A 144179-nucleotide genomic window follows, 5' to 3' on the forward strand; every position below is an offset into this window, starting at 1 on the left:
CTCTCTCCAGCCGTCATTGTTACGACATTCCCGCTACATGGCCTCCTCTCTCTCATGTTCGGAGCACTAAGGGAGACATTTGTGCACAGACTGCACAGAATCCAAAAATGATCTGCCATAGTGAACGAAATTTTACTCTTGGGAATGTGAATAAAGAATACAAATTTTATAATGTGATCTAAAAGTATACTTTATTTTGTACTGAAATTCATACATTTATCTTCTGGTGGCTTTTAAGTTTTGTTTCAATAACCTATGGCTATTAACGAAAGACCCTAAAACAAGTTTTCAAAGAGTGAACTGCAGTAAAGGAGCCCGTCTCTGGGGTGGGAGAAATGAGGTGTGATCAAAGACTGTGTTGACTGCAGTTATGGTGGAGACCAGGGAGGGACTAAGAATCCCAGAACACTGGTATAGGATAAGGGAACTTCTGGAAACCATCTAAGCAAATGACCAGAATCTGAACAGGTTGTGTGGACATTACTTACTTCTGAGGAATAAAAGGAATGTTAAGAGACAATTTACTTCTTTTTGAAAACAGGAGAAAGTTCAGAACCCATAGCTAAAAGGAAAAGAATGGAAATAATGGTGTTTTATGGCTAGCTGATCTGAAACAGCTATGTCTCCTATTTTCATAGCCTTGTTTGAATTATTTGAACAATATAGTTAGGCTAAAGAAAAATTTCAAGAACTCAAAATCATGAACAAAATGAATCAGGAGATTTCTGAATTAAGGAGGAGCCTTGGAAATATTAAACTGGAATTCTGATGACAAACACCTCTCTGGCAATCCAACTGATATATTTATTTCTACTTACTGAATCTTTAGAAGGGTCAGGTAAAAAGTTAACTAAACAAATAAGGAATTAGTAATTAACTCAAGTCTCAGGTATTAGTTTTTTCATCTGTTTAATGACTTTTGGCTGGTCTTTTGTACCAGAAACCAGCCCCTGGACAAAGCATGCACACAAACTATCCTTCATGTATTAAACACACCCAAACCCATTTTCAAATCATGTGTCTAAGAAGTCAGTATTCTAAGCATTTTATTTAACTTTCCTGTAGAATTGGAAACATACCATTAATTTTCATCATGGATGAACTTGATGTAAGACATCTTTTATTACCAAAACATCAGTGCGTTTTTGCTACTTTAGCAATTATGATGGGAATGATGATGCAATTTATTTTGATACTCTGAGGCCATGAAGAAGCTATTCATGGATTGAAAACAAAAACAAAACACTGTAACTTATGAAGAAAACCTTACTTCCTAAGGGGAAACTACAGAAAAAGCAGATGTGGGAGTTTGAATATTCACGGATTGTCAATCATTTGACGTTTTAAACAGAACTACAGCTTTTGGAGTGATTTCAGCCAGATGAAATATTTTTAGTAGGAAAAACTAAGGTAAAACAGCATCTTTGCAATGGAGGCTGATCTTCATAGGTCTAATAATTTGGTCTACTATGTCTATAGTTACATTTCAATTACCTCATGAAATCAAAATTAATTACGACAAATCAAGTATAATGTCTACTTTTTCAAGACATCTCATAAAATGGGCAAGTATGTAAAAATAGGTATGGAAAGTCAGATTTCCATGTCAGCACCTCAACCTTGAGTTAAGCAAGTGAAACACACTTGGATTTCAGTACCAAACTCAATGTGGGGACTCATAGAAATTGCATGTAGTTATACCATTAAGATTTTGAAAAATAAATTCAAGCACTGAAAAATAAAATGACTACTGTTATCCAACTAAGATGGTGTGCTACCTTAATACCTTATTTAAAAACATCTTTTGGAATAGAACACTTTAATAGCCTATTTTAATTCACTTCATAAACAAAAGATTAACATTTATTAAAAATAACCTGATTTTAAAATTTGAAACCTCTCCTTTCTTCACTTAGAGATGTCACCAACTTTTGAACACAGATCAAGTGTCCTTCAGAGAATATCAAAGCGTTTTTATTGATAGATTTCAATACAGGCTTTTTAATAGGCACCTCAGGGGTCTCTAAAGAGCACCCCCAAGTTTTTTCCAGAGTACCACACTCCAAGGTTCAGTACCGAAAATAATTCCTGTGGACATCTGCATGTCTCTGGGGCAGTGCCACACTTGATCAACTTTCCTCTCCTGATCACTTGGTGAATAATTTTGGTATCACCACCAAGGAAGCCTCTATGATTTCCTCCTCATGACTACACTCAGTTTAGTTTGATGTTCAATCATTGGAAGGTCATTTCATGGATTTCGGTGCAAATATTTTTAAGAAGAGAATATGATCAGCATCACTCTGTATATCTGAGAAGACTCGGGGAGGGGAGCTGAACATCCTGTGAATAACTGTAGGACATAGAAATGACAGCTTGTAATTTCAATTTTCTTCTAGTCTTCACCTCCGTTACAACTTGGCGCTTATATCCTATCTGATATATTATTAGTTAAGAAGGAATAAGTGCCTATGAAAATTCCTAGTGATAAAACCAGGTATATCTGGCTAATCATTTAAAAATAATCTTTGATGCATCAACATTGAATTAAAGGTCATAAAAGCATGGGAATGAAGAAATCAACCATGTCAAATTAACAAGGGTACTTTTTTATCACAAATAATATGTATAGAAATATGCAGCTCAATAATGAAAAATGAACTTTATCATGTTCAACACATTATCTACTCATCAGTTTACCAAATCAATTCATAATTTTAAGTTGTATTTTGAGTTATTTTTGTAAGTCACAGAGTATTTAGAATCTCCAAAATTCTTTGCTCTTTCTCCTACAAATTAAATGATTTTCTATTTACTTGTTTATGTTAACACACGTGAAAATGTTATTTGTTTATGTTAACACATGTGAAAATGACTTTCTAACAGCGAAATATGACAATGATTTATCCATCTGGTTTGTACGACCTGATTGAATTGCAAACTATGAATTATAATAGACTGGGTTTCTTTTCTAGTTAAACTCCAGAATTCTTTCAAAAGCCTAGAATTCAGTCATTTTGAAAATGTTGGGTAAACAGATTTGTGATCCTCCTAGCGCTGGAAAGTCATTGTCTAATAATATACATTTAACATCTGAAAAGTGGATCCACTTGCTAAATTAAATTTTATAGTGTGTGTACAGTTCAGCAGAGATTATAGAGGCCTTTAATTTATCTCACCAAACACACCATAGTCTCTAAGCCTGGGTGTCATGTAAGTGCCTGAGTGCAAGGAAAAGAGTTCTATAATTCAGACCGAATGGGACCATGATTTGAAGAAAAGATTTTGCATTCTAAAGCAGAACACGCTGTAAATTTTAGAAGTGTTTAGGTGAAGTGACCTCCATGGTCAAGGCCACCCTGCTCTTGCATGGGTGGGAAGGTTGGCAGAAATCATGTGTGTATGTAAGTAAGCCAGGCATTTTTTAATCACTCCAATAGAAGAAAACATTTCTCTTAACTCAAATTAAGAAATTATTGTACATTTTATATATTTATATAAAATTTACAAGTAGCAAGCATATGGCACAAAGAAATGGGAGAGTAACAGTGATATTTTGAGAATGCATGCTTTTTTACAATGTGTCTGACAAAGAGGGTATTTCCCCAACTCAATTATCCAGTATTGACATGCAGGGTATTTTCTCAAACTGTCATATTGCTAAGTGCTTAATCAAAGACATTTCTATTGTAGAGGAGGAGTGGTAAAATACCTAATTTCAAAAAGAAGAAAGAAAAGAAAAAAGAACCTATTCTGAAACTCAATATCTTCCTTTGATGAAAAAAAAAAAGGAACGGGTTCTATAAGAAAGACCAAAAGAATGAGATGTTTTTTTCTTATTGCAATCTAGTGATTTTACTCATTGCTTTCCACTCTGTTTAATCACACAGCATTACATGGGTATAGTCCATAAAATCTCTGGCTGGTGTCTCCGTGATCCACATGGTCACTTTTCATGGTTGTACATTCAAAATCACCCAAAACGCCCACTATTCTCAAGCAGTCCAGAGTGAAAACAGGTAACACAAGGTTCATCAGAAATTTTGTGGTGTGTTTTTTTTCTCTCACAAATCACATGATGTACAATTATGTAACAAAGACATAAACAACATAGAAACAAAAGTAAAACTGACAATAGAAAATAAACTCGAGATAGTCTTAATCAGGAATTCATTTCTTCTTCAAGTTTCCAGTAAACCTCCCAATGTATTTAAAAACTAAGGAGCACTTGGTGGCCAGCAACCAAATTACGAAATGACATGTCATTTTCAACGGGGATGTCTCGCCGGAGGATTAACAAAGGTCTGTAATTCTTAAGTTTGAATAAAGGCAGTGGAATGAATTTAGAAATGTGTCCACTTTTCACAATTCACTATAGAATTTTCTTTTCACAGTCCCCATGTTTGTACAAAGAGTTCTTTCTGAAAGTAAAGCACAGTTAAAACATTTTCTCCCAATGAAAAAAATGCACACAAAGACACCAGTTTATCAAGGTGCTTTAGAACACGACAGTTCGCTCAATCTAATTCAAGAGTAGAGCTGATAGGCTCCAAGGGTTGGGAAAAGATTAACCGTCTAGAAAATTTAAGTGGAGATCCATTAGACTAACGCAAATAACGGGCTCAGCTGGGAAAATGAAGCCATTGCACGATGCAGAGACAGAGTGGGGTACACAGACCTCAGGCAGAAGGCTCCTCGCTCATTCACAAGCTTTCACACTTTATCTGATAACATTGGACACCACATGCTGCATTTAAGCTACTTACTCATGCAAACAAAGAGGCTACATAAGTTTCATAAATACCTCCAGACAGTTCGTGTTTGACTTTTGAACGGGATCTTGACAAATTATATAACTAATTGCTAGTTTAGGATATCCATCTTGGTTATGTTAAGGATGAATGCTCTATTTCTTTTTTCTACTAGGTAAACACTGAGTTTCTTATGGTAAGACAATTCATTAGGTTCAGTGTCTTGACCTTCAAATAGGTAGCATTTAGCCGATGAAGTCAGTATCCATGACACGGAAGAACACGAACTGCATTTCTCCTAAAACCATTCCCCACCACCACTGGATACACTGCATTTGTAGTGATGAAGTGCAATGCACAGGTGTCTCAAGAAATACTGAAACGTCTCACAGTCCCTATAAAACCACAAGACAACCTCAACAGAACCACGCAGAATGGAGGAAGACAGGGCGGGGGAGGAGCCGAGGGCTTTCACTTACCTTGTTTTCTCTTTAGACCCGCGTGGTGTTGTATTCCGACTCGTGTTTGCTTAGAGACCCAATGAGGCAGAACCTGGAATGTTACAGCTATTTCATTCAACAAAGTAATATTTGCACAAAACAGACATACACACCAACACGTTTACTTAAAAGTACCCATACTGAAATCGATAAAAGTGTGGAAATAGTTGCTTGCCATCTGCATGCAAAAATCAGTAAGATCAATCAAAATATTGTAGATTTTTAGAATGTATGGCAAATAAACCTGCTAATTCAGAAAGTAAACAATATAAGCAAGCATGCCACACATAGCATAAAGACTGGATGCTGGAATTATATTTTTTAATTTAACTTTTCAGTGCCCAACTGTTACTCATTTTATGGTCGATAACACAGCACAAATTATCTCATATGTACATAAAAATAAACATGAATAGAAGATATTTTTTAAGTAAGCAAATAAAATATGTACTTCTACAATAGTATCTTATTTAAACATAAGTGTGCAGGATTTCAGTATACTGTACTATTATGTGTAATTATGTGGTATGTGGAAGGAAATTGTTTGCATTTCCAGGCCAAAAATGGATGTGATATATTGCAAAATCTGTGATTGCTGCCTTAAAATTACTCAACAAGATGAGATATCCATCTGGAGAAGGTAGTTGTTTCCAAATGTCATTTTTTTTAATCTTAAAATATGTAAACATAGATGACGGGATCTCATATGACCATGTGGAAGGGAGCAAGTTGGCAGTATCACCTGTAGTATAAATTGCCGCCATTTTCATGAGCGTCACTATGCGTGTGGGGATGGAAACCAAGCTCTTTGGTGTGGTATGAGGTTTCTTTATGTGTGAATTACAGGGAGGGGTGGGGTCGTTTCAGAAGAGTAAGGAAGTCACTGGAGACGGAAAAAGAAGAGGAAAGATTCTGCGACCCTGGGCCCAAGGGAAGTGACAAGAAGGAGAAGGAAGAAGTGGGGGAAGGAGGAGGAGGAAGAGGAGGAAGAGGAGGAGCAGGGGGAGAAAAGTAAACGCGAGTGATCCATGTTTTGCAAGGCTTTGAGTCTTTAAGAGATGGCTGTCACCCAGAAACTCAAAGCAAATCCCAAACCATCTGTGGGTACTGACCGCTGCACGGCTTTGTCGTGCCTGGACAGCCTGTGGCTGGTGGTGGGCACCTCCTCGATCTCGTCCACGTCGCAGGCATCTGCGGGATCCTGGGAGTAGTTGTGTTTCATGACAAGGATGTTTCTCCTGTTCACGGGTGGGAGGAGGGGCTTGGCGGGCTGGGTGGGCATCTCCGTCAAGATGGGAGCGTCTCTTGTGCTGAGGTTGCTGCGGCTGCCTTTAGCGCTGGACAGCTGGGATCCACAGTGATGGTCGTGAATGCATTTGGACGATGACCTCCGCAGCTTGTGGTAACTGTCAAAGTCATCCGCTCCATCTGCAAAGTCCGCTGTCGCTCCTGTCCCTCTGAGAGTGCATAGCTCATAGTGAGGAGGCTCAAACACCTCCTGGAAAACGGTCTGCTCAAAGTCTGACTTCCTTGGGACGTACTTTTTACGAGGCTGTTTGATCTGGACAATGACAGAAATGATAATAAGGATGATCACAATGCAGGAAGTCACGCCAATGACAGTCCCACTGGTGTTGGTGAGCTGGTCCAGCAGGCTGGTTTTCCTCTTTTCTGTAGGTAGGAGAGTGCAGACAACAGACAGACAAAACAAAACGAGAAACAACCCACCACGCATTAATATCATGGTCACAAGGCACGTGGAAAACTTTAACTAGGCTGAGCACAGAAGGTTTGCAGGTTTAAAGGAACATATGCAAACAGTGCCCCAGTGTCCCAAGGGCCCTCTCTTCCACTTTTAAAATCGTTGTCCCATTGCCCGAAGCCCGTGCTAGAAATAAATACATGTGTGCACATAGTTTGTATGTGTAAACACATGCATGTGTGTGTGCATATATGTGATACAGAGGTTAGTGAAGATCTGTAGTGTGACAATTAGGAACCCACTGGCCACGTTGGAAGTGTTAAATTATTTTCTTCTCTCAGTTATAAGAAACTATCCATTCTTTAGGACAGGACTGTATCGTGCTCTACTCATGCGTGATTTGATAACAATGATGTGGCAACATGTTGCAGGATGATGTAATAACCCCACAGAATGTTATATTGTACCAACAAGATCCTGAAACCAGAAAGCTCTTTCAATAGGAATTCAAGATGGTCACTCTGGGATGGGAGTGGAGGGTCTGCATGGACTCTTTCCCAAATTAAGCCGCCAAAAATAGAAGTCTGAAGCTGGGAGCTGGTGGCTCATGCCTGTAATCCTAGCTACTCAGGAGGCTGAGATCTGAGGATCGCAGTTCAAAGCCAGCCCGCAGGAGAGACCATGAGACTCCTATCTCCAATAAACCACCAGAAAACCGGAAGTGGCGCTGTAGCTCAAGTGGTAGAGCACTCGCCTTGAGCTGAAGAGCTGAAGGACAGCGCCCAGGCCCAGAGTTCAAGCCCCACAGCCGACCAAAAAAAAAAAAAAAAATAGAAGTCTGATGACAGTCTGGTACATGTGAGGCGGGATACAGTGGAGATGTACTGAGGTAAGAATAGCTGCTAGACTCCTTGAAGAACAGACTGCATCCCGTTCCCCCCTCCAGCGCTCTGCAGAAAGGCCAAAAAAGACCATACAGACTCCTTGCACAGGTGCGGAGAGACAACTATTACTCTGTCTAAAGAAGAACAGGAAAAATCCTGCATGGAATGAGTGTAGACTCAGCAAATAACCAAAGACCAAAGACAGCAGGACAGGAGGAGGAGGAGGAGGGGAGTGGCAGCGGAAATATTTTGAAGAGCAAAGTCTGAAAACTTCCAGAAGTCAGTGAGAAAACTCAGCCGCCGAGGTCAGCAAACCCCATGTGGAGGAGTGTGCAAGGCCCACACCCAGGCCTCCATGAAAATGTTACAAAAGAGATTCTAGAGGAGGAGGTTCATCATCCCACCGAATTCTAACACGTGCTTTTGGGAGTTGCCACGGCGAAACCTCCTTGTACAACAAACATGCAAAAACACTGACGAGGAGATACAAGAGCCTCAGGAAGCAGACCCCGCCGATCGATCGGGGCAGGCACAGGCACGGGGAGCAGTGCGGAGGCCCAAGGGAGAAGAGAGTGAAGAGAAGCGCGGCTGAGGAACTTTAAATGCAGGTGAGGAGAGAACAAGGAAACCTGTGGGAATGGTTTTAAGAAGAGAGGGAAGGAATGAGGGAGCGAGATGGGCAGATAGAGAACTGTCACAGTAACATCCCTCACACAACTACTAGATGCTAATTAAAAAGAAACAATGTTCAGAAAGCAGACATAAATCTCAAAATCAACACGGGGTAGAGTGACGCATGACACAGGAAGGCCTCTCACCAGAAAGCCACCTGAGGAACTGTCAGGAGAGGCGGGAGACGGCCAGGTGACCTGTGGAAACACGGTAAGCAAATGCAACCCAACATCCCGACAGCCAGTGAGACAGAAATCACTGTGGGCCCAAATCCCCAAATTCATGTGAAACAGAAATCCTCACCCAGCAACAAACAAATGTGGGGCCAAAGCCCACATTGAAACTAAATCCCTACTGAAACTGAAATCATGACACAGCCCAATAAACACAAATGAAGAAGCCAGTGCCAAATGGCTATCTTTAATAAAACATTGAAAGAGGCCCCGAGCTTGGAAACGAGTAGCCTGAGACAGTTGCATCTCTACACGAAAAAATCAACCGAATTTAACCAAAATAACTACAGCCCACAAAGGCAAGTGTAAATACACCTGAAAGATAGTACAGATGCAAATTTTATCTGCCTTCTTCACTTATTGTTGAAGTGTTTTATTACAGAATTGACTATTGGGTATGACTTACAGAAACGTAATGCATGGGCAATATGCACATGAGGCTCATGGGAGCTGAACTCCATTGGGGAGAGGCAGGCACCAACAAAGGGTACCAGAAACAGCATGAAAAAAACAGGAACAGGGTGCAGACTGTGATATCGACATCCCAGTGACTAATTTCTGACCAAGTACTTTACGAATCCAAATATTACCAAAGTCCAAATCCTCTTATGATGAGAAAAGGCTTAATCCATCGGGAAGATAGAACAATTATAAACGTGGAGCCGGCAACCAAGTTTCAAGAGACATGCCGTAGAAGTTTTATACATGGAAGAGAGAAGTAGGAAACAAAACCAAGTATTTGAGGGCGTAACATCCTCTTTTCAGTAATGTATAAAATATTTCAGGAATAGAATAAGCACAAGACGTATAGATGATTCTAGAGACCCACTAGCCCTGTCCTCCAGCCATCCGCCCAGAGTGAGGAGACGCACATGGCTTCAGGGCACACCCAGTGTGAGGAACAGCACACACGTTCAGGGCACACGCAGGTCCTTCTCGTACCCCGGGGTCTGTGCTGAGCTGCGCCCCTAACCTCCCTAAGTGAAAAGTGACTGGAATCCCAAGGAGTCTGTTTGCTCCTTACAAGAGAATGAATAAGAAGGCAGAAGAACTTCTTAGCTCTGGAAGCAGTGAAGGGGACCCCCATGCCCATTCCGTGAGCCCTGACCCGTCTCCTGCCTGGTACTCAAGTCCGGGCAGCCACGCTGCTCCTCTCCACAGAAGGCATTTTGTCACCTCATGTTGCAGGTCAAGTGGAGAACAATGGCTTTCCCGCCCACCGGCCTATCCAGACTGTTCAACACTGAACCCCATGTCCTACTCTGAGCTTGACAACATGCAGCAGAACCCATGCAAGGAGCTCTCCAAGGAGCTTCGAGCTTCAACTACTGGAAGGGGCAGGGGCACAGGGGCCTTCTTCCATCGGAGAGGAAGAGAGCAGAACTGCCGTGCAGGCACGGGGGCGCAAGTGCTGGAAAGCACAAGCACCCTTCAACACCCGCATGTGTGCGCCAAGAGCAACGAGGAGGAGCTGGAGTGGGTGACAGGTGCAGCCTTGGGTGGGGAGACAGCCCCCAAGAGCTCCCTGTCCCCCACGGCCACGAGGTGGGTTCCTGTGAGATTGCAAGGATCAGAGTAACCCTAGGTCCTCGGATGAGCACGGAGGACGCAGGGAACTGCTCGTGAGCTGGTGGTGATGCGCATGGAGACAGTCCTGAACACGGTCTCACACTACAGCCTAGGGACTTCCTCGCACACGCAGGGGCCTGTGCTTTACACAAAGGTCAGGGCGGGCGAGTCATTACCTTTACAGTGGTTTTCATCCCACGGATACACACAGTTCTGGAGCCCGTTGCACACCAGCGTGTTGTTGATGCACATGTTGCTGTGGCAGAAGAAGGTATTGCCCTCGCAAGGAGCTGAAATCCAGAACAAGACAGACAGAGTTGGGTCTCGGGCTCGGCAGGAAGACACGGGAAGTAAAGGCACCAAGACTAAAGGGAGCATTTGCCCTTCATCGAGTTGAACCCTGAGTCCCAGGCCTGGCCTGTGGGGATGCCCGACTTCCTGCTGGCTCCCAGCGCTGGCTGGTCTTGCTGGGTTCCATGGGGGAAGAACCCTCGCTATCCTCAGCCTGGGCCTCTGCCACAGAGCCGCTGCATTTTGTTTGCAGTTGCAATGTGCGCTTAGTGACAACTCATGTGCTGATGGACATTCATACCACAGACAGAAAGTATGCCTCACACCAAAACCCGGATGGTATACATTTCGTTTTGCTGTGTCAAAACACTTAACTGGAACACCGGAATAATTCTGAAGTATGACAGATGCCAAGTATTACTGGAAATGTAACACAAACACTGACCCCTATAACCTCATGCAATCTCTCTCTCTCTCTCTCTCTCTCTCTCTCTCTCACACACACACACACACACACACACACACACACACACACTTGTCTCGATAGAGATATTGTGGACTGCATTGCACAGAAATGTTTTAAAGCTACACTTGTGTTTTTACCATCCCAATCACTGCACAGAAGACATAAAATGTAATTTTTAGGTATTTAGGTATTTCAGTAATAGCTCTGAAATCATTTTTACAGATGTATATGCTAGAAAATGTATATTATAAAAGACAGAATCATGTTGGTTAATCCATAATGATGATTAATCGGTCAATATTGTCCAACACCTGCCATCACAACGATACCTTTTTCATTTTTTAAAACCATGTGCTGTATTTGAGAACATTAGTTTGTTCACTGCATTGCTGTTATTCAAGATGTTCAGAACTGTACTTTCCACAGGCAACTTGGTCATTCAGGATACACAGAAGGTTCCTGATCATCCAAACAAGATGATGGTAGAGCTCACGCCAGCAGAATGTTCCCCTTGTCCCCAGCCTCTCTCACTCAACACAGTTGCTTCTTCTCCGGCAGTAACACAACATGAAGTCTATTGGAAAAACTACAGGGACTATGATTTAGTCATTTTGAAAAGCGTTGCACTTAACACTTTATTGACCTAATGAGCAAACTGTTACCCTGTAAAGTGTAATGATCTATTATTGTGAAAATCTGCTTTTCAGTATGGAACTAAATTTGAACTTCTGTAGCCAACCATAATGGCTTTGCTAGCACTGACACGGTCGGGTAAGCAGATAATAAACATTGTCAAATTTGTGCACAGTTTCAAGGAGTTTTCAACACATAGACTGCATTGGCTGCAAAACACTTTGGTAGGAAAACTTTACTTAATAAATTGCTACAGTTGTGAAAATATAGTTATGTACCGAGAAAAGAATGTCTTAAAAGACACAAATATTTCTTGGCCATCTATGATGTTTCAAAAATAATGATTGAATAGTAAGGTTTAGTTTTAAAAAGTTAAACATATAAAGAAAACTGGGAGTGAAATTCAGTACTGTGGTTTTGGTTCCATCGCTTACTAATTATAAGCCCTCAGACTATCAGTTGGTACCACTTATTGCTTGTTAGCAGTTTATGTGAATACAATGGGTAACACTGGAATGCCAATAAATTGGCATTGATCCGTGTTTTGCTTCTCATTGTTAAATTGTTACGTGCATCTTTGTACTAACTTTAATTATTCTAAGTTATGTTTCCAAACTTTTCTCCTCTATTTTACCTGATTCTTGGATATTTGAGCAAGTGGCAAACCACACACACACACAGACACACACACACACACACACACACACACACACACACACATACACACACACACATAGAGAGAGAGAGAGAGAGAGAGAGAGAGAAGAGAGACTTCAGTGAAAGAAAGCAAACACTTTTGTGGCTAACCACAGATCTACAACATGCCATACAGCTTGAACAGAAGAAATTTTGTCCTAGAGACACTACTACTGTGTTCTGAAGATTCCTGATATCGTTTCTCTCTGATCATTTCTCTCATAAATTCAAATATGCAACAGGCCATCAGTGAAACTCATTTCCCTTTTGCTGAAGAACAAAATGACACTGTCTGTCCACCAAATTAAGCCAGCATTCTTAGAACTTTTCTGGGGATCCCAGTCATACTCTGAACTTACCCAGCACAGAGAAGCCTAGCAAAACCACCAATGTTTTTAATATATATATATATATATATATATATATATATATACACACACACACACACACACACATATATATACATATGTATAATTGTAAAGATACTATAGAGAGGGGTTAGTTACACAAGTCAGGTAATGAGTACCACCAATGCTTTGTGACATGGGAATTTATATTATTTGCTTTCTGAAACTCTGTGTTTTGTGCAGAATGCAAAGTTCAGAGATATTGTGCAGCAAAGAAACCCCTTTCTACCCATTTGTAATTCAAATAAGTTTAATTCCATTTGTGTATCACCTTGTAGACAAGGTAAAATAAATTTTAAAAAATCTGGAAAGTATTGTTCTAGAATTAAAAAAAATCAGAGATAAAAATATCTCCATCCTTAATGTAATATAGAATATTTGGGGAGTTTATGATGAAAATTTTGATGCAAAATGAGGATATACATCATTGAAAATTAGAATTATTAAAAACATAACAGTATGGAAAATTTTTACAGAAAATGCATAAGCCAAAATGTAGGCAACCAGCATTTCTGGGATTTACTCAAGTTACAGGGTTATATCTACTTTTGATAATTTTCGGTGCATATTCTGGGCATAGGTATATGTATATATACAGCCACAAAAATAGAGGTCCTTAATCAGGGAGATATCAGAAATTTTTGTGAAAATAAAACAAAGTGTTAATTTAAAAATTCAATGTTCTATTTCATGGTTTTTAAACCAAGTGGTAATTTTTGTATAACACCTGTACTTTGTCATATTAAAAGCAGCTAATGAATTTAAAGTCTGTTTCTCCTGACCTTTTGTTTTTGAGTACTCAGTTATTCTCACTCTGATCAGAAGGTGGCAGGCATCTACCAGATTTCACGGAAATACATCAAGGTTTGATTAAATGCGCTTATTAAAACATGTCCATACCTACATTTTACCGACTTTTTAAACACATTAATTGCTAGAAGACAACAAAGTAATTTTAAGTGTATTTTATTTAGGTAAGAAAGGACAAAAGGAAGACTGATAGTCACAAGCCACAGTATCATAATGTTAAAGATGTTGACTATGGATTTACTGTGTTTTTCAATGTTTGTTTCATATATTGAAAAAACAGTTTTGATTCTCTAATTAAGAAATTTTAAATCCTTAATAGCTCACCCTCACATAACTCCTCCCCCGAGTCCCACCCTCCACAGGGCTACACTCCTGTGTGTCTCCTGTTTCTGCTTTGTAATCCTCTTCATTTCCTCTACTTCTGCTTTGAATGCTAAGGCCAGGGACCTGGGAAGAACATCCAGAGTGTGAGGAAACTGCTCAGGTTGCTTTTGCATCTTCCTCCTTTATTTCTTAGGTTTACCTTTGATCAGCCTGCAGAGAGTAATTTATTACAGCTTTCTAATCTTCAAGATGTTCTGGGGCCTACTCTGTGGCCGTCTTTGGTTTGAGAAATGAAAACGAGGCTTCACGTTGATGTACATGCAGATGTAACACATATCCACATCCCACAAGTAAGTCATGGCTTCACACTGCATTCTGGATCTCGCTAGCGCTACTGTTCAATAGTAATTTATATCAGCTTAGGTGTCTGTGGTAATTCTTCTCAGATACCACAGTTGGCTCCAGTCCAGTTCTGTCATCACACTTCTTTCTTGTTCTTTCATCTTGTTTCGTGGGTGACCTCTGCTGACCCTAAGCCTTTCTCTTGGGCTCATCCTCTGCTCTGTTTGCTGATAACCGGACATTCTATGAGCGTTCAAATTCCTATTAGCCTCTGCACGTGGGATTGAGGTATCAGAGAACACTAGAATTGGCTTCTCCTGGTGGTGTGCCCAGTGGATGAGGCACCCTCCGCCACTCAGGTGCCTTTCTTCCCTCCACACCTGCACCCGCGTGCAAGCCATGATTTCACGGGGTCCACGGAGAGACCGCTGGCAATGGCTGCTGCCACCAGAAGTGTGGAGGTCAGAAAGTAGCAATCAGGCCTTGTTTTCCTCTGCAAACACTTCACATCCTTCCCACTCCACAGTCCACTCAGGACACAGGGGTTTCCAACTGCTACAGAGCAATGTGGCGCTCACCGGGAGCCCGCCCTCCGGCCCTCTCCACAGGTGCCTGTCCCAACCCTCTCCACTGCGCGCCTCATTCTGGCTTTGATTTTCTTTCCCACAGTACTTCTTAGTATTTGACCCTTTATCCTGGATAATCAATTGAAGATGGATTTTTTTTGAGAAACTGGATTAAAAATTAGTTAATTGATACTATGCAGTTGTATCAGCGCTGTAAGTCAGGATTGAAGTACAGTGATTCTTGGGCCATGTCATCCCTTAATTCTCCGGTTCCCCCTTCCTGTCCTGAGCCCTGAGTGATACAGAAAGTGGATTTAAAAATGTATAGCTTGCTGCTGACTGTCTTTATCCTTGTGATATTCCAATGACAGATCAAGGAATGTTATAAATAGAAAATACAGTCAGATGCCAGTGTCTTGCACCTGTATATCATAGCTACTTGGGAGGCTGAGATCTGAAGATCTCAGTGCCCAGGCAGGAAAGTCAATGGGATTCTTATCTCCAACTAAACACCAAATACAAAATGCCCAAAGTGGGGCTGTGGTTCAAGTGGTAGAGTCCTAACTTTGAGCACAAAAGCTCAGGGACAGAGCCTGGCCCTTAGGTGCTGGCCCAGGATTGCACATACGCAAATACATAGTGAGCCATGCACAAGAAATATTTTTTCCAAAATAAATGGAAAAACTTCCCTACCACCATATTTTAAGCTAAAAACAGCTCCAAGACTATGCAATCAGAAGAAATGACATCTTACTTGAAAAATGATGAGCAAATAGAAGCCAAGGATAGATTTTTTTGTGCATCTTCTCTTCCTATCCTTTATCATCTTCATATTTGTTTAGAAAAATCAATGATTGTCTCCAAAACTTTCTGTTCCAAAGTGACTAAGTTTCAGTCAAAAAAAAAAACACCCTAACATCATCAAAGAAAGATCTATCTTAATCTTTGTTCTAATGTAAGGGATTCTGCTTACAAAACTTCAATTGAATTTCACACAAATAAAAGATTCTTCCTCGATGTTGGACCAAAATTGCCTATTCACACTGCCCTAAATAATAATAGATACAGAAAGAGAAAAATATTTTCATCTGAAAACCGTATTCCACAGATAGAGACGATTTTTTCCCCTCTTCTTTGGTGTCGACCTCACCATGAAATATTTATTCTCTTTTCAATCCAAGAATTTATTATCTATGTTGTACTATCATTACATCTGCCTTGAATCAGCTGCCCAATGGCTTTGCCTCATGAGCCATTAGACATTAAAATTACAACAGGTTGATACTGAACTGCTTCTGCATGCTGATTATTTTTAGGCACTGGACATGTGTTCCTGTGTTTGTTTTTGAGACTGATTTATCTATATAAATCTGAAACAGTTGGTTAGCTTAGACACATTGTTCATATCAAGGTACAATATTGGCCTTGTGTCGAATGTGCCAACCTCCAGAAAGCAAACCTGCAGTAAATAATGATGAGAGCCAACCACGAACACATTATGTTGCCTCAAGTTTCTGATTCTTCAACTGCTAACGATTCAAGATAACAATTAGCTATCACTGTACAGCACATATTTGTGGTAATAGCTGTTCAACTACTGTGGCTATAAAATCAGCATCAGAGTGATGGATACAGATTATCCCCAAGGACCCTGTCAAAGATCACAGGAGCTTTGCTGCTCTTACTCTTGGTCACAGGGTCCCTTCCTGAGCTGCATTCTGCCAAGGCAGCACTGCCCTAAAACCTTCTACACTATTTCCTGTTAGCACACGAGTAGATACGGAACTTATTAAAATGAGGACAACTGTGTGTGTCTATGAAGAGATTTAACTTTAAATATTATATTGACTTTACTATTTTGTAAAGATCTGCATCTATGTACCTAAAACCTTAGAGATTTTTCTTGATAGTTCAAATGGACCCAGAGAAAAGTTTTAAAAGAAGAAAGAAAGGCAGTGTTATAAACCACCATGTTGAGTTGAAGCTCCTTTGTACAACTATTTAAAGATAATAACAGTAGGAATAATGCAGAACAAATGTAAAAATATACACAGAATACTGAGGAAAAGTGATGTGGATTCAGAAACTGACTTGCTGAATTGAAATACCTTTAGAAAACTACTTAAAGAAAAATAAATAAATAATTTAAATGAATAAAATTTTAAAAAGAAAGAGTTGAAGAGAGGAAATAGGGAAAGGACGAAGAGAGAGAAGGGAGAGAAAAGAAAGTTAGGGTTGGATCCTGGCAGGTAACAAAAGTTTTGCCTATTTTTCCTTTTCTACAGGGTCAAATTGTACTATATAAGAAAGTATTAGCTAACATAATTTCAAAATGCTATTTTTCTACCAGCTACAACCTTGTCTTGTACTGACCATTTCCTCAGTTCCAGATACAAATACTTAAAAATGTCACCTACCTTCTCGTAATGTCTCCCATTTTCTAGAAAAGAGATTGGACACCATAGTCCAGGCATTGCACACAAGAAAGTGGCACGCGTATGTAGGTAAATGTTCACCATTCCATTATGACATTCATTTGAACAAGAAAATGCTTTTTACAAATGGCTACTTTGTGAATCTATTTCTGCAAATGTTTTAAAAGTTCTAAAATTCCCAACACATCAACATTTGCCAAAATTATAGATATATCTGAATGTAATCCCCATTTTGCCTTTGTTTTTTTTTAAACAAAAAAAAAAGTTCTTTAAGTAGTAGAATACTTCCTCCATCATTAATTAGGGAGGAAGACAGGTTTCGATATACCATTATGGGTTTGCATTATGTACCTTCTGCCAAAGCAAACGAGTAATGTGCACAAATAAAGAAGGATGTATGCTCCTAGAACCATTTACCCAGGTCCTCAAGTTAGCACTTTTCCAGTTTGCCTCAGTTATTCTAAATATCACAAATGTATATTTATAGCAGTGAGAGTTTTAGACTAAAAAAACAAATTGAAACCTCCACTTTGTCTTCACTATTTTGGATTTTTGGGGGGAGCGGGTGGGAATGAGCCTTAAATTCAGCGCCAAGGCCCCTTTCTCTCAAGTGTTTCCACCGCCCCACCCCCGCCTACACTCTGTTCATTGAGCATAGCTGTTTCCAGCTTTTTGCTACTCAATGGGAGATAAGTTTCTTAAGGACTTTCCTGCCCAGAATGGCTCAGAGCTGTGATCCTAGGATTACAGATGTGAGCCACCAGCGCCCAGCTTCCTCTTTCCAGCTATTTTCCTGCCACAGCACTCACGCCTTCATTTCGAGCTGGCCACAAGCTGGCCATTTTTACTCCTTTTATAAATTATTCATTTTAATTTGCTTCAGTTTCCAAACCGAACCTTTTCTTACTGCCGTATAAACTTCTTATTCCTAGGGAAAAATAAATATGTACTTTGTATATGTATCTTGTCATTTGTTCTAAAGTTCATTTTCTCTATGTATGTTCACTATGAATTTTTTATCTTAATACCTATTTCATGTTGTGGACTTGAATAGAGTGGTATTTTTCTTATCCATATCATGTTTTATTCTATTTTATGCCAAAATATGACATATTGTCAAATATTTTCCGAGCTTAGTTTGTGTGCTGTTGATATTTAAATCTATGCCGACTGATATTTATGTTGCTCTACAACATACATAAGTAAATACTTCTTATATTAATAAAGTGTTTCTAATCTTTTAAAAACACATCAATTCACAGTGGTGAGACATCAGCTTACAGTCTAGACTGTTATTATTGATAACACGGCATTCTCCAGTTGGTGGAATACAGAATTCCTACACTGCTTTTGATCTTACTTTTACCCCAGACTTGTAATTAATGATGGTAGGGCCTCATTTTTCCAGAGGAAAAAATATTGTTGTTGAATGAACAACACTGTAAAACATTTAATGAGATATATAATATTTATTCTGTCCTTCTGATTCTTTATATAGACAGGGTGGTGAATTAGAAAAATATTGTAATTCCTTTTTCTGTAACAAAAAGTACTTAAAGTCATCCTGTTTTTCCTGTGAAAATTAATGGGAAAGGTAAGTCTGAACCGACCATCATTGTACTTCATACTTTTTCTCATAGTTCCACTGAACACTGCACTTGCAAAGTAAGATTTAAATTATGGTCTTTAATTTTTCTCTTTAGAATCCATGACATTGAGGACATTAAAAAACCTGACCACTATACTTAGCTATTACAAAATTAGGTATTTGCAGTGTTCAGCACAGAATGCTGCATGTATGTATGTATGTATTGATTGATTGTGTATTTTTCTGGGGCTTGACCTCAGGCACTGGGCTCTGTCCCCAAATTTCTCTGTGCTAAAGACTAGGGCTCGACCACCTGGGTCACAGTGCCACATCTGGCTTTTCTAAGTGGTTTACTGGAGAAGAGTCTCACGGACTTTCTTGCCCAGGCTGGCTTTGAACTGTGATCCTCAGATTTCAGCCTCCTACTTAGCTAGGATTACAGGTGTGAGCCACTTGTGCCTGGCTCAGAATGCTGATAGGACAAGAAACAAAGGAGGATGATACCATGTTCTAGGTAGGATCAGACCCCGAAGTCATCAGCTATCACCTGTTAAGAGTCAAATAGCAGATGAAAGCAGGAGAAAATCAACAACCCAGGGACAGAACGTGGCTTCACAGCACCAAGCAAATGAATGCAGGCTTTGGTGGGAGTAGGAGCAGAAATCAAGGTATGAACTCGTGTGTTCGGAAGAAGTGGCCCCAGTGGATTGATCTGGGTGAACACAGGAGGACTGGACTTGCTTACCTCCACAGCAGAATGGAAATGTCACCATGAACATTTATCAAATCAAAGGTTATCATTAGGCTGAGAAATGAATAGCAGTCCCTCAGCTTTCGGGTTCCAGTTGGTGCTGACATACAATATCTTGCTATATTTTCTGAGTTACCAACTTAGAAGTGGTAATCATTTAATACTTTGTTACATTTACCTTCCATCTCCAAATGATACCTATTTATGATTGCACATTTCTGCATGTCAGAAATCTGGGTAAGGATTCAAGTAGGTTCTGTTTTGGAGATTCACAAGGGTCTAAGCTCTGAGACTGGACATGGTGCTCCATGCCTGTCATTCCAGCTACTCTGGAAGTTGTAGAGGGAGATTACAGTCCAAATACAGCTCAGGCAAAAGCACAGGCCTTATCTGAGGGAAAAAAATAAGTAAAAAACAGCTGGAGGTTTGACTCAAGGGGCAAAGTACTTCCCTAGTGAGTGAAAAGCCCTGAGTTAAAATTCCATTACCAATGAAAAATTAACAACCACCACCACAGAAAGGTAGCTGGATGTGGTTGTTGTCTTAAGCCTGTCATCCTAACTGCTTGGGATCCTGAGTAGTCTTCTACTGCTGTGTAACAGGTCATCAGATTATGATGACCTCGCCTTTATTTCCTTGCTCCTGACTTCTGCCAGTGAGCAGCTTGGGTGCTAGGTCCTCCACACAGTGATGGGGTGCTGGCTAGTCTAGGCTGTTCACACTGGATGTGCTGAGAGGCCTCTTACTAGATTTCGCCTTCACAGTCCAAGTTTGGTTCTTTAGGGTTGTATAACCAAGGTCCTCACCAAGGTCTTCATTCAGCCGCCAGCTGAGCTGCTAGGGAGGTGCTCTCTAAGCGCTGGAGGCTGAGGATGCCTGAGCAGGCAGCACGCTGGCCTTGCTCTCTTCCTCAAGGACTGTCATGTTGCCAGAAGCTTCCATGTTCACAGCCACCCAGTTTAGCCAGGGCCGCTCCCCAACATTTTCCTTTTCTGATCAATTTGTGGCCAAAGGATTAAGAATCCTATTGACATTTTGAGACCATTTCCAATCATTTGTATATTAGTTACCAAATGAAAATGGGTGTTCCCCCCAGCTGCTACTTTTCCCAAAGGAAGGGTCTTCTATACCAAGAGAGTCTAGGACATTCTTATCTCTAATTAACCACTAAAAGGGCAGAGGTGGCACTGTGGCCCAAGTGATAGAGTGCTTGCCTTGAGCAAAAGAAGCTCAAGGATCAGCAAACAAGCCCCGAGTTCAAGCCCTAAGACTGGCACAAAAAATTATATAAATACAATTATCTCTTGACAAGCCTGGGTACATGATTCAGAGCAGACACCACTGACCAAGAGCCTCAAATGCCATGGATGCCAGAGGCCAGAGCTCTAGAACGACCCCACACCCCACGTGCAGGTGCGGGTGCTCTGATCATCGATAATTTGGTACTGCATGCATTAAGCTGTGCTACTGTCACAACGTAAGTGGAAAATGCTTCTTCTCACTTTAAGATGACCAGAATGTGCAGCAGAAACAAAGTCAACGTTATACAAATTTAAAAAAAAAGCCTTTGGAAATGTCTTGGACAATTTAAGATGCTATCACAAAATGCTATAAGCCAGGAAGTTAAAAAGGAAGAGAAATTTGTTTCTCCTAGCTCTGGAGTCTGGGTCGTCCAGGATCAGGGCACCTGCAGGGTACCTGTGGTGTGCAGGCCTGACTCACAGGGGCCCTAATTCACAGGGGGTCTTCCGACTGTGTCTTGTAGGACACAAGCAACTCTCGGAGGCCTTCCTCCAGGGCCTCTGATCCCACCGAAGGCTCTGCCGGTGTGACCTCATCAGCACACAAGTGTGACCTCACCAGCACACTGTCCTCCACCCGTGACACGCTCACATGAGGGACTGGATTTTTCCGTGTGTGAGTTTTCAGATGAGGCATGAGCAGCCAGGTTTTCCGAGGTGTCCGTGGATGTTTACTGAGCATTGAGGGGATCACAGGGGATGCATTGTAACAATCATCATCTCCCAGCCAGAAACTTACTAAAGGTCCAGAAACCACCCTTTCCTATGTAGGAACAGGGCTCTGGCCCCCTGCATGGCTCGTGGGTAAGTCCAGCCACTGACAGATGCCCAGAAATGAAAAGGTATTAAAACCCACTCTTGTCTCTTATGTGTCATAGCTGGCACAGCATGGTATGGTCTGCCACTTTTGAGCTCTAATGACTCAAAATCAGATGATCTATTTTAGAGCTCAAAGGAAGCGTGGCTTCTAGATGCTTTCCCCACTGACCAACATACATGCTTCCTTTCTCCCAACCTGGTTGGGTGAGAATACATTTTTCTGGCTGAACCACTGTCTGTGGTCTTACCCCCTTCACAGACATCCTTTCTGATGTTCTTTTCTTCTTTTTATGATCTTTAAGTCGCTGTACAAAGTAGAGTTGCCATTTAACAAAGCAGTTTATGGACACAATATATCTTGATCAGTGTCACCTTTCATCATGATTACCCAATCTCTCGCCTACCCATCCCTTCTTTCTCTCTTCTTAATTTTGTAGGATGTACACTGTGTTCTTTACTGCATGTCACTCTGCTCCTCTTCTCTTCATTTGTCTCCCTGTCTCCTGTTGGCCCTACCCCACCTCTTCCAAGTCCTCTGGCCTGGGCACCTCCCGATCCATGGTATTCAGGAATTCCCTACACTCTGTAAAAGTGGCTCTTATCTTTGAGGCATTAATCCATGTTTGAGCAAGTTTCAACCTTTTCAACAAAAGCGGAATACCAAAAATAAAAGCCTTTACTACTCAGCATTATTTTCCATTTGCAGAAATTGTTACAATAGGACAGACCCAGGCTTTTGAGAAGGCATCAGTATATACTGATGCCATAATTGTTACAGAATATAACAATACATATAACTTGCTAAGACAGCTGCATGGCTTTGAACATCATGCATGTGCCCTTCAGACATGTCCTGAACCACTACGTTCCGTTCACTGACCTCCAAAATGGTCAGGAGTGACCTTGAGATATATAGGACTCTGACTGGAGCTTACTATAATGGGCCAACAAGGTTTTTTGGTTTGTTTGTTTTTTGCCAGTCGTGGGGCTCAAACTCAGGGCCTGGGGCACGGTCCCCAAGCTTCTTTTGCTCAAGGCTAGCCACTCTACCACGTGAGCCACAGCACCACTTCTGTTGATGTGGTCCTGAGGAATCGAACCCAGGGCTTCATGCATGCCAGGCAAACACTCTACCCAGCCCAACACCCAACAGGCTTTTAACCAGCTTTCTAAAGGTTTGATCTCAGACTTGGTCCGAAGCACACTGTTGGTTATGTGTCTGTCTTAGGATCTCAACTTGGACGAGGGGGCTGGCGCACCTCCTGGGGGCCAGGGATACAGGACTCGCTCCTGGTATGGGACCACAAGGCAGGAAGGGCGCTCTCGGAGAGGGGGGGCGCCTTCTTTCTGGATGCCTGGCCAGACCTGGCCCGCAGGAAGCAAGCCCCAGGAGTGGCTGGGAGCCGCAGCAGCCCGGGGGGCATCGGAGGGGGCATGGTGGCGGGGGGCTTACGTTCTTGGAAGGAGGTGAAGAGCATCTGGAAGCGGCTGTTGCGGCTGCCCTCGTCGGCCCACATGCGCACCACGCCCAGCCCCGTGCGCAGCATCACGTCGTTGGCCACCGTGCTGCAGAACTTGGCCCTCAGATCCTCCACCGAGCTGCTGCCGTCATACACCGCCACGAAATTCCTCTTGCACTCGTTCGAATTCTGCATCTCATAGTCCAAGAACCGTAAGTAAATCTGTAAAACAACCAGACCATAAGTCCCCCGGGTCTAGAGAGAACAGAGAGCCCAGTCTAGAAAGTACCAGAACTTCCTTGGCTGGCTGGCAATCTCACAAGACGCTCTTGATTGCAATCAGACGCATTATTGTCCCCCTGTGGAGAACAGGAAGACGCACAAGGAAAACACAAATCGTGTTCAGTATTTTTTTTCCCAAATGCTGGTATTTGTATGGGTTGTTCTTTTTTTTACTTCAATTCACCATTTCCATTAGCTTAGTTGTGTTTCTTTATTTTTGGGGTATTCCCCCCCCACATGTGTGCCTAAGTCTTCCCATAACTTATTTGGAATCAGTTATCCATCCAAAGTTATCCATTGTTGTGTTAATTTGGTTGAATAAATGTTTTAAATATCCCTGACACATTCTTGTCAAAGTTCCACAGCTTCCTTTTTTTCTCCCAAAGAAATAATTAATGTTAATACAAAAAAGAAAAACCTCAAAAACCAAAAATGACAAGCCATCAAAGACGATGTTTGGCTTCAGTTTGTTAAAAATTATTTAACCACAGTGCTGCAGTTTTAAAGTGGGGAATATGAAAAAGAAATTTCAAAAGCTAAGCTAGTTTATGGTCCTATTTAGCTAACTCTGCACAAATAAAAATTAAATTTAAAATGAATGAGCAAAAAAGTAATGTGCAATCTACATTGTTTGCATTTTTCTTAAGCTCCTGGAAACTCTAAAATGGTCTCCCTCCTGTCCGGTTCAGAGGAGGCGATTCGACCTCAGATGTTTCCGTCAGGGACTGAGACAGTAGGTCCCTCAACCTCCACAGGGTTCAGTGCCTCATGCCCTGTTCTTGATCAACTGACAGTTCTGGTACCATCAGTGTATATTCAGAACCTCAAGTAACTACCTCAACCCAAGAGAAGACTGTGAAGACATTGTTCATCCATCCATCAGCTCAGCTACGTCCACTCTGGGCTCTTAGGTGGACCCAGACACAATTCAAGGTATGGAAGATGCAATAATAGACAACCAAATAAAGACCAGTGCCGAAAATATGGGTCTCTGAAATCATGACACCAATATATAATCTCATCTACTGGGGAAATACAGAAGCACAAAAACAAGCCTGGACAGAGATCCTGAGAGGGCTGTCTGGACAGTTCTGGAATAATACAGGTTTTCTTCACAGAGGTTTCTCCTAAGCATTTCACATCGTATTGTCTCACATTCAAACCTATTGGGTCCTTCTCTTCTGTCACAAGGATACACGCACGGAAGCTAGGCCCTCAGTTAGTAAGTCATCTTTTTCATTCCTCTGTATGAGTTCTTTCTTTTTCTTTTTTTTTAAAGATTTTTAAATTTTATTGTAAAGGTGATGTGCAGAGGGTTACAGTTACAGGAGTCACGTAACTTACCTGTTCCTTTTGAACATCGTTACCCCTCCCTCGTTTTCTCTCAGTGTCCCCCCTCTGACTCTGTCCTCCCTCCATAGCTGTATAGTTCATTTCCAGCAGAGTATCTAGCAGGTTTCACTGCTGAATTGGTCCACGCTTTGTCCCACCCTTTCTCTCACCCTTTCTCTGCTGTCCTTCCCCTTGATTTTTTTCCTTATTCCATAAACTATAGATTCCATGAGACAGCATCTCCCCAGATCTGACATGTGTAAGCTGAATTTAAAATTTCAGTATTTCAAATAGTAGAAATTTGTCTTTGACTCTCTGTGATCTTACTGAATAAGACACTAGCCCTGCTTGATTTCATCTGCCAAATCTAATATTTCGGTCTCCTGGCCAGACTTCAGAATCCGCATCCGCATCAAAGCCCCACCCAGCAAGCTGAACTTCTCAGTAACAAATCTAATAATTTATAAACCTTGAGACACAAATCTTTAACTAATATAGGATAAAAGAAGATACTGAAAAACTATAAACTGACCACCATGCATTCCTTAGCGTCCAATATATTTTCAAGTAAGCCATCATCATACAAATGGCTATACTTCTAAGACAGGAAGTGAATAATTTATCTTTGAGTCAAAATCTCTGACACATGCTTATAAAAAGCACTGCAAAACTCTAAACTGACAAACACACTCTCCTTAGCTTCCAACATTGTGCATTTATTTCCAAACATACCATCATTCATACACATGACATGACTTTCACAGGAAGTATTACTCTGTCTTCTCCTGGCAACTTCTTCCTGATGTGTCAAGGTATATTTCATTTTGGCATCTCCAGGGAAGAACTGTTCACTTGCTCTAGTCTTCAACCACAGCCAAGTCTCTCACTCCGATGCTAAAGTGGGCTAACTGACCATATTGTAATCTGTGAAGACGACAAACCCCTTCTCTACTCAATGCTCTGGGCAGAGCTCCCTATTTTCAATTGCTGAGCATTAAACCACATTTTGCACATACTAAGCACTCCATAAAATTTTAGAAATGGATGGAGCTGCAAACTAATAACTAAATTGGAAGTGCTATTTCTTTACTGACCCTGTTTCTTCAGCATTCATTATTTATTAGGTATCTATATGCCAGACAATGTCTTGTGTGCCACAGATAATGAAAATTACATGAAATAGTCATCTTATTATTTACAGTAGGAATTTACTAAGGATAACTCTCAAAACACTGTATCATATAGTTCTAAATATGACAGAATGATAAAAATAATTTTGCAAATTTATAGCAGCTTAAAGATAAAATAGGATGGCCCAGGTGAAGACCCTTGAAAATAATTCTGAGAAGGAAAAACACAAACAGAAATGTGAAAAAATGAATAAAAATGAGTGGAACGCAGTAGGGTTTCATTATGCTTTGCCAGCTAACGAAGTTTTCATATAGAGGCAATCTGCTCATCTCAGTTGGAAAGCGAGCCGAACATATCCGCCTGCTCTGAGAGTGATTTCAAATCAGGTGTTCCCGCCTCATCTCTGTGAAGCCAGCACCTCAGGAAAGGCTTCGCTGTATCCAAGCTCAAGCCGTTGCTTAATTCTATTCTACCAGTAGTTCAAAGAACTCTCACGTAGGGCATGTGTGACCTCCTCTTTACAACATGACACAACATTCCTCAAGTTATCCAGGAAATCCCAGAAATGTCCTATTTAAGAAGATGTACATCTCAAATATGTGAAGCCTTGCGAGTTTTGCCAAATTCTGTCCTTTGTTTCTTGACTATTCACACAGATTATTTTATAAAAGAAGGGATAATTTTTAAAGATATCTATTACAGGAAAGCTACAGGGAAAAATACAATACTTTTGCTTGAAAAAAATAAGCAAATAATGTGGATACTTTAAATGGTTTAAGACCTTCGACTCTGTTTTTAGGTTTCTCTTCACCAAGTCATTTTGTCCTCTATGAGCTAAAGTAAACAAACTGAAAACCAAAATCTAGGTATTCTTGTAAAGAAAAAAAAAGCTTATTAAATGCAATAAAGTCAAATATATGTTTCAGTTTTAAAACACAATGTAGCCAATTCAATGTGGCTTATTACCTCTGATAAGGATGTGCAATTTCAGTAAAAACATGCAAATTTACCAGTAAGAGAAACACACAGTGGGCTCCATTTCTATTTTAAGTGGAATACAAAGCAACCCCTCCTCTCCCTGTGAGGTTATCAAAACCAAATGCTTTTCCCACAGAGGGAAAATTACTTAATTAAAGTAGCTACTTGACTGAATCAAGGAGGAAAAATAGTACATCTGAGGTTTTCACTATTCTCGTGTCAGAACACAAGTTGAAACACTAATTTATCATTAGGAAAAGAAAGCCTGCAAGGTCCCTGGCTATGGTTCTACTCACCACATTTTGATACAAGAGACACTTGTTATACTCATTTGAAGATGAGGAGACTATGATTTCGCAAAATTAAGTAACTTCTTCACAGGGAAACAAGTCTGTATGACATGTAATTACCCAATATCCTGATTCTCATACCACACAGTCTCAGAAAACTTTCAAAAAATGCTCCACAGGAAAAAAGATGCCATCATAAAGCCAACAACTTTAACAACCCAAGGAACTGATGCAAATGAAATAAATAAATAACCATGTCCATTCCCCAAAAGGAAGTAGATTTTGTTAATCTCTTCTAACACATCTTATAATTCTTTTTAACTCCCATTCTTCCATTATATTAAAAAAGTAGTAAACTATGTTAGGGTTTTTACTTCATTGCACCCAGACCTCTGCCAAAGCTAAGGAAAATCCAGCCAGGAAAAAACAGAAGACGCAGCCAGTCTTCGGCCACCAGCTCTCGAGTACATGCTTTAAAGTCCTGATGGACTGTGATACTGTGCTACAAATGGCCGTCCCATCACCATAAGCCTTGTGCCATAACAATACCAAGAAGTGTTTATGTTGCCAATGACAAAAACGTGTCAGCCCCTCCGCTAAAGCGAAGAGGAAATGATAAACAGAGTAATATATAACCTAGTAAAACGGTCAGATTATCATCTCTCCTCAGCGAGTCATTCCGACGCATTCTCTTTTTAATCAATCACAAAGAGCTGGAGCTGACACGATGATTTATAGAACGGGACGTGGAAACTTCCCAACACACACACCATTTCTAGTCATAGCTGTTTGCCAAGTCACGCTAATATGGAAGGCAAAACCCTTGGCTTTAGATGCAAAGCAAATAAATTTAGCTAACAATTTATTAAGGAACAGATTTTTTTTGGGGGGGGGGGTACGGTCGTGAGGCTTGAACTCTGGGCCTGGGCGCTGTCCCTCAGCTCTTCAGCTCAAGGCTAGAGCTCTACCACTTGAGCCCACAGCGCCACTTCCAGCTTTTTCTTTTTGCTTATGTGGTGCTGAGGAATCGAACTCAGGGCCTCATGCATGCAAGGCAAGCGCTCTACCACTGAGCCACCTTCCCAGCCCTAAGGAACAGATTTACAAATAAAATTTAATACCAATTGTTTAACCAAGTGATCTTCCCTTTACGTCACATGAAAGAAAAAAGAAAACAGATACTGAGGCAATTATTGTGTTTTTCCCTACAACAAATGAAAATGAAATGTGCTGTCGTCTGAGAGACGCTATGCATGTTTTCAATGCTACTGGGTACTTTTATAACTAATCGGTATTCTGGACAGCACGTATCGCCCAAATCCTGTGGTTGCTGTCAAATATGTCAATGACCATGACACATTTATCATCTTAGGAGGATGTCACATGAATTTGGGAGCTAGCAATATCTCCTTTATTTGGAAAAGAACCAGAAAACCTCATTGTTTCCTTGATGTTAAAATGCACACACCAACTACATATAGTGGTAAGGCAGGAAAGAGATGATTATATAGACATGGAGAAAAATATTTAAAAGCCATCCAAGTTGCCTTCCAATCTGACATTACCAAATGATTTACAGAGAGGAACCAGTTTATCCAATTTTACTTCCATTTCTTTTTTGCAATATCAAATGGAACCAGAATTAAATGCTGGTATGGCTCTTGCTTAAACTCTGTTACTAACTAGCCAAATATCAGAACCAATACTTATCACAGAATCATGGAGTTTTGCTATTACAAGGATTCTTATAGCCTCTCTGCCAAAAATTACTTTGATTTTAATTATTATACATAATCCCTGCCAAACTCTGCTTACATTCTGCTTCTTGAATCCCATGTAATCTTCTTTATTAAACCAAAAGCCTTCTATATATAAAATTGAAAATTCTAACACATTTATAAGATATTTCTTTGTTGCTTTGTATGTCCCCATGGTATAACCCCTATTTTCACTGTATTTGATGTTGGCATAATTTGTGGATGGGAAGGGAAAAAACAAATTGTTTAAATAGGGATACAAGTGGACCCATTTCAACAATGAAATGTACAAGACGTTATATCGAAAACTCTATCCTCATTTCAAATATTCAACCAAATTGCAATACTTAACACCATGCAGGTTTAGTTTTATCCCACCTCAAATGACACTTCTTCAAATGTCTGAAGATTGTTACTATGAGTTTTGTTTGAGATGCCCATCAGTTTACTTTTTTGTGAGCTGTAGCTGAATGACAGACCTTCTGTTAGGTGGGCTGAGATGCATAAGGCCCGGCCCTCCTAGAATCCAGGTTCCAATGGTAACCGTCATTTGCATCTGCATTATTCCAGCCTGGGCCTTCTTCTCTGGGCCAGGTCCCTAACCAGACACACCAATGCTCTCCCTCCACCCTCTCTCTAGCACCTATGTAAACATGAAAGGTTTGCTCATAGAAGTGTGTTTCTACACTCCAGGCCCTCCACTTATTGATCTACTCTTCAGTAACTAATTTCAACATGCTCTTTCTCTGGTTTTGCAGATTCTAAGAAGTCGAGACTGCTCACATGGTACTGATGTGAAAAGGATCAGTGGACATCATTTTTTCTGCTTGCTAAAGCTGAGAGGCAGCACAGAGCAACGTTAAAGTTGCACAGAACTCAAGGCAGCTGTTTAGCACATCCGTTGTGCAGTCACCGGGTTCCTTGCAGATGCTCAGAGGAGCCGCTGGAAGTTTAACTGATGCTTTGATAGGCGCTTCTCATAAACTGCTAGGAACTCTGTAAAAATAGAAGCCTACGGAGGCAGCAATCCCCGGTCCCTGCCTTCTCTATAGCATGCCAAGCACTTCCTGTCCTCTAACCTTTAGCTGAACAGAGAAAGCCTGTCACAATGGAACCATCTTGGTACAACTCTGCAGGAGACTTCCCCTTTGAGTCACAGAATGCCAAACTCTGAAACAGACAGGTACACTTGCATTGTTGCTCCAGGACTAGACAAAAGACAGCTAGCTATTTACCAGCTGGCAAGAAGAGGTGTGTGTTTACACTGGCAGAGCAACCTTCCCTTTAACACAGCGGTGACAGGAGGCTGCACACACACTTCCCATCTATAAAAAGTCTCGCAGTTATTCTTAGAGGTAAAGAAAAATGGAAGGCAGTTCTGTGTGAATGCACATACTCTGCAAGAAAGCATAATCAAATAAAATATAGCTCTCATCATCTGTGCATATACTCATGGTCTCATGCATGTTACAAATAACTTTTAAAAGGAAAGGAGAGAAGAGAAAGGGAAGAAGGAAAGGGAAGAGAAGGGTAAGCAAGGAAGGAGGAAAGGGAGGAAAGAACATAAAGAAAGGAAAAGAAAAGAAAAATATAAAGGAAGGGAGGGAAGAAAGGGGAGATGAAGAAAGGGAGGAAAAAGGAAGGAAGGAAAAAGAGGGAAAGAGGGAGTAGGTGGAAGGGAAGGAGGGAAGGGAGGGAGGGAGGGAGAGAGGGAGGGAGGGAGGGAGGGAGGGAAGGAAGGAAGAAAGGAAGGAAGGAAGGAAGGAAGGAAGGAAGGAAGGAAGGAAGGAAGGAAGGAAGGAAGGAAGGAAGGAAGGAAGGAAGGAAGGATTGGAGTTCTAAAATAACATTTTCAATGCATTGGCCTGCCTCTGATTCAGGCCCAGATTCTACTCAGTGTGGTATAAAAGCAGCGTGTTTATAGTGCTTAAAATCAAGATGATCGACATAAAAGCTGGATTTATGTTACGAAACATAGTTGAATGGTAATGGCGGCCACCCAATCCCACAGGGACAGGAGGCGGTTACGGAGCCAGGGTCCCCTTCCTAGGGGGACTGGCTCCCATGCCCTGTTACCTCACTCTCCTGCATTATCACACCTGAGTTTTAGACTCGATGTCACCCCTGCCCATTTCTTCCACAGATGGGTGTTGAGGTTAGCAAACAAGCTGCAGATCTGACCAGGGGAGAAAGGGGAGAGGAGGAACGTCTGCCTCACCCACAGCTGGGCGTAACCCATTCCCATCTACTTTTCAGAGGTAGGCTTACTTTAGAGGCCCCATCTGGATTGTCAAGCGATTCCTAGCACACTGTAGATCGTGGCACAGAGTGTTAGGATGAACCAGGGAGGACAAGATGCATCACAAGGCCCAAAGGAAAGCACAGCCATGACAGATGTGAGCGCACACAGTCGGAGCACGCCCGGCTGCTTCACAAACACGGCGCATTTCCATGTGCGTCCAGGCCGCTGGCATCTGTGCGTCAAGACTGACCTTGGATCGTGGAGGAGCTCTGATGTACCACTTGCAGTCCACGGCCTCGCTGGCAGTAGCTTTGCCTTCTTTGAGAATTTGTACGGACTCCACAATGCCTTCAGAGCCGCCCATCTCAAACTCACACACTAAATATAAGATGCCAAACAAACACACAAAGATGGAGCTTGAATAATCAGCCAAAGGTATGCTTCACAGAAGAACACAAAGACCTCCGATTTTTACCAACCTGGTAATGGTTTCAAAACTCCAAGGTCCTTAAAGTCAGGATCTTAAAAATTGAAAAAAAGACAATGATTAGTCCTAGTCTGCATTTCTCTCTTAAAATGATGTTGAAGATTACATCATCAAATTAACCAGGAATACATGTTAGGAAAACACTTGAGGGCAAGTTAAATGATAAGGGATAAAATTCATGGTAGTACTGGAGCAGAAAGAGTAAACATATGCCAATGCTTTACTACTGAGTCTTTCTCAGTACAAAAGAGATAGTGTTGAAGAACTTCCAATGTAATATATGTATCTAATCATCCAATATATTAGCATGTACAGATTGCTTGTGTCCACAAATAGATTTTTATTTATCTGTTATGGGGCTTGAACCAGACATAGCCTCTGTCCCTGAGCTCTTCTGCTCAAGGCTAATGCTCTACTCACCTCGAACCACAGCACCAATTCTAGTTTTCTGGTGGTTCATTAGAGGTAAGAGTCTCATGGACTTGTCTGCTTGGCTGCCTTCGAACCATGATCCTCAGATCTCAGTCTCCTGAGTAGCTAGGATGACAGGCGTGAGCTCCCAGCCCCCGGCCACAAAATAGCTCTTTTTTTTTGGGGGGGGGGCCCAGTCGTGGGGCCTGAACTCTGGGCCTGGGCACTGTCCCTCAGCTCTTCAGCTCAAGTCTAGCACTCTACCACTTGAGTCACAGCACCACTTCCGGCTTTTTTCTTTTTGCTTATGTGGTGCTAAGGAATCAAACCCAGGGCCTCAGGCATGCAAGGCAAGCACTCTACCACTGAGCCACCTTCCCAGCCCCAAAATAGCTCTTTCTATAAGAGGTACCCATAGGTAAATCAATTTAGTGTCTACGTCCATGTATTCTATTTCGATTCTTTTCCAAAAGGCTCTTGTACATTATTGAAACCATTTTCACCTGAAATCCTGGAGGCACAAAAGCGCAGTCCCCTCCTCCTGTGCTTGAATGAACTGCTCTGTTTTTGTCACTTCTTCATTCCATCCCATGCTGGCTTCCAAGAAGTCTGTACATTTCTACTTTGCAAACTCAGAATCTGTTTTTACCTAAATTTCTTCTCAACGGACAACGCTCAGTTAGCTGTCATTTTCTGCTCATTGCATCATGAGCCTCACAAATACCTAACTTGGTTTAAGCCAAAAACAGTCACCTCATCCCACCTCCTAGAATTGATGTTAAGCTAGCTATGAACAAACACAATGTACACATGACCTTGAAAGACTAGCAGCCAATGTCAGGCCTATGTGGGCCTGAGCAGGAACTTCCTGCATAGAGAGACCAGCCCCACACAGCTTTCCAGACTCCTGTTGTGGGTCAGGTGAATTTGGACCCTTTGAAATCAGGCACAGTGGTCTACTTTTGATGCAGACAGTGTAAGAAGACACAAGGATAATCCCAGTCCTAGGGTTTCACTGCTTCTATGATATGCAACGAAAAGGGAATGGTGAACTCAGTGTACAATTCCTATTGTATAATTAGCTATGAGTGACGAATTTTGTGGAGTTAGAGAGATGTTAAGCCACTGCAAAAAGTAATAGGATTGCAGGGTAAAAAGTAATAGGATTGCAGGGTGGAAGGATATGTTTCCAGGAGAAGTAGCTCTAGACCTGACGTCTGTGTGAGTGTGTCTAAGGATGTCTGTCTTTGCACCTGTGCAAGGGATGCACCAGCCTTGGAAATGGAGGCTGTGCTGTGTTCACTAAGTTATTTCCACTAAAGAAAACATGGTTGAGTTTTGCTTCTTTTTCAAATACTGGTACAAACTAATCTGTTGATTGGCATACTGCCTCCTAGTTATATCAGCTATTTCTGTTTAGTTAATTATATGACACCTAGAAATTCATTCATAAAATTTGAATTATGAAACAAAATTACTCTCATGACTCTTCTTAAAGTGGTTCTTTTATTTTTATGGGGAAAAAGGGGAGGAAAAATTTTTTAAAATCCTGCAAGCAACTTCTATAAGATCACAGAAATGAGGATCATTTAGATCAAGATATTTCACAGTGGAAATATTTTTCCCTTCATATGAATAGGTAAACAATTGGTCATTCCTTCAGTAAATATGAATTTAATATCCACTATGTGAGAAAAAGAGTTCTGTTTCTTATAGGACTACTCTTGTATTTTTACCATTAATCATCTCATTGTTATTGAAAAACTGAGTTCAGACCTTCTTCTTTATTTTTGTATTAATCCTTTGGTCCTAGGAATATAGATTTGTTACTCTATAGTATATTCCTTTTGCTAGTTGATCTTCTGTGTAATTATAGCTATAATCAAGACACTACCACCTTTTCATATTAGAATGTTTCAGCTGTACATGGCTGCCCCTGGAATTTTTGTGGAAATGTAGTTGGTATTCTATTTGCTAGGCTGAAAGCTAACATTTGTCATTTTTATAATGCATGCCAGACAAGATTGAGATAAATGCCAGTTCTGGGAAATGAAAATTTATTTTTGTTTTTGTATTAGTAGTGATAGTTCTAATGGTTTAAAAAAATACTGTAGGAAAAATTTCTCTTCTCTATTCCATTTACATCCATCTCCAGCGTTACCACAAATAGACTGATCATGTGACTCACAAAAAAACAACAACCAAAAACATTTTTGAAACAGTCTAAATTGAATTTGAGTATAAAGTTTGATTAATTGCTCAAGGTCATTTGGGGTCAATGATATAAATAAGCAGGCTGACAGACAATAACAACATGCCTAATAACAAATGTTCTTTCTTGGGAGGCCCAGAGAGTAAAACTGCAAAGATACAGAGAAGATCATCATAGCTCGGGACAAAGATAACACCAAATTGTGAAGCATTCCACAAACTTCATCAAGTCCTCTATTTTCTAAATATCTTCCCAAATCTGCTTTCTACAAAGCAACACCAATAAACTTTATATATATCTATATAAATGAAATCACGTCATTGGCCTGTCTTTGCATGGTGCCTGGAATGAGACCACAATTGTCTCTGTGCTCTGACCTCCAGGCACAGGGCCCCGCTTTCTCCTTCCCTTCACACTCAGACATGTCTGTTTCAGACCATCAAGACTCATCCATCAGCATCACCTTGAACTCTGCAGTACTTGCCCCTGGCCCGCAGGTAGTCACATAGCTTGGTCCTTTCCATTCTTCAGTGGTGCGCTCCAATGTTATATTCTCAAATATATCCTCAAATGTTATACGCTCTTCTTGAAAATCTTCCCTACTTCCCCCTTTCTTTTCTTCCTCACAGTTCTTACTGCAATTTCCACTCATTTTGCTATTTCCTTCCTTAGTAGTAAAGACTGGCCATCTACTCCCAGAGTCCCATAAAGCTGTCAGATCTGCCCAACGAGAGGCCTTGTCTGTCTATTCAGGACTTACAGCATGGTACGTGCACAATAATTGTCACTGAATTAAACCTGTTTTTTTTTTTCTACCTACTCAACATAGTTACTTTGTTCCAAGATGATTTCCTATGCCTCCATATCCAAATCAGTTTCTGGACTGTACTTAAGATTGTCCAATCCAAAGCTCTTCACAGTAAATATGTCACTGTAGACATCATACCCGGGAAGCAGGGAGATTTCAGCATTCTATTAGGACCACGTGGTCATCACGCAGCTCTTGCCAGGGTAGGGATGAAAGGGTAACCTGCAGTGTAGAAGGGCTTCTAAATTCTCCACATTCTCTCTCTCTCTCTCTCTCTCTTCTCTCTCTCTCTCTTTCTCTCTCTCTCTCCTCTCTCTCCTCTGAAGATTTCACTTAGGGCCTTAAGCCAGGCTTCTGGCCCCAGACTCAGATTGTTTATTTATTCATTTAATTAATTATTTTGTATGTGTAGAGAAAGACGAGTTCCATTGACTCACTCTGTAAATCTTGTCTCTGGTCCATGTTTACATATACTAATACACAGTTATCTTCAATGATATGCGATTATTGGGTTTTAGAACATTTTAAATCATATCAAAACTGTTATTCTTCTTAAAGGTGACCCTTTCATAGACCTAAAGGTCAAACTCTTTCACTGGCGCATGGCAGTTTGTGTGTGAGCACCCATGTTTGCTCAGAAACACAAACTAGCAATGCTACTGCTGCTGTGAGCACAAGAGCGCTAACTCTAGCTAATGGATGGTCTGCTTGTGTTTGCAAGGCTGTGCTTCAAGTTTAGAGGGCTTTGTAATACACATGCATGGACTTTCAGGAATGACCTCAGCTTGCTCCCAGTGATTTTATTGGAAACCCCGAGGATATTCCCAGTTCTCAGAATAATCCCTATAATGCCACTGTAGCCCAATATACTGGAAACTTCTAAAAATACTTTTTTTTCAGGTCTTGCTGCTTGAATTCAGGGCCTGGGCACTGTCCCCGAGTCTCTTGGTGCGAAAGGCTAGCACCACTTGAGCCTCAGCACCACTTGCAACTTTCTTTTCTTTTTTCCTTCCTTCTTTCCTTCTTTCGCTCCTTCCTTTGCTCCTTCCTTTCTTCCTTCCTTCCTTGTTTTCTTCCCTCCTTTCTTTCCTTCTTTCTTTCTTTTTGAGTAGTTTATTGTAGATAAAAGTCTCATGGAGACTTTTCTCCCTCAGCTGGCTTCAAACCATGATTCTCAGATCTCAGCCTCCTGAGTAGTTACAATTACAGGCTTAAGCCAACTGCCTGGCTTCCAAAAAATTTTTGGAATTTACTTCCTATCCTAGTAAGTACTAGGTGTACTTTTTGTCCTGTTTTGTAAGTCAGTCCATCCATACACCTAGTCTCATATTTATCTATGTAATTCATACCTTTAAGTGCATTTAGATTAAGTTTAAATTATACCCGTTATAAAAATATAATTTTATATATTTACACTTAAATAAACAGACTCCTGCCACATTTCTTTTCTGGTTAAGAATGGACATTTGTTTTAGGGGAGTTCCCCAACCCCATGGTTACCCTGTGTTTTCTTAAGGGCAGAAAGAAGATGAAAATGAAATTTTGAGTGGGCTTCTTGTTGATAGATGACAGGGAGGGGGAGGAAAATGAAAACACGAGAAAAATCCATTGCCCTACCAACACTATGGAAGACAGTCACAATTCCATTAGGATTTACATGGAGAAAGTATCTTGTAAAAGTTTTATTTGGGCAGTAGGTTCGCAGCATTATTTTGAGACAGGAAACTAAGTTCTGCAAAACAACAACCACCACCAAGCCCTGGATATGTTTCATGTAGACAGCCTTCCTTTTTCTTAAGGGCAAATATCACTTTTGGACATAAGATAGTGAAGCTCCTGAAGCCAGGCTCTTCTGCTGCCCAGGAAGACTGGAGCTGAGCGCATGCTGGACAGAGGCATGAGAGGAGCCAGGCCCATCCAAGCACCCTGTCCCGCTGAATGAAAGCGTCATCTGAGTCAGATGTTTTCTGAAACCTTATGGACGCATATAGAGACGTGATTGGATGCCTCAGTGTTTTCTGGAGTTGGACTCACATCAGCACAAGTTAATCATCAAGAAGCATCTTTTATGAGCAGATTGGGTAATTAATGCAGACAGGCTGTGCTGAAATATTTAAATTGCTGGACGGCTTTCACATCTTATGCTGAGACTAGAACCTACGCTGGGGGGTTGACATGTGCAGCGCTGGTGCAAAGGCAGAGGTGGTTAAAACTGACGCTGCCTGGCAAGGAGTCGGAAGAGCAGCATAACATCTTAGCGTCTTGTGCCTGTGGTATAGTCCACTGTCACCGGTGGCCAAGGTAAGTTTACTTAAAATCTCCTTGACGAAGCAGGAAAAACGATTTTCAGTACCTTAAGAAGAAATGTCTACTCAGATAGGAAGAAATATTAATTATGTATTTTTTGTGTTACTAGGGTTTGATGCCAGATTCTTGTGCTTGCTAGGCAAGGACTCTACCTGACAACCTGTAGCTCAGTCATTTTTGCTTTGGTTATTCTTTTTTCCAGATAGAATCATAAGGTTTTGCCCAGGCATGACCCTGAGCAGTGATTCTGCTATCCAATCCTGAATATCTAGGATTATAGGACATGAGCCATCATACCCAGCTTGTTTATGGAAACAGGGTCTTGCTTACTTTTTGGCCAGTTGACATTTAGCTATGATTCTCATGATTTCGACCTCCTTAGTTGCTGGAATTGAAGGCATGCAACACTGTACCCAGCTACAAAAGGCACCACTGCTGCAGATGAACGCATATGGTAGGCTGGTTTTCTTCAGAATGAGCTCTTTCCAAGTAGCTGAGCTGCCGGCTTTATTGCATGGAGCATCATTTTTGTTTGAAAGATAAAATTGCAATTATTCAGATTTGGATATTTGGCAGACATTTTCTTGAAAATGAACAAAACTAATGTGCTGACTTTAAGGAAAACAACCGACCATACTGCCAATGAGAAAATCCAAATTTCAATTGAAGGGAATTTGTTTGTCACAATGTAATGTGCTTGACAACGTCCCAATACTTAAAAATATTTAAATGAGATTGCTGTTGACATAAGCAAATATGATTTTGGCGATTCACAAAGATGTGTGTCAACATTTAGAAGTTGTGTAAAACAGTAATCCCCAAATTGCCAAATAATGTGTGGATTTAAATAACTACCCACAGATAAAAGGGCTACTTGAAGAAGAAAATGCACTAACTTATTTTAATGTAACAAAATACAAAATAATTACGGATATATTTTTGCCTTTTCTTTTTTTTCAAAGTACATAGGACTTTAGTTGCATAGGCCAGTAAACCAAGTTGGCAAATCTTAGCAAAGCAGTCTAGCTCCAGGATTTCTAAAATGATAAGTGATCTTTTTGAAAGTTTATATCCTTTATGGAAAACAACTTTCCATATATTTAATAGCTTGGCTTTTCTGAAGATCTTCCAGAGGTCCTCACAGTGATCATTAGAAATGTGCTGAATGCATCTGGAGAAAATATATACACAGTGTTGTGCCAATATAACATTATAAACACATATCTGTAGCTATATATAACATAATATATGAACATATATTCCTGAGGACTTGTGATTCAAGGGAAAGTTAGGAACAAAATCTCAGGATTTCCTAAAGAAGTTTGAGTAGAATTGAGCCTCTAATTCTTTATGGAAGGGGCTTAATTGTGAAGTTTCCTCATATGCACACAGTATACTTGGAGCCTCAGAGCAATTTCTCCTTTCCATTAACTTTAGAAGAATTAAGGTTAACTGGGCTTTGATGAGCTTTGACAAATTAACCACTATTTTGTGCAAGGGCTATTCTCTTCCTTTCACTGCCTATTTGCCTCTACAAAGTTGAAGCCCTTCATCTTCTACTGTAACAACGAAGCAAGGAACAATTTTCTAATAAATCAGCTGTACATTTGCAGAAGTATAAAATAATGCCATTCTTTACATCAATGTTTTAACATGTATGAATGCTAGAATAGTAAAGCATGCATTTTAACACATATACAATTGGATTACTGGTATAACTGTTGCATGATTTTAGATAACTATTTTACATGTCCTCATTTTGGAAGGTTAATATTGCAAGTATTGAATGGTACAGTCAGTTAACAACAGCACATGGAGGAAGGCTGTCCACATATTTTCACATAGAACAGAATTTTAAGTCGAAAGAGCTTCAGAATTCCTGCCCTGACTGAGTATCTCTACATCATTGCCCTTTCTCACAGAAGTCAAAGCTGCAACTTACTAACTCAGGACTGCGCAATTAATGCTCTTATTCTTTAGTGTCAGGAATATACCACGTGCCATGCGGTAGAAGAACTTTCTGGAAATTACTGTTAAACCAATCAACTATGACTGGCTACCTCAAAGCATCTTCATTTTATCAACAAAAAGCCTGGAGGGGTAACAACTTTCTTAAAAAATCTCAACTTGCCTTTACCTAAAACAAAGCATCTTTGAACAAATCATGAAATCCTTCTAACAGTGGTTTTTCTTAATTGGGTTAACCAAAGAATCTTGTTGTTTAATCACAGAACACCGAACGGTACAACATTTAGCAAGCAAATACAACTATTGCCGCAAAACTACATCTCTAAACATCAATGTCATAAAAACCAGCTTTGGCACTTTGCTATGACTGCAATGCAAAAGTCAACCACCTGACAAGGAGTCATACAGAATGGATGGTAAATCTTATCAACAAGTCCCGTAGTCTTGACATCCATAATCCTGCCTTCCTCACCTAACTGTCTCACTGACAGCTGAAAGCAACGCCAGACCACAGCCTGTTATTTCCCAAGCTACTGTACAACCTCTACCATGTATTAGGGTTCAGATAGCTGGTCAGAGATTTTTGAATGATCTCAGATATGTTACATCTTTTACTGAATGTATCACAAGTCCAATGCGAGCAAAAGGAAAATGTATTGGGGGTGTTTCTTGTAATTCTCTTCAAAATATTATGAAATAACAAGCAATGGAAAACCATCTTGATCATAAGAAAAAAAGATCCAAATATTTGGGCAAAAATTAGTATGCATATTACCAAAGAAGATGCAATTTACGCTTTTTTTGATTTTAACATTCTTTAGTTTTGTTTGTAACCACCACCTTCTAGACCTTTCCCAAGGTAGAAACTACATGCATCGTATTTTTTTAGGAAGCACAAGAGGTGGTCAAATAATTCTATATAAATGAAAATAACAGAAGTTTAAATGTATTTATATAACACGGCATAGTTGTGTGATGTTAATTCATGTTCTTTTAAGTTGGTTAATTATACACATTAGATATTGTTTTAAGGCTTGCTCACCTGGTTGGTGACTGACACACCTGCTCTGTTCCCTTTCTACCCATCATCCCACGCTGCTCTCCCCTTGCCCAAGACGCACAGTTCTTCACTGATACGCACAAATCATGCGCTGAGGGGATCAGGGAGGGGAACTGCTGGAGCGTGAAGTCATCTACAGCTGATGGTGTGGATGTGCGTGAGGCTACACCTAAGCTTTGGGCCCCGAAGAGCAGGGCAGGAAGCAGCTGTGAATGAGTACAACATGAGAGTCCAGGAGCAGGAACCTAGATGCCTGGGTGCCAAGCTAGCAGGTGGCTATGGAAGAGCCACAGAGTAGGAGGACCTGGCGGTGCCACAGCAAGAAGGGTGGGTGGTGGTGGTGTGTGCTAGTGTGTGTGTGCATGTGCGTGTGTATTTATAACACCATGTGTGCGTGTGCTTGTGTGCACAGGACAGAGCATTTCTGTGTGTGTTGTGTGCTGTGGGAAGGAATTATTCTCTCACTATCCTCTTCCAGCCTGCTTGGGTCACTGTAAGCTCAATAAACTATGTCAATGAAAATCAAGAAGCCAAACATATATAGGAAAGTGTTAGATCATTCTCAGAATTCTTCCCAAGTGCGAGCATCGCGAGGCCGTCTTCCATGCGTCGCGCAGTAAATACGCTAAGTACCCAATGGAACTGAGCACAACCCGAAGTGTGGCTCTGTGACAAGGCCTGTCAGCTTCCAGTGAATTTGACGAGCTTGACTTCCTCCTAAATAGAGTTGGAACCACCTCTCGTTGGAAATGCTGGGGTTCTCTCTTGGCTCCCCTGGCAAGGGCACAGGGCTCCATGCCAGGCACGAGCCGCACACTCGGCAGGTGGAGCCACCATGAACTGGAAGAGAAGAATAAGCCCAGAATGCGAACACTGCCACTGCTAACAGACTGGCATGCAGTGTGCCCAAGGGGCTTCTGGGAAAATCCAGAGGAACTCAAGGAGTTCTTGGCCCAGCACTCATTCCTGCCATTGGGAACTTACATTTTGCCTTCGCAGTTCATAATCATGGCATTTTTGTTTTGTTTTCCTTTGGTATCAGAGATTAAGGCCCACACATATCCAACACATGCCCTGCCCCTGAGCCTGGTCCCCCAGCACCCCACCCCTACACAGACCTCTCAGGTAGGGGTGCTGACTAAGAATCACTGTGTTCTTGCCCACGGACGCCAGCCCTCTTCTATAGAAGCTCAACACTATGCTTAGTGATGGAGGATTGAAATGACATGCCTATCAAGCAATGAAAACAATTCTAAAACATGTAACCAGATTATGTTAACCAAAATAGACTTAAAAGGAAAACCAAAATACACAATCATAAAGTAGGTCAGATAATTAATTTCTCAGAGAAAAATTCATCCAAAACATTTAGTAGTGTGGATGTCTGTGCGTGTGGATGTGTATGCGTGTGTGTGTGCATATGTGTGTGTATATGTGTATAACTTGACAGAATTTCATCTTGAAAATCTTCAGTTGTTCCTCTTCTATTAAAAAACATTAGCTTTGCCTTGATATAAAGTACTTAACAACTATCCTCTAGTTAATCAGTGGTATATAGATTTGCTACAATATAAAATATTATGCAAATTATCCTGAGGTTATATAATTCAGAATTTTAACTCGCAGTTGATAAAGGGAATAAATATTCTTTGATAAAATTACCTGAAAAATGATTGCTTCTTTATGAGCATCATTTACAAATCATTTACAAACCAATTTGTGTTATCATAGCCTCATTGGCAACTCGTTGTTCTGCATGTACTTTCATTGATGACATTTAACTTTGGTCATTCATGAGTTCTTCAAACACCTGAGATTGGCTGGAGTAGTACTTCAGGAAAAAATGGTAACATAATCCTGACGTGTTGTTCTCAGACAGACTAATAATGTTTGTCAATTGCTCAGATAGTCACTTAGCACCTCCACTATAATATTTAGCATCAACATGCTAGCTTATAAAGAGATCATAACCACTCAGCACAAAGGTTACAACAGTTTTACTGTAGGTAACTCTAAGTAGACTAAATAGGTGAGAAGGGATTTTAAGAAGCATATGTTTAATGTCACATTTGCAACTTCAAATGTCTTTTGTAGATTGTGACTAACAGATAACTTAAATGCCTTCTTCCTCTTCCCCCACGGGAAGTAATCTTGGTTCATGTCAAGCAGAGAGAACAGAAAGGTTTAATCAGAAATTTCATTCCTTTTTCTGTTATTTTTTCTCATTTATAATTATAATTCAGAGAGTTTAACTGTCTGAAGCCAGTATTTTTAATGATAATCTGTTGGAAAACAGATGGGGTCTGTGTCGGTTAGCTAGAGATGTAGCTGTGGTGAATTAAGATGGACTTCAGACACTTTTTGCCTCAGAGAAAAGAGTGTTTCTAGCAAGTTCAGCTGCTATCTCAGTGCAGGAGACTGGGCAGCATGACAAGTCCTGAGCTCGACAGCCGGGGTGCAGGGGCGTTGTGGTCTACGCACCTCTCATTCACAGGGCTGGTAGACAGAAGAACGTCCCTCACCTGTATCCAAGTGCAACCATACATAAGCAGCATAAGAGAAGCCTCGGAAGTGTTACTCGCGTGGCACACCTTCCCACTGGCATCCTTAAACACGTACAATTTTGAAAATGACGTTGCATTGTAAAGGGGCTGCAATGGTTCATTAGCCCTGGGATTGCCGCGTAAGACCCAGCTGTTTACTGCGAAATCTGTGGTCTCTTTGCTCCTTTTTCTGTCACTCAAACACAGAAGCACCGAAGGTGATTTCATTAAGAGGTGTGAAAATATCCCAGGCTCTCGCAGAGCCGTGGGCTCCAAATAGAAATCAATACCACCATTCCAGGCTCTGCTGCGATCAGAGGAAAGAACAGGTCTCTCTTGTTTAGCCCACCAGCAAAATTGATGAGATGTCTTCACCTATATGCCCTGAGATTTTTCTTTCCTTTTTTTTGTGGTCAATTATGAGCCCTATCCTGATTGCCTGAGCTGAAAACTTAGAAGAAACAAAACATAAAAAGAAACCAATTCCACAAATTAACTACTTCCTTACACTTTGAACAGAAAAACACCCAAGAACTTCCTGTCTCTCTGTGAAAGCTTAGATCCTCCCTCTCCCGGCCCCATCGTAGGCCCTGGGAATCCAGTCTCCCTGTCCTCAGCCCTCTCTCCTCCGGTGCTTGGGACACACCTGTGTTCTGCAGGCCTGAGCTGCTAGCTCTCTGCCCACTCAAGCTCCAGTGATCCAATACCCATGAGTCGTCTCGAAGGAGCCGTTCTGCTAATGGCTCCGTGTGCTCAGGGCTGTCCTTCATGCTTTTCAAGGGCAGGTTCCACCCCCACCCCCCACCATGTGCTCTCATACTCCAGCTGATGTTTTCACCTGTCAGGATGGACTACTCAAACCTTTCCCTTCTTTCCTGAAATTCATTCTTCATGCTTTGTGTTCCATTCATCTGTAACTTCAGGTAGTGAAACTGGTATGAAATAACTGATTAAAAAATGATGGGTAAATAGAAAAGCAATTTATCAGAGGTCCTGATAGTTATTATTGTTAGAAGAAGTCATTAGTAGTAGTAGTAATGATGACCTTGGCTGTCATTTTCTCCAAGGAGTTGGGCATTTTGTTGATCACTCACAGGTCCAAGTGTGGAAACTCAGCCCTGAGACCTGAGCACACAGGCACGGCAGAGCCAGGCTCTCCCAACATGACTCAGCCTTACAGCTAGAACTGGGTCATCCTCACACCTTCTGGAGTCACTAAGCACAACCTGGCTGACGACTTCCACACTATTTACGCAGAAAACTCACTATGAGAAACACACAGGCTACATGGAAGGGAAGAACAAGAGATGCGGCAACTCGCACGAAGAAAACAGGCCAGGAATACCTGAACCCAGTGCCCAGATGTGACCCCGTCCTCCTCCAGGGCCTCCACGCCAGCAGCGGCTTCATGGCTGTCCAGTCTGACATCGCTGAGCATGTGTTGACCACGTCAGCATCAAAAAGTGCAAGCTTTCCATTATTACTTCTGTTCCCTTCCCCCTCGGCTCCCATGTAGACCAGGCTGATCAGTAGGTTTCGAGCGACACTGGCTTTCCATTGCATGGGTCGGGGTTCTCCTCCATGCTTGCCCTTGTGCTGGGCATCTCCTCCAGCCAGCGCGCTAGTGCAAGTGCTTCCCTTAACAAGGCCTGTCCCTGCCGTGCATCACTTCTGAAATGAGCTTCTATTGTCTTTCTTGGGTTTCTGGGGGGTAAATCCTTCGTTCTTCCCTGCACATCAGATTCCAGTCTCTCCAGAGTCTGCCTAGGATGCACATAATGATTTCATAAACATCACTTGTTCCTAAACGTGCAGGGCAAAGCCTCAAGTTCTCAGATGTGTGTCCCTGCCAATGATAGACGATTTCTGCCCTCACTTTTCTCTTGGATACAAAAAACAAATCATAAATCGGTCATCTCATCTCCACAGCTGATCTTGTACTGCACAAAACGATCAGGTTAAGTCCTGAGGGCTTGATGACTCATCCCTCAGATACACACACACTTCCCTACGGTTTTTCACTTTTTAAAATGTTTTAGGGCAGGAGTTAGATTTGAACTCAAGTCCTCCTGTCATGAGGAAGTGTTCTCCTCCGCCCCCACCCCCAGCCATGCTCTCCAGGTCCCTGAGTTTCACCTCCTTGCGTCCTAACTCAAGGCCCCTTCCAAGGCGAGCTGGCTCATGAGAACACGCTGTCTGAGGACTGCCCACTCCCAGCATTCGGTGGCCATTTCCGGCCCTTGCTCCAAAATTCACCTGAAATGTTAACAGAGAGCCACTTCGCTTCTTTTGTTACATGGTGTGCTGTTTCAGCTCTTTAAAGAACTCAAATGCCTCTCTACCAAATGGAACTTGCTTCATTTTCTCCAGTTCTACCTATACTCTAGCCGTGTATTTTCATAGTAGCCAAAGTAGGAATTACACATTGGTGAGAATTCTAGAATTCTTATCTCACTCATAAGAAAGGATTTGAAATGTAGTACTTAATGCATCCAATTAGTTGCCAGGTTAATTCTCAAACTCCAGTAGGACTACAATCCCAGATGAGCATGTTAAGATTCATCTCGTGGCAAGGTACTGGTGGCTCAACCCTCTAAACATAGCTACACAAGAGGCTTAGGTCTGAGGATCATGGTTCAAAGCCAACCTGGGCAGAAAAGTCCCCATGAGACTGTTATCTCCAAGCAATCACTTCCAAACTAGAAGTAGAGCTGTGGCTTCAAGTAGTAGAGCACTGGCCTTGAGCAAAAGAGCTCAGGGACAGCGCCCAGGCTCTGAGTTCAAGCTCCACAACTGACAAAAGAATCCATCATGTGATTTGAAATGACAGAAATTAGGAATAGGAGTGGAGTTAGGTGATATATTAACACACAGTTCTGAGAGCTACAATAGAGCAAGACACAGACTCAACCACTGAGGTAGCTGGATAGGAAATGTACCCTTAAAGGCTCAGGGGCCAAAGCTCTGTGTTCTGTGGGGCACTACAGAAAGCTCCCTGGGTAACAAGGGCACTGGCGTCATCAATGGATGTGCCCAGTGATCAGCTTACACTTGCCGGGACTGTGAGGACTGGGCTGGAGGCCCAGCTGGAGGAAGTAGGTCACTGCGGGTTGATGGTGAAGGACACGTCCTCTCTCCTCTCCTCTCAAACGAGTGAACTTTGCTCTTCCAGAGGCTTGGCACCATGTCTTTCTGCTTCACCCATGCTAACCCCAAAGCAACAGAGCCAAGTTGATAATCCTCTGTTAACTGAGGCAAAATAAATCTGTCCCAAAGTTTCTTGACGGTGTGTAATGTCATCACTGGGTAGTGATGACAAAAACCAATGAACACAGTCACCTTGCAGTCATGAGCAAGTCTTCCCAATGACTCAGACAGCTTCAAGGAAACATGGAGATGACAGCTTCCCGGGCCATGGGGGAAGGGGAGCTGCAAACACCCCACCACTGGGAGGGCCTTGACTTCCTGTATCTCAGGGTCCACCAGCGCTCATGCATTTGTCTTTGGGGGAAGTTGAGGTAGCGCCGAGGATTCCTGCCCTGTTCTCTCAGGAGGCAGTCTGCGATCATGGTTAGGAACTTACTTCTAAGACAGGCTTCTAGGGCTGGGCCCCCGATTTCAGCAACCCACAAGACCCTGGCAAGGAAGCTTGAGCCTTCAGTAGCACTGTCTACACCACAGAATTCTGTAGGCTGATGAGCACCCTGCCTCTGTATCATTGCTTTGGGAATACATGAACTAGCGTCTATAGGCAATGTGTTAGAACAATTCTTGTAAAGTTTACAAATAAAAAAATGGAATTGTCCAGGTGACAACTCAGCTAAAATCTACATAAACTTATGAGATAATCCCAACATTCATACTGAATTAGGCCTGTTTCAATCCCCAGTAGCACACCACAATCCTGACTATTCACAAAGGTCCACTGGACCTGGTGGTGCATAGCTGTAGTTCCAGCTCTTAGAAGACGGAGGGAGGAAGATCACAAATTCCAGGTCACCTTGGCCATGTAGTGAGAGTCTGTCTCAAAACCCAGCAATAATAAAAACGTAAATTGAGGCACCAGTGCCATAGAGCCTGAAAGACAATTCACTGATCATGAAAACCTTATCAGAGTCAGTTCTTAGATGGCCCGGGAAGCTGTCATCTCCATGTTTCCTTGAAGCTGTCTGAGTCGTTGGGAAGACGTGCTCATGACTGCAAGGTCACTGTGTTCATCGGTTTTTGTCATCACTACCCAGTGATGACATTACACACAGTCAAGAAACTTTGGGACAGATTTATTTTGCCTCAGTTAACAGAGGATTATCAACTTGGCTCTGTTGCTTTGGGGTTAGCATGGGTGAAGCAGAAAGACATGGTGCCAAGCCTCTGGAAGAGCAAAGTTCACTCGCTTGAGAGGAGAGGAGAGAGGACGTGTCCTTCACCATCAACCCGCAGTGACCACACTCACCTTGTTGTTAGTTGGTGCTATGTCTCACAATTTATTTTGGTCTAGTTGGCCCCAAAGTTCAAATTACCTGATCTCAGTTTTCCAATTTTTCCACAGCTGGGATTATAGATATGAGCCACTGTGCCAAATTTCAGATTATCATTAAAATGTTTTGTTAATACATCTTAAAAATACAAATAAAAGTAACAACTATGTAGATATTACTGTATGTGTGTGTGTGTGTGTGTGTGTGTGTGTGTGTGTGTGTGTATTAAAGAAAAAAAGGCACAGATAGGATGAACACATTCCACCGGTGCTCTGGACAAAATCCAGATGACCATATCTCAAAAACGCTCTAAACCAAGCAGAACTAGAAGCATGGTTCAAGGGGTAGAGGGCTTATGGGAGAATCACCAACACTCATATGAAATGACAAATGATAAAAGATGACACTAAGACCTTAAGTAATAACCGTTCAGATGTGAATAGAACATGACTTTGTAATGTAAAAGGAAGAGAGAAAGCTGCTGAACAAGAAATTCAAGAAATGTGTAGGGAAACTCATGAAAATATACTTACATTTGAGCTGGACATGAAGACACACATTTGTAATCCCAGCTACTTGTGAAGGAGACATAAGATACTAGTCTGAGGCTTGTCAGTAAAAGGTATGGGAACTTATGTGAAAAACTACTACCAGCAACAGAGTCTGGAGGAGTGGTCCATGTACGAAAGCACTTGCTTAGCAAGCATTAAGCTATGAGTTCAAACCCTATTACTGCCAAAAAATATGCACATGTGTATATGTCACTCATCCATTTCACTATTTTATAACTCAACTCATGCTTTTCTGCATTTAAAATTTGCTTGCAAATCCTATGAAAGGTGGTAAACCCCTAAAATATACCATAACAATCCCAAATGCATTAACTTTGAGTATGTATTGAGAAGCATATTTTGAAATGTGATGATTGAAACTTGAGATATTCTACTGTAATGTTTTTCCTCTGATACACTTTCATTACATGTTCTTTGCTATTAAAACTTGATGTTAATTTTTCCCCAGTCATTTTTGTTTGTCATATATGCAAGAAGCACTGTGTTCGTAGCTCGACTTATGGAATTGTGACCTCTTTGTACAACTATTTAATAACAAGTTTTAAAAGAATGTAATATTCATTTTCCCCAGACAGTACACATGTGTATGTGTTTGTGGCCAAAGGCAAGAGAAAAACCTATATAAAAAACTTGTGCAACAACCTGCACCTAAGTAAACTTGTAACTTGAAAAAATATTCTACCTGAGGAAGACAAGATGAGAAAAAGCTCACAAGCCACTTTCCCAATGAAAACATTGAAAAGCAAACTAGCCTTTTCAGTAAGAAAATCAAAATATGAAATAAAATGGTTCAAATTCTAATTCAAAAGAAGTGTAGAACAAAGAGAAAATTCTAAATATATGTATCAAGTAAAGAATTAGAGTTTTCAATATATAAAGTATGTGTTTTTACAAATAAAAAACTATCATAGAGTAAAAAGCCAAGGGTATGAAAAGTGAACAAGTTTCCAGAAATCCAAAATACACATTCTACATGAGAATAGTGGAATTGGTTCAATGTGCATCAATAAAGTAATTCAATAAAACGTGTATCTCAAATTAGCAATTGATAAAAAGTGAGTAATTAGATCTAGGAAAATGTTACTCTTTAAAGGTGGTCTAGGTAAGAATGGATATTTATGCTGCAAATTAACTGTCAACAACAGAAACATGCACACAACCGTGCTCTGCCAATTCATTTTCTGAGCTGTATTTTATGGTAATGAAACAGCTGACACAGTCAATTTATGGACTGTTTTTGTAATACGTTTAGGAAAAGAAAAGTCTAGAGTCAACCCAGGTTGAGGTTCTGAGGAGAAACCCATAGTCTAAGAATCTAGAACTAGATACAACCCCCGCTCTGGTGGGGAAGAACTTCAGGAATGTCGGGCCAGTCTTACTCCCCACTTTAATTTCAGAAGAAAAACAAAAACATACAAACAACAATGAAGGAGGTGCTATACCTCACTGCAAATCCATGAAGGATAAAAATGTGGATCAGAGCTTATGACCAAAGCATGTCATGTCTTACTCTCAGATTTGCAGCCCCTGCATTAATTACATAGATTATCAAACTATCTTCAACCACATATTTCAGTGACAAGGGGTGTCAGTGCGTAAAATATCAGACTATAGAAAATATAATTGCTTTTCATATGAATGTAACTTCTCTTGAGGTTTCCTAACAATTGCCATAAATAATTTTTCAAAAACACTTGACATATTTATAATGAAAAGTTAACCATAGGACCATGGACTCACAAAACAAACATGGAAAAAAGAAGGAACAGAATGTGGTTGTGCTGGTAACTTTACTGTGGACTTGTTTGTGTTGTATTGGATAAATGCCCAAGAGTGGAATACTGGCTCATAAAGAAGCTGTATGTTTAGTGTTTTGAGGAACCTCCCTACTGCTTTCCAGAGTGGTTGTACAAGTTTACATCCCTACCAACAATGTAGTAGAGTTCCCTTTTGGCCACATCCTCACCAGCATCTGTTATTGTTAGTTTTCTTCATACTGGTCACTCTAACTGCGGTGAGGTAGAATATCAATGTTGTTTTGATTTGCATTTTCTTTATGGACAGAGATGTTGAACGTTTCTTTATGTGTCTATGGGACATTTTTTTTACTTCTTCTTCTGAGAGGTCTTTCACAAATAAGGCCACGCTAAAACCATCAGCACAACCATGTTCATTGCAGTCTTATTTACCATAGTTAAGATCAGCCCAAATGGCCCTCAATGGATGAACAGAGAAAGAAGGAGTGATACATAATGAGTGATATATATATATACACAATGGAATTCTACTCTATCAGGAAGAATGATATTGTGCCATTTGTAAGGAATGGAAAGCCTTGAAAAAATTATGTAAGTAAGCCAGACCCAGAGAAACAGAGGTTGCATGATTTTACTCATTTGTGGTAGCTAGAATGTGCCTTTAAATATGCAAGTAAACACAGTAAGTGGTAAGCAAGGGGTTACAAATGAATGAATGAAAATGCAATAGGCTCTATGGAGAGTGCAAATTGTGTAATTCTTTAAAAAGACTAAGTCAAAGCCTAAGAAAATAAGTACCAGGAAATAGGTATTTATAAGAGGGAAGGGGAGGGCCAAAGGAGAGGAGTAGAAGAACAAAGCGGAGGGGAGGGGGAGAATGCAAGTAACAATTCATTGTCTATGCTACAGAATTGAGAACTGTAAGGGATGGGGTGGGTAGAAGCCAGTGAAGATGTTGAGGTGACGACACGGATAAACATGTATTGTGCACATAAACTGCTTTGTCATATGGCAAAAATTCAATATATAACCTAAAACTAGGGAAGGGGTAAGTTGGGAATGGTGGGTGAGAATACTGAAAGGGGTGACATTGATCAAGATGCACTATATTTGTAGTGAACAGCAACTAATGAAAGATAATGAGAATATTTTTTAAACACAGAAGAAGTAGAACATCAAAGATTGTATGATAGAACAACTAAGCATACTTCAAAATAACACCTTTGCTTATCTTAACAGATTTTAAAAACACAAACAAAATTGAAAATATCTGCAGGAAACACAATTATCGAACAGAAACTTAGGTTTCTGAAAAAATCAGGTGGGTTTACAAATAAAAGTCACAAAATCTTAAATTAGAAACTCCATGTATAGATCTAGCAACAGATTAGAATTAAACAAGTGAAATGTGTCAGAAGTATTCATCCAGTGCTGAGAGAGGGGGCAAGGGGTTGAGGGGGAGAGAGAGAGAGAGAGAGAGAGAGAGAGAGAGAGAAGATAGGTTAGATGAGATGAGATGAGATGGTAAGATAGTCATCTTACCACATTTCTCAAAAGAGAAAAAACAATGGGGAGTCCACAGAGTTTAAAGAGATAATGACTGAGTGCTTTCAAAACTATGAGAAAAGGGAAAATCTTTAAAACATTTAGAAGAGAGAAAAGGCAATTTTCCCCAGGAACCAGTAATTAGACAGATCCCAAGTTCATTGGACTCAAAAGACATTGTAAATAAACATTGTGAATCTGAAAGAAAGCAGATACCAACTTGGGCTTCCATCTTTTTCATAAATGGTAGCAAAGTGAAGACAATTTGATTCAAAAGCTAAGATTAATTTGTCAAAGTCTTTTTCTGCTCTGGAAGGTTTTTCAGGATGCAGCTCAGGCAGAGACAGTGACATCAGGAGCCCAATAACAGATGCAGAAAAGGAATGAGGGACACATACGTAAGTAAGCCCAAAATGAACACAGTCTGAATAAAATAATGACAGGCAAACAAAACTGCATAAAATATAGACAAGGTAATTAAAAATGCAAAGTCTATAATTTCCTGGATCAACACTAGTAAAGCAGGGAAAGAAGGTAAAAATTAACAATACGGATATATAGCTATAGACATAGAAATGGATATAGATAGATGTAGGAGAAATAGATCCAAAGCGAGGGAGAAGTAGAAAAAACAGACATAATACAAAGGATTAAATACCATGATTGATCCCAACGCAAGGGCATGAATGCAAATCCATTGAGCACACCACTGAGAAGCAATGACCAAAAGATGGGACAAGAGTTAACAAAAATCTACTAGACAGTGTTCTTAATACCTAACTGGAAAACATGACATGGAAATGTTGGAAGTAGATTTCACAATCATCCTAAAAGTCCAAACTCAAAAGAGAAATGATGTAGCAATCCCTATAAGCTTAAAAAAATCCTTAAGAAAAAATATTATATATAAACTGAGGCATTTCAAATCTGTGCAAGAGCCAATTCACTGAGGAGATGATACAAGATTTTTAATTGTGGAAAACGTTGTTTTTGAATCAATAAATGATTTTTGGAATATTGGAGGAAATAATCCTATAATCATAAAATAGATTTCATCACTAACCAAAACAAAAAAATGGCTATAATTAATAAAACAATGATTACAGAAATGATTTTGATGTGCTGATGCTAACGCAGGACGTACAAGGAATGGTTGAGTCTTCAACCCGTGTGCTGAGAGGGGGAAACACTCAGCCTCCCTCGGCAGCATCTCCTTTGTTGATTTACTTTTATTAGGTATTCATGTTGGGAAAACTTAGATCCGTCTCTGGAGTAAAAACATAAACTGAGTTCCTGCTTCACAGATACCCTAAAAATCAAAATGTAAGTGAAGATAGTGGTTAGCATATGACAGCAAGTGAATATAACTTGGGTCAGGGCAGATTTGCTCAAACACAAAACAAAGAGGTGACACTGTTCAAGGATATTGTGTATTAAAATAAACAGCTTTGGTAAAGAGCAACTCATTTGTACAAGTACTTAAAGACACTAATATAACAAAAACTGTAAAAACTACACAATAAAGACAAAAACGAATGAAGTGCACCCTGTTAAAATGAGAACGTCCTAATCTTCAGAGAAAGCATGAAGAGAGGGAAAAGATAAACTCTGCACTGTAAGAAGGTTTGATCAACACTGAGACACCATAGACCACCAACGGCTAGAACACACACATTCAAAGTTAACTCACAGGACAGAGCGGATGCAGCCTGGTGAGAGCAGCCTAAACCCTGAGCAAATGAACCTTGAGAATTTCCCCAGGACATGCAATACAAGCCATTTTATCTTCTTAATAAAACCATCTCTGATCTTAAGCAGCCAAGAGAGCAAGGAAAAAAAATGTCCGACTGACAGCCCTAAGGTTTTGTGCAAATGTGGAACAATGAGACCCTCATCATCTGCTGCCTGTCTGTTGTGACAGACGGACGCTTAGTGCTGCTCAGTGCAGAAGAATTTTGACACCGGCTGTGGGATAGAGTTTGAAGACCAGAAGCCCCCAAGAAACCTCTCCAAGGAGCTTGTAGGACCATGTGAAAAAATACTTGATGCACATGTCTATTAAGGAAATTCACAGGCCAAGTGCTCAGTGTCCAGTGTTTCCCTTAAGGGACTGTGAAAAGGTTCAGAGAGAACCTAGCCTAAGAAGGCTTTTGAATCAGAACTGAGATTAACGTGGCTCTGACTCCTATGGAGGAGGCCTCACAGTTCTGCTCAGCGAGGCCTGAAGGAGGTTCAGAATGAAATGCACCTAGTCCTGTGACTCAAAACTGCACGTTGCAAGATTCTCATACTACCTTTCTTTCAAAGGACAGACTATTCAAAAGACAAGGACCCAAGATTTGATTTTTCTATCAAAGAATTAGTGAAGACCATGTTTTATATTAAATCCCTATGATTTTAAATTTTTGTGTTTATTCACTCATAAACCAGCACAAAGTAATACCATATTCATTGCAGCATTATTTACTAAAGCAACAGTATGGAATCAGTCTAGATGCTCTTCAATGGATGAATGGATAAAAAAATTAGATAGATAGACAGGCAAACAGATAGATTGTAATTACTCATTTATTAGAAAGAATAATACTGTACCATTTGTAAAGAAATGGAAAGACTTGGAAAAATTATATTAGGTGAGTAAAAGTCAGTTCTAGAGAGACAAAGGATGCATGCTTTCCCTTAAGGTAGAAGCTACATTCAGCTTATAAAGTCGTAAGTAAATAAGTTGGGTGGTATGCAAGCATATAAACATGTTAACTGAAATAAAGGAGATCTTAAATTCTTCAGAAAGCCAAAATCGATGTCCAGCAAAATAAAACACTAGGAAGCAGCTACTCAAAAGAGGTGGGGTCAAGGGTGGACAAACGGGGTGGACAAACGAAGAGGAGAAGAGGGGGAAAATGCAGTTAAGAATCCAATGTATGTCCTACAAAATTAAGAAGAGTGAGGGAAGAAGTAGGTAGGGGAAGAATGGGTGAGAATGTTGATGAAGATATATTGTAGACATAACCTGCCTTGTTAAAGGCAACTCTTTAAGTACAACTACTTAAAGTTAACAATAATAATAATAGAAAAAAGAATTCATTTAGAAGTTATGCTTACTACAGTTCTGAGGTTCTCATCTGATATAGATCAGTATAATTTGTAACAAATGAGATAATTTAATCAGAAAAATAAAAGAGGCCCTTGACAAATGGATATTGAATTTTAATATTCATTTAACTTACATAGACATTAAAAAGAGAATAAATGATTCTTACTGTTCAGTTTCAGAAAAAGACCAACAATAAATGTATGTAGATGCAAACATAAGCATTTTTAACATTTCCTTATCATGCACCCCAATTGAGAGCAATTAAACAGGGAGATCAGCATATTGGAAATCTCGCAACCTGGGAAGTAAAATAAGCCCCAGAATATATATGCCTGTCTTCTCCTTTGCCATCTTTACCTAACTAAATAATTAAATCTTCCTCTCCTCAGCTTTCTCACGCTCCCACCGTACAGCTATGTTCTTCTCAGACAGCCAGACTGCTGGCCCAGCTTGGGGAACAGGTAGCAGTGCATGTTGGATGATTTTATGTGGTGCCTTGACCAGGCCACTGGGAACATCTGAAGTTCTAGGCTAACACTACTGCAGGTGTAACAGGGATAAGATTCACCCCAGAATCAGTAGACCATGCACAGATGACTGCTTCTCCCTACGTGAGAGCCCCGAGAGGAGGAAATGGCTGGGCTGGATGGATGGCGCCTGTCTGTTTGCTGGAGGCAGGACTCGAGTCCTCTGCCTTTGTATGCAAAGGAGTCTGGCACCTCAGGAACTGAAAGGCACTATTGGCTCTTGCTACCCAGCCTGTGGTTTGCCTGCAGACCATGGGGCCTCTGAGCTTCTCGAACTGGGCAGTACAATTTTGTGAATCAGTTCCTTGTGATGCAGTTTCCTGTAGATGGATGGATAATCTCCCACTTAATGTGAATCTCGACTGACACAGATGGCACCAGGGCCTTTGGGATCCACCACTATGTATTTATTCTGCACTTCTGTTGCCTCTGAAACAGCCTGACAGCCCTTCAGCCTCCTGGTGTGTGAGTGGAATCCACTTCCTCCAGCTGGCACATTACTTCCTGTTTTTTCCTTGCCCCCTGCCTTACATCCTCTGTAGCCAGGCCCCTGGCATCATTTACCCCGAATGTCCACATCTTCATATAAATGGATAAAAGTATGGAAATTATGGCCAGAAGACTCATGGAATCTTTACCAAGTTGTTACTATATGATCTGTAACATGCTGGAAAATTTAACACAGATAGTCTCAATAACTCAAAATATTAAACCTACTACATACGTTGCTACCATTTGCACTTTTTTTTTTGCCAGTTCTGGGGCTTGAACTCGGGACCTGGGCACTGTCCCTGAGCTGCTTTTGCTCAAGGCTAGCATTCTACCACTTGAGCCACAGCGCCACACCTGGCCTTTTCTGTGTATGTGGTACTGAGGAATTGAACCCAGGGCCTCATGCATGTGAGGCAAGCGCTCCACCACTGAGCCACCTTCCCTACCATTTCCATTTTTAAAGGTAAAGAAAGACTTTGAGTGACTGGGAAATTGTGTCATCACATACCAAAAAATGTAAAAAAGCTGGAGTTTGATTGCAGATAATCTCATATACTTGAACCCACACACCTAAATGCTATGTTTGTACAGTTCTGTAGCACTTAACATAAAGGCATAACAGGGTAATAAGCAAGGGAAATATTGCTCATTGTTCCCTTGGGTTACACATTAATCTTTCTTCCTATTCAGTTCCTGGTGGGGATGGAGGCTACTGAGGTCTGATGAGGGAGAGGATTTCTCACAGTTCTTGAGACTAAAATAGGCCAGAGAAGCCTTCATGAACAAAGAGACACAAAGGTCTTGTAATCATAACTGATGTCCTCATAGCAAGGGGGGACTTCCTGTGTGACACACTGAGAGAAGACCGAGGATGGATTCATCATGGCGGCTCACATGTGCAATCCAGATGCTTAGGAGGTGGTGTGCTGGAGGATCTTGATTTAAGGCTAGCTAGAGAAAGTTAGATGTGATTGCAATGAGTAAGCCAAGTATGGTGTTTCATGCCTGTCATCCTAGCAATGTGGGAAGTATAAATAGGAGGATGGAAGTCCTTGGCTGGGCTCTGGGACAAACATTAGACTCTCTATTTGAAAAAAATCCCCTTTGTTTACAAAAAGGCATTGGAGGCATGGTTCAAATAACAGATTCCACCCAGCAAGCACAAGTTCCTGAATCTGAATTTCAGTATGAGGGGGTGGGTTAGAAATGAACAGGAGCTTTGGCAGGGCTCTAGTCTTAGAAACTAGAGGGTACAAGATGGACAGCTAACAATGATGTGGGCACAGGTAAACATGAGGCCAGACAACCCAACTCCCAGATGCTGAGCCCCTGGGCCCATGAGCACTGGGCATCACCGTGCTAGAGGTCAGATCACAGGGACCAGGGGCGTGCAGCCAGGAGGACCGCTGGCCTGGAGCACCTGGAATGGGGGGCCTTGGATTGGCAGATGGGAAGCAGGAGCATGTGCAGAGATGAGAAGGAACACAAAGGAAAGCTCACTGAATCTTAAATCCAACCTTTAAAAACAGACAATTCACCAGGTAAGATTAAGGTTTCTATTGCCAAGAAAAAACCATGAGCTCAGAGGCAATAAAATTATTTTAGACAGCAAAGGGAATGACATTTTTCTGTCCCCGAGTTGTGTGTATCTTGTTCCTGTAAGATGTAACCTGACTGTGCTGCTTTTATCCTAACAACATGGATTGTCATAGGAATAAAAGCTGAACACACAGCTCTGATGAGCACGGTTTTGTAGGCTTATTGACATAAATTATTACATTTGCATGCATAATCACATTCCTGTAAGAACAAGAATGCAACAGCAGTGATAGTAGTAGATTCTCCATCTTCCTCCCTCCCCCCCAAGAAAGATAAACAGAAGAGAGAGGGGACAACCATTAGTATAGAAAATATAATGTTGTATTTATTACCCATATAGTGAGCATCATAAAAGCATGAATATTTACCAAGCAGTTACTAGTGCTTCAAAGAGTGGGAATTCAAGGAGCGGTGAAGGATTTAAATATTTTTCTTCATGTATTTTCAGACTCCTCAAAAGCATTGCACTCCCTTTTAGACAGCCAAGCACACAGAGAGCCTGCTCTGATGGATGAGCCAGAGGCAGCCTCCGCTTCTGTGTCCCATCATTATTGCTTAATCAGTCTTCATTGAATGCTTTCCAATATTAAAGAGCTCCAGATCTCAGAGCATTAATATTCTGAGGATAAAAGATGGTATAAGATCATCTAAAATGACGCAGTCTAGAAGGAGTGATATTCTTTGGTGGAGGAAGACCTTTGTACAGACTTGGTTGCTGACATGGAGGAAGGGCGGGAGGGAGTGGAGGATACCGAGATTAATGATGCTTGTGGAGAGAAGGGACAGAGCGTCCCCAAGAACTGCAGGACTGTCAGCCTGAGGGAGTGGGAGGTTGAAATATCTGCAGGTGGTCCCAAGGCCAGGGAGCTCCATCTGGGAAGAGTGGAGTGGCCGGGAGTGTGAAAAGGAGGAGTCCAGAAGACAGGGTTGTGGACAGTGAGGATCATGGGAGCAGGGGTCTACATATTCAGTCCTCCAGCTGAGCCTCTGAAACTCCTGCAGTAAACACGGTTGCCATTTTAAGATAGATTTTCATAACAACTCAAGGAATGACTCTTTTGTGCTGTGATGAAAAGTGTGGAATTAAAATGCTACTGTCCATAACAAGTGTGATTGGAAGCTATCTTACCTTCCCTTTCCTGCTTGTCAGCCACCATGTCAAAGCTGAGTGTCTGCTAGGGATATGGTATGTCCCTCCAAAAGCAAAGACAGTGATTATCTTGCCTTTAGTGACGTGAAGCTCACCAATTCCTAGTGGACACCGTCACAGATAATGGAAGGAAATATATATATATATATATATATATATATATATATATATACACACATACGCACATATGTATGTATATACATATATATACATATATAATAAAAATATAAACTTAGTAAGTGCTGGATGACATAGGAGAATTTTCCTCTTAGAAACAAGGGCTTGACTTACTGTACAGTTTTTTTGTGTACGTATGTCCTTTTACTTTAAAATAAAGATGTTTGCTCATCCAATGAATGAGATGTCTACCTTGAGAAGAGATTTGTTAGTTTATTTGAATCTCAGTAAATCTGGCTTGCAGAATTCCTCCTTTATAGTGAGTTTTCAATAAATAATGGTTGAAATGCTAACATGCTCAAATTAATGCACAGAAATTGGATTCTGGTCATTTCATTTCTGTTTATTGTTCCATGCCATTCTGCTGTTAGTATAGTTCACCACTTGTACATGTTCTGTGGGCCTCTGTTGTAAGATTATGATTTCAAATTGAATTTATAATGATCTGGCTCTGTCTGTGTGGTGGACAGGAGCTCCAAGTCCCTACTGAACAATCCAAAATGTTCTGAGAAGTTCTTATTCACTGCTGGGGATTGTGTCAAATAGCAATAGTTCATGAGCATTTGTTTTGTTTTATTTTATTTATTTATTTTTATTGTGAGAATACCATACAGAGGGGTTACAATTACATGGGCAAGGTAATGAATACATTTCTTATCAAGCATTGTTGCCTCCTCTTTGCTTCCCCTTCCCCACCCTTCCCATACTGAGCATTTGTTTTATGTTGACACTAGGAAACATTCATTCACTATGAAAATAATCTGGAGTTAAACTGAAAAATTCCTCCTAATTTTGCACCATCGAATAAGAAAAATTAAATGTTCTTGGGAAAGCTCCAGTACATGAAGACATCTTTAGCCATGGACACTCAAGTCCATCTAGACATGGAAACCGATCATAGATGGCAGGAGATTTGCTGCAACAAAGAACAATATGATGAGGCCAGAGGAGAAGGGCAAAGCCATTCCTGGGGGAGACGAAGTCGTTCTTGTGAGAGAAAGGAAGAGGGCATTTCAAAGCCCGGATGGTCAGCTCCCGGAAATGGCCACCTTTCCTACGGGGGGTTTTGATTCAAATTTTAACTAGTGATTCAATGATATTCTTTAAATTTTAAAAAGGGTCAGTAGTAAGTTTTCAGATCTTTAAAACTGTTTCCTCTATTTTTCTGAATGATAACTATATGTGAAGTAAACAGATTCTTTGAAAACAAGAACTTACGTTAACGTGAATGATTAAGAGTTCTGGGAAACTATAGACGTATTTACATTGCTATGAGAATGTTCATGCACGTGCGCACACACACACACACACACACACACACACGTGCACACACACACGTGCACACACACGCGCACACACACACATGCGCACACGTGCACACACGCACACGTGCACACACGCACACGTGCGCGCACACACGTGCGCACACACGTGCACACACACGTGCACACACACGCACGCACACACACACGTGCGCACACACGCACACACACACGTGCACACACACGCACACACACGCGCACACACGCGACACGCACACACGTGCACACACACACGTGCGCGCGCACACACGTGCACACACACGTGCACACACACACACGTGCGCACACACACACACGTGCACACACACACACACACACACACACACACACCTTCCCCATCTGTTGTGCCTGGAAAGCTACAGGTATGGAGCGTTCTCGAATTCACTGACAGCACAAAGAGGATCCAGGCCCAAACAGCCCTGTAACCCTGAGCCAGGCATCTGGCCATGCACACCAGGACCGAGATCAGGCCCGGAACTGGGAAAGTTTGGGAGCTGGAGGGCAGGAAGTTGGCCTGAATGCTTAGGCATGCAGAAAGAAAGGTCTGTTCTAATGCAGGACTCTTACAGAAATGGTTCTGTGGAGACTTCTGAACTTGGGAAAAGAGTCCCAAAGTGGGCTTCCCTGCGAATCTTGAGGGGATAGTGAGGAGGTTCTGGTGGAAAGCTATGCTTTGCTCTCAAAAGAAATGAGGAAGAATCAGAACAAGATGTCTTCAGAAGAGTGTCCAGAATTGGTAAGAAATAACAGTACTAGCTTTCCTCCTCCAAGAAGAAAATAGGAACCCATCCACAGAAGCACCTGAACACTAACACAAAACAGATCCCAGATTTCCCAGTGATCAAACTGCTGAGAGAGATGCTATGTGATGAAAAGAAATGTGTTCAAACATTAGTATGTAAGAAACTATAAAAAGAGATGAAATATGGAATTCCCATATATTTACTTAAAATTAAAATTTGTAATGATAATCTCTGATTTTTCAAAACTGATTAAAAAATCTATGAAGCAGTCACCAACAATCCATATTATTACACCTGTCTCTGTCTCAACCCCCCCTCCCCCACACACAGGGTACACTCAAGCCTAGGCACATTAAAATACTAAGCACAGAAGATGAAAATGCCATCTTAAAAGCACAGAAGGCCCTATCAATGATACAAAACAAATCACTGATTGTAGACATTTCAATAGCAAAACACAAGCCAACAGACAGTCAAACCACATCTACTAAAACTGAGAGAAAACACCTGTCAACTTGAAGTTGTCAGTCAGCAAAATGAGCCTTCAAGGATGAAGAGGGAAACAAGACATTCTGAGATTAAGTAAACAAGGAGGGATTTTATCGCCACAAGACTTGTTCTGAAGGAAAATCTTAAGTACGTAGCTCAAGAAGAATGCAAAAGTAGTCCAAGTGCGAGAAGGCTAGTGATCAAGTAAGAGGAAATAAAAAGCCTGAACTGTTCTGATCATACTTCCAGGTTAGTCAGTACCAAAATTAAGCATATGTCTGTAAGACACTCAAAACCATAACCACTATATGCTGGAAATGAACTTTGTAACTTGGGGAGCTGGAGGGCGGAGAGAAAAAGTGGGAGAAAAAAACGAGGGAAGGTTTAACAATGCTGGACAAGAAATGTACTACCTTACATATGCAAATGTAACTCCTCTGTACATCACCTTGATAATAAAATTAAATGAACAAAAACCAAAAGCAAAGCACACTTTTATCCTTCCTGGAGATGTTTTCTTTGCATAATTTTTAACAGACAATAAATCTAAATATGATGATTTAAAAAAAGATTGAGCCAAATAAAACACTGAATATTATCAATATAGGCTTTAAAAATCCAGGTTCAACTTTGCAACTTCGTTGTACATGTTCCATTTTCAACTTATGTATCAACTTTTGGAAACCATTTTGAGAGCTTCCTCGGTCACACGTGACAAGCTCTCAAACTGAGCAAGGGAGATGCAATGTCCCTTCTCGTGCTCTCGCCACAACCCAGATCTTGTTTAGCTGGTGAATTCACACTGCTCTAAATTTAGGCTACATACCCCTAGGAAGTAAGACTGTCATCCAGTTTGAATGTGAGGTAAAATGGCATTACCCTAGCATTGGCCCAGGCAGGCTGCAATACTTCAGAGTATACCGACAGTGAATCCACATGGCAGGGGCTGGCAGGGGTGGGGGACAGAGACTGGGATAGGGGGATGAATAATAAAGTTCACCCAAGAAGAGAGAGCCTTAGTTGTACCAATAAAACAGTCAAGAGAAAGCAATCTGGGAGAAATCATTGTGCATGAGTCTGAGGAAGGTCTCTATTCAGTTCACAGGTCTACGTATGTGGCTAAAATATTATAAATGCCCCCCACCAGAACTACCTATCATTGAATAATGCTCTAAGCTCAAGAACTGGAGGGAATCACGGAGATGAGGCTGCAGCCATCAGTGTCAAGGTAAGGAAGGAGCCCATCTATCAGTGAGGGCCTGCGGTGGGGTCCCGTTGCTGGGACTGCAAAGGGGCTGTGGTACCTGTGTGTGCGTGCTCAGCACCAGGGACAGCATCCCATTTGGGCTGGGAGCCTGGCTGGGAGCCATGGGTTTCTGCACCATTAGCACCACCTGTGTTTTCTGAGTACTGTTGTAGCATCACCTTTGTTGTGCATTCGGAGAAACTGGGACACCTAACAAGGAGGCCCAGCAAGAGGTACAATGTGGCAAAAATAACGAGATCATAAGGGTTGAGGGGTGGCTTTGATTCCTCAAAGGGCAGCTGCATGACAGATTATACACGATTAGCTTGTGCTTCGTAAGCATGGGGTGGAGAGGGAATGGTTGTAACCAGGAACAGGGAAGGCAGAAAAAGACCTGTCTTAAGGGCAATCTGTGCAAGGACCAAGTCATGTATGCACAAATGTTCACAAGCCACAACATGGTTGTCTACAGTGCCTCTGCCAGCTCACCACCTACATTTTGTTCTTTTGCTTTTTTCCCTCAAGCATCCTATCACAAACAAGGTCCTGCAAAGAATCTTCTACCTGAATATTCAGGATGCACCTGGTGATTTCTCATTCATTCTTTTGTGCTTTATATTTTGAATTCTATTCCCAAAAGAGGAAAACTGTACCTGATCACTCATCGATTGTTCTTTCCAATTGCAAAATCGTATGGACACCAGTTAAGTGATAATCTAACTGATGAATTTAATTGGTTCCACTCTGCATATTATATACTAATCTGACTTAAATCTATCTCTTCCCAAAGTGGCTAGTCCCCCTCACCCAATGCTTTAATCTTATTTTGGGCAGCTACTCATCCATTTTAGTGGGTAGTTGGTTTTCTTTTTTGGTTCTTTAAACAGCAGCCTCTTCCCTTGCCAACACGCCTACTCAAATGTTCCGACTTTATCTTTCTTGATATTTCTTTGCTGAGGATCCACACCCATGATTGCTACCACCACCTCTGTGAGTGACTAACACCCTTCATTCCACAGACCAGATCTATCTTATCATTTAAAGTTCTGCTCATCATGTGGAGTTGGGACAATTAATTCAAGCGATCTATTTCTTCTTAGAATTACCCAGTGATCTGTCAGGTAATAAAAGACACCGAGGTACTTCAAATCAAAGACTTTCCAGTGTAATTCACTGTCTCTTCTCCACATACACAATCACAGTTGATGCTACAGATTTCAACATCTAGATAACCCAGAGCTCTGTGCCACTGATTGTAACCAATGTGGCTGATGGTACTTGTATTAACCCCCTGAGTGCTTTCCAACTGATCAGTCATTCCATCTTGTCCCAATTTACCCTCCTTCTCATGATCCATGGGTACGTGTATGTTTCAAAAGCAATCATTTTCAAACATAAAATCTTTGTCTTTATTTCAAGATCAAATTCAATTTAGCAGCATCCCAGGCCCTGACACTCATCTTGGATTACCTGGATAACATTCCCAGACACATAAGTCTTCATGTCTTTGCAGACAGCCTTTATTTCAGCCCAGTAAATCACTCCCGAATTTCTCCAGTGAGAAAGCAAGCAGCATTACTTCTGACTCTGAGCTTTGTGGTCTGGAACCTGCCTTGCTTCTGTCCCTCTGAGGTTTTAAGACCAGCTTTGTACTAACTCTTGAAAGCGTTCCTCAACTACCTAATCTAGTCTTAGTTAAAGGGCTATTACCTCTGCGAATAACAGGCTTTCCTTCATTATGACATATACCATAGTGTTCTTTGTATATCCCCAAGTAGGATACGAACTTGTGGAGATTTACTTATCCAGTACCTGGCACGTGAGGAGATGAATAAGTAAGAGATAAACTGGACTGTATCTTTTAAATCTCTGGTAGCTCTTCCATTTCCTAACTCTTAGCGTTTGACAAAGTACAAAATACACTATACATCTTAGTAACAATCAGCCTCTAAAATTTGTAAGCCATTCTCTCACAGCACTCTGTACATTTCAATGTGACTCAAAATATCTTTTGGAGGGAAAATAGCATCATTGTTGACAAAAGTTAGTAAGTCTCAGGTGTGTAATGAAAGTAGGTTTCATCCCAGCTATAAGTTACAGGAACACATTTATTTGGGGGCAGTACACACCATCCAGATTTTATTTACTTATATTTAGCATTCAAGAAGAGCTGAGCTAAATTACACAGCCAAAGAGTTAAGGAAGAGCTCAGCGGTCTTCTTCAGAATTTTATTAACCCACACTCTGCAGTCCTATACAGCGATGTCCCCCGAGCTCCTGGGTGACATTTGGCGCTCGATGCTTCTGAGGCCTGTGATGAGCCTCTTCTGGCTCCCTGGCCTCACCCAAGGAGCTGGAGTGTGACCAGACTCTCCAGTTATCATGTCTGCCACCATTGTGTATAGACTGTAAGTAACAGGTTGAAGTATGGCTCATTCTACTTCACTTTTTCACATAAAACCTTATAGGGTTGGGGTTTATATACAGATTGTCCTAGGCACAGTAGTCAATAAAAAAGCTGTTTTTAATGTTGCTATATTTTTTCCCTAGCAGAAGATATGTTGATTTTTTTTAATACGTGATTGAAAATTCTGGTGTGTTGAAAATGTATTCAAATGTTTTTTTTTTCTTTCATGCGATTGTTTCTAACACATTTATAAGATTATTTCTTTGTTGCTTTGTATGTCCCTCCCCCACAATATAACCCCTGCTTTCACTGTATTTCATGCTGGTATAATTTGTGGAAGGGAAGGGGAAAAACAAATCATTTAAATAGGGATACAGGTGGACCCACTGCAACAATGAGATGTACAAGTCCTTATGTTGAAAACTTTACAAATTTGGTGCGGGGGGGGGGGGGGGGCGGGGAAGGATTGGGTAGGGGGGCAGTGGGAGGATGGGAAGGGATGGGAAGGGGAAACAAAGGAGGAGGCTACAATACTTGATAAGAAATGTACTCATTGGGGCTGGGAAGGTGGCTCAGTGGTAGAGTGCTTGCCTTGCATGCCTGAGGCCCTGGGTTCGATTCCTCAGCACTACATAAGAAAAAAGAAAAAAGCCGGAAGTGGTGCTGTGGCTCAAGTGGTAGAGCGCTAGACTTGAGCTGAAGAGCTGAGGGACAGCGCCCAGACCCAGAGTACAGGCCCCACGACCGGACCCAAAAAAAAAAAAAAAAAAAAAAGAAATTTACTCATTATCTTGCCCATGTAATTGTAACCCCTCTGTACAGTATTTTCACAATAAAAAAAGAGAAATGTTCTTGAAAATAGTCACTTAACAACAAGGAAAGTCTTAGAAAGGCATCATAGGGACGTCGGTCTCTGTGGGGCTGTGGGATGTACCTGTGCAGACTCCCGGGGCTGTGGGATGTACCTGTGCAGACTCGGGGGCTGTGGGATGTCTCTGTGCAGACTCGGAGGGCTGTGGGATATACCTATGCAGACTCAGGGGGCTGTTTGATGTACCTGTGCAGACTCGGGGGGTTGTGGGATATACCTGTGCAGACTCGGAGGGCTGTGGGATATACCTGTGCAGACTCGGGGGGCTGTGGGATATACCTGTGCAGACTCGGGGGGCTGTGGGATGTACCTGTGCAGACTCGGGGGGCTGTGGGATGTCCCTGTGCAGACTCGGGGGCTGTGGGATGTCCCTGTGCAGACTCGGGGGGCTGTTTGATGTACCTATGCAGACTCGGGGGCTGTTTGATGTACCTGTGCAGACTCGGGGGGCTGTGAGATGTACCTGTGCAGACTCGGGGGGCTGTGGGATATACCTATGCAGACTCGGAGGGCTGTGGGATATACCTATGCAGACTCGGGGGGCTGTGGGATATACCTGTGCAGACTCAGGGGGCTGTGGGATATACCTGTGCAGACTCGGGGGGCTGTGGGATGTACCTGTGCAGACTCGGGGGGCTGTTTGATGTACCTGTGCAGACTCGGGGGGCTGTTTGATGTACCTGTGCAGACTCGGGGGGCTGTGGGATATACCTGTGCAGACTCGGGGGCTGTGGGATATACCTGTGCAGACTCGGGGGCTGTGGGATATACCTGTGCAGACTCGGGGGCTGTGGGATATACCTGTGCAGACTCGGGGGGCTGTGGGATATACCTGTGCAGACTCGGGGGGCTGTTTGATGTACCTGTGCAGACTCGGGGGGCTGTGGGATGTACCTGTGCAGACTCGGGGGGCTGTGGGATGTACCTGTGCAGACTCGGGGGCTGTGGGATATACCTGTGCAGACTCGGGGGCTGTGGGATATACCTGTGCAGACTTGGGGGGCTGTTTGATGTACCTGTGCAGACTCGGGGGGGCTGTGGGATGTACCTGTGCAGACCTGGGAAGCTGTGGTACTAGTGAGCATGCCTCCTCCATGGCCAGCCTGAATGTCATTACACAGCGCACAGCGGTATTTGAACCTCTTTAACAGAAATGATTACTATCAACTTGTTTTTTTAAGCATTTATTCTGCTTCATTTTTCTCTCAAAATAAATCTATAATTATTAAGTATGTGTTAATTACAAAACACTAATAATGATAGTGACTGTTAAAACACATTAAAGGAATGTAAACATCAGCGGAAAACTGTAATAACAACATGAAATAACATACAGTAACAACTACTGATGAATTTGACACAATCATCTATAGAGGAGTACCAAAAAATGAAAGAAGGAGGAGTAAAAGGAAGAAGAAAGAGGCGGAAGCCAGACACCATGGCTCTAGCTGCTCAGGAGGCTGAGATCTGAGGATCTCAGTTCAAAGCCAGCCCCAGCAAGAAAGTCCAGAGACTCTTTTCTCCAATGAACCACCAGATAACCAGAAGTGGCGCTGTGGCTCAAGTGGTAGAGTGCCGGCCTTGAGCTGAAGAGATGATGGATAGCATCCAGGCCCAGAGTTCAAGCCCCACGACTGACAAGAAAAAAAAAAAGAGGAGGAGGAGGCATAAGACAAAGAAAACAAAAGATGAAGAAGAAAGAGGAGGAGGAGGAGAAGGAGGAAGAGGAGGAGGAGGTAGGTGGTGGTGGTGGTGAAGAGGAAGAGGAAGAAGAAGAATCAAGAGGGGAAGGAAGAGGGAAAGAGAAAGAAAGGAAGGAAGGAAGGAGGGAAGGAAGGAAGGAGGGAAGGAAGGAAGGAAGGAAGGAAGGAAGGAAGGAAGGAAGGAAGGAAGGAAGGACGGACGGGAGGGAGGGCCAGTCATCACAAGTATCACATTTGAAAATGAAATACTCTGAAAGAGAAGCAGGATTGCTTCCCAACAGGCACCAGGCAGGGGCCATGCAAGGTCCATAACAAGGACCTTGAAACCAATCTGTGGCAAACTGTGGCAGAGGGTTCCTTGCCAAGCACAGTGAGCTGCGGCCTCGGCGTTTCCCTTCTTCTAGTGGACCGCTGTCCTCTTGGGGGCTGTACCAATCAATTCCAACAAACAAACTCAGATGTAGGGACACACCGCAAGCTGTTCATTTCACTGAATAACTAATGACGAAAAATGCCTACTGGAATGATCTATCCTGACCTGGGGGGTGGGGGGTGTCTAACTATGCTTCTGGTTTAAAGACCCTAGACAACCATAAACATGCTTTGAATCCAAAGAATACTAACAAGCAGTCCCTGGGACAAGCAGGCCAGTGTGGCCACATGCACTGTGTTCTAAATTGTCTCAGTGCCTTGGAAAGTTGTGTCTATGGTCCCCCCCCTTCCGCCTCTCCCCTTCCTCCTCCCCACTACCCCCTCCCTCTGCCCTGCCCCTCACAGGTGGGAGACCTGAAGTGCACATGAAGTAGAGGGATGGATGTTTTTTGGTCAGTGTGGGGCTTGAATTCGGCCTGGGGGCTGTCTCTGAGCTTCTTGTGCTTCAAGACCTCTACCAACTGAGCCACAGTACCACTTTGGACTTTTGAGTAGTTAACTGGAGATAATAGTTTCACAGGGACTTTTCTACCTTGGCTGGCTTCAAACTGTGATCCTCAGATTTCAGCTTCCGGAGTAGCGAGCAATATACCCAGCAAGAGATGAATTTTTGACCAGACTTCCCGAGGAGCCATACTCATACTCCATCGTGAGCCACGTGTCACATTTTGGTGTGTCTAAATCTTTAGGTCAGCAGTTATGAGGATAGGGATGTGCGTCTGTTCATGCCACACCCACACTAGCCAACTCTGACCACGTCCACATAAACACAGTTAGCTAGACACCATCAGAGATCGTTTACCCATAACCACGTGTAACACGTGTAACACTATCATATGATATTGTTTTACAAATCCTTGAGATCTTCCAAACACTCTTGAAGCACATCTCCTCATGCTTTCCCCACTAACAAATGGATGCAGACATGAATAGAATTTCAGACAGCACTACACAACTCCTGCTTTTGGGAACTTAAAGGCTACATACATCAACAAACAATCTACATTGGTTGTTACCAATAAACTTTGACACCGGTGAATACAAGTATATTCATACCCAAACAGCTATACAAAATACGCATTTATTGTTTTTTCAGTCACACTGCTGGAGCTGTGGCCGTTTTGCACAGTTCCACTTAGATTTGACATGCTGGCATCTGCATATTAGTTGTTTTCACTTTTCATCATCTTGAAGTAGTAAAAAGGAGATGCAATGTAACAAAGCAGCTCGCCACCACAATCCATCTAGATGAGCACACCCTTTCAGCATTCTCAGAAGTTCCTCCCTCCCTCATCTGATTTTCTGAAGGAGGCCTTCTGACCTCTACAATGCTGGTTTCGTCTGTAATAGTCTCCTATGTGGCTCTATTTCTTCCACTGTGGCATTCAAGTGCTACTTGGATGACTTGTTTGGAACCTTCAGGCTCTGTTTCCTTCATCACTACTTAGGAGCGTGCTTGCACAACTTTAGTTCTCAAGAAAAACTGATTTGATGAGTGAATCCTTTTACTGTCAGTGTTACCATCGGCGCCTGATCCCAACACAGTTCTGACTCTTACAACCTCCTGCGCCCAAGCAAAGCCAATTTCACTGCTGCTGCTCTGTCTCTGCTGCCTCAGGGCCTCTGGCTGGGCTGAGCACCAGGCAGAGGTGAGGATGAATGTATGCCATGAGATGTTTGCCACGCACCCGTCTTCTGGCTTTTAAAAACTGGAAGATGAATGGCTTGTTTGGGTGCTTCCTAAAATGGTCTCCATTTCAAAATAAAACTGGGAAAAATCAAGGGCTCAAAATGTCCCTGGACAGAAATAGATGCTTCAGCTTCTGTACAGAAAGCATCACTGCATTCCTCACCCACAGCCCAGGCCCTCCACTGTAAACATGTCTGCACAACAACCTCTACAGCCCTCTTACTGGACACTAAACGGGCCCATGATATCATTTCTAACATTTGAATTTTTTTATCCATGTATCTCCATTTCAATATTTATTATTTTGTAAAAGTTCTATCACTTGTATTGTTGTTTTGGCAGAGAGTTTAAACAAATACTATGATGTTTAGAACTTCTAAATGTTTTGTGCATAGGACACTTTAATGAAATACATATATGTGTATATATTTGGGAACTACAAAATATTTATTATTGCTGTTAATACGTTTTAACTACACCCACAGTAATATATGCCATGAAATAGGAAGAGGCTTTGAAATCAGAACACAAGGTTTAGTAAAGAAATAACATCTCATTAAAATAGAGAGAGTCAACAAAATGTGTGTATGCCAAAATGCTACGTCCATTGTCAGTCATATCATGCTGTTAAAATTTAGTCAACTGAAAAACAAAAAAAAATTTAGTCTACTGTTCTGAATATTAATCACTTTATGAATGATATTGCCATAATGACAATAACATCAGTCCCACAACAGTTGTGTCTGCTCATATCAGGATGATGTGAGAGCTACAGACAAATATGTGCATTATCATCATTCTAGGATTTCATCATGCACAACTTCCTCATTGAATGAAGAAATGATGCCCAATCAGACAGATTGTCATGCTGAATAAGGATCAAGGATGCCTTGAGTCTAAGTTCCAGGCCCAGCCACCTCCGAACCCAAGATGGTGAGAAAGCAGGGAGATCGTGACATGGACTCTCGTCCTACCAGCACATTCATATTTACTCTGGAGGCACAGATGGGCAATGAGGAAGTTTCCTTAGACCAGTATGTAAGCTCCAGAGGATGTCTGGGTGATATGGGAGGAGCAAGTCTCAAGCAGGGACACAAGTTAGAAAAGGCAACAATGAGGCAGGGGGAAGGGGCCCAAATGATTGCTGCCAGAGAAGAGAAAGGCGGAGACTCAAGACACACTTAGAAAGCACGAAGAGGCCGGGGAGTTGGCTCAAGAAGGAAGGATGATGGGTGATTGGGTTGGGTTCCCACCACTCAATACATGAAATGAAGCAGGAACCCGCAATTTCCTGGCAAGGAAATTACATTTTTGAATTTGAGGAGGAAATGAGACCCGCAAGTAAAAACAAGAGCTGATAAATAAGTGGGGGAGAAGGAGGTAATGCATCCTTCCATAGGCTGACACTCTGGGTAATGTGTGGAACACAAATGTGACTCACTTCCTTAGAAATCTCACAGCTCAGCAGCAGAAAAATACATCCACCGATAATTACAGTGCAACGTGAGATCAACAAGGGAGAAATGAGCATGTCACCACGAGAGCTCTGAGGACAGGGAGGGAAAGGCCAGCAGGAAGGGAACAACTTAGGGAGGGGGAGTTGGAGGAGAACGCGTCAAAAATAAGCACAGATTTCTAATGCGGAGCACCTTTTGCTATTCCTGTTTAAGCACTACCCATGAGTAGCTGTGCCTGCTTTCCTCTGGACCCTAAACGTGCCACCCCCTCCCCCCACCCCCAACCCAAAGTGTTTCACCTTGGAGGTTCCCAGCTGTCTCTCGGTCCCACAATACCACTCCCTCTCTATCCACCCATGACCCACCCATCACCCCTCTTGATGCTCAACTTCTGTCAACCTGCCAAGCCAACTCAAGTCTGCTATTCAGAAAACACGTGCCTTTTATCTTATTAACTAGCCTCTCTCCTTTTGTTCTAATTCCCCCCCCCCCCCACCGCCCCGTAGCATTCTCTTCTTCAACTATAACTGGGCATAGTTCATGATGGAAATATGCTGTTCTATGCGGTGTATCTAACTCCACATTTCAGTTTCGGTTGGTTGCCACTGAGTTCCCAGTGCATCATAATTAGGACCGATGTATACTGCAACAACATGTATTGCGTTAGTGAATACACATGAATAAGTTAAGAAATACTTTATGCCACAGAAGATTTAAACTGCAGATAGTTTTGCATGAATGGAAGGTTTGTGCTTGAAGGACTTTGGAGAAGGAAGATCATGTGTGCAGAGAACACTTTGCGTGCGTGCCATTGGAAAGTGTTTAAGAGGTCGTCTTGTACACTTAAGAAAGCCACAGTGACAGCTTCGCTCCATCTAATGCAGTTATGCTCTTGCATAAATGGGAGACATGTATTTAAATGAAAGCAGCGGCAGTGGTATTTGGACAATTGAGATATATGCAGCTAGACCAAATGGCGTGTCACTACGAATAGAGAAAAATGGAATACTGAAATCCCATTCCATAACTAACATAGGTAATTTAAAAGGAAAAGAATGGAGAATAGGAAATGTATACAAGATCAGGAAGCAGATTCGCTAGGACTTAGTGACTGATGGAATTCAGTTGGAGAAACAAAACAAAACAAAAAGTCAAGTATGTCTCATGTAATTTGAACTTGAATTTCTAGATGGAGCAGGCTGTAATGATCAGTACCTAACACAACACAGGGAGCTGGTTGTGCTTTGATATTTCCAGTTTGGGGTGTTGAGGAAATGGTATGACCTTCATGAATTCAAGTCTCTATACTATAAATAAGTATGTGGGTACATCGAAGGAATTAGATGTTCATAGGGTGTTCAGTAAGATAAATGGTGGTGGAGAATGACCAATAGATCAAGAAGCACTGTACTCCCAAGTGTTTGGACAGGCTGAATTAAATTGCTTTTGTACAACTACATAAGAATAATTTTTAAAAAACAATAAAAATGTAGAGGGGGGAACAATGGGGAGTCAGGGGATGGGCTGGACTCCAGTACAGCACAGGAATATATGAAGCAGCACAAATGAAACCCTTTGTACAACTATTCAAGTTAATAAAAATAGTCTAGATTAAAGAATAAATAATCATTGCATTAGTCAGCAAAGTAAAAACTGAGTCAGAGTATTGTTCTTCCTTCCTGTGAAGATACCAAACCCTAAATTTAGCTTACCATTATAATTTTTATAAGAACTGCCACATACAAGTTAAGAGCAAGTGGTTAGGATTACAGAATAGGAGGTTTACATTTTCCTGCTATAGTTTGCAAACTGGATGACCAAACATTTGTGCCTTTCTGAGCATATACTGCTTTCTTCTAATCTAGGAAATAGAGCTAACATGTAAGCAGTGCTGAACCTATTCCCTAGGGTTGAAGAAAAATCATTTTAACTTTCTTTATTTCCAACTGTAGTTTGCCTGGATATTTGATTTCCTTCCCATGTGCTTGAATGCAAGTTTGTGGAGATCTGTAGCCTCTCCATTCTGGAACCTTCTGGTCACAGTATTTAGGATTCACTTTCAAATATGTACTCATCTGATTTAGACAATTAACACCCTTCCCCTTCATCCCCTGATGACGCTGTCAGTGACAGTCCTACAGAAGGAAAGGGAGTCAGCCTGAATCTGTCTTTCTTCCTTCTGCTTCCTCGCTGCCCACCGCCCCCCTGCCCCCTGAAACTCCCTGGTTGAGAAGAGGGAGAATCAAATTATCTGATTTGGGGAAGGGAAGTGGAAATCACAAAAATGGTGAGACAAAGGACAGGAGATGAATCAATGCAACAGCCATATTCACTAGACACTACGTTGGAAATGAACTTTACAACTTGGGGGGAGAGGAGCTGGGGGGTGGGGAGGGAAATGGGAGAAGGTGAGTCAGGGGATAATATGTTGGACAAGAAATGCACTCCCTTACGCATGTTAGCTGTAATATCTCTGGATATCACCTTTACAATTACATTAAATTAGTTTTTTAAGGGGAAAATGTGTGGGGTTTTACTGGATTGCACATGCAGTTCCCTCTGGAAGTTTTGATGCACAACTGCTGATAGCAAGCATTTGCATAATGCTTCTCACACAGAGGCAATAAATGCTCAGAGTCCTTCTCCCTCACCCATCTATTTGTTTTTCTTTCTTTCTTTTTTTGGTCAGTCCTGGGGCTTGAACTCTGGGCCTGGGCACTGTCCCTAAGCCTCTGTGCACAAGGCTAGCGCTCTACCACTTCAGCCACAACACTTTTGGCTTTTTCTGGGTAGTTTATTGGAGATAAGAGTCTCACAGACTGTCCTGCCCTAGCTGGCTTTGAACCTCGATCCTCAGATCTCAGCCTCCTGAGTAGCTAGGGTTTCAAGGATGAGCCACCAGTGCCTAGCTACAGAGCATCTCAATGCTGGCAATTTCTAACACCACTATTCAGGAGCAGACAATCTCTAAACTTGTTCCCAGAGGAGTCCTGGCCAGGAAAAGTTCACTAACTCAAAAGTGTTCTGAATTTTAACTATCCTTTAATGAAGTCTGGGAAGTTGAGGATGAAACATGAAGCACCAAGGGTGGACAACACTTCAGGGTTGTGTGGACCTAAGAGTTGCATTACAGTTTTGTGACTACTCTTGTTCCATCTTTTACTAACTGCAGTCTCCTCTGAAATTTCAAAGCAATGTGAAAAGTTGCATCTGTAATACCTGTACCAATACGTAAATGCTCAGGGTTGTTTGGGGGAATTGAAGAAGATTAAAGGGTAGACACATAAATAGATTCTTGCCTGTGGTTATCATGTCCTATTAAGAATTCACAACCCCACCGCCTTTAGAAAGTTCAAACTAGAATGTCAAAGGAGAGGAACTAGAATACCCAGTGGATATTTTCTTACAGTAGAGCTCCTATTAAGAACAGAGATGATCTGACTACCGGCAATAGAGTCCAAATCTGTGGTCCGCCCATTTGAGTAAAAGACCTTTACGTGGTAGAATTGGCACATCAGTGGGAGGGGATCTGAATGCTGGCCCCACCCATTACAAGATCTGCAGGTGGGAGTGGGCCTAAGCATTCCAGTGCCCTGACTTCAAATGACTCGTGCATAAATCAGGGCACAGTGAAAAAGTGTTTATAGTGTTTGTAGGAAGTGTTTTGTTTGTTTTTTTAATGATTCCACCGTTTTACAAAGCTGGAGCCACAATGATGTCTGATGACCTTGGGTTCCACACAGCTCTTCTACAAACAGAAGCCCCAGAGGGTAAAGGACTTTTCCACGGTCACATGGCTAGGTTCTCAGCCAGGGCCCAGGGGACCGTGCTGTTACACAAGCACCATGAAGGGGAGAGGACTTTCTCTTTTTTCAGTAGAATGCTGCAGATGCCTTGAAAAAGCCTAATTATTTTAGTTCTTGTCACTACAAAGGTACAAATTCTCCCTAAGGTACAGATTGTAAATAGATTGATGTTATCCACCTGAAAGAAATGCGGGGGGGGGGGGGGGGGGGAGGGGGAGGAACAGGAAAAATAGAACAGGCTGACTTTTTCCACCTGGTTCAAATGTCCGAACATATTTTGGTTTTAAATTCAGCGGTGCCCTGCTGTATCTTGTCATGGTTGATCTATTCCTCTCTTCCTCCTGAAGAGCACTTTGTGCATACTCCTTCCAGTATCTCACACAGTGCCCGTACTCCATTAACACCTCATTGATGCAGCTGCACAGTGTGGGGTAAAAGCTTTGCAACTGTCTCTCACCTTTCCAATTGTTTCCACCTCTGAGTGGTTCGACCCTTGCCTAAAAGTATACCCTCCATGTTTCAATCCTTTGAAACCAGCATGGTTCTTAGTCCTGAGAAGTATGACTTAAGCTGTGGTTTGCTCTAGGTGAGGTGAGTACGTGTATCTTCCTCTGCTGGGACCACCTCCCTGTCCACCGAGGACTCTAGCCCAGGGTGCGTCTCTGCAGACTGAGACTGCACAGCTGACTGCCTGACCACGGAGGACGGATGGCAAGGCAGCATGGCAGATGGGAATCTGAAAGTGCAAAGACTGAAGATAGGAATGGGCTGGTCACCAATTCTCCTGTCCCACTTTTAGCTTGGTTTAGTTGGCCTTCCATTCTCCCAGAAACCCAAGCATCCACGAAGCACTCTGCTTAGTCTATGAACTTTCTATTGCAGGTGTTTGGCAAGTGTGGGCAAGTGTTTGTTTGAAAGCTGGAAGTGTTTGTAAGAATGCTAATGATGGCCAGCAAGCTCCCTCCTACCGCATCTTTGAGTTCAAGTCCAGGGCTTCATATTTCAAGATTCTTCTATTAACATAGATAATAAATGGGAAATGGCTGGTAATGATTTATGATGATTTGGGATAGCCCCTTAGTGGCCCAAGAGAATTTCCACCAATTAGGTATCCTTCAACCTGACAGGAAATCCAAGACAGCCCCGATAGCAAGGTCTAAGTGAGAGAAAAATAAAGAGAAGGAAAGAGCTCCCTGGAAGGTGAGTTATTCAATACAGAAATAAGGTGGTAGATTGCAGCTAACTTTAAGTTGAACTTCCCAGTGGGACCAGGGTTAATTCCCGGGTTCCAATGATGATGGAGGCTATGTGAAGTCTTGATGGTACAGTAAAGGAAATCAGAGGAGATACTGGGTAGAGCTACAGCTGCTTCTTGAGCTGATGATGTTCACAGCTCCAATTCTAGGACTTTCCTCCCAAATGACACAGTGGCAAACCTTCACCAAGCAATTCCCAAAGGAGCCTAAGGAGCAGGGAACATGAGTGGTTGAGCAAAGTCTACACACTCAGAATTCAGTGACAATGACTCTTCTAGCTTGTTGATTTCGTTGTCAGGAGAGTTAAAAAACTGTTTTGGACCTATGAAATAATTACCTAACCCAAATGATAGCTCTGTCATTAGAGATAAGCATTATCATTGGAGACTGGTATTAGCATAATTTGTACAGTGACCTTGCCATGCTTGCATTTTTATGTCGTGGGTAGAAATATCTTCTGAGACACAGGCTGTACACAGGCCCAAGGTGAAAGAGGAGGTCCAAAAAAATCCTCTCCAACATGATACAACTATCACTGTACCTAATTAATCATTGCACTATTGGCCTAAATATTGTTAAGATGAGGAACACAGAGGTTAAGAAGGTGGTTTCATTCTAATGAATATCTGCACAGTATCCTGAGTGACCTGTACCTGTGTAAGCCTTGCTTCACACATCTATATTCTTGCAACCAATCCAAGCTTCAGCCTGGTCTTTGGAGCCTGAGATTTACTGCATCTCATGGGATTACCAAGGCCACTACCAGTCAGCCTGAGAGTTGTGGAGTTGTGACATTTGAGCATTATGCCCAAGCAACCATAGCCAGGAGAAAATATGTCTGGCTTCGTCTGGAATTCAACACAAAGATAAGGCTGACAGACAACGTGTCACAGTACTTTCATTGTACCTGCCAGTTTTCCAGGAGTGTGTATAGTCTCAAAGTTTGTATTTGAATACAACAGAAATGTGCAGTAGTGACTATGGAAGGAAATACTGAGAATGCATTAGGCTGGAGTCGTTATCATTTCAGCCTTGGGAGTAGCTCTTCATGCATCTCTCCAGATGAAAACAGTGACTGAATTAGTAACTCTCCTGTGGCAAACGATAACAAACTTGGCAAATACGTATGCTACCAACGTGAGATGAAACATGAATAAAACCAAAAGTATATGCAATTGTATTCTTAATATTGATGACATACCTGAGGATGTCAATGATAGATGATAAATTAAACTTTTTGATCCCAGTAGGGAAAATATTACCACATAAAGAAAAGATAAAGACTAAGCTTACTGGAAACATCACAAATTTTCCAAACAGAATCACAAAACATGAGAAATACCAGCGTCTTGGAGATGTTATACCAGCAACCAATATTACATAGTATACGACAAATATCAGAAGTCATAATTTCCTGTGATCAAGCCTCGGGTTTGCTAGGGTGATGAACTTGTGTAAATTATTCAAACATTTTAAGTCTTCTGTTTTGTTTTCTTTTTACTAAATCCCAGTCTGAGATGGAAACAGTACAATACCTCACAGGTATAAGATAATGCATGCTAAGTGCTAAGACCTATACCTGCAATATAATAAGCATTCAATCATTCGTCATTTTATTGAGATGAATGTCTTATAATGGGGCTTTTAGAAAGCAGATATCTCTGCCTAATTATGCCATATTTCATTTGAGTTAATTTTGAATGACTACATTTATCACATTATTTCTCAGGACAGTTTTATCATAAAACATGAAAAGGCTGTTTGGCCTAATGAAAAAAAAATACCTTTGATAGGAAAGAAGGTATTTTATGAATATGTATAAGATATGTATCAGAATATTTTCCAAAATATGTCACTTGTTCTTAGCCCAGCCATTTAAATTTGAGCCAGTAGCAAGAGTTGTTATTTGCAGAGTCATAACTCACAATTTTTAATGGTACAAATCCTAAGGGTATCAAGAAACAAAGAAAGCATTCTTTAAACCCAGACAAAATATATCGCTCCAACACTTGTATGTCATCTGAAAAATGATCCTGATAGTAGTGGCTGTGGTATACTCAACAACAGGTAGAAATAAAAGAGGTAATTTCTGAAAGGACACATGACAAAGTTACACAGAAAATAAAAATAAACCAGTAAACAGTATATTCCCTAACATGCTGTTTTTATATGCATTGCATTTCATGTCTACCCTTACTGCTGCTAGAACTTTCTAAGTAAGCATATGTTTGTATGTGTGTGTGTGTGTGTGTGTATGTGTGTGTGTGTGTATGTGTGTGTGTGTGTGTGTGTGTGTGTGTTGTATGGTTGCTCTGTGGAGTTTTTCTGTAGTTGTTCTGTTGTTATTGCTGGTGCTTTATAGGCAATCTAGTGAAAGTTGTTCCCCTTATCAAGTAACAAAGTCTCTCTAATTTCAGGAATACTTCAAGCATCAGACAGAAGAAAAGCTCTTCCCTTAATCTGAAAAACAAATACATTGTGAGAACCCCCAAAAGAAGTGCCAACTGGTTACCAGCCAAAACTGTGTGCAAATAATGAGGCGAAGAAGACTGAACCAAACATAAAATCCCCTAATACAGATTTTTCTGGGGACCTAGCAGAGGCATGATGATTGCCTGTAACTCCTGCAACGTTCTAGTTTAAGAAGTGGGCATCATTGTCAGTGGGATTAATAAATTCCCTTTCTCACTGGACACTCTTCGTTGCTTCAGCTGTGAATCCAAACACTTGCACAGAGATATCTCACTGGTGAGTCTCTTGCAGCATCTCTGGAAGTAAAAGTAATACCTTCTCACCTTTCATTCCCCAACAAGTAAGTCTGGATATAACCTAACCACCCAACCAAGAGTCATTTTGGCACTCTTTTGTCAATGTGCATAGTCAATTTATCACTAAATTTTTACTGATGCCAAATTTGCTGTGGCAATATTTCCAGTGCCACTAACACTATTGTGAATCCATTTCTCAATGTCTCTTGCCAGTACTTCTTTGTCTTGTAATTTTAATCATGCCTCACTGGGTTTATTTGGTGCTGACTTTTTGTTTCCTGTGACCTTATTCTCACACATTCAATTCGCCCCTCATGTTCTGATAAATCACATTCCTGTAGTCTCAAATACAACTATTCCATCTAAAATATTAGTGTGTTTCCTACTTCTGAAATTATGCGGGCCCCGCTGGTCTTCCTTACAGAGCTTAGAATCACCTGAATCCTATTTTTACTCCCATCCAAACTTCTCCCTTTTCACGTCACACAACTACTTCCGAAGTTTCTCGACTACCAAGTCGTTTTGTCTTGCTGGCAATCCTTTCTAGGTCTGCTGTCTCGCTCATTCTACCTTATTTGATGAGTGTACGACACATATCCGTATGGACTCATTCAACTACACATCATTCCTTTCAATACACTTTATCCAGCACCAGCACCTTCTTTCCTTGTTGAATAAATCCATGAATTAATGTACTGGAGGCTTAGATATGATCTCACGTGACCATGTGTGAAGTAATACCAAAATCTAGCTATAGTGTTAGGTAGCAAAAATCAGTAATGATGCCTGTCAGCTGCTCCTCTCATGAGAAGCATGGAGATCTGACAGCATAAGAGATTGCTGCCCAAGCCATCCCATACCAGAAAGCATCTGAGCTAGAATGTATAGTTCATGTTTCTTTACATTTCATGGGACCAAGGCATACAAGCATACATATGTGTGTAATTATAGGAATAAACTATGAATTTACATGGAGATGAGAGACTAAAGCCCTATACAATGGACCACAGCAATGATCCATCACAAGCCCAATGTCTTTTAGAAAATAAGCGTCATTCAGTGTGGTTTCAAGAAAAAGCCTCAAAATCATACTGTGGTCATACACCTTAACAATTTTATGTTATTACACTAACAGAGTAATAGTTTATTATTGTCGTCAGTATCTTTTGATGTGGTGACACATGTCACAGTGAGAACATGCCAAGTAATCTACAGACACTGAAATCAACTTTCCCAGTTGCATTTCTATAACCATTTTACCTTAACAGAAACTTGGGCTTTGTGGTGTATTGCTCTGTGATCTAGAAAAGGATATGTGAATTGCTTTCCAAAAAAAAAAGAAACTATTTCCAATCTAACTAGACAGGGAAAAGTCTAGCACAATAAATATAAATGTCAACGCTGGCATTTAGAACAGGAAACGAAATGCCCTGCTTGTGCATCTAATCCCATACTGAGGGCTCATAAACAGTTCAAATATAAGTTAGATGTAAATACATGCAAAGACATACATCTTATAGCAAGCATGAGGACACACCAGAAACATCAAAGGGAGCTGGCGGAGTCAAAGGACAGGATATAAAGTCAAAGCTTAGATCATGGGTAGGTCAGAGGCTATAAAGATGCACAGAGTTGTAAAGAGGTGTGAAAGCTGGACATGGGCAGAACAGAAATGACGCTCACATTGTTAAAGCTGTCAACCAAAACAAACCATGATTGTATTGTCTTGTAAAATAATCGTTTTCTTCTCCCTTAAAATTAAGATGCAATTACTAGTAGAAAATGATTATTAAAAGCCACATGCGATGCAAAATATATGCTAGTAATAATGTTCCCAGGAGCTGCCTGATTATTCACAACAGCAAACCTCTGCAAGGCTGATTCCTGCTCATGCTCAGGGCAGCTCTCTTACACACGTTTCACCTGCTACCTTCCCTGCATAGCCACCAACGGCGAGGTCTCCTGCTCCATTCCACACATTCCATCTGTTGGGATTCCAAATCTGCCGGGGGGAGGGGGGGGGGTGGAACACCCTCCCCCCTCAGACTACATCAGAAGGGCTGGGGAGACTGCCACCTAGTACTGATTTCCATAATTTCCCTGTTATAATTTCCATAGGCCCCTGCGTTTCTCTTGGAACCACTTACATAAAACTCATTGGAGTTTTGAAAGCAGATTTCTAAAGTAAAATTCCCAGGGAACAGAAGAACTCAATGATGTGTCTTCTGATCAGTTGGCACAGAACAGAAGTGACATAGCTATGACTCATACATAGCTTCGAAAACCAACTATGGTTCTTTTGTGGGCCTATGCTTCATAGCTGGTGAAGTCGTACTGTATTATAACTGCTCTGCAATTGCTTGGGCAGGCCAGTTGGAATGAGGTGTGTGAAAGCAGCCAGGAAAGGAGAGTGTTATAAGGACCTACTGAAGCAGGATTTCAAGGAAGTCAGCATAGCTGGGGACTGGTGGGAAGAGAGCCAGCGGAGAATGCAAGAACAGACAACACAGCTCTTTTGAAGCAAGCGCATCAGGAAGACCAGCCATGAGGAGGCAGAGCCAAGTTCTACAAATAGCAATTGTTTGCCACAAATACAAATGCCACCATCCCATGCACATCTTTGGAAGAAATTGCATGTAATTTGGTGGGGGTTTCTGCCATGTTTATGGATAACAGTAGAACTGACTTGTAATCAAATGATATAAAAATGATAGATATATTACAAAATTATAAAATCAAATAATATGAAGATACTATTAAATTATGGGTAGAAAAGTACAGCTAAATGCACATGTAGAAAACTGAAGTTAAAACCTTACATATCACATTGCACCAGAATCAACTCCAAATGGATCAAAGACCTCGGGGTAAGAGCAGATACCCTGAAAATATTACAGGAAGGGATAGGGGATATTCTAGGGCTTCTTGGCACAGGTCAAACTTCCTAAATAAAGATCCAGAAACACAACAAATCAAAGGAAGGCTGGAAAAATGGGAATCACATTAAACTGTAGAGCTTTTGCATGGAAAAGGACATAGCTAGCAAGATAAACAGAAAGCCCACAGATTTGAAGATCTTCACTAGCTACACAACAAACAAGGACCTCATATAAAAAATACATCTAGAGCTCAAAAAATCAACCCCCCCTCAAAAAAACACAAATCCTCAAAGAAACAACTATCCCATTAAGAAGCGAGCTAAAGATTTAAAAAGAGACTTCTCTGCAGAGGAAATAAGAATGGCCAATAAACACATGAAGAAATGTTCAACATCCGCTGGCCATAAAAATAATGCAAATCAAAACCACACTGAGATTCTACCTCACCCCAGTTAGAATGGTCATTATCAAGAAAATAAATAAAAACAGATGGTGCCAGAGATGTGGCCCAAAGGGAACTCTACTTCACTGTTAGTGGGAATATAAACTAAAACCACTCTGGAAAGCATTAAGAAGGTTACTCAAAAGGCTAAACATGCAGATTCCCTATGACCCTGCAATCCCACTCCTGGGCATTCACCCAAATAACTACACACAAGGTCACACTAAAGCGACCAACGCAGCCATATTCATTGCAGCATTTTTTTTTTACCATAGCTAAGATATGGAACCAACCCAAAGGCCTCTCAGTAGATGAATGGATCAAGAAAATGTGGTATATATACACAATGGAAATTCTATGCCTCCATCAGAATGACACCACCCCATTTGTTAGGAAATGGAAATACTTGGGGGAAAAATCATATCAAGGAAGTAAGCCAGATCCAAAAAAACAGAGGTTCCATGGTTTCCCTCATTTGTAATAATGAGTATATGTCTAGCATAGTCCTAGCAGAGGAGCACAAAAGCTCAATGGCTATGTTCATATGACCATATAATATGATGATAATTGAAACGAATTCCAAGATATGGAAACGAGGAGGGGAGTTGGTTTCTTTGTTTCTGTTTTTGTTTTTAAATGTGCTGTGTGATGTTATTTCTTTTTTCTTTTATTTTTTTTCTTATGGTTTATCTTCTCTTGTATTTGATTTTGGTACCCTGTGTCTTATATATATATATATATATATATATATATGTTTATCTGATTTGGGGAAGGAAAGGGAAATCACAAAATGGTGAAACAAATGACAGAGAGTGAACCAATGAAACAGCAATACTCATAGACACTATGTTGGAAATTAACTTTACAACTTGGCGGGAAGGGGGAAGGGAAGTGAGCAAAAACAAGGGAGGGGTAACAATGTTTGACAAGAAATGTATTCGTTACCTAACTGATGTAACTGTAATCCCTCTGACATCACCCTTACGACAAAATTAAATTAAATTAAAAAATAAAAATAAATTAAGATTTAGAAAAAGGAAAAAAATACAGCTAAAAGGGTGTTCACACTACATTGGTTAAAAAATGGTATTTTTAACGTTTGAATTATGTTCTCCACCTCATGAGTAAATTTTTATAGCATGTTTACTTTGTTTCCTACAACATTTTAATTCTTATTTTAACATTTTAATTCTGATTCTAACACTCACTTTAATTATTAGTTGGGTGTTATGTTCGTTTTCTGCTTTCTGCAACAGATCAGTACATCTGGGAACTTCAAATAATACAAAAATGTTGTTTGTTTGGTGCTAGAGGGTCGAAGTCCTTGTAAATACTCCACATCCAGATGCTGAAACAAGGGTCCTCCTTTCTGGAGAATGCATCCCTTGCTTTTTCCAGTTTCAAGACTCCACACACTCGTTGGCACACAGGCTTTTGTCTTCCAAGACAGCAAGGATGTGGATCTTTCTCACGCTGGGTCATTCCATAGTAACTTTTTGGCCTCTCAATTCTACATTGAGCCTTGTGATCATGCTATGCCCTCCCACAAAAACCAACATAACCTCCATTTTCACACGTCATTTGATCAACAACATCCCACTGACAACAGCTTCCCTTCCCTTCGCCATGAAACACATGTAGAGATTCTGGAAAATCATTAATCTCCCTACTACTGTCAGATATCTGACTCACCAAGATCAAATCCAAACCACATGTAAAATGTAATCACCTATCCAAGAAACTCCAGAATTGAGCTGCATTCAAGCACTGACTCATTCTAAATTCCTTCAGTTCAGCATCGTAGCAACTACACTAGCTAAATCAGGCAAAAAGGTGATCTTTTGGAGAGGATTCACTGAGACACACCTGCACTCTATTTCTGCACCTATAAATCTCAAGAAATGTGTTATGTGGTCCAAAAAGTAAAATGGAACAGAAGGAATAGACTTAACATGCATAGATTGTTGTTGCTTTAAAAAGGGAAAACTAAAAATTACAAAGAGAATTCCACCATTCTCAAATTTTGATACCTCCTTGATGAGCTCTACTGGATGTGAATGCCTGGGAATGAATCTGTGCTTCTTAGCTCTGTTCTCTGTACTTCTGACCCTGCCCTCTGGACTTAGAGCTCAGTCTTTTACCCTTCCTTTTCCGTGAAAAAGGAAGATGCATGTCTGCATCTGCATAGTTACACAACTCGTGTTCTGCTTTTCCATAATTGGGGGTTTGGCCATTTTCTTTCATTTTATTCTTGTTTTGATGCTGTTAGTTCAAGAACCACAGGTGTCTCCCGTTGACACCATCAGATACACTTCAGTAGCCAAAAGGTTTCTATAAAAATACCATAAGAATGTGGAAACTGTTTTGGAGTTGGGCAGTGTGAATGCTGAGAAAATTATGAGACACATACATGACAAATAAAGTTTATATTGCCTTAAATAGACTAATAAAAGAAGTATGAGTATTAATGACCGTGGATAGGGATTTTCAAGAATAAAGGATGGTGGTAGCCAAAGTATTTATGCTTTTAAAGGGCCCTAAATCACAACCGCTGGACTGTTGGTAGAAATAATGAAAGCGGAGGTTCTTCAAAGATGCTTCATAGACATGACAATTCTGATTTCTGGCATGTCCTCAGATGACAAAAGACATTTATGATGTATTAAATCATTTCAAAGAACCTTTCAGGAGACTGAATACTCTGATCTGTTGGCTTTTCTAGGAAACTAGCAAAATACTGTTGAACTTATTTTTTCCCCTGTAGGATATGCTTGTCCAATTCCAAACATCCTCTAGCTTTTAATTTATGATGAATTTCTTATAATTCAATATCTAAGTCGATTAGTTAAAAGCTGTATTATTCACATGACTTTAGACTAGAACTACAGTAACCTTTCAAACTCAATAGGACAAGTTCTTTTTGATTTTCAGTATGCAAATTCATATTCTTCATTTCTTACTTAGTCTTTATCATCAGAACTGTAGCTTTCATTATTTCTACCAACAGTCAATTTGTTCTGATTTAATTCCCATTGAAAGCATAAGTATCTTTGCCACCACAATCTTCTCTTCTTATAAAGTTTCTATTCACAATAATTAATATTCGTGTTTCTTTTATCAGTCTCTTTAAGGCCACAGAAACTTTACTTTTCTAATCTGTGTCTCATAATTCACCCAGCATTCACACTGCCCAATTCCAAAACTACTCCCACATTCCTAAGGTATTTTTATAGCAACATCCACTAATTCATTTGTTTCATATTGCTCCAATAGTAAAGTACCATAAGTGTAGTGACTCTAAACAACATAAATGCATTACCTTCTGGTTTTGGATATCAAAATTTTCGAATAAATGTCCCTGATTTAAGTTGAAAGAGCTATTTGTGCTCCTATTTTTGAAGATCTAAAGGGAATCAACCCCTTGTTTTACTCAGTTTCTAGAAACTTCCCACATTGACTCTCTTCTTGCTGCTTCATCCATCTTTTAAAGTCTGCTGGATTCTTCTTACATCACATCACACCTCCTTGAATCTACCACCTCCTTGTTCTACCTGAAAGACTCTTGTCACTCATGGAGCCCTCCAGACAGTCCAGGATAAGCACCCTCTATTAAAGTTAGTATAATCTTTATATTAAGTTACATTAAAGATCAGCATACTTAATATGATCTGCTAGATGCTTCCCACTCCTATGTAACTTAGTGTACTCAGAGACAGGACATAAACTTTCCAGGTTTAGGACACAAACAGTTCGAAGCAGAAGCACATTATTGAATCATCAGATTCCCATCCATGACTTCTCTTCTACAAGAAAGTGAACTTTCCAAGAGGAAGCTAGAGTCTTGGCATAGTAGATTTCTACTCAGTGAACTACACAATGGATCAAGAAATTAACCACTGAGCAAATATAAGCGGCCAACACAGCCTGGTGGAAATCAAGCTATTCCTTGGACTCACATTAAAAACAACACTATGAATTCTACTGAGGTAGTGACGCTGACATTCAAAACAGGAAGACATGTTTGGTCATGACAAATAACCCTCAAGGTGCCTTATTTTATGCATAACCAAATTAAAAAATTAGCTTTAAGTATTCATATGGCAAAACAAATGTTTAAAAGAATGACAATATATGACAAATTTTTATGTAAAATATACTCAACACTTTTTTTTTAAAAGTATATTCCTTCAATAGGAAATGGGAATTTAAATATTAATCAGAGATAGGTTGCCGGAAGAAGGTAATTCCAAGAAATAGTGTAACTAGATAGTCCCAGTAATGTAAGAATTAAAACGGAGCTGTAGAACATGTATTATTTCTCTATTTTATTTTGGTCATAGCTCTGGAGTATTCTTCTTGCCCAAATCATGCAATTTCTCTTAAGAACAATTTGAGCGAAGGGTTGAGATCAGTCATTATCAAATGATGGGTTTTGGTGTACAAACAACTGTTTGAATCATGTCCTCCACCCGTCAGCCCATCAGATATGCTACGGTAACTTAGTAAGCAATCATGTTTCCACATGTAGTCCTGCCAGAAGGCCTCTCTCCCTTCTTCAGGTGCCACACTGGAGGCAGAGCACTGGCCACTGGATGAAGTTTCCTGAACACAACTGACATCACAAGAGAAGGCCAAAGAGGCCAGCATGTCAGGCAGCAAAGAAAATGGTTGCTGTAGAAAGAAGAAAAAAGACTACAGCTCTCTCCTTGAGTGTTTAAGCTCCAAGTTTCCACTATTAGGAGCACACTATGCAGGGCAGAAGCTGTCAGCAACAACAGATAGTTGAGACAAGCACGCAATGCATCACATCTTTGAGGCAAGGTGGGCTGAGGAGGCAGACCTGTAAGGAGATGGAAGGGGCTAAGTGTTCGTCTCTTTGAACACTGCGAATTGAAGATGCAGAAATGGTGAACTGGGGATTCATTCAGCCAGTTGGTGAGGCGTGGGTGACATGGTGCGATGGCTTCATGGACTTTCTTAATGTAACGTGGCTAAAGGAGCTGCAGGAGGCAGTACTCTGAACATCCAGCAGCAGCCTGATGTCCGTATAGAATTTCTGAAATTTGGCAACATCTATTCTCTGAACCTCTGGCTTGGGGGGCTGCATGAAGCATGGTACTCATCTAAAGAGAACGTGCCACTATCACAGAAATGGGTCTGGGTACCCAGGGAGGTGGAGAAGGTGGCTCAGTGTAGGGTGTTGGCCTAGCATGCATAAAGCCCTAGGCTCCATTTCTCAGTACCACATACACAGAAAAAGCCAGAAGTGTTGCTGTGGCTCAAGTGGCAAAGCGCTAGGCTTGAGCACAGAGAGTCAGGAACAGCACCCAGGCTGAGTTCAAACCCCAGGACCAGCGGCAAAAAAAGAGACAAGAATGGATCATATTCAGAAATTCAGCCTAGCAATTACTCTAAACCACCACAAACATGCCTAGACACATCACATCGCTCCACCTCTCCAAGAACAAGATGGGGAAAACATTCTTATGGCACAGGAGACCTCTCAGTAATCTTCAGTCTTCTGTTATTGCCTTCAAAATTCTCTGCACAGATGGGAGCTAATCCTGGAAGTGCTCTCCCCACCCCTCAGTGTCTCTCCTAGACACCCACCTAGACCACAGAGTTTTGTCTCTGATTTTAGACCTTCCCTCTCTGCCCGAACCCACTGTTACAGAGATCAGATCCACTAAGTCCTGGGCTAAGTGAGTGATAGTAAGGAACAGGAGAAATCCTTCACACATGCATGCTTTTGTTAACGATGACATATTTATAGTTTAGTTACTGCTCTGAATTTTTTTAGTTTCATTTCATGAAAAATATGGCTTTAAAAGGAAATGTGGCTTTTACTTCTTACATTTTCCATTTGATAAGCCTGTACTGAGATGAGAATATTTTGGTTTGACAGTGTAAATATAATAGAAAGACAGCACATATGAACCTAAATATATTTCATCTTCTTTTCTTCTTGAAAAACAAATCAAAGTCTTTCTTTTAACCTTATTCTTTCATCTTGTAGAGAAAAATGTGAACTAACCTTTAGGCATTAAAAAATAGAGGAGACTTTTTTTTTCTTTCTTACTAGAACTGATACCATAACTTTAATACCTAGTTGTGAAACTTTAGAGACTCAAAAATACTGGAGTATATATGCATTCATATTTCTGCTGCAAAGAGGAAAATCATTAAAATTGCATTCTACCTATGATGATATTTTACCTAAGTAAAATACCTCATCTAGTATGCATATAAATATTCCTTTATAAATACTTAGCTGAAACCCTTGCATTACAGAGCACTCTTTCTCTCTCTTTGAAGTCAATCGGCATGCAGTGTGAGAGGAGGCTAGGAGTTGGGCAGAATGTCCTCAGAAGACTTTTGAGCTCCTCAGATGAAAGGTGCTATTTAAGTACAAAGTACCACAATAATTTCAATATATTTAACAACTCCACTCACTTCAATGCCCATGGCTAACTCAAACTAACCTATCTGGTACTTTGAGTCATAGTCCTTAAGTTGCATTTCTGCGGTTGGATGTGTGTGTGTGACTCCATTTCAGAAAAGTAGTGCAGAAAGGGAAAATACCACCCAAAGTGGAAGATTCCATAAATGTCCCATTCTATGTCTATAAATAGAAAAGTCTCTTCTATACAGTGAAGTAAGAGGCTAGCAAAATAGGAAAGAAGAGGATATTACATTTCCCCAGAAGTACAGCATCTAGATGTTTGTCTTGGAGGTGATTGAAAAGAACCTGTGTACTGCCCTGGGCCGGGAGATATGGCAGGTGTTGTTATGGTTTCCTCCTTGGTTTCTGTTTTCTAGTGGTAATGGAAATTATAGCAAGAAGGCAGCTGGCTCTGGAGACGTGCTAGTCTCTGCTAGAAAGGCTTTCTTAGGCTGAATTTTTTAATGTGAAATACAAAAAAGTTCCACCTTTAAAATTAATTTATAATAACCAACTACTGTATTTTCCATTTCCATTTTATTGTGAATAATTCAATTATACAAGTAACACCAAAAATATAGTAATTTTTGCAGAAGTTGAGCATTACTGAGAAACGTGTCAATTTCTATTCTTTTCTCCCTCTGAGCACCTGATAATCTTCATCAGACGCTCTTGCCTATGAATCACCAACGCGATGAGCTTAGAGTCCATTTCTCCAGGATTACCCAGAGCCTTACAAAATATTTTCAGTTAAATTTCTTTTTGGTAATCAGTTTTGTTTTGTTTAAATAATTTTAAGGGAAATGTTAAATAATATGGGGCTATGACAATAAGTACTTCCCAATGTTGTATGTATTGATTTGTTGAGTTTGATATACATTATTAAAATTTTCCAGTTTGTCACCTTCAGCAGTTATTTCTCTTGCTGGGACTGAGAGCACGTGGTGAAGGTGTCATTAGAACCCAGAACAAGAGAGAATCTGGCTACATTCAGCAGCCTGGAACCCCCCTGTCAGGGCCTTCAGCCTTTAGTATTTAAGCTGTATGCTTGTTTTTTAGAGACTGGAGGATCTGAACTAGCTGATTCTTTCCCCAGTCTCCCAATCCTCATGCATACTAGACTTTACTGCAAGGTAATCCATTCCCACACAACAAATCTGGGAAATAACATACAATCCCCAAATAGCTCGGTGAACTCGGAAGTAAAGAAGCATCAAAAGCTATCAAGAGACACAGAAAACTACCCTTTAAGACTGCATCCGTGGCCTACCTACCGTCCCTGTCCATGCATGACCACTGGTGGCAGAGAGCCTGGCATCCCTGGGAACTCAGAAGTACAGATATGGGGAGCAGTAGGAGCCAGGGTTCAAAGGGCTATTGTTTTCAAGTTCAGCAGAAGAGAAACTCAAGTCAATCAGTTATTTACAAACAAACAGTTGAGTAGATACTAAATTTAACACATATTACCTTGTTGAGTAGATACTAAATTTAACACATATTACCTTGTCGGTATAAGATGAACGCAGAAGCCTGGAGACAGGAGAATGGAAATGGGAAAAAAATGGGAGTTTGGGAGCTAAAGCACCACTGAAAAAACTGATCAATATTAATCATGATAAATCACTGGGTGCCTTCATTAGAGCCTGCTAAGCATCTATGTTCTGTAACTTAAGTTGCAAAATGTGGAGTGCATTCTCATGATTCAATCCTCTGGTTGGACTATGGCTAGGCTAGTAAGTAGGGAAAACTGGGCTATGTGATTCAAGGAATGTTTACTAGAAATTTACACATGTGTATATATGTATTTATGCAGGCATGAGTATGCATTTGTGTGTACATGTTGCACATACACATACATACACATGGTAGATAAATACATGTGCACCTGTGTCTTCATCTCATTAGCTTTGTGAATGAGATTTGTTCCTAAGAGAGGTATATTTCCAACTCAGTATGCTGACTTGAAGTTTCTCAGGCTATAAGTTTTAATACAGACTCCAGATTGTGGTAAACTCATAAAAATAATAAAAACCACCTGGTCTTCCTGCTGCTATTTCTTCTTTGACATATTTTATATCTGCCATCAGAAATAACTATAACCACCGCCTGGAAATCTGGGCTCACTTAAAATGATCTGAGGAAAAGAAAATGATGGACTACAAATATTCATTTTTCAAACTGACCCCAAGGAATCAGGTTAACTTGGAAGAAATATCTAGGATACTTTTGTCCCCAATTACCACACCAAAGCCTCCTTGTACTTAAAGAACAGGTGATCACATTCTTTTTTTTTTTTTTTGGTTGGTCATGGGGCTTGAACTCTGGGCTTTGGTGCTCTCCCTCAGCTCTTCAGCTCAAGGTGAGCACACTACCACTTGAGCCACAGCTCCACTTCCAGTTTTCTAGTGGTTTATTGGAGATAAAGAGTCTCACGGACTTTCCTGCCCAAGCTGGCTTTGAACCATGATCCACAGATATCAGCCTCCTGAGTAGCTAAGATTACAGGCGTGAGCCACTGGCGCCTTTTAAAAAATAGGTAACTGACAATGGAGATCTTGTAAGGATTCAATAATTCAAACTCAAGAATATGCATTGGTTGATATGTCCTTCAAAGAACTCTGCAAGTCAACAGTTTTGAGTTTAAAACTTGTGAAGGGTGGAATGCTGCAGCTTCTTCACAAGGTTTACCACATGCAAGGAAGTATGAAAGGCCAGGCCTGGAAGACAGATGTGCTCCCAGCCATGTCTACCACTGCTGTCTCAGAGCCCAGCTTTGTGCTGCTAGGCTGAGCTTCATCTGCAGTGTGGGACGGCTGTGTGGGTGTAGTGTGGATGCCATCGTCATGTCAGCAACATGTCTACCTTGAATCATGAACAGGACTTGAGGATGTCTCCCCACCTTTGCTTCCCAGATCACCATGTGAATCATTTTACTGAGTAAACATGGAAGCAACACAGCAACTACAGCTCACAGGCTTCAGTTCTGAAACGCAGTCTAAACACTCACAAAACCCTGGCCATGTTGTCTCAGCAGCTAACGCTTTCCCACACTGTCGCTTTGTGGAACAAGCTAGAGATCGTTCCACAACTCAGGCAACGGCCTTCAGCCATCTACTGTCATTTGGAGCCATCCTGGGAAGATTTCTTAGGATCCTGTTGCCCCTTCTAAGCCAAGTACAAGCTCCCATGTGGACTTTCCTCTACTCTGAGTCAGGACAGAATCTCTGTCCCATTCTTCTTTCAATCTAATTTCTTGGTGTCATCTCCTCAAGGTTCCCCCATTGGTCCAAGCAATAGAAACCTCTGCTAGCCATGAAACATAGCCATCCAAAGCACAGGGCCACAATCTCCAGGCCTCAAAACAGCTACTGAAAGCTGATGATGACAGAGTGAACACGGCTGTTTATGATCTGTCCACAGGAGTGCAACGCATGGATAACATGGCTAATATGGACAAGATGTGCTTGCTTGATCCAACATTCGTCAGGACACCATAGTTGGCATTATGGTTCATTATCACCAGACCCAGAAATAAAATACCACTTACCTACTCCATGCCATGCATCACTGTTTATAGGTTCAGTTTGTATTTAAAAAATTATTAGTCCGTGGCACAAACATTACCATTTACAATTTTAGCATGACTATTTTGACAGAAGTAATGTAAATATTCTCATGTTTTGGTTTTGAACGCTTGCTAGGAAGGCATTTTTGTGTTAGTTATTTTGGGGATGAGCTCTCTCTCATTTCTGTGTGGGCTGACCCGGACCCTGCTCCTTCTCACGACACGGGCACGACTTCCACATCACGCACTGATTGGTATGGAGTCTCACCATGTTTTTGTTTTTTGTTTTTTGCCTAGGATGGCAGAACTTCAGTTCTTCTGATCTTCGCCTCCTTGGAAGTGGAGACTATAGAAATGAGCCACTATGCTTGCTCCCTCATATCTTTTTGGTACTTAATGAATTGTTGACTGTGGTACATGAAATCTGCAAGTTTCTGATGAGTGATCCATTCAAGCAGAGCCATAATTCCTCAGTGACATTATAAAATATGGCTAGTGCATAGGGTTAATTAAAATGAAGCTGTTTATACCTCACTTATAGAACATACATAGGATATGATGATGAAAGGCATTATGAATATTACATTACTCATATTTAACAAAGCCCTCTTCTGTAACATGACAGGAAAGTCATCAAGTTTTACATGAATTACAGCATCCTGTTGCTTACGATCACCTAAGCAAGACAGTAAATACAAACTAAATAAGCAGGTGAGCATAGATGAATGAAGTGCTAAAAGTGATTTGATCAACTTTCCATTAAAAAAAAACTAAACTAAAAACAGACTTCATCAAAACTCAGCCGCGGAGTAGGAAAGCTCTTGCTCTTAACAAAATGTGATGGTGCATTTTTATTGGAAAGAAGGATCACTATGAATAAAGTGAGCCAGTCAACATCACACTCCCCTTTTAATATTAGCATATTAAAAGGAAAATTGACATAATTTTCATAAATTTATAATTGCACCTAATGTCTGCCAGGCTTACGACTGAATAGAGAGCTGTCACAGGCCTTGGTTTGCTTTTCATCAAAACTCTAAGGAATTTGCATTTGTAAAAAGAAATTAGACTACTTTATAGAGGGTCACAGAGGTCATAGAAGTCATACAGAATGATCATTTTTAGAGCAAATGAATTTTTATTCACGTTCTCAAAAAATCTTCTTTATACCCTTTATAATACAGCTGACTCTAAAATTTTTTGAAACCCCATGTGAAATTAGTCTGTTTTCAAATTATACATTCAGCATAATAGAACTCAACTAAATTAACTGTAGTGTGGTTGACCATTTTAGACTTCAAAACAGGCTATGTTTTAAAGAAAATATCTTTTCCTTTTTAGAATTTAAAAAGGATAAGAACACTGTAGATGTGACTTTAAATAGAACTGGAAAATACCTTGAAAATTTGTCATGTCTTAACAAAAGATTTGGTATTGCAAAGATAGAAAACTGTGGGAGAAGGAGAGATAGGTAGAAAAAAATTAAAGAAAACCAGCTCCTACTTACCAGGTGTGAAATTGTATCTAGCTGAGAATCCCATAGACTCCAGCTCTCCATCAGCAAAAAATTTAACCCACAGGAATCTTCCACTCGATTTGATGACAGGTGGGTTTTGCTGTCCACAGAATCGTCCAATTATTGGAGAAAAGCCAAAGGGTCCGTCCCGAACTTCAATGTGATCAAATTTACATTCCCAGGATGGCTCAATAGAGTATTTTTCATCAAAGTAAAGTTCAATGCACTGCCTTGGGGCGGCTGTAAAAAGAGAAAGATGGTCTCTGGAAGGCCATTTCTTAAATCTTGAGGTGGGTTCTATTTCAAGTTTTATGTGTGTACCTTTTATCATACTGTGCAGTCAGTTTACATGGAGATACAAAGAAAGGAAATGATACTACCCTATGGGATATTACCATTAAAAAAAAGTCTTCTGTTAGGTGATCCTTAAAGCTGGTGGTATTGCACAAAACATTACTGTGATTTAAAAAACAACTGTTTCGATATCTAACACAGAACTGACTGATACCAGATTATAAAGTGGAGAGAAACTGTTCTCTTTTACTGTATCCCAAAGCACTAGAGAACTATTCAGAATGGAAGCACACAGTCATTCATGGAGTTGCAGTCAGGTGTCCTGATTAGATGTATGTATCCATGCAAAGGTATCTTGAGTAATTTGTCCAGATGACAAATCTGATCACGTCAATCTAATGGGAACATCAGCATTTCTCTATTTGCTGCTGGCCAGTGATGGGTGCACCTGACATACAAGAGCCTAGAGGGTCCTAATACCACAGACATCAAGGATGCAAGCTGTGTTCTCTAAGACCACCTGCCATGCTGGCATGCCCACTCTTGCTTGCTTCCTTGAATATCTATGTACCTTCAATTTAGCTCATCTTTATCCAGGAAGGTCTTGTCTAAAGTAACCTCCTCCTGGGGCTGGGAAGGTAACTCAGTGGTAGAGTGCTTGCCTGGCATGCATGAAGCCCTTGGTACCACATAAATGGAAAAAATGGTGCTGTGGTTCAAGTGGTAGAGCACTAGCCTTGAGCAAAAGAAGCACAGGGACAGTGCCCAGGCCCCCTTAATATGGGCCTTGTTGCTGAGGATTTCAGAAAACATTTTGCGAGGATGATGAGTCAATGTATCTTCAAAGCCCCTTTTAAAGCTAAGATATCATTGGAGAAGCCTTCTGAGCTAAGATCTACTCTGAGTATGGGTGTGCATGATCTTCTGTCACCATTTCCAAAGGCAGTCCAAATCTTGTTATATTCAGCCACAATACTCCAAAACACCCATAACATCGTACCTCAGTACAAATTTATCAACCCAGTGACCCCCTGTCATGAGGAGTCCTCAGAGAGCTTCCAGGCTACTTGGCCCTCTCTTCAGAGCACAATCCCTTCCAGAAAATTGATAGTTAAGATGACCACAGCACAGCCTGCTGCTTATGTGCTCAGCATCTTCTCTCAAAGACTGTCTATGCCCCGCTGCTTCCTAAATACATACTGATTATCACCCTTAATAAACTCAAAGCTAAGGCTTTACATGCATGGATTTCTAAAGTGTACAGAGGCTTCTAAGTTGGAGAGTCTTGGAATAAAATTTAATCCTATTGCTCATCAAGTGTAGAAGTAAAATTCAAAGATTATTCTATGAATTATCTTACTCTGTAAAAATATGCTCATTAGACATTGAAAAGGGACATTGATAGGTCTTTCTAAGGAAGATTAGGTCATTTTATTTGAATTTTTTATTTTTTGCGGGGTACGGTCATGGGGCCTGAACTCTGGGCCTGGGCACTGTCCCTCAGCTCTTCAGCTCAAGGCTAGTGCTCTTCCACTTGAGCCACAGCGCCACTTCCGGCTTTTTCTTTTTGCTTATGGGGTGCTGAGGAATCAAACCCAGGGCCTCATGCGTGCAAGGCAAGCACTCTACCACTGAGCTACCTTCCCAGCCCCAGTTTATTTGAAATTAATGTGTGCCACAAAGGTTGGTTGATATAGTAGATGATGACAAATTTGTAGGGTTTACCATTAACTTATCTGCAAATTTTAAAATATTCCAAAAATTTACCTCGAAAAATCACATTTTCTTCCCTAGTGTATTAGTCTAGAAGACAAAGGGCAAATGGTTATTAGTCCTATGTATGTATCAATTACTAAATAAATCATCTGTATGCATTATTCCAACAACACAGTGTGTTTGCTTGGTTATCTCCTCTATGTTAAGCCAAAATGATATGTTTATGACAAAACAGGAAAGATTATTTCAGAACATGGAATCGCTTTCAGGTATAGATCATGGATCTGTTTAGAAGGGAAAAGCAAGGAGATCAGTCAGCCGACTGCTACATCACTTAGAAATCTGTCTGTCCTCAATGTGCAGCTTCCCTGAGCAGAAGACGCCTGGCTGTCCCGCATGGATTCCATTAGCCTTTCCTCCACATCCCCCGCCATTCAGTTTCAGCCCAACTTCTGCACATCAACCTCTCTTTGCCTATTCTGGGACCCTATCATCATTCGAACTTTCGGTATGTCACATTCTGTGCAGATCATTTATTTTTCCTTTCCATTTGTTACTTAGGTTTACATGTGTTACATATATACCCACCTCTGAAAATTCTATTAGCTGAATTTCAGGGGGTAGTAATTAACTTTTTCAAACTAACTATTCCATGTGCTTCTTGTGGATAGAACATCAGGCAGTTGTGGCAGAGATGGAAGCATCCTGATTCTGACATCTGAGCCTTCCCTTCTCCCCGCTTCAAGCTGCCCTCCGTCCTTCGAAGTTTCCCCACGCTGACTTTGATCTACAACTTAGGTTCCCTTTAGAGCTCTGTCTCTTCGAAAACCTTTGTCCCTGCTGTGCACCATGAGCACTTTTACAGAGAGAGGGTGTATACCTACGGCTTATTTCCCCAAGTCACGGGAGTTTTAGGCCCTCCTGAAATCCATTCAAGAATCCTCCCCTTCGCTATCTTCTTTACCACAACCTGCCTGAGCTCAAGCGAGCTGACCACCTCCCTCTCTCTCCCTCTCCCTCCTTCTCCCTCGTTCTCTCTTTCTCCCTCATTCTCCCTCGTTCTCTCCCTCTCCCTCGTTCTTTTCTCCCTCTCTCCCTCTCCCTCGTTCTCCCTCGTTCTCTCCCTCTCCCTCGTTCTTTTCTCCCTCTCTCTCCCTCTCTTCTACTTGCAGTTTACCTTCTTTTTCTCCTACTAAGCAAGCCATTCTTTTTAAAGATAAACATGTACACTGAATGCTGCAAGAAAGAAAAAGGCAAAGAATGGAAAGATGGGCCTGTCACTTTGGTCCCACAGACTCCTCAGGGCGTGCGGCCCACTGTCTGCTTAGTGACACTGCTCATCTCCGTGCCAACCGCCTTTCAGCTGCCTCACCCCTCCCCCTACTTCCAGTTTTTACCTTATTCTTCTTTGCTGTGACAGTGGACACTCGAGCAGCTCTCGCTTCTCTAAACTCCATCTCCATCAGATGCCGGCACAGCCTTGACCCCATTCTTCCCCCCAACTCCCAGGCTTCTGGTTCTAGTCTGTGGCTTTACTCCGTGGCCCGTCCCTCTCTATTACTTTCTAGAAATCTAGTCCACATCCTCCCTCCTCAAGCCTAGAGCCAGTATGCTGTGTTGGCATAGGCTTGTCAGTGTGGTACAATTAAGACCTAATGATTCTCTAGCTGGTGGTGATGGATTATGCCTTTAGTGCCATCTATACAGAAAGCTGGGGTAAGAAGGATTGTAGTTTGAGGCGAGACTGCTTAAAAACTTTCACAAGATTTCATCCCAATGGAAGAAACTGTGCCTGGTAGCAGGCACCCATCAGCTCAGCTGTGGGAGGGAGTTTAAAGTAGGAGAATTGTGGTCCAAGCATGAGCCCAAATAAAGAGTAAGACTCTTGATCCATGCAAAATAGGGCTGGAGACTTGGTTCAATAGTGGAGCGCCTGTCAGCAACCTGGAGGTCCTGAATTCAACCCCCACTTCCAAGAAAAAAAGAAAAAAAATCTAATGACTCCTGAAGGTCTACTTAAGATCAACTAAGTGCCAATTCCAGGGAACGGCCCATGCCATGCATCTATACTTTCATGAGTTGAAACACAGTTCAACATCTCAATAGCCTCCTCTCCATTTCTGCCCTATCCATCTACATGGCCAGTACAGATTTACCCCACTGTCTCCCCGGGAGACATCTCCAATAATGCCCAAATTGAACAACACATTGTCTTTTCTCTGAGGCCCTTTCCCCACCGTCACGTCTTATCTGCTGCCAGGCATCTTACCAAGCACCTTCCTCCTTTCCTGGAGTGGTCATGAGATGGTTCTAGTCTCTCCTCTCACCTCCAGTCACTTAAAATGCACTTTCTTAAATGCTTTCCACTTCTTTCAATGGCTCCATGACCAGAGCCACTTACTTTAGTTCAGGGTGTTGCTATTTTTTGCTTGGCTTTTTTTTCTATAGCTTATGTTCTTTTCTTTCAGTATTCCTAATCAAAATAAATAACTGTCAGTTATCCCTAAGCAAAACAGGAAAGCTAACATCCCTCCCTCATGGTCTTTTCTTTCGTCTTCCTATCCCAGCCATCCTTTGCCAATCTTGTTCTCTTTCTATTATTTACTGAAAGGACCTGAGTTTCCAGGCCATATTTTAAGCACTGCTCCAGGACTTCTACTCTGTACCTAGAAGAACAGTTATTCAGTACTTGTTACACAAGTAAACGGAGTTTTTTAAAAAAGAATTTAGAAACAGGTTAACGGGAAGGTGCTATTTATTTCCACACAGTTATTTATCTTAATCCTAGAGCTAAACACAAGTAAATGAGAATATATGCATGATCATGAGGACATACGCAAACTGCAACCATCAACGTTCATCAATACTTTCAAATGCCCCTGAAATTCATGCAAAAAGATAATCTACATTCAAAATTTTGTTCTGAGTTAATCTTTGAAATCAAGAACTGAATAAACAATTTTATATTTTGAACAATTCAGAATTTTAAGACAACTCTCTCAGTTTTACAGAGTACATTGAATATAATGACCGTATTTGTTCACCCTTCCTCCTTCCAACATACTTCAACTTCCTGGCATACATTTCATTAAAGGGTTCATTAGCTGGCAAGAACAGTTACACTACTGGACTTCTCCCTTACATATACCACCTTTCAGTCAACCTATTTTTGTATATATGCACATAACTCTATGTATGTCATAAGGCAGGCTTGTATTTTAGATCTAGCTTCCACAATTTCCATGCAAATGGTCTATTTTTCTTCTAATAGATGAGAGTAAAACTATTATATATATGTACCACATTTGCTTAATCATGTTTTGAAATATGGTTGATATTATGAACATAAGATGACTGGTCACTCTGCCTCAGTTTCCTAATTAATAAAATAAAAAAAATCCATTTGCTGTGATCTAATGTCTCAACATATTTAGATTCTTCCAAAATTTACAATGTATCCTATTTGTTATGTATAAATGTCAGCTACGTGCTACTCACTTGATTAAAAAAAGAAGAACTGATTTCAGCCTAGAAATGACATATTTCAATTTTCTTTTCTATCAATATAAACTGTCAGAGCTCCAGGGACTTGTTTGCTTTATCCTTTCAAACAGCAGCTTATGTAGTTGGCTTATCTTTGCTAAATGTTCTTCTTTAAGCATGGTAAGAGGAAGAGATTCTTGATTCAAAAATTATGATGAGAAAAAGAATTGTTCTGAAATGGAGATTCATAAAACCTGAGAAGCAGAGCCTTTCTCTATGAGAGACCTGACTGGTGTCAGTGTTCTGGGCTTGCAAACATAGGTAACAAACATAGATTCTTCTACAAAGGTAGCTTTGTCTGCAAAAGTATGTGTGCACCAAGAGACAAACAAGAGTTCTAGGTTATCTGGCACGAACACTTAAAATATTGAGCAGTTTTGTCACTAGAACAAATGTTCATATATTTTTAAAAGCTATATTTAACAGAGCCATTTCTCAAGGTTAGTAGAAATGGCAAATGTTCAAAGAGAGGGGATCTCTTTCCAGCACTATTTATCCTTCAAGTTGCAGAGAGAAAAAATGATGAAAGAAAGCATCATAAATTAGGACCCTGGCAATGACTTACAAATGCAATAAGGTCACTTCAACCAAAACAAGGCATTTTCTTTCCGAACAATAGTGAGAAAACATATTACAGATCCAACTTGGACATTCATGTGTTTTTGTTGTTTTGAACCATTAAAGGCAAGAATAAGTGGAAAGGTTATGGTGATTACTGTTACATGCATTTAAATAAGGGCTTCTTATACCAATATCCAGTTGGCAATAGTATAACAACTACACATCTATGCTATGACTGTAGAACTGTCATTCAACTAAATCAGCCACGAAAAAAGAAGCCCTTAAATTGTTGGCTTGTTTGTATTTCCCAGAAGTGGTTGGTTCACAACGCATTACTAATAATTTCAGTAACTGCCCTGATCTGAGATTTTACAGTCATTTACTTCACACAGTCATAGTAATGTCCACTGTCTCCCAAGCCAATTTTTATATTGTGCCTGTGTTCACTGCCCATCCAAAGCCCAGAGGTGGCCAGGCATTGGCCCAGCCGCTCCCTCTCTCCGTACCTTCTATGATATACACGCACTCCCGGTCAGGGGGGTACTTGCTGGGGTAGTTGGGAGAGGTGAAGACTCCTCCCTCTGCATGCTTTGTCCATGTTCCACACTGCACTGACTTCTGAGTTTCTGAGGTGGTTTGCTTTTCTGTGAAGCCAAACAAAACACAACAAAATTGAAAAGGAACCCCAGCCAATTTTCTATAGTACTCAAAGTAGGGAGGACATTCTTCTAACATCCATTAGTAAATTAATTTTGCAATGCTCTCCTGATCAAAACCAATGAATTATATTCTCTATATTCCAGAATATGTGGACATCATGTTAGGAATATGGGAAATAAGGAAATAAGGACTATGGATATAAGGAAATGCCAAAGTAATTGCAGGTCTTCCACCAACATTATTTTTTTTTCCAGAGAAACACACCTGTTCCTTTCTTCGTTGCTCCAGACAGATGAAGGATGATTAAACTTGCTACAACTGAAACAGAAACAGAAAGATTAGAGAGAAGCAACACACATCCAAACGACCAACTCCTACATCTCTATGAGCACAACCAAATTCAAACATAAAATGATACCAAAGCAGCTTATTTTGGTCATTGTTGACTCAGAGCTTGCACAAACGAATTCAAAATGTCCAAAGGGGAATCTGAGTGCCCCTTAAGGAAGCACCATCCGGAGTGGATGAGACCCAAACTCTGGATGGAGACCACATTCATTGTCCTCTGCTAGTGCCAAACACTCCACAGCCAGACTTCAAGATGCTCACTGCTATTTAACTACTTTTGGCAAAGGCTTTGGCCAGATCTCCCAAGAAAGAGGGGGGGGGAGGGGGGAGGGGGGAGAAACAAAAGAGCAAAACAGGGAGTACACCATGAGAAAGACCCCCAGGACAGATCTGAACACACTGCCATGTGGCTGCATTTTTTCCACATAAGCATGTCAGCAGATGCCGACCGGCGGGGGAGGGGAGGGGAGAGGACCAATGATGGTGTTGTGGGTGGTAAGCAGCCTGAGAACATTGCTTACAACCAGGAAGCAGACCCCAACCGGAGAACTTTCTAGGCTGTGAATTTTGCCCTTTCTAACCTTAACGCTGGTTTTGCTATTCAGGATTATCCGGAAGTGGGAGACGATTTGGGAAAAGTGATTTCTAGAAGCACCCACCGAACCCTTCGTGCCAGTCGGTGGTTTCCCAAGAAACCTGAAAGGCCACTGGACTCCAAAAGCCTGCTTTACTCCTGGGCTTTCATTTCCTCAACGTGATCAGACAGCCTGAAACTACAACACTCCTGCACTTCCCCCTGTTCTGTTGTTTACTGTGCTGCTCAATTACATAAAAAAGAAGACTCTCCCCCGTGGCAGGTCACACAGATGTGAGAAGAGGGCAGGACACAGTCTAGCATGGTTTCCGAGGGCCAGACGCCCGCCGGGGTGGCAGGTGCAACCTAGGCTGCTCTGGACTGGGACTGGGAGAGATGATCCCATCCACTCCCTGCCTCTGCCTGTCAGACAGACAGACAGACAGACAGACAGACAGACAGACAGGCAGGCAGGCAGACAGACAGACAGGCAGGCAGGCAGGCAGGCAGGCAGACAGACAGACAGACAGACAGCTCGCCGCTGCCCTGGTTATGCGTCTAACTCACAAGAAGAACAAGGGGAAACATCGCAGCCTGCCATTCTACCCCCCACGCGCACGCACACTCACATGCATACTCACACATGCACACTCACATGCACACTCACACTCACACATGCACACACATGCACACTCACACTCACATGCATTCACACACACGCACACTCACACATCACTCAGACTCGCACACTCACATACACTCATACATGCTCACACACATGCACACTCACACTCGCACATGTACTCACACACACACTCATTCGCACATGCACACTCACACATGCACTCGCACACTCTCACGCGTGCACGTGACCGCCGACACCCCAGCGTGCCCTGGCTCCCCCTGGCCTCTGCCCCTGGACTCCCACGAGCCCCACCGGAGCTGGGGGGCCACGCACGCACCTCCGGGCCGGCCAGGCGGCTCCGCCCCCTCCCCCCGCGGCTGTCCCCTCCGCCTGCCGGCCCCGCGACACCCCAGGGCAGACAGGAGTGTGAAGGGCAGCCCTGGGTTCAGGGGCGCCCGAAACGCCCACGGAACCGGAAGACCCCGCCCTCGGGGTCCTCGTGTCCCCCACCCTGGACTCGGGGTTCGCCCGAGTGGGAACCCCCCGCTCCCCGCCGCACCCCGCTCCGCGGACTCTGGGTCCCCACGGCGCCCGGCTCCCGCGGGCTGCGGCAGGACGGAAAGTTCTCCCCGGCCTGCGGGGCGGGCGCTGCAGGGTCGGGGTCGGGGGTCCCGCGGCGCCGGGCCGGGCGCGAACCCGCGGCCGGGCGGGAAACACTCACTGAGAAGCACACGGCGTCCATAGACCATGTCTGTGCGTTACACCAGAGACTCCGGGCTGCACGAATTCCATCTAGAGTCGGGGTGCGTCGGTGGCGCGGGGGAAGACGAGGGGGTCCCGAGGCGTGGCAATCCGCGAGCCGGGGTGGGCGCGGGCAGCCCCGAGCCCGCACGCCGCGGCCGGCCCCGCCGCGCCGCTGCTCCGCCCGGGGGCGCGGGGCCTCAGCGCCGCGAAGCCGGCGTCCACGCCGCGGGCTGGCGCGGGGCCTCAGCGCCGCGAAGCCGGCGTCCACGCCGCGGCGCGCTGCGCTGGCCCGGGCGGCCTCCTGCCCGCATCCCCGCGGCGGGCGCGGGCCGAGCTCGGGCGCCCGGGGCCGGGGCAGCCGGGGCGGCGCGAGGCGAGGCGGGGTGGGGGCGGCCGGGCCCCACCGACGGCAGCGACGGGGCGGCCGGGCGGCGGCGGGGGAGGCGGCCGGGCTCGCCCAGCGCCCGGGCTCATCGACCGCGCGCGGCCGCTCGCAGCCGCCCTCCCGGCGCCAGCCCTGGGCGAGGGCGCGCAGGCTCGGCAGGCGGCACCGCGGGGTCCGTCATGGGCTCGCGGGCTCCGCGCGCCGCCTCCGCGCGGCGGGGTGGGTGGGCGTCCGGGCGGGGGATGGAGGAGGGCGGGCGGGGAGGAGCGGGGAGGGGGCGGTGGGGTCACCCCCGCGGGCGCCGCTGGCCTCGCCCAGGACCCCCCTCCAAAGCCGGGTGGACGCAGGCGGCCCGCGGCCCGCGCCCTAGCGCTGGTGCGCGGTGGAATGGGGCGGCGGCAAGGACGGCGCGGCGCCGGGGACGGGGAGGGGGGGCTTCTGAGCCGGAGCAGGGGCGGGGAGGGGGGCGCTCCCGAGCCGGAGCAGGGGCGGGGAGGGGGGGAATGGATCAGCAGCTTCGCCAACCCGGAGCAGGGGCGGGCGGGAGGGAGGTCCGCCGCTTGGCCAACCCCAGAGCCGGGGCTCGGGGCGGGGAGTGGGGAGCACCGGCGGGGGGGTGGGGGGGGAGAACGGCCCCGCACCCCCTCTGCCCGCGCCTCTCCGGAGCGGGACCTGCCGCGTCCGCTCCCTAGCCCGCGTGGTTTGTTTACTTTTGAAGTCCCCCCATGGCGATCGCCCCCCAGCCCTGCGTCTGCGGGACGCCGGGGAGGGGGGAGGACAGCCCCCGGCCCACCGAGAGGGCTTCGCGGGGACCCGGCCGCCAGCGCACGGGGCGGAGAGGACGGCGCCGGCTGAAAAGTTTCCCTGTCCGGGGGTCGCGCGCACCGCGCGGCTGGGCGCACGGGGCCCCGGGCTCGCGCGCTCTCGAATTTCACCGCTCCCGGGTCTCCAAGTGTGGGAAGGAAAGCGCCTGGAAGCCGAGCGCCGCTCCCCGCCCCGCGCCGCCCCACCCCGCGCGTGGGGCCCGGAGCACCGCCGGCCGCCGAGGGGGAAGAAGGGCTGGGATGAGCCTGAAGCTGGAGCCACGCCGCGGGGAGGGGGCGTCGGGTGGGGGAGCCGCTCCCCCGCGGTGCCCAACAGTGCACACCCCCAGCCTCCCGCTGTGGTCAGTGGCCGCGCCCCCACGCGTCGGCGGGGCCTCGCGCGCACAGGCGGCCCGGGGCCCGCATCCCGCGCTGCGCCTAGGACCCGGAACCTCCAGCCGCCCAGTCCCGCTGCGCTCCCGGGAGCAGGCGGTGAGGAGTGGGGGACCCCGAAACCCCAGGAGGAAGGCAGGCTCGTGCCCAAAGGCCAGACCAGGGCAAGCCGGGCAGCAGATACAACCCCGGAGAGGCGCTGGGGCGGGGTCCCAGGGCCCCTCCGTGAGCCTGCAGCCCAGGCAGGGGCAGGGCAGGGCCCGGCCTCGCCCGGGCCCCCCAGCCTGGCTCCTGGGTGAGCGGGCGGTGGGGGAGAATAGGGAGGTAACGATCTCATCATCACCCAAGACGCCCTGGGTGCGGGCGCAGCGGCCGCCTGGAGTCTGGTGCCGCATCTGCGCCCGGGTCTCAGAGAGGAAGTCCTTAACAGAGGAATGAAAGTGACCAAGTGTGCGAGTGTGTGTGCGTGTGTGTCACTGCGAGCACACTCCGCCCGCCATCTCGGCCCAGCTGTGCTGTCAACGCAGCCAGAGACCAGAAAGCCGCTCCCAGTCCCGGGCGGACATCTGCGGAAACGGGGCGCGTCCGCCCACGCGTGTCCTAGCCACGGCGCTCAGCGGCGGCGGCCTCGGCCCCGTGACCGCGCGGGGGGGGGGCGCCCGGGCCTGGAGTGGGGTACGCGGGGGGGGGGCCCGCCGGGCCCCGGAGTGGGGAGCGCGTGGGGGGGGCCGGGCCCCGGGTGGGGCGCGAGCGGGGGGCGCGCGGGGTTCAGGGAGTCCCGGAGTGGGACTTGGGGGTGCAGAGCTGAGTTCTGAGAACCCAGGCAGTGTGGAGCGGCCCAGGCCGCCTCCCAAGAGGAGCCGCTGGGGGGCATTTGACTGATGGCAACTAGGGATGATGGTGGACTGGAAGAACCGAACCGTCCCGAGGAGTGGTGGTCATTAATTTGTCACATCCCACGCGAGCCATCTTGACACGAGTACGATTATTCAAGGAAACGACGACGTTTTGGAGAGGTGTCCTGCATGCATCCATATCGGGAACACAGCGCGAGGGCCGCTGTCTGTCTGCCCTTCCAGCCCCAGGTCCATCCCTCCGTCCTTCCCTCCTCTTTCCAGGAGCTCTTTTTGCCCAAGACACAGACAGGAGTTGAGAACCCCAGCCAAAGAAGTGGCCATCACAAATTGTTCTAGACCGGTGGTTCTGATCTCAGGAGGTGCGGGAGGGGAAACTGAGGAAGGGAAACTCCCAGTAGAAAGAATGCCAACCTTGGTCTGTGTCTTTGTTCACAGTCAAATTCTCTTGCCAGGGGACATCTCTGGGATTCTTCGCCCACCCTGAACGTTCACTTCCTGAACCACACCTCCCTGGAGGGGTGCTCCTCTGAGACCCAGCTGGGGCGGTTCCTGGGGCCATTGCTCTTCCCGTGGTCCCCTTAGGGTGTGGGTGTCATCTCTTCCTTGGAGATTCCACTCCCTTTGCACACACACACACACACACACACACACACCGGTGCACATTAACACTTGAACGCCCTACTGCTTCAGCACTGGTAAGTACCTCACCAAGAGGGGAACAAAAATTGCTCCTTTCTGAGACACAAAGAAAGAAATTGAAAACGTTCAGCTTCTCCAAGATGATTGGAACGCAAATGGCCAAATGACCAGATGTGGGTAATTTGGAAGGGACAGCGATAAGCTGATCTTGTGTAGGAGTCACCTCGGCTGCTCCAGGCGAGGGGGCTGTGCAATAGTTTCCCACGATTAGAATTAAAACAGTGATTCAATGGAAAAAGACGCACAATTCCAGTTTTTTGGACCCAAGTAAGTATCGGTGTTTGTTAAGCCTTACCTTCATGATACCGAGAAGGAAGGAATAGTTGACAAAACCGTCACTGAACTGGTTGGTGTAAGATAGCCCTTGCTCTTCCAATTCCAATGCATGTGGCTGTCGAGGTGCGTGGAATTTTCTACACAATACAATACAGCTCTAGGTCCGTTATGGCTTCTCCAGTAATTTCATCTGCAGTTCTGACAACAGTAAAGTTTGACTATTGCTAAAAGAGATGTTGTTAGAAAATAATGAAAACTACTGCTAATACATTCCATACATTGTCTATATATTTATTGTTAGTGAAGTAGCTAACATCTTAATGTGATGAGATGTACATGATTGACTTTTCCTTTTTATTAACTCCTCAATAGTCCAGTCAGAGCATTATTTTATCAAACATTTGTTAAGAAACAATTCACTTGCAAATGGTGTTCTTGAAAATCATCTGCAATAATCAAATAATCAGAGATCGAACTTAATACTGATGAAATAATTTTTATCAGCCACTTGTAAATGTATCCTAACGGAAGAAGAAGTCAATATGAAATAGGTTAACATTTTTGAAATTTTACATTTAAACTAAACAGGTCATCTCACAATTGTGAAGAATTAATACCTGAGTTAGCTAGCCAAACATCAGCTTCAAGTGAGCATTCATTTTCATAGCACTTCCTAATTCAATGAATTTTAGCCAGTATTTTTTGATATGCAATGCCTAGGTTGTTTTTATACTTTTTGATGACAGATACTAAGGTCCAGTTAATCAAACTGTTAATTTAACAGATAGATTAATTTTAAGATTAACAGAATCTTAATCTTAAAACTCTTCTAAGCAAACTGAAGAGTCTTCAGTTTAGACATTGCTCTAGAATTAATGAAGAGAGGCGAAGAACTAAATTGTATTTATTTTTTAATTTACTTTTATTGTCAAGGTGATGTACAGAGTGGTTACATTTGTCGAAATTGTACCCCCTCCCTCATTTTTCTCCCACTTTTCCTCTGCCCACCTCCTCAAGTTGAACAGATCATTTCCAACATAGTGTCTTGTAAGTATTGCTGTTTTATTGGTTTGCCCTTTGTCCTTTGTCTCAACTAAATTGTACTTTTTTTTTTTAGATTTTAATTTTTTTTATTGTGGTGACATACAGAGGGGTTACAGTTACATGAGTCAGGTAGTGAGTACATTTCTCTCATTCTCTTCCAGTTTTTCCCTGCAGATCCGGCCCCCACCCAGTATAGCTCATTTCCAACAGAGTGTCTAGTGGGTTTCACTGTTGAATTGGTTCATCCTTTGTCCCACCATTTTTGTGCTTCCCCCTTCCCCAATAAGATAAAAATACAGACAAGACTAAAGGTATGGAAATCAAGAATGTTTATGGTACCTCTGGTTATTAGAACAAAAGAGTAAGTTAAGAAATAAGAAGGTAGGAAGTTGGACATATTGATTCATGCCCGTGATTGCAGGAGGATTCTGGGTTTGAGGACAGCCTCTGCCACCCTATCAGCCCCTCCCCCAATCAAGTGAAGAGAGTGGAACACTTTCATGTCATATTCAGAGATTTTCTTTGTAAAGTTAGATGGTTGGTATGTTGAATCCATCTGAACCCTTATACTAATCTGGAAAAGAGTCCCAACTCTTTTTTGTTATGTTTTCACTTTTATTAACATGTATTACTTTTATAAGGTGGATTAATTGTGACATATACACTCAATAATAATATCAACACCAAATTCTACTTTGAAAAAATTACTTTGAAAACTTTCCTAAAAATCTGATCTAGGAAAAATAGGGAAAAAAACCTTTCAATAAATGAAAGAATGAAAATCTGATGCCAGTTGATAAATGATAGGTAGATGATAGATGACAAATGATAGATTACAATAGGTAAACAGATAGATGATAGAGTAAGAGATCAAGAGATGCATAAATGATAGCAAGACAAGGAGTTAAGATGCAATATCTTATTTTTATTTATCTAGAAATTACTTTTAAGTATATCCTAATCCATCCTTTCAAAATGATTTTTCTCTCCATAGAAAACTCTCATTATTGTAAGGATGACACACAGTTCTTGTTACCCTTAGCAATAAGTATTTTTTATAATGTATTCTCAGTATATACCTTTGACTCATAGTCTTTTATTTTAGGCACACAACTAAGGACTCATAACAACATACATATGGATGGAGATGCTTGGAAAGAAAATCTGCTCTTCTGGAATACTGAATATAAAATTAAAGTCTGTCACTGTGAGCAGAATGTGGGGAAATGAGGAGACGGAGAAGACATGGGTTTTTGTTAAAGCATTATTGAAATATGATGTGTGTTTTCTTAAAGTCCACCGCTGTACACTGGGCTCCTGCTTATTCTGGTCATTGTTAAGATATCTTAAAAACAGACCTTACTTTAACAGAAGCACAGCAACTCATTCAGCTCTTGTCTTCTCCCTGAAATTACTCAACACTAATCGTTTTTGTGCTGTCCACTGCAAAACTAAGAAATTATGAAGTGTATTGATTCTCCCTAAAATTATAATTCTCACTCTAACCAAGCATCTATTTTACTGCAAGGAACTCAATTTATATACTGGCACACACACTTAACTGCAGAGAGCACTTCCAGATTTTTGATTACTCTCTGGGATATGAATATGTCAGCAATTGTCTCAAATAATCTTCCAGAAGAAGACTTGAGAGGACATCAGAGAAAAATGTAACACGAAATTGAGTTAGACTGTTCTTGGTTGAGGAAAATTTTATTTGGTAAAGAAAGCAAGAATATCCACATATACAAAAAGACACTTAGAAATTGTCTCACTAAAATAAAACACAGAACATGGAGATCTTATCATTTTCTGATCATAATTTACATTGGAATAAAACAAATGGATTGCAATTAACTCTAAAGAGCCAAGTAGAGAACTCAGTTCAGGCTTCCTTACAGAAAACACATTATGTGATTATGCATTTCTATAACATTCAAAGTTGAACAAAGTCTCTGATAGTTGTTTTTCCTTCTTCAATTTAGGTTTAGCTTAGCTCTAGCTGTTCATGCCTGTAATCCTAGCTACTCAAAAGGCAGACATCTGAGCACTGGGGTTCAAAGCCCCACCAGACAGACAGGTCCATGAGATTCTTATCTGCAATTAATTGGCAAAAAGCCAGAATTGGAGATGTGGCTCAAATGATGAAGCATAGCCTTGACTGAAAAAGCTGAAGGACAGTGCTCACCACTGAGCTGACTTCAAGCCCCAAGACCCACACTATTTAATATGTATATCTTCCCATATGCATATATATACATATATATGTATGTATATATGTGGCCAATTAACTAAGGCTGATAAAATAAAACGAAGACATTTCAAGTGATCAGAAGGGCTGAATGATATAGCCCAAGTGAAGGATACAATTCTTGGCAACAAACAATGCTAGTGCACTCTTTAGTTTTAAAGGAAACATTCTGATATGTTGGTTCCCTTATAAATGACAAAAGTAGAAATCTGAATTAACAGATTTATTTTTATGACCTATACGTAGCTGTGCGAAGTGGTTTCAATTCAACATGTACATTTTGTGTTGACTGTGACTGCTGAAAATCTATTAACTTTTAGCTGAAAAGTCTCCAAAGTATATACATTTGCATTAGTAATGATATCTCCTCAGAAACCGGATTCTGTCCATTGTATACCATTCTGATTCCAGAAGCTCCAGCTGTGTTTTCCTGCTCTGGAGTGGCTTTTGTGAGTACCTCAGGTTCATTTGTAGAGCAAATGCTTAGCTAACTTTGGTCTGAAAAGTTATTCTGACTTTGAGTTCTGGAGAGAGAGAGAGAAAAAAACACCTGCATCACTGGATGTGATGAAACAGGTATGTAGTCACAGGAGAAAGAAACCCATTCGAAGGTGTGCCTGCCTGAGAGCCTGGCCTCATGCTTCAAAAGACTCCCTCTTTGCCCTATGGGTCTGTGGGCCTCGGTGAGCAAGAGGGTAGCCCCGCCTCTCTTCTTGGCAATCACCCAATCACAAGTGCCTGTCTAAATCAATCTCTGGCCAAGGGAAAAGAAAAATTGGTTGCAGTGGGTTTTAATTTCAGATAGTCTCTTTTTTTGTTTTCTTTTGCTGTCTGAGCTTTTAAGCCATACTTAAACAGAAATAAAGACAATATACCTTTTGTGAATTATGTGCTCATTTGTGTTAAATAGCATTATTTATTAGAACATGCGGCTTCTAAGCAATTTGCCTGCTTTGATACATGAAATTGACAATCGATCAAATCTGTGCGTTTATCTGTTTTCCAGGTGGACACATATGCTAAAGAATGAAATCAGTTCCATATCTTAAAAAATATGCGAAGTTAACTCAAAAACACGTTAAAATTCTAAATGAAGGTTCTGAAACTATAGAACTCCTAGAAGAAAACAAAGTGAAAAAGATTCTTAACTTTGCTCTTGATCATAATACCTTATATCTGATATGTAAAGCATAGACAGCAGAACAAATATAGCCATGCCAAACAAGTAAACAATATAAAAGAAAATACTTTCACTCTGGTGTAGCAAAAAGACAATTGAGTGAAAAAGTTTATATATCTAGACAGGTGTTGGTGTCTAATAACTATTAAATAGCTGACAAAAAAAGCAATGAATTATTACTGTTGATGATGTAGAAAGAAGAAATTAATAATAACTCACTCAAAATGAGCAAATTACTTGAATTGTCAGATCTCCAAATAATACACACAAATGGCCACATCTACATGTCAACATGCTTCCCACAACTAGTTAATAGGAAAACGCAAGTCAAAATGAGATCAACTGTTACCAATATTAAGATCTCTATGATGAAAACAAAACATGAAGCCAGGATGCAAGATAGGATGATCGGAGCTGCTCAGTAAATTTAACACAGATCTGTCAGAGGTTCTAGAGGTCTCTCTGCTGGGCATTAAAAAAATAATGGACACAAAGTCTTCTTGAGATACTGAAGTAATTTATTCTATATTACTTGATTTCTAGATCAACTTGTACCAAAAGTACTATTAAGAGTTTTCATATCTATGAATCACTAAGCCCAATTTTTCAAAAGTTTGTTTGCATTGATTTACTGTCATTTGCAAGGGAACATTATTAAAGTATATTTGTCTTACAGAAACTTGTTCAGTCAATCTGTGCAGTGAGTGTCATAACTTGTAGCTCAAGCTGTAAGTTGCATCCTAGTAAGATTGTGAGAACTTAAAAATACACAGCAGTTACTTTCAGCTGACTGTTGAACTATGTTGCATTTCTACTCCTATACCCCAAGTTAATTTGTCTGGGTTTGAATCAATTGAATGGATTATTCATATACTGTGGTAAAATAACAGATATCATTAAGTCAATTCCATTAACAATTTTTTTGGGGGGTTCGGTCGTGGGGCCTGAACTCTGGGCCTGGGTGCTGTCCCTCAGCTCTTCAGCTCAAGGCTAGTGCTCTACTACTTGAGCCACAGCGCCACTTCCGGCTTTTTTCTTTTTGCTTATGTGGTGCTGAGGAATCGAACTCAGGACCTCAGGCATGCAAGGCAAGCACTCTACCACTGAGCCAACTTCCCAGGCCCCATTAACAAATTTTAAATGTGCAACAAAGTACCCCTAAATATAGTGTTGTACAGCAAATCTCTAGAAATTAACTTTGCACAACTGAAATTGTACACCCATTGAGCAGAAACCCATTGTCTCCTCCTCCCACCCCCCCCCCCCACCACCACAACACCTCTGTTTCTGGCAACCATAATGTCCCTTCCACTTCTGTGAACTTGACCACTGGAGATTTCCCATGTAGTACATTCTTCTGGACAGTCCTAGCATGTCCTTAGCATGTCTCAAAATCCATTAATGAGATATGGACGTATTGTTCCTGCTTAAGATTGTTTACTACTCCGTTCAATGTTTATATCATTTCCTCATTCTTCCTCTTGTTTATGGTCATTTTTAGATAGTTGATGTTGTCAGCAATGCTGAACATGGAAGGCAATTGTCTCTCTACCTTCTTCTTGATTGTATGGGAGACAGTCAACAGTGAACTCCTAAGCCCTATGATAATTCTCTTTATAGTATTTTAAATCAATGTCCACACTATTTTCTACAGCAGAGGGGCTATTGTACATCTCCAACACCAGAGGCTCCAGATTCTTCACAGCTGTACCCATATCCATGTTGACTAAGTGATCTCTGAAGTGGCAATTAGTGAAGTTGAAAGCCTGCTCATAAACCTTCTGGCCATTTGCACATCCTCCTTTAAGAGATGTCTTTTCAAGTTCTTTGCTTACTTTTGTTAGTTTGCTATTGATACTAGAAAGTCTGTATACATTCTGGGTATTAATCCCTAATCAGATGAACAGCTGGAAGCTATTGTCTCTTATTAGCTCTTCAGCCAGCTGATTACTTCTTTTGTAGTGAAGACGGTTTTAATTTCACATAGTCTCATTTTTTTTCTTTTGCTGTCTGAGCTTTTCAGCCATACTTAAACAGAAATGAAGACAATATACCTTTTGTGAATTATATGCTCATTTGTGTTAAATACAAGTAAATATTAGAACCTGTGGCTTCTCAGCAATTTACCTGCATTGATGCATAAAAATGACAATCTGATTAAATCTGTGCATTTATCTGTTTTCCGGTGGGCACAGAGAAGTGACAAAGGAGCTGGTGGAAAGCAGGTATGCTGCTGTGGAAGCCAAGGGGTCTCCCTGCGATGTCATCCCCTGGTTAATTAGCTCAGTGATGGGTGTGTAGTGATGTCTCATGATGTAATGGACTCGTGAACCGAGCGCCCATGGGAAGGAATGACAGATGATGTCTCTCAATGGGCTGTTACTAGAACTGTCCTTTAAATGTATTTGGGGAATAAGAGCTAACTTTGGAACACTGATTTAACCAAAACACACTTTAGAATAATGTCAGCGCAATTCTACTATATATGTGTATTTGCATAGATAAATGGTCTTCTCTAAGTGTAATTAATTGGTAAAAATCGCTTTAAAAGTCATACATGAAGCCATAAAATGTTGGAGCCCATTTCAGGTAAGCCAGACCCAGAGAAACAAAGTTGCATGGTTTCCCTCATTCATGATAGCTAGACTGCATCTATAAATCTATAAGTAAGTCTATAGATAGATCTATAAGTAAAATCTGTAACTATAAATCTATAAGTGGTACACCAGAGGTTACAAACGAATTAACTGAAGTGTAGCAGACTCTATGGAGAACTCAATAGTACAATTCTTTAGAAAGACTACGTCAAAGCCCATCGAAATACACACCTGGAGGTATCTGTGAGAGGGAGGTGGGCCGAGGGAAGCAGAGGAGACAAATAGTAAGTAGAAAGGGGGAGAATACAGTCAAGAATTTATTGTTACTGCCTCTTTTGGGGGGACATTGCTCTTGCTAGGCAAGTGCTTTGCCACTGAGCTACACCACAGAATTAGGAAAATAAGGCAAGGAATGGGTCAGTGGGGCTCAAAACATTCAAGAGGTGACACAAATCATTGTATGCACAAACTGCTTCATTAATAGCAAAAATTCAATATATTACCTAGAAATTAAAAAATCTGAGGGAAGGGGTGGCGGGAGGGATGGGTGAGAAGGTTAAAAGGGGCGGCGTTGATCAAGAAGCACTGTATTTATTCACTGCTTTGTTGAATGCTAACTCTTTTGTGCAACTACTTAAACACAATAATATATTTTTAGAAGCTAAATAAAAAACAAAAATAAATTTAAAACATTATAATAGTCGAAGGCAAGTCTACAGAAAACATAACACCGTGTTCTCATATAAATGTTTACATGGACATATTTCTTCAGGATGTACGCAAAGATGGTTACACAGCTACTGTGGACATACAAGGCCAAGCTAAATTCGATCTAGACAGTATGGAAAGACTGACTATTGGGTAATCTAATATACAGTTAAACAGTACTCTTAGACTTTCCAGTAAGAATTATGCATTGTATTATTGTTCAAGTCAAGTTTTATTTCTCTGCATAACACAAAATTCATTTGCAGCTTAAAAAGTCATGTTTATACTTACTTGTATTTTAAAAAATCAACATTCAGTAATGATAATGCCAGAAATATGGAAACCTTGAAGAAGAACCATCATGCCAGTAGCAAGATGGATTATGTTTTAGAAGAATACCGTATCAAATGCATTAATTGCAGCAAATAATCCCAAAGCATCAGCATCTCCCATCCCTTCTCTTGTTAAAAGAATATGTCCAAGAATGATCAAATAGCAAAATGATAGTTAGGAATAGACTCCTTGTAGCAGGTGTACTGCAGGGACTTTCTGCCTGGAGGCAGACAGGTGGAGGAGAAGGAGTGGGAGCCTGTGTCGGGACTAAAACAGACTTGAGGTCTTTCATGCATGCACTCCCTCATGAGAAGCTGGTTAGGAGGGTGACAGTCTGCCAAGCCTGCCCTCCGCTCCTACCTTCCATATTCCCTCCCGAGCCGCATGCTCATTTTTATGATATAATGCATTCCTATACACACATTGGAAGTTGCTAGTTTTGTCCCTTGAAGACACATTAAACTGCAAAAACAAAGAGAGTGAGAAGAGGTGCAGAAAGATTAATTTTGATCTCCTTTATGTTTGTTTTCTGTCACTGTTGGACATTTTCTAATATCTGGTGAGAAGATGAATGATAGGTCTGCATATTCGTTTCATTTTGCAGGCTTTTGAAGCCATGCCTGCACTGCATAAACAACGAAGCTCCACATCGTCTGTTTGTCGGCTATGTTTCCTGTGTCTGTTCTATTTCCTCAGAAACACAATGCTGGGTCATGACATCAGCACGTGGACTACTGCACAAAATTTGCATCCATGTTAAGAAGAGCTCATTAGAAGTGGAAGGAAAGCAGGAAAGTGGCTCTTTCATTTCCAGATCATTTGTGTCAATATTTTCTTCTATAAAACAAAGGGTAAACAAATAATTTGAGGTGGTTATTGAAAACTTCATGTCTCCCCAAATAACTCTTAGCTTGAGAGAGCTTGTGATTCCAGAGTTGACCTGGCACTAACAGAGCCATGTCAAGATAATCTTTTAAAAATACATTTAATTTTACCTAAAACAATGCAGGCTCATGGTTAAAAATTAAGTAATCCTGAATACTTTCTAGTAGAAAACAATCTCTTTTTTTTTCTCCTTGGCCTCTTTCCCTTCAGTCAATAGGATCTCCATTTCTTCTCATAGATATGTTGAATATTAGTCTTGATTTCTCAAAACTGGACATTACCTGTTTTTTTCTTGCTAGGTGACTTAAGATATACCTATCTTTCAGGGCATGTATCTTTCCTGCTTCATCATTTATATATATATATATATATATATATATATATATATATAAAATTTAGTTTAATATTATTTTATATTTATTAACATATCAATTATTGTATTATTCACAATAGTAAGCCTATGGCCTCCCATTTTCAGATTAGAAAGCTCAGAATGTCTTTGACTTTTGCTAAATCAAAGAAATGGAAACTCAGCTTGCTGCTCTCCACATTTCTTGTCCACACTTTGACCTGGGTCTGGCCATGAGCCTGTATGTGTGGCATCTTCCACTTGCCTGTCAAAAGCCTCCGTTCATTCACCACATGGTCTTCAGTGAGAGCAACGCTGACCTGAGGTCTTCAGGTTTAAATGTGTTGTTCTGTCCTTACCTCTGTGCTCCTTGCTGCTAGCACTCAAGATATTTATGAGCATTCAGCGTGTTCTAATGCCAGAATGTGAATGTGAATCTCTGGCTGGGAGTGTGCAATGTCTTGGGCCTGCCATTTCCATGTGTTTTTTTTTTTTTTTTTCTCAAGGTGATTTGCACAGCCAGAAGCAATTGGTTCCAGGAGCGGTGCTCCTTTATCTCCACTGCCAACACCTGTGGATGGCCTTGGACCCCCCCCCCCACGGAGAAAAACCACGGCAGCCCTCCGCCACCTCACGATCCTGCTTCTGTACCTGTCTTCCTTTCTTCCCAACATTGGAGTGAAGGCTTGTTACCATGTTACTGAATATTACAAAATCTTGTTTCGAGCTTTCTGTAGACAGAAACAAGATATGCCAAGTGGTTTGAGTTCAATACTGCTTTCCTTTGCTTTCGGTCTTCACTTTTCAAGCCAAGACCAGGCTAGTGATGGATGGACATGCATGCAGAACTCCACGCTGCTGTGTCCTGAGCCTTGCCCCAAACCCCAAGCCTGCAGTCCCCAGAGCCTCACCTGTACACTGAGTGAGGATGTGGAGCTTTCCTCCTGCTAAGAGCCAGGCAGAGGAGGGCTTCACTTCATTCTGTGCCTACTCATTGCTTTTCCTAGTCTTCTCTTTACTTTGACCACGCCATAATCTCTTCGATGAGGAATACGCTGCATAAGCAGCTCCACTCCATATTACATAATCCCTAATTAAATGGAGTTAATTGAAAAACTGAACCAAGTTTTGATCTGGAAGATTTTATGACCTGAGCATTGTAATGAAGTAGAATTTCCAAGGGATATTGATGATAGAGTTTGGTTTTAAAATTGAAGAAGAGATCTTTTCACCCCGGGATAAGGAAAGCGGCATGTACAGACCGTATTTTCCCCCCACAAAATAACCATCATGTTGAGTCTGTTTACAAGAAGTTTCACAGCAACAGATGACAGTGTATTTAAGTAATTAGCCTCTGAATTTGTGAGCTGTTTCTGGCAGGCATAGGTGAAAGGCAGTGAAGAATGGGCCAGTTGCATTATTCAACAAAACAACAATGCTGAAAATACTTCCATTGGATTCCAAAATCGCTCCTGTATAATAGGAGCCAAGGGTTCAATGGAAAAGTTCCTAGCTGCTGTCTTTTGGATACATATACAGCCTCACCTTTGTTTGCTATCGATACGCTTGCCTCAGGACTTACAGAAATTCTTAGTAAGCATCATCTACAGTGTGCTAGGATCATGGCTTTAAAAATCACGAGGACTCTTCACACAGGAAGCTTAGGTCCTCTCCGCTTCTGCTTTTCATTTTGTTGCCCTGGTGGGAGAGAAAGCCAGCTAACCCCAGCATCCCCACACCATCCACATGGAAAGGAAAGACAGACACTGGATCACAACGAGGATGGAATTAGCCAGGACCGTGTAGTAGAGGATGTTTATACTACAGCCAGAGATTTGAGCTGTAGGAGAGAGGAGAAAGAGAGCCAATGTCCGAAGAGATTTTGTGAAAAGCGTCTCAAACATAATGACTCCATGATGTAAGAGACTGTACATGTATCTTAGTTTTCAAGCATTGTTTTTAGATAAAGAGTTGGATTCCTTATGATGTCATAAACAAAAGTAAAATTATATACTTATTGTAAGCAAAACTCAGGAAGCTAAGAATGGTCTAATTTCGCCTTTCATTTGTTCTTATATAAAAACACACCAAAGCTTTGTTGCTCATACCTGATATAAAAAATCATGCTCACATGCTTGTGTTTAGGTAGTTTGGTAGCAAAATAAAATTGTCATCATATGAGTGTCTATTCAGCAAGAATTATACTGTCAGTATATTATGAATTTATCCTTTAGTGTATTGAAAATAAGAGACAGAGGCAGACTTCAAGCTGTAACTATGGAAACAATATAGGCATAAAACAATAATAAATGTTATCAGAATATGCGGCAAAGCGTATCGTTCTTCAAACATAATATTTATTTTAGAAGTCCCAGAGCTTTTGTAAATAATGCTACTGTATGAATATTGACAATCAAGTTCAGTGCTTTCTAAAGTTTTATTCCAGCATACCAAAAGTACGAAAGATACTGCCTTGGATTTATGAGGATTGCAGCATAAATTGTAACTGATATCAGGAATGAATGAAGTTATTTTCTTAACAGTTTAAAATGCATCAAGTACCTTAAGAAATATCATGTACCTTATGAATTTATTTAGTTGTAAACATTTTCTCTTTGGTATGCATTGTTGTTATTAAGTTGCTGTTACAATTCTGTAAGTCAAGATATGAGTACAATGCTTCTTGATCAACATCACTCCTTCCTGCTCTCTCCCATTGTAAACATTTGTATTCTGTCTGTTGACAAGACTCTTAGTACCCTACATGCCAGACTTACAAGTAAATTACTTATGCCTACACTTGCATGAATGGATTGACTATTTAAAACAACCAGATAACATATCACTTAACTAAATAACATAAGAGACCAGGTACGTAAATAGTTTTTATGATGTTGTCCAAGAAAAGAAATAAAGACTTCAGACTAGTGGGAAGGGGATAGGTATAAAAGCAGGTAACAGGGAAGTAAAGGCCAAGCAATTTACTTTACGTACCTTAAGGAAATATCATACTGAAACTCAATAAAAGCATCAAGGGAATGAGGAGTTGACATTTTTCTTAAGGTAAAATAGAAATTTAATTTCAATCATACATGAGTTCAGGAAAGTATACATTCTGTCCTATTTAGAAAGAGGAAGATTGTCATCAAAAGAATCTAGTAATCACTGGTGTTTTTTTAAAGCCCTGATTAGAAGACAATAGCATTGTTGGACTGTCACTGTTGAAGTAAAGTCAGATATCTATTTTAGTGTCCATTTATTCTACACTCAACTACACAGTATTTTCCAAGTCAGAGTTTAACGCTTAGGAGTACACTATAGCCCTGAACATTCTAATTACATTCAGTTTACTCAGTGGACAACTCATAACAAATAACAATGCTCACAGCCAAATTTAAAATGGCGTGGTATTCATATAATTTATTTTATGTAAGTGACAATGATGTATATTGAGTTTACTAAAAGTCTAAAAAGGATTTTGAATACTAGGGCTCCTTGAAGTATTGCCACAAACTTTCCTGTCACTTTCATTAATAGGCATTCGCATTGTTGTCTTCCTAGTTTTGTGTCTGCATGTCCCTGGTACTGCTTTCCTGTAAGTTGTATGTAAATATGAGGTCTAAGAGGTATGTTTGGAAAAGGTATAACGTTCAGTCAAATAGCAGTCAACTAACATTGTGCACGTTCTTTTTGCACAGTTCAAAATATGTGTATAATTTTAAACAATAGCCCATTGGCATTTGAAAAATTACACCACCAACTATTTATACTTCCAAAAAGTTTTGTAAAGACCATTAGTCAATAAATCAGACTAATAATGTGAAAGAGAAATTGTGTCTTTCTCGTTGAATCTTGGTCTCAAACGCCAAGGCAATGTGGGGCTGAGAGATTTCTCCTTTGAGTTCCATGCTGATCATTGATTATCTCATCAAAATGGCTCCTGAACTTCTTAGGATGGAGAGGTGCATTTTAAGTGTGGTGACAGAAACGCATCATTTGTTCATGAATGCAAAGTGATTCCAGACCTGCTCCGCAGCTGTGATTAAACCCACCCTCATTTGTAGGTGCTGCATTTATCTTTCATGCTTAAATGTAGTTAAATTTTAATTTCTTAGAGTAGAATGACTACCATCTCAAGATGTCAAAAAATCAAACCGAAATAAGTAGGAAGGTCAGTTGTATAAATAGATGCATTTAAGAGATAACGTTGTGTGACTTTTTCACTCTGAATATAGCAGCATTTTAAAGGGCAAGTTATGCTCATCTTAAAGATCTTGTTTTGATTCTCTTCCAATAAAGTACAGTGCATTTCATTCAGACAACTACTGTCCCTGGATGCTAGAACGACCTAGTTACCATCATTCTCTGCATTGTCTGACACTCTAATCTCATTTATCTGATTTCTCCAGCTCTCTCTGAGTGGACATTATTGGGAAAGGAGACTTACCTCCATTTGCTTTGTGCTTCCAAAGAGGTGCCAGAGTAAAGACCCTCAGGCTACCTGCTCTCCTTTTCCTTGACCCAGGACCCATCATTGTGTGTGTGTGTGTGTGTGTGTGTGTGTGTGTGTGTGTGTGTGAACACACTAGCTGTAGCCTGGATCCTCCTGCCATTTTCTCCCAATTGGATGGCTCCGGGGATGATGACACAAAGCACACGCAGCTGTCTTCACAATAATTAATAATAATAATGATAATAATGATACTGATAATAATAATAACTGGGTTCACAGCAAAGTTCCTCAGCTGCAGCTGCTCCTGTGCTTTCACAAACTTGTCCTGCCACAACTCTCTTCTCTCCATGAAACAAAGCTGAAACACATTGCAGAGATCCACCTGATGTCAGAATAATGAGGTCTGAGGGCCAAGGAAAGAATATGAATTTGTGCCCAGCCTGGGATCAAAATGGAAAACAAAACAAAGCAAAGCAGAATTCTACGCTGGTGAGGAAGAAGGTATTAGGGCCGTCGGTTGGATATTCTCCATGAATACCATATCTTCCTATGGCCTTTGCACACTGGAGCTGAAAAATTCCACTGCAAACAAGATGCTTAAAATTCTTCCTTCTCTAATTGTCACCTCAGTTGCTACCACCATATCCCAGCCACCACCTGAACCCAGTCATTGCCAATGTCTCCACACAATGAAATGAACAGATCATACTACCTACTCAGGGACAGTAAATGCTAGAGCTTGCTGACCTACAGCCTTCCCTTTTGACCTGTGACAAGTTATTTAGAATTTTTATCTTACATGAATGCTATAGCACCACTGAATTTGATCGCTGATTTAAAAGTCACATTTAACACAACTGATGTATTTTTCTAATGTTATCATTTTCTATATTAGATGTGTACATTTCAACTCTTCAAAATGATCTTTCTGTCATGTTCTTCCTATGGTTGGCTTTTGGCCACAGCTTTCAGTCCAAGAGGAAGCTGCCTGCAGGCAAGGGGATGGAGTGTTCTCAGCTGCTCACATTTGAGTAACGCCAGCAATCTGAGTACACTGGAGGGAAGGACATGCGTTATTTACATAGCTTATATATCATGTTATGTAATTATGTATATAACATATTTCTGTAATTACAGATGTAGGCCATATCATGTAATTACAGTATTCTGTAATACTTATTTGTAATATATAAAATTGCACTTGATTCTCAATGTTTTTGAAATCTGTACATACACTCTGTACAACAATTTCAAACTGTAAGAAATATGCTATTGTTAGTATTAGTTGTCATCTTCTTAATAGTGACTCTGGCAGGAAAACAGAAACCAATTGACAATGAGCCAGTATCAGCATGAGCCAGCTATCTGGAGAGTTGGTGGCATTTCATTAGAATAACTTTAAAGAATTAGGGGATGTCAGATTGTCATTGGTTTAATAAGCTACTACTTGTACTTATAGATACATATTCTGTAGTTGTATAGCCAATAATGCAGCCACATAAATTGCTAAGATTGTTTTAGAAATAAGACATGACATATATTATTCTGAGGAATGAGTTAAATGTGGCTGAGAGTTTGGCTGTGTATCTGACTCTTGGATCTTATGAGTGTGTCTGCAGTTTAGCTTCCTGGAGCAGGATTTAAATGGTCTACATCTTTAGTTTTCTTTGAATATTCACTTTATCAATAATAGTCATGTTTTTATAAATTCAGTTGTAGTTATGATTTATTAGTTAGATAAATACATGTGCACATATCTGTCTAGCTTGCTTCCATGCATATTTTTAAATGCTGATGGTATTACTGTTTCCAGTAATACTGTAATACTGATGATATTACCAATGGTATCTGCTTGTTTCTAAACATGCACAATGGCTTACATGTAACAGACTGTTTAATAGACATTTTCAAATTAAATATACTCTTAACAAGAGGACATTCCTTCCTACATGTTAAGTACCTCCAGGTCATTGTTTTGAAGTAGTTACAGGTTTCTTATTCCTCAAAAATGTGTTATAAAAGAAGATTGGATCCATTTAACAAATTGTAATGCTTTTACTAACCCTTGAGTAAACAAGATTAATTTCTGTGGTGTTATATCCAATTTCTTCATTTTTTTCCTCTTGCTATCCTTCAAATTATTTGATAACTTCCTTTATAATAATGTCTACTCGTTCAGTTATTCTCAAATATGGTGCTTGGCATGAACCATTGGTGGATTTATTACAGACACTTGCTAATGGCCAAGATCAGCAACCTCAATGACACTTGTGTGCTTGGCACCCATATGCAGAGGATGAACCCAAGACTACAGAGTCTTCTGCTTTGCCAGCATTCCCCGCTGACTCCTCAGAACCATGTGTGCAAAGCTACAGACAGCAGCCTGGCAGAGGCTGCAACCTGAGGTCATGCTGTCCTCACTGGCAATGCAGAGGAAGACCAGCTCATCCCGTGCAGCTTCTGTGTTCCACTCTAGCATGCGATGTGCCTATGATTTTCTGTCCTAGGTTGTTTTGCCAGCTACTTGCTTGCAATTTCAATACCATGATGACAATGATGACAGCAACTGAAATTTTCTTAAGTGTATACCTCATGCTTTGTAGCATACAAATTACTTTATGCATGTCATCTTGCCTAGTCTTCCCAAGAAAGAGGAAACTGGGTCTCAAGAATCAATTAGCCCAAAGATTTAGAGAGCCTTCTCTGAAGAGGATATAAGGATGACCAATAGACACATGAAGAAATGCTCAACTTCTCTGGCCATAAAAGAAATGCAAATCACAACAACATTGAGATTCTACCTCACCCCAGTTAGAATAGCCATTATCAAGAAATCTAATAATGGTAGATGCTGGCAGGGATGTGGCCCAAAGGGAGCACTACTACATTATTGGTGGGAGTGTAAACTTGTTCCGCCACTCTGGAAAGCAGTATAGAGGTTCCTCAAAAGACTCCACATAGAGCTCCCCTATGACCCAGCAATCCCACTTTTGGGCATTTACCCAAATGATCACAAACAAGGCCATACTAAAGCTACCATCACAACCATGTTCATTGCAGTATTATTTACCATAGCTAAGATATGGAACCAACACAGATGCCCCACAGTAGATGAATGGATCTAGAAGATGTGGTATACATACACAATGGAATTCTATGCTTCCATCAAGAGAATGACATTGCTCCATTTCTAAGAAAATGGAAAGACCTGGAAAAATTATATTAAATGAAGTAAGTCAGGCCCAAACAAAAATGGGCCCATGGTATCCCTCATTTATAATAACTAGACTATGTCTATGATATTCTTAACAGGGGATCTCAATAGCCCAATCACTAAGTGCATAGGATGATATATAATGAAGCATATCAACATAAACTCCAAAAATTGGAAACAAGAGGTTCTTATTATGTCCTGTATGAAGTTATTTCTATTTTTTGCTGTTTTAGTTTTCTGTACTTTCTGTCACACACACATATCTTTATCTGATCCATGGGAGGGAAAGGGAATTGCAGAAACAGCAGGACAAAGGATGAACTAATGGAACAATGATGCTCACTTAACACTATGTTGGAAATGAACTATACAACTTGGGCAGGGAGGGGAGTAAGGCAGGACAAATAGGAGAAAATGAGTTAGGGGGTAACAGTGTTTAAAAGAAATGTGCTCATTACATTACCATGTAACTGTAACCTCCCTGTTTATCACCTTCATAATAAAGACATAAAAACAAAACAGAAAGATCAAATAACTAAAGCCACAAAGAAGAGAGAAGCATTTCATCGATTTGACCTGGTTCTATCAAATTTCAGACTACTTTCTCAATTCTGCACTTCTCCTCACATTCACACACTCTCTGCAGACCACCTGGCATTTTTCCCTACAGCACAGCAGATGTCACAGTGTCTTTCTGCACTTATTTTCAAGAACCTATAGTAGACGTTGCTGTTGTCATCTCCATGATGGCCTCTCAGATGTGTACCCTCATAATATTCTTACATTCAGCCAAGTACATGGTAAGCATTCTTTGTAAAAAATGGCCAAGGACCCAGCCTATGTGGCAGACATCCATGCATGTCATGTTGTAGAGCACATATTCTTCTTAGCAGAGTTTGACTTCAGCCATCATTCAGCTAACTTATTTACATTTCAAGGTTAAGTCCTGGAAGTTCTGGAGTTCTACTACAAAGAAAAGGCTGGGAAATAAAAAGAATGTGAGCAAAGGATGGAGAAGAACTGGAGGGGAATGGAGGGAGAGTTGCAGTGATTGAGGAGGGTCTGAGTCAGGCCCCAAAGGGGAATGCACAGGAAGAAGAAATGCACGAGGACTGTAGCAGTGTGGAAGCATGTGGTGGATGATGCTTGTTGATCTTCTTGGGTAAGGAGTCTAGCAGCCTAGCCTCCAATCAAAGGCACGTTCTGAGGAATAAATATGTGCATCCTGAGGCTTTCAGAATCAAATGCAAGGCCCCTCTTAAAATACACATGTGAGCTTCAGAGATGTCGGTGGAAAATTTCTTAATACAAACTACTATGAGAAATCCTAAGTTAAAGCCAATGGATATGCTGTCGAAAAGCAATGGTCTGAATGTGAATTGCCATCCTCAGCAAGACCGCACGCTGTATGAAGAGTTCACTGAGCTTAGCAATGGGCAGCGAAGCCTGAGGACTGGCAAAGGAAGGCTTTGTACACCTGGAGAAGGAGGAATGTATAAATATCATCAGGAAAATTGTTTGAGATCAGTAAAACGATAAGATAGTCACAATTCAGGAGCCTCACGGCATTTAACATGCTCACAAAAATCAATACCGAGTTCTACTGAAGGTTGTATAAATCTTGATTACACTTTAGAGCAAAAGAAATGTGTAGATAAGAGATCATTTGTTTATCTTTTTAAAAAAGTGGCTCAGAGGTGGGAATTAAACATTGAGTGGCACAAGCTAGGTTCATTTCATTCTTTCTTTCATTGCTTTGCTAATTCTGGATCTGTTTAGAGTTAGGGGAACAGGAAAAGTTCTTTCAATAAGAAAAGCTTTTTATCTCAGGAAGCAGGCTTTTCAGGTGGTATTCAGATGTATGTCAAGTTATGTCTGAACTTTTTTAGAGTATTAGTGAATAATCCATGACAAAATGAATTCACAACATGGACAGAGCTAGCTAGCAATTTCCGTGCATCCTATTTATAACGACTAGTAATAAATTAAGCGATTTGGGAATACAGTTAGCATATAGTCACACTATCACTTTCAATACTCTCTCTCTCTCTCTCTCTCTCTCTCTCACACACACACACACACACACACACACACACACACACACACACACACAATCTTTTTTTTTGTCAGTTGTAGGGCTTGAACTGTAGGCCTGGGCACCATCCCTCAACTCTTCAACTCAAAGCAAGTGCTCTGCCTCTTGAGCCACAGTGTCACTTCCAGTTTTCTGGTGGTTTATTGGAGATCAGAGTCTCACAGACTTTCCTGCCTAGGCTGGCTTTGAACTGGGATCCTCCGGTCTCAGCCACCTGAGTAGATAGGATTACAGGCTTAATATATTTTAACAACAATAGTTTACATGTTGTACATAAATAAGGAGAAAATTAAAGAATAGGAAAGTAAGAATACCATTGTTTCTACAGAAAAAAAAATACCTAGACTTTGATCATAAATGACAAAAACATATAAGGGACTTGTCTAGCTTTGGTTAAACTAAATGAAAGTCAAATGTCCTGTGTGAATCAGGAGAAAAATGTTTTACTGGTTTTGCTTTTGAGACAATCAAATATTTTATGATGGTTCTCAGAGATGAAAGCATTTAGCAGAGAGTCTGCAATTCATTCTCTCGCAGGATAAAGAAGGCTCCAGGAAATAAACACTGTAGTAAACGATCTCTTAAACATCTTACAGTAAGTTAACGGGTTTTGCTAGAAGGAGAGTCTTTGTCAATGACAAGCTCTCAATAGCACGGCCTCATGAGTCCAGATACAAAAAGCATACTGGCGTTCCCATGGGTCCTGAGGCCCAAGTCTTGGGGAAATACCACGAGTTCACAGAAGTTATGCAACTGAGTATCAAATGATTCAGGCATTACCTAGCTCTCTCTTGGAAAGCACTTCACATGGCAAATCATGCCTCTAATCAGACTTGTGCCCTGTGGTAAAACCACTCCAATCACCATCTTGGCGATCTTCCCCTCCTCACGTCTGTCTCTTCATTTCTTCTTTCTTGGTGACCACCAGTTAGCCATATTTGCCAAATTCCCAGCTTCAAACTATCGTGGTTTGATGATCACAATAACACACTTGACGATGAGTATGGTGTTGTAGAAATATTATACAAGCTGTACCTTATCATTCTAAACTATTTTTATTGGTCTCTGTGTAGTCATTTTCATTTCGGTCATTATTGTTTTTCTTCTCTTCTTGATTGCTAACTCCCCACAGGTTTTCTTTTACTTATTTAATAGTGTTTTTTTTCAAAAGTAGTAACTTTTAAATTCATATTTCATTTAAAAATAGGGAAATATATCTTTTATATGTAATAGATGCATGGCAGTTCCAATGTATAATATATTTTATAGTTCTTTTCTAGTGGTATTTGTTTTGTTTTTGTTTTTGTTTTCCTATTCTAATGCAAATGTTATTTTAACTTTCTTTTTTGCGTTTTTCTTTTCTTTTTTATTGTGAAAATACTGTACAGAGGGGTTACAATTACATGGGCAAGATAATGAGTACATTTCTTATCAAGCATTGCAGCCTCCTCCTTTGTTTCCCCTTCCCATCCCTTCCCATCCTCCGCCCCCCCCATCCCCCCACCCAATCCTCCCCGCCCCCGCCCCCCACCAAAGTTGTAAAGTTCGTTTTCGACATAACGACTTGTACATCTCATTGTTGCAATGGGTCCACCTGTATCCCTATTTAAACGATTTGTTTTCCCCCTTCCCTTCCACAAATTATACCGACATCAAATACAGTGAAAGCAGGGGTTATACTGTGGGGGAGGGACATACAAAGCATCAAAGAAATCATCTTATAAATGTGTTATTTTAACTTTCTATTCCATTTACCTGCCTCTGTTTTACTTGGTTACATTAGGACTCACAAATAATAAGTCACCAATATGCTTACTTTACTAATTTTTTTATACATAAAATATTTTCTTTAGTAATTTCCTTTCACATAAAAGAAAGCTAGAAATAAGCTGTGTGCCAATGGCTCACACCTGTAATCCTAGCTACTCAGGAGGCTGAGAACTGAGGATTGTCATTCAAAGCCAGTCCTGGCATGAAAGTCTGTGACACCCTTATCTCCAATTAACCCCCAGAAAATCAGAAGTGGCACCATGGCTAAAGTGGTAGAGGGTTAGCTTTGAGCTGAAGAGCTAAGGGACAGTGCCCAGGCCCAGAGTTCAAGCACTAGGACTGACAAAAAGAAAGAAAGCAAGAAAGCAAGCAAGGAAGGAAGGAAGAAAGGAAGGGAGGGAGGGAGGGAGGGAGGGAGGGAGGGAGAGAGGGAAGGGAAGGAAGGAAGGAAGCAAGGAAGGAAGGAAAGAAGGAAGGAAGGAAGGGAAGAAAGAAAGAAAGAAAGAAAGAAAGAAAGAAAGAAAGAAAGAAAGAAAGAAAGAAAGAAAGAAAGAAAGAAAGAAAGAAAGAAAGAAAGAAAGAAAGAAAAGGAAGGAAGGAAAGAAAGAAAGAAGGAAGGAAAGAAAGAAGGAAAGAAGAAAGCAAGCAAGCTAGAAATAAACACAGTAGGAGACAGGATTGCCATACAAGCAACAATTACAATTGGCTTAATTTTAATTTTATGATGCTCTTTAGGTATAAATCATCCATTGGAGATTTAGAAGCTCTATGTGACGTACCTGGCACTAATGCTGACTAATTTGTCTGATTCATTCCTATAACTGCAGAGGCACTGTGCTTGGCATACAATATACAGCAAATTATTACAGTTAGTAAATTAGTAGATACATGAAGAATGTCCTCTTGTATTCAACGAGTTGGATATATATTTGTGGAGGTGTGTGTCCTGAATTTCCAAAAAGACATGTTATTTTAAAGTGTAGAATTTTAAGAGTATTACTGAATAATTCCTTCCTTCCTTCCTTCCTTCCTTCTTTCTTTCCTTCCTTCCTTCCTTCCTTCCTTTTTTTTTTGCAGGGTGTTGGAGGAAGGAAAGACCCTAGGTTTGGGACTATGCTGCTGTCTCCTCCTCCTCCTCCTCCTCCTCCTTCTCTGCAATAGGACTATTTTCCATTTTGTTTCTTGTTTTGCCTTTAAAAGTTTTACTGCTCTCTTGATTGTGTTGTTTTTTTTTTTGGGGGGGGGGGTCCCGTCGTGGGGCCTGAACTCTGGGCCTGGGCGCTGTCCCTCAGCTCTTCAGCTCAAGGCTAGCACCCTACCACTTGAGTCACAGCACCACTTCCGGCTTCTTCCTTTTTGCTTATGTGGGGCTGAGGAATCGAATCCAGGGCCTCAGGCATGCAAGGCAAGTGCTCTACCACTGAGCCACCTTCCCAGCCCCAGATCTCTTGATTGTGTTTTTATATGTAATTGTCTTTAAGTTGTACAAGGGGGGTTCAATCCAGCATGTCAGTTTATGCATACAATTCATCTTCATCAACGCCACCTTTCCATCCTTCTCCTCCTCTCACAATAACTCCGTGCCTTCAAGTGGCGTGGTTCTGTTTCACATATGTACTTAGCACAGTGACAGTTTTTCCTCCCTCCCTCTCTCCACTTGTCTGCTTGATTGTATCTGACTGTTTATAACTTTATATCGTTTTCTAGATGGCTTGTCATTTCAATGATTTGCTTTCATTCATTTTCTAGGCCCCTTTATGGAATGGATTTCTAATATATGAGCAAAGGCATTTGGGAGTGTTTTAAAATTATTAACAGTTTTATTAAATTTTTGTTTTAATATTAATGCTTTTGAAAATTTACTAAGACATTGTGTTGGAATCAACGATCATCTCCTCCATACCGTGTTTACCTGGGCCTGTTGTGGGAGTTCTGCTCTTTGATGCTTTGATTTTTTTCTTCTTTATACTGGTTTAGATCATGCTGAACCAGTTGATGGTGTCTTTATGAAGTCATGAAGCAACTTGTGGTGATGAGCTTTCAGTCCAAGCGTAGACCTCGGCACCGAGCCTATGCCTGGGGTTCCCCTGACACCAGCTCAAGAAAGAGGACCTGGCAGATTTCCAGTGCCAACTCCTCTTGGTCAGCAGTGGCAGATTCCGTAAGGCCTGCCTCCATCCTCTTACCTGGGGCTGCATGGGGACTCCCATGGCTGCATGGGGACTCCCAGGGCTGCATGGGAACTCCCAGGGCTGCATGGGGACTCCCAGGGCTGCATGGGAACTCAGGGAACTCCCAGTACTGCATGGGAACTCCCAGGGCTGCACGGGGAACTCCCAGGGCTGCACGGGGAATTCCCAGATCTGCATGGGGACTCCCAGGGCTGCATGGGGACTCCCAGGGCTGCATGGGGAACTCCCAGGGCTGCACAGGGAGCTTCCAGGGCTGCATGGGAACTCCCAAGGCTGCACAGGGAGCTTCCAGGGCTGCATGGGAACTCCCAGGCCTGCACTGTGAACTCCCAGGGCTGCATGGGGACTCCCAGGGCTGCACAGGGAGCTTCCAGGGCTGCACTGTGAACTCCCAGGGCTGCATGGGGACTCCCAGGCTGTGACTCGAGAGGAGTCACAGCATCCGCAGTTCCCCTCCTTTCTTCCTTCCAGGAAAAAGCAGGAAAACAATGGACACTGATCTTCACTCGCTTTTCTGAGGGGCCAGAAAAGCGATGCCATGAATGGAACATGGATTCCTGGAAGGTGTCAGGCAGATGAGGGGCTGCACTTCCTGCAACAGGTGGCGTCATTTCAATGTGAGGGAGGAACAAGCACCTTCTCAGCTCAATTGGATTTTGTGGTTTTTCTTTGTTAAAGGTGTGTGTGTGTGTGTGTGTGTGTGTGTGTGTGTGTGTGTGTGTGTGTGTGTATGTGTGAGAGAGGCGGGGGGAGAGGAGGTCCCTTAGTGATTAACACAGTACACTTGAGAATGAGGGCCTCATTCCTCCCACACTGACAACCATTATCAAACATTGGGATTTCGCTAAGCACTGTGCAAAAATAGCATACTACTGCCCTTTCTGTCTCTTCTCTCATCATGATGTTCATAACATTTTATATTGATTACAATCACTTCTGTTTTCAGAGCATTCTTAAATTTCTTTTGCTCATGTTCCCATTGATACATTGATCTTTCATAATTGTCATTATTGATCTTAATGAGTATAAAAGCTTAGGCTGTCATATTTATTACAAGTAATTTTTCTCATTTTTTCTTTGTCTTTTTTTTATGCTTGTGAGTTTTTGCCATGTCAAAAATTGTGGTATTTTAGATAATGACTTTCATTCATCCTTTAAAGATGATACTTGATTTGTTACATGCATACAAGTATCTATTATCTCCCAACAGTTTCCATATTATATTATTTTCTTCTTGTTATTTAATGATTTGTGTTGATTTATTTGCTAGTATACCCATCTGGAATTAATTTTGTTTAAAGTTGTAGACTTTTGACATACCATTTTCTTCACTAAGTTACTGTTTGATTATTTCAACATTTATTGCATAATTTGTCATTTCCCCCTAGATTTAAGTCAACATTTACATTATTAAAACTGATACTTGATACTCAAATTAATGTGGTCCTGTAAACTCAAATTCCAAATCTAATATTATTTTCACTAATAATACAGAATCCCAGTTGGAGCTTTGTTCCCCCAGGTAATACATTTCATTACTAGTTCCAATTTTATTCAGAGTAGATGTTATCATGGGATTGAAAAAGGTTAATAATGAGCAATCAAAATCAATATTAAATATTGAGACTAATAAAATGCTATTATTAAACATATTTTGTCTTCACCATTAGCTTTCCACCATTCAGCAATACTTAACAACTACCTGTAAAAATGCTTGAACTTCTGTTTTACTAACAAAGATCTAAATGATTATTCCTTTAATATTTATCCCATCATACACACTAACCTAATTGTGATTTATATACATATTACATACAATGATGGTTTCAATTCAAAATATGATATTTCCATCAATATTGTAAACCTTCAAGCAGAAATGAATTAAAGCTGGCACATTGCTTAGCTGTTGGTTTGCACTGAGTTCTTTGAGCTCCACAGATGCGTGGCTCCAACACAGAACATGCCCCCAAGATCTGCGCGCATTTTGGAGAGTCTGGAACTGTCCCTGAGTGAGTCTGTCTTCTGCACTTACTTTAGTGGACTGAGAGTGCTACTTCCTTAGGAATAAGAGGGTGCAGCTATCACATTCACATTCTCTTGCTGCAGACCATTGTACTCTCAAGCCCCGTGAAACCGAAGATAAATATTGGTAGGCAAGCGGACTGCACCTGCCAATTAAACTTAATTGAGGGCTCTGTAAAGAGAAGGAGGTGGAGCAGTTTCCCTGGGGGAAAGTAACTCATGAATGAAGGTGGGGATCTGGGTTGTGGAAGGTGGTGGATTATGGTGTGTGGGAACCACAGGATTCTGCCCATCTGGTGATCAGGTATATCAGTGTGTCCTGGCAAATGGTTTGGAGGAGCTCCTTAGTTAAGACTGCTGGAACACGGCAATTCGTTCACCCTGGTGCCCATGGAACAAGTGTATTCCAGCAGAGAATAGAAGATTCCATCCCAAGAGTGACTGTTGAGGACCTTTGTCCTTGAAGTCCTGACCCGAAGGTCAATGATAGCACCATGAGGTTTTTGGAGAGACAGGAAATTGGGAGCCACAGACCTTGGGGAATCTCCTCTGCACCTTCATTCTCCTCATCCTAATCATCCTGACCAAAAGACACTACTGGCATTGATGAAGAAAACAGAATCAAAGCAAGGAGGAAAGTAATTCCAAGGCCGACTTCTCTACAGACTGTATTAGAAGGATATCAAAGCTAATTTCCTTCTGCTTCTTGTATGACATGAAACCATGCTCTTGCTTTGTTTTAATTATTTCCTTTCAAATGGATTTGGGTTTTTTTCTCCTTCTGGAGAGATATAGATCTTATTCTTAATACATTTTTTTCCTTTCTTCTCTGCGATGGGTTTGGCCACTTTTTTGAAAGATACTGTGTGACTCTGTTCCTGAAAGAGCTATGATGTATGTGTCTAGTGTGTGGCTGCAGGACAGTCCCTGGGCCCCCCTTCATGGTTCCCCGATCCTGGTCTATCCCTGCTGCTGTAGCATTCAGGCTTCCTTGCTTTTGGCATTCTGTCTGTGTCAGAACGTTGCAAAAGCAAATGGATGTCTTTTTCTGTCTGGATCTTCTAGCCAGTTCTTTTCACAGCTCTGTGCTTTGCTGACTTTCCTATTTATTATTCCAATTTGAGATCTACTGTAGAATGTTAACAAGCTGTTTTTCCTTGTAATTTCACGTGGAATCCTGTACTTTGATTATCTAATTTCAAATGTTGGGTGTTAAAATAGAAGAATGATGGAGAACGAGGCATGGGTCATGCTGATGTGTTACAAATAAGAATAAGAATATTTTCTTCAAATAAGAAGAAAAATAAGTTGACTGTGCTAAACATTAGTAAGAAACCATTCTTTCATCCTACAAGAATGATAGGAGGTTCCTGTTTGTGTGGAGTTTTTGAAGCCATTGGTGTTGTAACATGGAATTTGAGCTATTTTAGGCCACTTTCCAATTACAAAATATTCACTGAAGATCATAAGAAAAGTGTTATGAAACCTGGAGAGGTTTGCCATTCATTTGTTCAGTGGACAGTGATTGAGCTCCTGTTTCTTAAAGGTGTTCTTCTAGGAGCTAGGGATGCAACACCTTTACTGTGTAGAGAACTAAATATGGGAAAGGCCAGATATTGAGAAGAAAGGAGACTAAGAATAGGAGTAATAAGGAAGAATAAGGGAGTGATAGAGAGGAAAGGCGGCCGCCTGTTTTTGGATGGACGGAGCCTTCCCAGGCCTGCACTCTCTCCTGGTTCTTGGGCCTGCGGGAGATAAACATTAGGTAGGGGCTTTCCTCATGGGAGAAATAGGATAACGCCTGAATATTGTATCTCTGAAAAATATTGTGTTATTTTTTCTGAAAATGGTTTATATTTTCTCTTAAGATTATCAGCGCAAGGAGTCGACAGGCTGCCATGCAAACTCTTCAAGCCTAGGTAGTGAGTCATGTGACCAAATGTCACTAGATTGCTGTCTCCATGGCTACTGACTCCAGCATCCCCATGGAGAAATGGAGAGGACGGAAGTTAGGAAGAGACACTGGGCACGCAGCATGGGCAGAGCTGGGACTAAGAGCCTGAGGCCCGGGGCTTTATCTCTTCTGAGAGCATGGACTCCATGGTGGGCAGCCTTTGAGGCCAGGTACACATGCGGGCATCTGGGCCGCCCAAGTGGCTGAGGGGCAGGGGTTTGTTTTTAGGAAGTTTGTGGGTTGGGTTTTGAGGTTGACGTCTTGATTTTTGATTTTGCACCTGGGGATATCTCCTGGTGAAAAAAAAAAGACTTATTTTCTCTCGATTCTGCCTCGGCCTGGGTTGGAAGGAGCCCTGGCAGGCAACAAGTGCCAGGCCCCAAGAAACAGGCCCCATGGTTTCCCTCATTTTCAATAACTAGGATACATCTAAGATGAGTTTATCAGATGAGCAGAAAAGCCCAAAAGCTATGTACTAAGACCATATAAGGGGCTGGGAAGGTGGCTCAGTGGTAGAGCGCTTGCCTTGCATGCCAGAGGCCCTGGGTTCGATTCCTCGGCACCACATAAGCAAAAAGAAAAAAGCCAGAAGTGGTGCTGTGGCTCAAGTGGTAGAGCACCAGCCCTGAACTGAAGAGCTGAGGGACAGGGCCCAGGCCCAGAGTTCAGGCCCCATGACCAGACCCCCCCTCCCCAAGAAAAAGACCATATAAGATGATGCTAAGGAAATGATTTTTTATTTCCTTTATATGTTCTTCCCCCTATGGTATGTCCCTGCTGTCACTGTACTTGATTTTGGTGCCCTGCGTCTCGTGTATACATTTGTCTAATTTGGGGAGGAGGAGGGGAATACCAAAACCTGAAACAAGGTCACAGGACATTGCCACAATGATGCCCACAAGTAACTGTGTTGGAAATGAAGTTTACAACTTGGGAGCGGGGAGGAGTGAGGGAAGGGATAGTAGGAGAAATACAAAGGAGGAGCTAAAAATGGTAGACAAGAAATGCATTCATTACCCTACTCATGTAACCGTAACCCTTCTGTACAGTATTTTTACAATAAAATTAAATTAAAAAACAAAAGAACTTCACCATAACTCAGCCTCTCATGGCTCATGCCTTTAATCCTAGCTACTCAGAAGGCTGAGGTTCAAGGATCACAGTTCAAAGCCAGCCTGGGCAGGAAAGCCTTAAGACTCTTATCCCCAATTACCCACCAAAAATCTGGAAGTGGAGCTGGCTTTGACTACAAAGGATCAGGAACTGCACCTAGGCTCTGAGTTCAAACCCCAGGACCAGCACTGAGACAGTGGTGGAAGGAAGGGGACTGGACGGCTCTGCCAGTCAGAACACCCTGGTGACCAGCACAAGCAGGTCTCATCACCAGCACCATCCAGCCTGTCCGAGTAGCTCTTTCTACATATTTAATCCAGGGAATTTGCAATCATGTGCTGGCAGGCAGCCAGGCCAGAGACATTATAAAGTCCTTAAGAGTCCAGAAGACACCGGGCCAAGGGGTTTTTATAAGTCATCCACAGCTGTTGAGCTCAAGAGAAGGAAAAAGGAAGACAAGTCTCCTGGGTCTTTTTTCCTAACCCATCGTTCGTTGAATTGTCCCATGTGCCAGTACGAATGCCAGGGAGTCAGCGGTGAAGATCCAGGAACCGTGTGCCCAGGAGGCTCTGGAGAAGATGGAGGCGATTCTGACACATTTTGGAGTGCAGCCATCTGTCACATAACCTCTGCACTGTGACCCCTGTGGGTTCATGGGTAATACCCAGCTACAGAAAACGTGATGCCAGTCGGATGAGTTCCTGGCAGTTCTTGGTGGCCAATGTCACATTTTCTGGGATGGAGCCAGCTCTGATGCATCTCATTTTCCTTGGTGCAGAGTCAGGAAGCAGAGCCTTGTGGGCTTCGGAGCAAAGCAGGCTTCCCACTGTGGTGCCTGCGTGCGTCTCAGGACTTGGCTGAAATTCCTAAAATGTGGAGAACACCAGCCTTGGAGTCCTCTATCATGGTGGCTTCCGGTGAGCCTTTTTAATGCCTCTAGACACCTGTGTATCGCCTCTCCTATTTAAATCGGCCTCTTACATTTCCCATCAGAAGTGGAAATAGTTGAATGGGCTTTGCAATACTGCAAATATGATCATTATGAACTGTTTAATTTCGCAGACGTGTCATGGATCATAAATGCCAGCATCTTTCCATCCCCACCAGAACCCTTCTAAAATATGTAGGAGAAAAATCTCTTTTTCACCTTAGAGGGATTTTGTACAGCATTTCCCCTTTTTAACTCCTTTTACCTTCTACCTTCCCCCAGAGGGGTCTATCTTTATTCAATATTCAGTCACTTTTAAGTATTTTATGGACTCCAGTGTTTTTCTGCCAATATTGTTCACATTGTTTTCTTCCAAATTTGTGTATCTTTATCATTATTATTGATGTATTGATAGGAAAATCAACATATTGAATGAGATAGGCAACAGATCCTGATCACACAAAGCGAAACTCATAGGAAGTACATCTTTTACTAGGATTGCAGGAGAAATGTGTATCAATTATTTTGCAATAGTGTGATTTGAACCCACGACCTCATGCTTGTTACAGAGGCACACCACTTGAGCATTCCACTAGCCCTCTTAGCGTGTTCTGAAGATAGGGTCTTGCTTTATTCCCTAGATGACCTGGTCTGTAATCCTCCAGCTGAGTGCCAGCTAGGGCTGAGTGGGAGCCCCCCCAACTTTTTTATCCTGGTGGTCTTTGGATGTCTGCCTCTCAAGTTGCTAGGATTACAGACTTAAGCTACAGAGGTAGGTAAAGATGTATCCTGATTGGATTATTATTGTTTACTAGCACATCAGATAGGTTAATTTCTTGGAGACTGGTCATAACACTGGCTACACCAATTATTAGCGGCATATATTAACATCTCGGTGAGTCACCTTCTTTATACATATAGAAACAGTAATAGAGCCTATATCATAAAGTTGTAATGACTATTACCTGAGGTAATAAGGGAATGCCTGGCCTATGTCCTTGGTATGAAGTAGCTATGACTAATGCTCCCATGCAGCTTCTAGGAGAGAAACTCACCTAGTTCAACTCCACCCTTTTCCATCACTTGACTAGATACTACTTTTGGCTGAAGTTAAAATTTCTCTTGGAAGCCTTCTGCATTATCCTAAGTCTTCCACGATTTGTGTTCTGCATTCTGTTGTACTGGTCACAGTGGTGCAATGGTGTGATTTAAATGGTTCAACTCATGGGAATTGTGTCTTGAGAGCACTTAAATTCTCTACCTAAAGGAAGAAAGCCATCATAATAAATTAAAATGTTATATCTTTTTAGATATATGTGATCTGCTAAATAAAGGCACTTACACTTTGACTTGGCCAATTCTTTCTTGGCATTTCCCTCCTAGGTTCCTAACTCTGGTGTATCACAGTCTCCTGTGGAAGAATGGGAGACTTGGAGACTATGAATATATAGACGTCCACAAACAGGGGCATGTCTGGAAGCAATAAAAGAATCCTCTCCACTGCAGTTCCCTTGAGCCAGGGTTGCATCTCATAAGGCACCAGGTGGAAACAAGGCCGCTCATGTTCAGTAAGTAGGCACTAATCTGTCTCTGCTCCACTCTGTGCTGCACATAGAGGGAAGGGAAGGTCAGCACTGTGGCCAATTCCCAGGGGAACTTGGCTTATGCTCAGTGCATGGAGAGCTGAGGGACAATTCCAAGTTGAATTCCACGTTTATCCGGGATCAGCTTGAGAAGAGCCCGTAAGAGCTAATCAACACCTCTACCTCGCTGAGCCCCCCTCTCCTCCTCCTGCTCCAACACAATGGATCATAAAGAGCTCTCAGTTTTGATGATAAACACCAAGAGCTTACTTAGAAATTTTCAGCAAGAATTTCAAGGACTGTTTGTAAAGTAGTTGAATTTTCTTTGAATCGGAAAAACTATAGATACTTAAATTTGCTGCTGCATTGTATCCAAGATGCTCCATTGTATCCAATGTTGTTACAAAGGTTTCTGTACCTCTTCAAGTCTAGTTTTCAACACTGCATGTTGAAAAAACAATTCTCTTAGCATCTCAGAGGTAAAATGATATAGCTAGTTTTCTTTTACAATTCCTTATGAAAAAACATGCATTTCTAGGCTTCTACATAATGTACATCTAAAAATAGATTATAACAGTTTAATAGGACACTTCCCTTAATTTCAAACTAAATAAGTGAACCTACCACAAAATAGCTGCAAAAACCTAGGACTGACTCCTAGGGATGTTCTTTAACCTTGATAGTACTGCAAAGTAGTGTTGAGTTCTTCACAAAGCCCCTGGAAAGAATAAATTATATTTTGCACAATGGATAATAGAATCTATCACAGGAAAGGAAAAGTGTTACTAATTTTATAAGTAAAGCAAGGCTCATAATAGGTTCTCCATTTAAAAAATAAGTTGGTTTAGTCTGTAGTTTCTATAGCCTGTATCTGATAAGCAGTATCTCTTTTTTTAAATAAGTTTTTTAAATTGTGAAAATACTGTACAGAGGGGTTACAGTTACATGAGCAAGGTAATGAGTACATTTCTTATCCAGCATTGTTACCTCCTCCTTTGCTTTTCCCCTACCATCCCTCCCCTCCCACTCCTCAACTACACCCTCCTGCCCCCTCCTGCCTAAATTGTAAAGTTCATTTTTGACATAGTGTCTTGTACGTATCATTGTTGCAATGGGTCAATCTGTATCCCTATTTAAACATTCTGTTTTTTCCCTTCCCCTCCCCAAATTATAGGAGATGTGGCCAGAAGGGAACACTACTGCATTGTTGGTGGGAGTGTAAACTTGTTCAACCACTTTGGAAAGTAGTATGGAGGTTCCTCAAAAGACTCCACATAGAGCTCCCCTATAACCTAGCAATCCCACTTTTGGCCATTTACCCAAACTATCACAAACAAGACCATACTAAAGCTACCAGCATGACTATGTTTATTGCAGCATTATTTACTATAGCTAAGATATGGAACCAACCCAGATGCCCCTCAGTAGATGAATGGATCAAGAAAATGTGGTATATATACACAATGGAATTCTATGCCTCCATCAGAAAGAATGACATCACCCCACTTGTTAGGAAATGGAAAGACTTGGAGAAAATTATATTAAGTGAAGTAAGCCAGGAGCAAAGAAACATAGGTCCCATGGTTTCCCTTATTTGCAATAACTAGTATATGTCTGGGACGAGCAGAAAAGCTCAGATAAGATGATGTTAAGCGAAATGAACCCCAAGAGAGGAACACAGTGGTTTTTTCTTCCTTGATATTGTTTGTAACGTATTTATAATGTACCATGTGATTTTTTTGTTGCTTTGTATGCCCTCCCTTATGGTATAACCCTTGTTTTCACGTATTTGATGTTAGCAGTATCTCTTTATGTGACTTCATCCTGAGCTGGATTCAGTGTAGGTAAAGAACTTATAGCCTTTAGCTTCCTCTGTTTTCAGTCCACACACACACTCAATACAACTTTCTAGAGAGTATTGGAAATCCAAAATATAAATTATGATACATTGGACTTTTAGGAGTATCTAGGGGGAAACAAAGGAAGGTGAGTGATTTTTTTTTAGTCAAGTCATTTATCCAGTTAACAGGTCAAGAAAAGCTTATTTTTATTCTTGCATTTCTTCTTTCAATGCCTGTCTAAACTGAATCATATATCAGAGAACAAATTGCCTTGGATTTAGATCACAAACAGTCAAAAATAATGGACAATTAAGTGACACAAAACAAACCAAAGGTCATTTTCATCTAAAAACCTGTTGATCAGCAGGGTGCCCTGGTTGTGGGCATCCATCAGCTTCCCAATTTTTTTTAATTGTGAAAATCCATACAGAGGGGTTACAATGACATGAGCAAGGCAATGAGTACATTTCTTATCAAGCATTGTTGCCTCCTCCTTTGTTTCCCCTTACCATCCTTTACCATCCCCCACCCCTCAATTTTTACTTTTATCTTCATAATACTCAAGATTTTCTGTGGATAGGACCTTTAAAACTTAAAACCCTAAACCAGGCACTGGTAGCTCACATCTGTAATCCTAACTATTCAGGAGGTCGAGATCTGAGGAACACAGTTTGAGGCCAGCCAGGACAGGAAAGTTTGTGAGACTCTGATATCGCTTATAAACAACTCAGAAAAAGCTCAACATGTGGTGCTGTGTCCCAAGTGGTAGAGCACTAGCCTTGTGCAAAAAGAGGTACAAAAAGGCACAGCGCCCAGGCCCTGAGTTCAAGCCCCACAACCAACAACAGCAACAACAAAAAAATGAAAACCCTACCTTTAAAAATGCATAACAAACCTGCTTGTCTCCAAGAATTCTTGTCTATGTATTAAGTAAGCTACAGAGACACTAATCAAAAACAGGGTCTAATGAGTTTAATTCAGAGAAGTTCATGGCAGGTGCACAAGAAAGACTTTTACTGCTTGGAATTCTGCAGAGAGCTGAGCTGGAGAGAGGGGCAGGGGAGGAGGAAGAAGAGGCACCAGGAGTAAGTCTCCTGCATGTTTTTCTGGTCCTTGCTAAATATTAGAAATCCATGACATTCATTGTGCCCTGTAACTACTTGGATATGTCAGAAACATAAAAAATCTGACAGGATGTGGGGAAATATTGGCCCACTATTGTTTTTGTAAATGGTTTAGTTAGTTGGCAATCACTGAAATTGAAAATTTCTCCTTTCTCTCACAATAGTACACATTTATTAAAAACTCGTCCAGCAAAATATAGTAATACAACACTTCATTTAGAAGTTGCGTGACTTATTTTGGAAGGCTGTTGTTCCAGGAGGATTATCCTGCATTCAAGTTCAAGATAAACTAGCTTGTGCATTTATACTGCAGGCCTCAGCATTCGGGTGCATTTGCCGTCTGAGCAAATGATTTCTCCTGTGCATTCTATACCCTTTCCTCTGACACATGAATTTTTTACAGATACATATTTTCACTACATTCATTATTCTTTTTTATTGTTAATACATGAGCACATATTTTAAAGGCTTTAAACATTCATTGTCATTTAAAGGACAAAAATGTTTTGATGTTGAAAGCATCATCAAGATATTTAATTACTTTTACCCTATGCTCCTTTTGGTCCTCAAGTGTTTGGCATATTAGTTGTAGAATTATACTTCATTAAATTCATGTGAGCATGTAAGAATGCTGTGGCAGGGTTGCAGTCAATCACTCCTGTCCTTTAGCACCTCTTTCAATGTGATGGAGAGATGGGACTCAGAGCTGCCTAATGAGTCCAAGAATTAGGTACGCAAACACAAAACAAAGTCCAAGAGTCTCAGGTGCCTCCAAGAGTCGGAGCAGGAGGCCAGGGAGGCCTTGACCTTGAGACTCATGCCCTTGGATTTAGGCTTCTCCCCTCCCTCCCTCTCTTTCCTTTCTTAACCTTTACGGTTTACTCTCCTATAGATCTGAGGCCTTGGTCAGAATTCAGTTAGCACTGTGAGGCTGCTTCCCATAGTCTATGTATCTCCGTGTGTCTCTTGCTTTTCACCTCTAAACCACTGTGGAGAGATGCTCTCTTCAAACAGTGTTTTCTGCCTCTTCTGTGTTTCTTAACTAATACCAAACTAGTCATAGAAAATTTCAGCTTTTAGGCTTTGATTACTTTAGAACTTCATTGTACTATTTTCTATGGTGTTATATTATCTCTTAAAATTCTAAATTACTCATGGCTGTAGATCTTGTTTGCTAGTTGCAATACTGAGAGGTAAAGCTTCCATTTCTCTTCTCAGTTTCACTTTTTGAGATTGGCCAATGCTTCTCTTTCTTACATTTTTCCGATTAATGGACACGCTGAGTCTAAAATATTATAATTTAAGGAAATGGATTCTTAAATTATGCATTAGACAATTATGCCTGTAGTTGTCAAGATAACAGCAAATGCTTTTGTCCCAATTAGAGATGTGGTTGCTCGAAGCTGCCTATGAATTTTTAGGAGAATGGCTCATTCACATTTGCTGTTATTCTAGGTTGTGCAAGCTGTGTGTTTAGCAAGGCAGTTTCCATGGGGAAATGCAATCTGTTTTCCTCTCCTATCACGGCCTCTTGAGATTTTGGAATGCTGTGCAGCAGGTTGTAATTGTCTCAAGGGCAACTCGGAGCCAGAGGCAGGCCTTCACTCCGTGGCTCGGCTCCCTCTGCTCCCTCCTCCCCGAAGGCCATACCATAGCGAGCTTGGAGCTCTCAGCCTCACCCCACTGTTTGAAACTACTTTCATAGTTCTTCTGCTTGTGCTGGGCATGTTGGTCCTGTAGAGGCAAAGAAAGTAATTCTCCTTGTAGAAAATGAGCTAACTAAGCCAAATGATCTCTACTCATTCTCTTTTAGTTTATTGAGCATAATCTCACAGCACAGGAAAGAAAATAGGCAAAGTAACAATATTCCATTATAACAATATATTGAATCGTCATTTGTCATTCAAAATTCTACTCAAATGTATTAAACACTGGCAAATGAGGACTGAATGCTTGTTGGGTGGGGTTTTGATCAATGTGCTGTGAATATTATTGGTTTTTAACTGCTGAGTACTAATTTATGTTCGAGGACGTCCACTTCTTACAAGTTGCATGCAGCCAGCTCTGGAAAACAACTGAGTACAATTCAAATCAACATCATATAATGTATGTTAATCTGACATTTTAGAGATTGTTGTGTAATGCTAAATAGATACCATTCAGTGAAATGTAGAAATATGAAAATGACTGCTCTGAAGGAAATACAAAATGAGAAATTTATATTCTTTAATAACAACAGTGCAACATACAGTCAATAAGAACTTGGAACACATGAATTAGTGAGCTTCAATTGTAAATTATTGTCTTGTGTTACCTAAATAAAATTATTTATAAATGGGATTTTCTATTTGATGTGACTGATTGCTTAGATATTGCTAATGATTTGGCCAAGTAAATATGAAGAAGAGAAAGCTTAGATAGTTGGTCTAACAGTAATTGTTACACAACCAAAAATTAAATGTAAGAGACTGGAATAACATTTCTACAACATAATCTGAGCCCAAACTGTTTTAGTTACAATCATGCATGTCTTCTGCTCATTGCCTGATGCCTCTTGGGTTGTGGTGTATGGAAGTATGATGTATCAGAATCTCACTGTGAAATATTATTGAGTACTATTAATTTAATTCTAAGTGATAAAACAAGGGCTTACAGTATCAAGATTTCTTTCACTCCCAGAAGTTTGGGAAGCTGAAATGAAAGCATCCAGGACATACAGCTTGATACAATTAGCATTTATCAGCCGCTTGAGAGTGTGGTTAAAGACCGGAAGAAACATGTATTCATGTACCTTTTTTAAAAAAAATAATGGCTATTGTAACAAATTATAGCTAATTTTGTAATGTGGTATTTCATCTCTCATTTGCACAATAGCCAAAGTTCAAAGTTTGAAGATCTAAAATAGAGCCACTGTTGTTTGTAGTCACCATCTTCTGAACTGAAGTGCAGCAGAGTACAGTGATGAAGTTGAACTGTAATGCAAATAAAAACTGGGACCTAGAGTGAGCCAGATAAAAGCCAGGAAAGGGTACATATATGCTTACTCTGACAATAAATTATCAACTAGTCACTGCATTCATACTACTTAAAAGTACTTTTCACTGGGTTCCAGGGGCTCATGGTATCCTTAGAGGGAAGGAAAAAGAAGATTGTGGTTCAAGGCCAGCCCCAGCAGAAAAGAAAGTTAAAATTAAAAAACAACCCACACTTCACAACCCATAGGCAGGTACAGTAGGACCAAATAGCCATCCCAATCCAACAACAACAACAACAAAACACAGTGAAAACAGGCTGCAGATGTAGCTCCGAATAGAGCACAAGTCTCTGAGTTCAAACCCCAGCCCTGTCAACACTAAACCAACCAACCATAGATTCCTACGCATTTTCTGCAGAGAACTGTCTTGTAGAATTACAGAGTTAACAACTCAGGGTATGAAAGAAGGTAGGGACAGCAGTGTCCAGACTCCTTGTGCCTGTTTACCAGGCTCAGCAAACGTTCAGGATCTCAGAGGGAAAGTCGTTTGCCAGAACAGCGAGTCTTACTCAAGGCAGCAGCCTTGGTGCCCCTGCCACAGGTGGGCAGGGTTGTGGTGAGACCTGCCCTCCCGAGGCCCAGGCTCCCGGACTGGACTCAGCTCTGGGTGCCCTGCTATGCGGGCAGCTGCAGGGAGGGGTGTCTTAGGGGATGGTTTATTCTGCACCAACCCACTGGTGCTGTCGACTTACTTGTGATTTAAGATGAGTGTATGGGATGCACACATGGTTCAGCTGGAATGCGTGCATCGATGATTCACGTGGTGGTGGAGACACTATAGTAATTTCCTCAACTGACTGTAGCAAAGGCAACGCAGCTCCCTGGGAAATTGCCTAATTTTTTTTTTTTTTTGGTCATTAGCAAAGTATGGCAGGAAAATTTTTCTTCCACACATCACTGAGTGCTCGAAAGCAAGTTTGGTTTGTTTTCTCAAAAGCAATCGCTTTCATGGATGACATTTTTCAGGCTTAAGAGGTATTTCCTTCTCTGTATACATTTGTAAGAACTATTGAAAGAGTCCAATTTAAAAGTGATAATGGTGCACAAAGACGTTTGTGAAAATAGGTCGTGGAACGCATTCTTAGAATAATGGCCTCTGCAGCCACTGTGACAGGGAGGAGACATGCTGGCAGGCGCATGGGAGGCCTCGTCCCTCTGCTCAGATGAGAGCTATTCACCCTTCACCCTTGGGTCCCTCTGAAGGCAGCTTAGGAGGGGGAGGAGAGCAGCAGCAGGAGGAGGAGAAGGAGGGGAGGGGGGAAGGAGGGGAAGGGGTAGGGGAGGACGGGAGGGAGTAACAGGGATATCCAGTGAGAGAGGTCTGTCCTGCATCAATTCCTGATTGCCCTTCCCTTCTTTTTTTCCCCCAATGTTCGGTAAAAACCAAACCTCAAAACGTTCCCAGAAGTCTTCTCCTTTGTGATTTTTCGGCAGTAGTCATTCAGGCACTTTGCCTGTGAGCTAGGCTACTTGTCATACTCAAAATTTTACTTACATGCCAGAGATCTCAGTCAAAAAACCTGGATTGCCACTAGATAGGGAGGAAATTTCACTCAGTGTAGATCTGACATGACTCAGCTTAGAGAAAGTTGCAATTT

The 144179-nt window shown here is 41.6% G+C and overlaps 1 protein-coding gene across 1 annotated transcript; it reads right to left on the bottom strand.

Moving 5' to 3' along the window:
- Positions 1–5230: 5230 nt before the first annotated feature.
- On the bottom strand, positions 5231–102496 carry Neto1 (neuropilin and tolloid like 1). Its single transcript, XM_042693511.1, has 10 exons — positions 102223–102496; positions 100472–100525; positions 100054–100191; positions 93425–93673; positions 31692–31733; positions 31463–31590; positions 23194–23422; positions 10488–10601; positions 6364–6922; positions 5231–5303 (listed from the first exon to the last, which is right to left on the bottom strand). Exons 1-10 carry the CDS (start codon positions 102494–102496, stop codon positions 5243–5245), a joined length of 1848 nt encoding a protein of 615 aa, XP_042549445.1. The 3' UTR covers positions 5231–5242.
- Positions 102497–144179: the final 41683 nt, after the last annotated feature.

The sequence above is a fragment of the Dipodomys spectabilis genome, unplaced genomic scaffold (assembly GCF_019054845.1).
Source record: "Dipodomys spectabilis isolate Male_0828 unplaced genomic scaffold, ASM1905484v1 ptg000169l, whole genome shotgun sequence".
Classification (NCBI taxonomy): Eukaryota; Metazoa; Chordata; class Mammalia; order Rodentia; family Heteromyidae; genus Dipodomys; species Dipodomys spectabilis.

Bases quoted from the DNA above. Each gene is read 5' to 3' on its own strand.
- Neto1 (XM_042693511.1), bottom strand. From the start codon at position 102,496: ATGGACGCCGTGTGCTTCTCAGTGAGTGTTTCCCGCCCGGCCGCGGGT. The intron at 100,526-102,222 runs GTGGGCGTTTCG...TTTCTGTTTCAG, and splicing joins GGGCGGGGTCTTCCGGTTCC to TTGTAGCAAGTTTAATCATC. The intron at 6,923-10,487 runs GTAATGACTCGC...TCCTACCTACAG, and splicing joins GGATGAAAACCACTGTAAAG to AAAAGAGGAAAACCAGCCTG.